This window comes from Amia ocellicauda, chromosome 8 (assembly GCF_036373705.1).
Source record: "Amia ocellicauda isolate fAmiCal2 chromosome 8, fAmiCal2.hap1, whole genome shotgun sequence".
Taxonomy (NCBI): Eukaryota; Metazoa; Chordata; class Actinopteri; order Amiiformes; family Amiidae; genus Amia; species Amia ocellicauda.
Genome location: NC_089857.1, coordinates 30,956,662 through 31,100,840, shown reverse-complemented (window position 1 = coordinate 31,100,840; position 144,179 = coordinate 30,956,662). Strand labels below are relative to the sequence as shown.

The 144,179-nt window shown below is 36.3% G+C and overlaps 2 protein-coding genes across 3 annotated transcripts; one reads left to right on the top strand and one right to left on the bottom strand.

Moving 5' to 3' along the window:
• The first annotated feature begins 31,688 nt into the window (after positions 1 to 31,688).
• grin3a (glutamate receptor, ionotropic, N-methyl-D-aspartate 3A) lies at positions 31,689 to 66,280 on the top strand. Its single transcript, XM_066711747.1, has 9 exons — positions 31,689 to 32,501; positions 44,404 to 45,005; positions 49,587 to 50,637; positions 53,903 to 54,048; positions 57,970 to 58,085; positions 58,420 to 58,571; positions 62,732 to 62,896; positions 63,780 to 63,850; positions 64,548 to 66,280. The coding sequence occupies exons 1-9, from the start codon at positions 31,782 to 31,784 to the stop codon at positions 64,882 to 64,884; spliced, it is 3,360 nt and encodes a 1,119-aa protein (XP_066567844.1). The 5' UTR covers positions 31,689 to 31,781; the 3' UTR covers positions 64,885 to 66,280.
• Positions 66,281 to 71,088: 4,808 nt separating this feature from the next.
• Positions 71,089 to 143,846, bottom strand: plppr1 (phospholipid phosphatase related 1). Of its 2 annotated transcripts, XM_066711048.1 has the most exons (8): positions 143,701 to 143,846; positions 109,295 to 109,395; positions 87,687 to 87,875; positions 76,178 to 76,310; positions 74,580 to 74,830; positions 73,544 to 73,720; positions 72,029 to 72,160; positions 71,089 to 71,818 (listed from the first exon to the last, which is right to left on the bottom strand). In XM_066711048.1, the coding sequence occupies exons 2-8, from the start codon at positions 109,352 to 109,354 to the stop codon at positions 71,786 to 71,788; spliced, it is 975 nt and encodes a 324-aa protein (XP_066567145.1). In that variant the 5' UTR covers positions 109,355 to 109,395; positions 143,701 to 143,846; the 3' UTR covers positions 71,089 to 71,785. The 2 variants fall into 2 exon arrangements, with proteins under 2 accessions (XP_066567145.1, XP_066567146.1); XM_066711049.1 differs by lacking the exons at positions 109,295 to 109,395; positions 143,701 to 143,846 and having other exon boundaries at positions 87,687 to 87,905.
• Between the last annotated feature and the right edge of the window lie 333 nt (positions 143,847 to 144,179).

The following is a 144,179-nucleotide window of genomic DNA, read 5'->3' as shown; positions in this document are numbered from 1 at the left end:
CTCTAGCTTACACTCAGTCACAGCATTCATTAGTTCTAGGGCTAAGTGTGCGATTGTATGACTCTCATACAGGGGACGAGTTTGCAACATGTAGCTTTTCAGCTCCCAATCCAGTACATAGTGAACCGTCACAGTGAGATAGCTTTGAGTTGCTCGGGAGGTCCAACTATCAGTGGAGAGAGCTAGATAGTGTGCCTGTGTCAATTCGTTTTCAATTTCTCTCCGTGATGTTTCATAGAGTTTGGGAATTATGTTGCTGCTGAAATGTGTGCAGGAGGGGATGCAGTAACGCAGTTAAATTCTTTTCATCAGGTGACGAAATCAAGAGTCAGTAACCACCAAATAGGGCTGCAAGTCTTTGGCTATGATTACTCCCACTGCTTTCATTATTTCTTTATGTTTTTTCTGAATTTGTCGCAAATTGTTGTTGGAAGGCAACAGCGGGAGATTATTGTGTTTTTGCACAAGTGGACTCTCCTTGCTCCAGCTCCACCTGCAAGGGATATGGCCGGGTGATGGTGATGTAAATGACACATCATGTTAGAAGTGTTTCCACTTGAGTACCCGACAGTGACAAAGCAATGCTTGCAGACTGTACTTTGTTTGTTTACGGTCTTTTTACCCTCGTCATCGTATTGAACGCTGAATCCAAAATGTTCCCACACAGCAGATTTGAAAGACGGCGGTGCCTCTTCAAATTTGCTTCTCTCTGTCTCGCTAGCACTTGCCATGGTCACGTTGGAGCTGAGAGAATATTTGTTTTTAGTTTCCCCTCTCTTCATGGGGCCCCTTTAGGTAGGTTTCCTACTGAGATTTCATTGCAAATCGTCCATAGGTTGTTTAAGGGGGAGGGGGTTGCGGTCACTGCGGTTGCCACATTTTGAGACATTGCTGTGGAGTAAAGTTTGTCAGTCCTCAGGAGCCCCCTAACGGCCTGGGTCCCCAAGCAGTTGCCTGCCTTGCCTGTTCACAAGCTGCACGTCTGGTTCTGTGGATCTGAATGTACAACATGTGTGTAGTCTGCAGCACGATAAGCAAGTTTTGGAAATTATAGGAAAATGTAATAGGCATATTGTAATTACACGGTTCACGTGTGTGTATTGAACTGTAGGGGGCGTACCAAACGGTTTGACAACATACTGTGTACCGTTGCATCCCTAATATATAATCAAAATAATGTTCAGTGTTACGCAACTGCAATGTGCAAAATGTATGTATAGAACAGTTTAAGAGTAATACATTTGTTCAGCTATTTGGAATATGTAGAAGGAAACTGGCCTGCTAATGCTATATAAGTGGGATAAAGCATTTTTGCACAACACTAATATAAATCTTGAACTAAGAATAAATGATTGTCTAATTGATTCTGCTCCCCTCTGAATCTACATCTAATCCGTTGACCTGATGTTCTTTTCTATTGTAATATTATCATAGCAATAACAAAACTTTAAAAAAGCAAGTACAGGTACTGTTTTGTGGATGGAAAAACATTTGTTTCTGGAGTCAGTGAGTCTGTTTTATAAGTATGTAGATTTCACTAAGTTTCTATCAAAGCTTTGTTGGGACTCTGTACTATTTCAGTCTTTGACTTTCTGGACTGAATTTTAATTTGAATGTAGCACAGCCTTTTACCTTTATTACGTGTATTGCCTGCTTTAGACCTAAAATTTTGATAAATAATTTTAAGTTTAGAGTATGCTCTTTAAAATGCATAGATTCTTACCATTCCAATTTAGCATGGGTTAAGCATCATCACTACTTCCATAATTTAGGTTAACTGCTTTGCTAACACATTGTACTTGGAGGTCCCTGCCATTTGTGAAGGAAGCAAACAATTGCTGTGTGAACAGCACATTGCCTAACACTCAGTTGAATTAAAGAGCCTCTTTGAAAATGCAGATAATATTTGTATTTTTTGTCCTTGAATTTATAATGGATCACTAAATTAACCTTTCTTAAAAACATGGGTCAAGTAATTTTCTAGCTACTTAACTTAAAATGTGGTAGTTTTATAATGCACTTAGTTATCCATTTGAAGAGCATCATAAGCCATCTGTATTGTGTATTATGTAGGTGTTTTACATCTGATATTAATCACATTGAAGTGTAATAAATAACACTGATATTTTGCTTAAATTCAAAACTCCAGAAACATATGATAGTATTATTATTATTATTATTATTATTATTATTATTATTATTATTATTATTATTATTAAGAAGAAGAAGAAGAAGAAGAAGATGAAAAGGAGACAATTTTCACCATGGCTTGTTAATTATCATTGGCAAAATTAAACACAGATGTAGTATATACAACAGGAAAACATACGCAAACCTCAAATATCCTTTTGATGTAGTTTGATGAGGTACAGAGAGCAGCCACAACATAATGTGTTTCCAAAGGTTTATTGATTTAGAGGTGATAGCATCTTTGCCACAGACCTGCTTGGCAGAGGGCTGACAACTGGGGCATGGGGATGCAGTCTGTTGATTTACAGATCCAAGGGGTGAAAATAAGAAAAAAGAAGAGAGAAAAAAGTGCTGGGGGATTGGCTTGTGGAAGGATGCAATAAATGGTCACTGAGGGGAAAAGATTTGTGGGGGAACCTACTACCTGGAAAAACTGGGTAGGTGAGGTGATGTGAGTGGTCTTTGTCTTTCCTTGTGGACTTCCATTTTTAAGGACATTAAATATTGCTGCTGATCTGTTTAGCTTTAAGTGTTCTGAGGTAGCTTACTATATCTTCCTCAAGATTTTTTAAATGACATTAATAGCATCTCGGTGTGACTGATGGATTGCGGAGTTGATAATGAAGCCTGAATGCAAATAAAGAACCCGAAGATTGAAAACTCTGCTTATTACCATGCACAGCCTTGACATTCAACTCCATTGACAGCAATCCTGAACATGAAATAAATGTACTGCATTGATCACAAAGGAATCGTGAATTATGGATTATTGGAATTATGACCCAGTTAATCCGCCAAAGTCTCAGATAAAGGCAGATTTTTATGCTTATTTATTCAGCGCAGTTTCAGTAATATAATTACTCTTGACATTATTATTGCTGGTGGGACATAGCAGTGCCTTGGGGTAAAGTATAGTTTTGTACTGTATGAGGGAGTCTGTGTGATTAAATTTGTTTAGAGCAAACATGCTAAATTTCACTACAATATTTATTTGAGTATTCATTCACATATTGTTTATTTGTTTAGATCTGATTGACAGAGAGCAACATTTTCTAGCAGCTCTTATTTATGATCATTAGGGAACATGAAGTATAATGTACTATTATTAAAAATCTTTTCTTCCCCCTGGACTTCTCTCTTATAAGGAAAATGTAAATAACACACATATTTCATTATTCCTCCTAAAGAGGAAATAAAAACATTGTCCCGACCCCCAACATCACTTACTCTACACAACTTAAATCTGAAATTATCACTTACCATCACCCTTGCTCTTCACCCCCAAATCCACATGGGAGCCCTGTAAAACTCAACTGGACCACATATACTACAATTATTATCAATTGACAAAAGACAGATCCATAACATAGGATCCATAACTACCAATTGCAATTTGCACAATTTAACTGAAACTGCCTTACATAGCCTTACATCAAGTTAAAATAAAGTATGATCATTAAACCAGCCGATAAAGGGGGCAAGATTGTAATCATGGACAGAGAGCAATATTTATTGAGGCATATTGTCAACTACACAACACACAATATCACCAACAATTAAAATAACCCATCTACCTAGATAATCAGTTACACATCCAAAATATCTTACAGACACTAAACCAAAAAAAATACATAAACACCAAACAGATGCACTATTTACTGGGCAGCAACACACCAAGGTTTTCTTTAAATACACAGACACACACACTTTATTACACAAAGACAGCTTTCACCGCATTTGCACAGAGCACCTAGAATTTGAGAAAGCCACTAACACTTTGTTCAAAGCAATCTCTCAGAGAGGTTACAGCAGTACCCTTAATATTAAGAAAACAAACCTTTTCAGAACACAAAATCAAAGACAATTAAACAATCATACCCCTAATTACCACTAATTTGCAATATACCTGCAAAATCAATAACTACATTAAACTTAACTTTAAAAGACAACAACAGAAGAACCAGATTCTTCAAAATCACAAAATCATATCAGCTTACCAGAGAAACAAAACTCTACAAGATCTGTTAGTTCATAGTAAATGTGACAACACTGATAGGAAACCTAAATCCAAACCCCCCTACTTCCACCAACTTCCCTTTATAACAAATCCATTAGACAAAACCACCTACAGTATTCAGCCATGCATCCTACTCACTACTCAGAATGTGATATATTTTATTTATTGCAAAGTCTGAACCCTGATGTGTGTGGGGGAAACGACAAACACCATTACCACCAGAATATCAAAACACCTATACGATATTAGGAAACAGAAGGATACACACACACACATAATCCAACACTTCTTATAGCAACACACACAAGTGATTACTATTACAGGCCTAGAAACAAACCAAAATTGGAACAACCTGCAATGCAAAGGAAAAAAATAATGTGGATACTCAAACTCAATACTATATATTCCCATGGGCTCAATGAGCGATATAAAATGGTAAAGACTTTTATGTTAACTATTAGTTTTAAACATATCATTATAACTGTCATTCAATGTTGTATATGGTGCTGTGTCTGTATCGTGTTTGTTGGGTTAGATTGAGTTTCAAAGGAACACCCTAACCCATTCTCCGTACAACCTCCATCCCCTACCCACAACTTTAACCTAACCCCAACTCTAACCCAAAAACCATAACCCACACAACATACTTTCCCCTGATACCTTCTAACACTATCCCATGACCCAATTCCAAACCTAATCCCCCAACCCCAACCACCAATTCCTTTTCCCCAATACATCCCTTACCCAAACCCTAAACTCACAAACTCATTCCACAAGCCTAAACCCTAGACCCATGCCCTAAAACCATAACCCTAAACCTAACCTACTATCCCCTTGATAACCTCTAACGCTATACCCTGACCCAATACCTACTCCAATTCCACAACCCTAACCGTTATAACTGATTCTATCCCCAATACATCCCTAACCCATCCCCCCATCCTAACATCAAAACCCCATACCACAAACCTAACCCTGGTAACCTCTTAATAACATCAATCACATCCCTATAGTTAACCCTAACCCTAAATCCCTCAACCCCTAATCCTAAAATCCCACTCCATATAAAACAGCTCCAATTCAATCATCCAAACCCTGACCTCCCTCCCTCTCCCTCTCCTTCTCCCTCTCTTCTGGTCACCTGTAAATCTGGTTTTACTTTTTTCAATTATCTTGGCTCTTTTGTTTAACTTTTACCCTCTTACACCCTGGACATGTGCCTTTCTGTCTTCCACGGCTATAATGTGACTTTTCATTTGATCTTTTATTCTGCTGACAGCGTGTGTTTTATGATTTCCGCAGTGTTAATCAACATTGCAGAAAGGATTTTTTTAATCATACATGACTGTCAGAAAATCGATCGTGCCTTGTGCCATGTTACTGCTGTCAGATTATATATCTGATATTCAGCACTGGATAAGCCAATGATTTTCACTTCCAACTAAGAAGACAGACACTGTGTTTATTGGATGTCAATCCTTTGATATCTGATGTGTCACAATTTTACAGCTGGCATCTTCAGTTCATTGCTGCTATCAGAAATCTGTCTTGTTTTTAATTTTGAACATTGTTTTTCATGTGCCCTTACCTTAAGATGTCAGAAGCACAAATTGTTGTTAATGCTTTTTTACTTTTGGTTAACAAGAAACAGCAGTGCCATTTAAGAAGTTGCACTTTCTTGGAATTCAACATTTATCTTTTTTTTTTTTGGTAGCAGGATAGTTTTCACAATATCGTTTGTAATCTAGGTTTAATTTCTAACTTTAATTTGGTCTAGCCCTCAATTCTTTTCAAATACAGCAGATGTTATGTTGCAATCTGGATGTTTTGTTTTTTATTTTAGAATTTTTGGTGTACTTTTTTTTTTAAGTAAACATAAAGACTAATACTAGATGGGCATTATAAATGCAATTGACAATGTTCATACAACTTTTGCAAGAATTGAAGAATTTTCATTGCCATGTTCAATGCGTCAGTGCAACTTGGTGAGGAATATAGGAATATCCATCAATCATTCATAGCCATATCTGCAGGAGACAGGCCTTAAACAGCACTTACATTTTCATTATTATTTTTAAATAATAATGTGTCAAAAAGGAAAACCTATATACCACCCACACACACTGTAATGAAAACACAGTACACACAAATATTCTGTCTCTTTAACTGAACAGAATCTCATAACTTAAATCTAAATAATATAGTTCAAATAGAGTGGTCTATATCTTTTAAATAGTTTATGATTTTTAATCTGTATTATACTCCCTTTTTTATTTGTATTTGTCTATATTTAAAGCTGAAGAAGATTATTACATTAGAATGGAAATCTAAAGATGTATAACGGTGACACTCACAGCAATATCCTGTACGGTACCATAACATCTTCTTCCAGGAAGCCTATCTCTCACAGAACGTACTTTTTCATTTGTGGCTTACAAAGGGTTTATCAAAGTGGGATTGTTCACGTACAGATGCATGTGATATATATCTTTATATTATCATTGAAATCTAAGCATTTAGTTTAATCATCATGCATAATTACTATTAGCCATACTTTCACATAGATTAAATGGAATATCAACAACATTATCCATTCAATCAATAAGACAAAGTTGTTGAGCACAGAAAAGCTGAGATGTGTATCTCTATGAGTTTTTGCATGTTTTTAATATTTGAAGAGATATTTTGATTTTTTATTTATAGATAAAATGTATGTATATAATATTGTTTATATGTATATATCTATCATTTCAAGTCACCAACATTCTTTAATCGGTCTTTGTTGGGTTTTCAAAATGTACCAGTGATGCTCCAGGAATATGATTCATTGCATGTTGAGCACACTTGAACAGCTATTCACACATAATGGCAAGAACACCCACCTGATCTTTCAAGAACATGTCTTGAATTGATTATAAATTAAGAACAGTTGCACATGTGAACAATGAACTAAGACAGATACTGAATACAGATGAATGAATTGAATCCAGCAGTTTGAATGTCATTACAGAATATAGATTGCAAAAAAAAACAAATAAGACTTATTTATGTGTAAAGTCCATCAAATCTGGTTAATCTAAAGTAAAACCTATTTATCATGAATGACTGAATGATAGGCAGGCAGACTGATATGCCTATGTTGTTGACTTAAAGGGCAACCGCAGTGGTACTACAAATACATATTAACATGTTCCCAAAATAAATGTTTTTAAAAAAGCAAATCCCAACGTAATACAGACAAGGCATGTTACAGTATATTGCTAATGTATTTGATATGATCTATATTTTAACTCTATATAAGAAATGTAGTGTAAGCAATGTGATGTTAAATTCTTTTTAACATCTTGTTGTGTTTTGAAATGCTCCTTCTCTGTTAAATATCCACAAATTAATACAAACTTTATATCTGTAAGTAGGGATTGCTCGATACCACTTTTTCTTTTCCAATCCGATACCTCAACCTTTAATATCTGCCGATACCGATACCAATCCAATATTTTTGTTTGCTACTAAGATGTTAATATGCCATATGTATGGATGATGTGAAACAAATTCTCTATTTCCATAAAGGAAAAAATACAAAGCCCACAACAACATGACTTATGCAATAATGCTGCTTCCTTTTATTTAGTGAAACTCTTTTAAATTAAAATATATATATATATATATATATATATTTAAGCATTCAAAATACTACTACTGAAATATCACTGAAAGTACAACTGTACTTCAAATCACAACATTTAGTTAACACAATATATATCATTATATATACTGTAATTCTAGTGTCATACACTGGATTCAAATATGACAATATAAATAACTGAAACAAATATATATGGAAATGCTTATATATATATATATATATATATATATATATATATATATATATATATATATATATATATAAGTATTTCCAGTAAAAAAATATAATTTTCAATGTAGATTAACATTAACGTAAAAAGCATCACCAGTGTTAGTCTTAAATCATACTTTTAAGTTTTGACTTAAAGATCTTCAATTTGTTTTAACTTATTTTTCATTCAATAGCCTAATAGTTTAGCAATGTGAGCTGCACCGATAATGCCGTAACATTAGCGTCCTTGTGGCAATGTTTTCTGGTCATAACAGTGAAATACAAAATGTATTAGACTATGTATTTTTACAATCTACTTAACTAAACGATTTACTTTTCCACGTTTCGAAACCTCACTCAACACACAGACACCGCTGCGCTCAGAAACGCACTTGAGTTATAATAAACGGCAGTAGATGCTGTGTGTGGAGTTTAATAAATGAATGTGTTTGTTGCTCCTCTTTCCTTTCTGTCATTGCTAGTGTCGCACAAGGGTGTTTGGCTTTTAGGTGGGTTAACACACCAGCTGTAGATGTGTGGTAGTTTAATTGCACTGCACATATTACACTTAACATTGTTTTCTGTTTTCGTCTCTGTGAGGAAGACATTAGTCGCGTTCTTGTTGCGCAGATTTCCGCAGACATGCGCAGATCTGCAGAATTCCACCGATTGTGTGTATATGGAATTTGTCGATGCAACTATTATAATCCTAGAACACTTAGATCCAGATAAAAAGTCAGTAATTAAGACTATGAAAAGTCATTACAAATAATTATTTTTCCACATCCTTAACCTACAGGACCCTTGCTCTAATGTGACTGTTATGCCCTCTATGTGACTGAGGTTTCCTGAGGTCGCTGTGCTGCAATGTTCAATAATAGGGGCAGTTCTTGGTGGTGAAATACACTTTTTATGACTACGAACCGATGGTTCTTTCAGAAAAATTGCATGATGGGTCCAAACGAACGTGCATAAAATGTTATTTTTTAATGATTTTCGTGACTTTTCTGATTTCCCCCATTGACTCTCAGGAAAGCAGCTCCATAGTTAGGACCCCTGTGACGTCACGGTATATTTCTCAATCTCTGATTTCTGGTACATAGAATAAACTGGACATGAAAAACTCACTGCACAGAATATGTTTCTACTTATAGAATAACCTGAGAAAATATGGATTTTCGGTGGAGTTCCCCTTTAAGGCGAAGTTTCAGGCTAGATTTGTCGGTGGATTGTATTGGATTACAACATCTATTATTTCCGATATCCGATCCAGTGTTTTTGGCCTGTATCGGACCGATACAGATACGGATTATCGGATCGGCGCATCTCTATCTATAAGTATATATCCGACTGTGGTCCAATATACGTCAGCTCATTTTCAATTAACTACTTGCAGTTGTATCAAAACATACATATCTGCAAAATTCCTGCAGTGGTATCTCCTTCACTCTGCAGCTGTATGGAAGTGCTCCTTTGATAAAGCATTTGCAGGCAAACCTTCTTCTTGTATTTACAAACCTATAGCTTACATGTTCCTTAAAATTAGGTGGGTAAAAGAGTAAATGGATAACATATATTTAAGCTGTATATATTGTTATCAAGTTCCTTGAACTGTAGGGTTTAGAATCCACGGAGACAGTCGCTATATTTCCACAAACTAATTCATTGTGTAAAGAAGCTGACAATGCAGTATGATGGGGCAAGGTGCACAAGGTGCCAAAAACACACAATACAAGAAATAAACAAAGGCTTCATTAATACCTACACCCAGAAAACCTTCTTCTGGGTTTCAATAGCACTGAAGATGTAACAGTCTATCACTCCTCAAGCCTAAAACAAAATCCTCCTTTCTGGAATTGTTTAACCAAATTTTGCGGGTCAATAACTAAGATAGAGACCAAAGAAATACCAACTGGGCCACACTACCTATACCAGGCTTTCTTCTTATTTCTCTGTCCAACAGACCTAAGGCCCTGAGTCCTGAGAAGTACAAATGCCTCCAAGTGAAACCATTCACCACTCCAATAAGCTCTCTCAAGCTCCACTACACCAAATTGAGCTGCCACTCCCCAAACCTAGGCCATCTGTCAAAAGCCTGTTATCAGAAGGCAGAATCCCCCCTTAAGTGTGGAAGCCTCAATTAACTGCATGTTGAGAATGCAGCCCAAGGAAATAGATATAATATATATACATATAAAGATAATTGATAAAACAGAGAGAAAAGCAAGTGCAGTGTTCCTTTCTTCAAGCTATTTTAAATTGACCACATCTTAGTTATATTTGGTGGTTTTCCAAGATTTTCAAAATTGGTGAAATTGGTGAAATTGGGTTTGATTGCAATTGTCTACCTCAGTGAGTATTAAAATTGTGTTTCAGATAGGAAATAAACATAAGCAAAACTTCACATCTGAAAAGTCCCAGTGGTTGAATATCTGACAAAATAAGGATCACAAGCTTTACAATGGCCTCACAAGATCTGCTCCCCTATGAAGATGGTGTTCCCAGTAGTATACTTATTGTATCAATAATGTATGAACAAAAAGGTAATTAATAAATACAACAGCAGCCGTATAGGAATTGTCTTTCAGAGGCTGAGAACATTAACCAGAAGATATAGCTCTTGATTGTGTTCCTTATCATTACATTATTTTGCAAGGGGAAAAAGACATTAGATGGAATTTATCCCTATTGAGGGAAGAGACATAGACAAACAACAAACTACAGTATTCAGTTGTTTACTGTAAATTCTGACCCATAAGTACAACAGTGGTCAAACATAAGGAAGCAGAAAACAGATTCACTGAGCATTTAAGATGCACTAATTTCATATGCAATATTACCTATATATATTGTTTTTAATATATTATAATTTGTTTGTATAACAAAATGAATGATCTGTTTTATACTACAATAACTGTGATTCGATTGGCCTGTTTGGTGAATGTATCCATAAGTACATATACAGTGTAGCCATAAAATTGAAGAGAACTACATAAGGTTATTGTAAAAGCATGTTTGATGGGTGAGCACCACAAAACAATCACTTTGCTGCTGTAGCTTCCAAATTCATCACAATGCTTTGTGTACTTTTGTCTTATTTTGCTGTTTAAGCATATTGTATTGTAATCCTGCACCTTATTTGCTATGGTAGCTTCTACTGTATATTGCAACACATTTATTTATTTTTTGTTGTATATTGCAATTTGCCTGACCACTCTGATTATGATATCAATATATAACTTTGTTGTACTTACCTCTGTGTTCATTATATTCCATTATACATTAGGCAGTTGACTTGTATTTCATTCAGCCACTTTCACAGAAGAACAAAGGCAAATGTGATCAGAAAATATGTTGGAAGAGGTACCCATCACCCATCACCTGTGGTAATTTGTTTAAATTAGGAACAGCCAATGCACTATTTGAATTAATTTATATGAAAAGAGATCATCTCATGGTGCTTTGCACAAAATAATATATTTGAATACTTTGATAATCAGTGGAGCAAACTTGATTCAAATTTCATATTCCAGTGGAGAACAAATTAGCTAAAAAAAAAGAAAAAAATGAATGATGGCAAATATAACCAAGGGAGAGTGGAGGAAAGTTAATGCCATATCAAATTGTAGAGTTCGATATCCTTGTAGCATCCATTGCTATGTATATGTCTTCACTATTATATTCTGGATATCAGTTGAGTTTTTTTTTTTTTTTTTTTTTTACACAAGTTTAAGTACAAGAATGAGGATAATGTTCCTTCAGAAGTTGAAACCCTGAAGTTATGGTAATTCCCTTGTTGTCACATGGTGCCAATTTGTACATACTGCCATAGGTCAAGTGTAGAATGAGAGCAACAAATGCAATGCATTGTGTCTGTACTAAAGATTAACATTTGTGCATTACTTTACAGAGTGGATATGATACGGATATTGAAAAGCGTCTGATTTTAGTTTTCCCTGCTTTCAAATGACAAATAAATCATATATAGAGGAATTGTATCAAAGCCACAATGACACCATCATAATTTGCTGAAGCAAAAAGCAAAGTGCATTTTTTGCTCAAACTTTCTGACAATATGTGACAAAAAATAAATGCCACCATTCACTGAAACTACAAAGAAACTGTCAAAGAGGATCATTGAGGCAGAACAACGTCAGGTCCTCTCTGCCACACATCAAGCAGAGTTTGGGTGCAATGATTAAAGTGCTAGAAAAAAGGCTTCTGACAAAATAGTCAAGTTTAATATAGTAGGGGTCACATCACAGACATAATACAAACAGTTAGTCCATATATATAAGTGTGTCAGCAATTTACTGCATGATTATCTTTTATTTGTTTAGATATCTTCATTGTTTCATTTTACACGGAAGTGTGCTCTGGATAGTAATTGTGCTGGGAATTTAATTTGCAAACATGCTTGAGCTGCTTGACAACAAAATACAAGACATTTGGCTACAATACCATTCTATCAATTCTAAGAAGTGCACCAACCTTGGAGGAAGCAACAGGACAGCCCTAACAAAACACATCCACCTCCATGCTTCACAGTGGGTATGATGTTCTTCTCAACATAAAACCAAATATACCAATCATCTGGGTGTGTACAAATTACTCTCAACTCTTGGAATTACACTCAACTAGATTGGCATCATGTTTTGCAGACAGGTGAAAGAAACAAACTTTTTGGCCAGAGAGACTGGTCCTAAATAACAGCTGTAAAATTGTAAAATTATTATAATAATAATAATGATAATAATAATAATTATTATTATTATTATTATTTGATCCAGTTTGATCAGGCCAATTTAAGTAAATTTTCCTCCTTTTCAGGTGTCCTGCAGGTGTATCTCCAGATCTTTTGAATAACAAGCATAGCCAAAACAATATCTATTCAAAAACATCTCTACCTCATTTTTTCGGTTGTGTTTGACTGTGTTAAAAGTGTCTCAATCACACTAAATGATATTACATGTCTTTGTTCTTTGGTGTTACACAGATTAGGAGAATGACTGCAGTATCTACCTGACAGGATTATAGAAACAAATATAACTCACTTTTGATGTCAATGTTTGCTTAAATTCCCCTGTTCCCTTAGTAAGCTGTTCTGTTCCTGTCATTAGAGCCAAAGGACACCAAAGGATAAATAGAACATACAGCCTTTTTTTCCTCCTTTTAATAGGATTACTGTGAAGGCAATACAACTAAATGTTTCTGTCATCAGTCTGTCACAATGTCCAAAACTTTTTACTTCATCTTTAGTTGTATAATGTAATGTAATCAAATGGTATTTACCACTGCAATTAAGCATTCTGTTATTTCTATAGACAGATTTATAGTTTTATATCTATTTTATGGCAACCCATACAATTGTTTGTTTGGGAAGATGAGGGATTTGACCAGTCATTGGAAGAAGACTGCTGGAAATCGTCAAGACACCAAAACATTGCTGTTGTCTGTAAACAGTCTATTATTTTAATAGTTAACAACCAGACAATACAATCTTGGCATTGCAGTCTATTGGACCATATGAACAGAACCATTATTGTTCACAAATCATTATTATGGAACCCCACAACAGCTGTAAATGCAGAACTTTCAGATAGTAGTCTCACAGCACAGACTGTAGTGCAAGAGGTGACCATGAGCTTCACCAACTATAAATCAGAAAGTGCAATTGGCAACATATATATTATACCCTTGTGCCATGAACAGCAACCCCTGCAGTCCTGCATAATTGAAAGTGCAGCACCAGGCTTACTTGTATTTCATCAGTATGTGCTCCCATATTACATGATCTCATATTGTTTGGCTATTCTATTATTATTTCAGCTGTTCATAGAGATATATTGCATTCAAATTTATATTGCCTTGGGTACAGAATGTGCATGTATATTACTACATTGTAGAAGTGTTTTAGATTAAAAAAATATATTATAAGTTTAAAAATTCCTTTTTATTTACTGAGTGGACATGAGTTCAAAGCATAGCGATTGTCTGTGTACCTTAATTGAGGGTTGTATCTCATTGGAAATGTTTAGCTATTCAAGCTGAATGATGAGGCAATGGATAATAGAGAAGTTTGTCTTCCATAGTTCTTGAGTTGTCCAGGCCTAATTGCTTTTTGCTGTTTCTAAATTCCACATGCTCTTTAGGAAAACATTATGGTAACCTACCATGAAGGGTGTTTATTAAGGGAAATTGCAAAATCAAGTTCATAAAATTGTTACTTTAGAATGTCTGACTTATTGATCTTAGGAAGAATGTCAGTCTTTATTGGTACATAGGATTATCAATACTGGCACACTGCCTAGGATTGTTTTGTATTGTCCTGTCTTGTATTTCTTAGTTTTGCTTTGTTTAGATATAAGTCGGAAGCACTGCCCAAGGGGGATGGGTTTCTGCACACTTCTGTAGGAACCCAATCGAAAACGTCACTCTATCAAAGCTGCCATTGTAGACGGGAGTATGGGGCCCCCTCATTAGACTCTTGGGTGCTCCAAATTATATCAGTTGGCTACTCCCTACAGTTCAAAACATGCCCACCCCCTTCCAAGGCATGATGTGGACGCGAGTGAGGGACCCGTTGCAGTGTGCAGCGCTTCCCATAGAAATTGCCACTCTCCTGGAGAAGCAAGCAATATGCAAAGTGCCCCCTCCAGGGTAGCACAAGGGATTCTATTCCCCATACTTCGTAGTGCCCAAGAAAGATGATGGTTTCTGCCCCATCTTGGATCTGGGGCGCCTGAACCACCACCGCAAGGTGTTGCTCTTCAAGATGCTCAACCTGCACACCATGTCCCAGGCCATCAAGTTTGCTGTTCTCCCGTTCGGCCTGTCACTAGTCCCACACACTTTTTTCTAGTGCATGGATGTCGTTTTAGCCCCCTTGCATTGCCAGGGGGTCTGTGTCCTCAATTACCTAGACGACTGGTTTGTTCTCACTCGAGGGAGCAGGTTCAGAGCCACACAAACCTGAGTCTAGGCCATCTCTCTGAATTGGGCTTCCGGATCAATCGAGATAAGAGTTACCTGACTCCAACACAGCAGACACAGTTCCTTGGACTGCGCCTCGATTCCGTTGCCGTGCTCGCCACACTGGCACCAGAGAGAGTTGCCACCATACACAAGTGTCTCTCCCTCTTCCGACTGAGAGCTCGTGTCAGGGTATTCCTATATCAGAGGCTGCTGGGCCTCGTAGCGGCTTCATCACAGGCCCTCCCCCTCGGCCTCCTCCAATTGAGGCTGCTGCAATGGTGGTTCAGGTCTCTCAGGATGCATCCTCGCCGTGATAGAGTATGATGAGTCACAGTCACTCAGGTGCTGTCCTCACAATTTGACCCTCAGTGTGCCCCTGGGGCCAGTCTGCCACCAAGCAGTCATTATGACAGACACTTCCAAACAAGGTTGTGGAGCAATCTGCGATGGACATGGTGTCCGAGGCAGGTGGATGGAGCCCACACGGGCCCTCCTTTTCAACGTCCTGGAGTTACAAGCAGGGCTCCTCGGGCTGTGTCATTTCTTGCCAGTCCTATGTGCTGGTTTGGATGGACAACACAGTTGTCTATATCAACAGGCAAGAAGGTCTCCGGTCACGTAGACTGTACTGTCTAGCACGTCGTCTGCTTCTGTGGGTGCAGCCACAGTTCCAGTCCATCAGAGTAGTTCACCTCCCTGGCCTATCCAACACAATGGCGGACCTCCTCTCTCTGGGAGGCCCCCTGGTTTCTGAATGGCGTCTCCAACTGCTTGTGATACAACAATTGTGGAGCCGATTCGGCAGAGCAGAAGTGGATCTCTTTGCCTCGGCAGAGTCCACCCACTGCCCACTATGGTTCACCGTCCGAGACCGCTCAGGAACCCTAAGGATCGACGCGCTAGCCCTCACATGGCTGTGCTGCCTCCTTTATGTGTTCCCACTATTCCCCCTTCTCCCGGTGGTCCTGGAGCAGGTCAGGAGAGAACAAGTGACAGTTGTGCTGATAGCCCCATGGTGGCCCCACAAATTCTAGTTTGAAGACCTGATCGCCCTCCTCAACGGAGAGCTTTAGCAGCTCCCAGTGAGAGTACACTTGTTGTCCCAGGTGCAGGGCATGCTTTGTCAACCCAATCCAGGCCTCCTCCAGCTCTGGGCCTGGCCCCTAAGCAGGAGTGTTTGATTGCCTGGGGTTGTCAGATGCTGTATGTTGCCACTATTCAGACGGAACTGCGTCTCTACGAGGTTGCAGTATTCCTACCAATGGCGGACGTTTAGCACCTGGTGCCAAGACGGTGGTCAAGACCCAGTCACATATTACAATTTGTACAGGAGCTGTTGGACCAGGGCAAGTCCTCGTCCAAGCTCAAAGTGTGTGCCCCCTGGGTCTCATTTCCAGGCTGCACAGTTTCTGAAGGGAGCTCGACGGCTACGGCCTCCTCGCACCACTTCACTGCTTGCATGGTGCCTTGATGTAATGCTGGACACACTTTCCCAAGCCCCATTTGAGCCACTGAACTCAGCTGAGCTGAAGCTAGTGTCACTTAAAACTTCAGTCACCTCTGCAAAACAAGTGAGCAAGTTACACGCCCTGTCCGTACATCCATCGTTTGTCCGTTTTGTGGAAGAGGGGTTCCAGGGTCACGGTACGGCATGACCCTGCGTTCCTCCCAAAAGTGCTGTCTCCATTTCATGTCAACAGGCCTATTGAGTTCATACTCCTCCCTTCTCTTCAGAGCAAGAGCTTCACCTGCTCTGCCCTGTGGAGGCCCTCAGGTGCCATTTGGAACGCACTAAGCACAAACATTGTTTGTGTCCTATGGAAAGCGGACACAGGGCCAGGCCCTTTCAAACTAGTGCCTCTCACATTGGATTGTGGGCACTATTACCATGGCCTATGAGCCCACCGGGACCCCGGTGCCTGAACACCTGGTAGCCCATTTGACTCTAGGCATTGCCACATCATGGGCTCTTTTTCAAGGCCCCCTTGGCAGACAGCTGTGCGGCTGCAGCTTGGGCTTCGCCACTTACATTTGTCCAGTTCTACGGGTAGGATGCAACCAGATCGGTCCCTTCTATTGGGAACTCGGTATTGTCTGCAGTCGAGCCACAGTACCCCACAGGCTCTGGCTCCTGATTTCCCCTGCCAGTCTGCCCCTGTTAAGTGCATCCTGATGGAGCTATTTGAACCATGTCTTTCCCTTGCACTGGACTATGCCTTCCAGTCGAGCACCCACGCAAGCTGCTCCTGGACTTGCTGACAGCCTGTTGCTGTGTTCCTAGGGTCTGTCACACGGCCTCCGGTACGTTGCCTTACGAGGCCACCCTATATATACAGTTAGGTCCATAAATATTTTAACAGTGACACAATTGTCATCATTTTGGCTCTGTACGCCACCACAATGGATTTGAAAGGAAACAATCAATATGTCCTTTAAGTGTAGACTTTCATCTTTAATTTGAGGGGAGTTACATCCAAATTGGGTGAACGGTGTAGGAATTACACCCATTTTTATATGTGGTCCCCGCAATTTTAGGGTCTCAAAAGTATTTGGACAAACTAACATAGTCATTAATTAAATTGTGAGTTTCAATACTTGGTTGCAGATCATTTGCAGTCAATGCCTGCCTGAAGTCTGGAGCCCATAGACATCAACAAATGCTAAGTTTCTTCCCTGGTGATGCACTGCCAGCCCTGTACTGCAGCTGTCTTTAGTTCCTGCTTGTTCTTTGGGCATTTTGAATTCATGAAGTGAAATTTGCCTTCACCATACTTATTTGTTGGACCTTAAACATGAATATGTGTTATTGTTACAAGTATAAAGAGACTGAAATGCCAATGAAGTAGCAAGAATAAATGATCCTTGGTAAACCATGGAAACACTGGATTACCCCCCACTACCACCATTATTATTAATGTATGTCCATGTATACAGCTATACAAGTTGTAAAGATTTCATTGTAAAAGGATACATTAAGCTTCCAGTGGAGTGTATTTATTATATACACATATATGAGGGATATCACTTGTTCGAGACATGAGTTCTTTCATCACCTTTCCACTAAAGTTTTAAACTCCTTAAAGTGTAATTTAACAAGTTAATAATCTCACACAATGAGTTGTGATGTCTGTGGTGTATCTGCCAAAGAAACTAATGGATTGCTTGATCTTCATATCTCAACTCAATCAAAAGGCTATAGAGGTGAATCAGCCGAAGAATGATTAAGTATGATGTTAGTTTTATCTCCTGAGCCCAATCAATCTATTACATTGTTAGTCAGTTTATTTTCAAGTAAACATGACCTCATTCTGGAGTCTGCCACTACCGATTGCCCTATGTAATCTTTATCATACATAATGGGGTCTGTCAACAACCACATGAAAAAGAAAAGAGTTTTGATGGCATAGCTTGTCAAAAACTATCATCTAGCATAATCAGCTATGAAGAATAAAAGGATTAAGATGAAAGTAGATGACATTTTCACTTTTGATATTTAAGCTCATATTTAAGGACATATGGTCATATGAGTTTAAATCAGAAAAAATATAACTTTTTTCAGAATTCAAACCAACCACTAAAGAAAAATATATTTAACCAAGTGAAAAGCATTCAACTCTAAGCAGAATCAAAAATGTGATTTTCTCAGAAAAGGTTGTGGTGGTCTGTGTTTTGGTTTGAACAACAAAACATATATAGCACTAATGAAATGCAGCTTATATATCAGCTTGTTTGAATGTTATGACCAGATTCAATATAATAATGAAGATAATACATTTTCCAGTTAACAGTGTTTGTGAATATCCCCATTCAAAGAACACATTGATGGACAAATTAATCAATATGGAAATTGCGTTGAGGGAAGAAGTAGTTGTACTGGACATATTTTGGTTTTCCTTTGTGAATCAGATGTCAAATAATCATATTTTGATTCATTTTTGAACTGGAATTAGGGAGCTTATTTTAATTAATGAAAATTTTGTTTTTCTTTCCTGATCTTTATATCTCCCTTGAATACAACAACTAAAGTATATGTGAGATGTTGAAGCATGGTGTATGCCTAAACTTCGTGCCAGTCTGTGACACTGTTAAGACCTCCACATAGCATAAAGTGGACGTGGCATTTAACATTAGCCAGTTCTTCTGCTGGGTTGCCTTTTGTCACAACTAAGCTATCAATCATAAGGGATGCCATTTGAATGCAAACTAACAAATCACCAGATGCGGAGGGTCAGAGACCAAAGATGATTAGCATTGCCATTTGCAATTATCCTTTGCATAATGATAAATATTGAAGAGTGACTGGCATTAGTGCATTGAGAATGCATCACATGAAAATTGCAAACACCAACTTTTCATTGGGTGAACTGGCTGTTGAAACTGCTGAAACAATGACAAACAAATCCTTCACTTGTACATTTTAATTCCTTTAGAAAGGGCTTAATTACTAAAATGTGTTTAGATTTCTAACACATGACCTCTTCCCTTATTCAGTTTTAGGTGGCTAGGTAGCAGTTAAAATGACAAACTGTAGAAACAAAATGGACTTGTTTTGAATGACTGCAGTGGCATATACAGTACCCAGTGGCATGGCACACAAGCAGAGTACCTATCAGTGGACATACATTTTTCTGAAAGGTAAATTACAGTGGTACATTAGGACATATAAAAGGAAAATTGCTTGATGTGTAACAGCTAGCTTTTTGCAAAACAGCATGCCAAACCAACATCTATTAACCTAAACTATAACAACCATTTTAAAAGAAAAAGACATGTAAATCAATCTCATATATAAGATTGTGTGGTGTAACATTTGATCGACCCAAAAGATTCAAGACATCATACACTTATAGTTGAAACAAATATGAACTATTGTCCCTTTACACTGAAGTTTTAAGTGCGGAAGTGTTCTATTCATTTCAGTTCTGTATATTACTGAATTTACTTACATTTTTTATAATATTCTGTAGAAGTAAATAATGAATTGTGCAGACCACATAACATACAAATACTTAAGGGAAGTGCAGGCAACATTTATTAGTCCTCATACTAATAATGAACTCTAGTGTAAATCATATGTATAACATCTAACCTAACATAAAAGGCAGATGTGTATAGTATAGGGATCAGGGTTTGAGAGTTGGATATAATGACAACTCAGAAGATGTGTATGATATATTTAGGTAGGTCAGAATCAATTGTGATATGTGTGGACATTATTTTACAGTGCTATCTTTATCTTCTTTTTGGTGTATTGAGGGGCTCAGTTATATATAATTGAAACTGGTTTACACTGCAGTTTTAGCATGGTTTCCATCAGTTGATATATTTTACAGACCACTGAAAACCAAGAGAAAAAAATTTGGATTCTCTGCGGTAAGCAATATTCTTATAAGTGCATTTATAGTTTTGATCTGCTGAGTTTGTGATTCAATATATTCTCAAAAATATACAATTAATATCCAGTTACCCTTTCCCTTGGTATTATTTACAAACAAACTATCCACAATACAATTTAGGCATATCAAATATGATATTTTAATCACTCAGATGCTTTGGATTTACAAAATAATATATAAAAATAACAATTTAAAAGTCATTATGTAATGATATTTGTCACAGGGAAAACTGCGGAGAACCAAATAAATTGAATAAAAACTATAAGCCAATAAACTGACTGACTCAAGCAGAAATGCTGATTTGTGTATAAAACAAAATACCTCCTACTAATATATATATATATATATATATATATATATATATATATATATATATATGATGTTTGTGTTTTCAACTCTTTAAAGAAACTGAACTTTTTAAAATAATTTATGAGGCATAGTAAAATAAAAATGTATTTTGTAGGACTGTAGGGTCGGTTGCCAGTGTTTCTCAGAACTGTGACAGTAAAAAGTATATGGTAACTGTGGGTTAAAGTCCTTTGATCAGTTAATATAATAAAATGCATTTGGACTCAAGACAATAGATACAGGAACCCATTGAGATTGTTAGGAAATACATTTATCAAAACAGATACAAAATTGCCATGTTATGCTGAAATTACTTAGCAAAAAATGTTTCATTCTAGGAAGAAAAAGCAACAGCAAATTAATTAATATTTCAAACAGGTATCCACCAAAGAGAATACAGACAGCATGCCTCAGGCTAAAGAGGTGCCCTGTGCAGGCTTGTATGATATTATCATAACAGAGTTACAGGGTCCTGGATATTTCTGAATTAACTATGTGGCCTGACCTCAAAGTTTACTACTCAAAGAAATGAAAGATAATACACATGTACAGTAAACACAGGTATTAAAAAAACTATTATTATTATTATTATTATTATTATTATTATTATTATTATTATTATTATTACATTTATTTATTTATTTATTTATTTATTTATTTATTTATTTATTTATTGGTGACCATTATTTATATCCAGGGCGACTTACAAAACATAAGCGCAATACAAAGTGCAAAAATACAGTTCAGTACAAGGCATCAAACATTACAAATTCAGATTTACATAATACAAAGCAATTCAAAGCATAATACATTTTACGAATTCCAATTTACACAAGTGAATACAATAAATGAGGTCTTACATCTGGGATAGATAGTAAAAGCTAAGTGCGGACAAGATTTTAGGTCACAGTCAAGGGCTACGGCAACGGGAGCATAGTTTTATTAGTATATTTCGTGGCAGCATTTGGGTTTTGTTTCATGACAACACAACACAAAAATATATCAGGCTTGCAACTAAAGAGATGCATTTTTAGAACGATTCGCAGGAGCCATATAGTTTCAGTTCCATCCAGTTCTGTCATATCGCGAGGTTACCCATAAGAACTACAAATGTTCTTGAACTATTTTTTTCCCCTCGCAGCAAAAAATACCTGAAAAAAAGAAAAACTGACAGCAACACACCCACAAAATACAAAAAATTGGGATTTGAACTCAGAACATGTAGCTTATAGCACACTACTTTAACAATCACACCACCAGACACAGTAGCTTTGTTGTGAAACAAGTAATATACTACTTCAGCCAATTCTCCAGATTGGTTATTTATGATTGAACTATTGGTGTTAGTATCAAATAAATTATGTGTGTGTGTCTGTGTGTATGTGTGTGTATATATATATATATATATATATATATATATATATACACTCACCTAAAGGATTATTAGGAACACCATACTAATACTGTGTTTGACCACCTTTCGCCTTCAGAACTGCCTTAATTCTACGTGGGATTAATTCAACAAGGTGCTGAAAGCATTCTTTAGAAATGTTGGCCCATATTGATAGGATAGCATCTTGCAGTTGATGGAGATTTGTGGGATGCACATCCAGGGCACGAAGCTCCAGTTCCACCACATCCCAAAGATGCTCTATTGGGTTGAGATCTGGTGACTGTGGGGGCCAGTTTAGTACAGTGAACTCATTGTCATGTTCAAGAAACCAATTTGAAATGATTGGACCTTTGTGACATGGTGCATTATCCTGCTGGAAGTAGCCATCATAGGATGGGTACATGGTGGTCATAAAGGGATGGACATGGTCAGAAACAATGCTCAGGTAGGCCGTGGCATTTAAACGATGCCCAGTTGGCACTAAGGGGCCTAAAGTGTGCCAAGAAAACATCCCCCACACCATTACACCACCACCACCAGCCTGCACAGTGGTAACAAGGCATGATGGATCCATGTTCTCATTCTGTTTACGCCAAATTCTGACTCTACCATCTGAATGTCTCAACAGAAATCGAGACTCATCAGACCAGGCAACATTTTTCCAGTCTTCAACTGTCCAATTTTGGTGAGCTTGTGCAAATTGTAGCCTCTTTTTCCTATTTGTAGTGGAGATGAGTGGTACCCGGTGGGGTCTTCTGCTGTTGTAGCCCATCCGCCTCAAGGTTGTACGTGTTGTGGCTTCACAAATGCTTTGCTGCATACCTCGGTTGTAACGAGTGGTTATTTCAGTCAAAGTTGCTCTTCTATCAGCTTGAATCAGTCGGCCCATTCTCCTCTGACCTCTAGCATCAACAAGGCATTTTCGCCCACAGGACTGCCGCATACTGGATGTTTTTCCCTTTTCACACCATTCTTTGTAAACCCTAGAAATGGTTGTGCGTGAAAATCCCAGTAACTGAGCAGATTGTGAAAAACTCAGACCGGCCCGTCTGGCACCAACAACCATGCCACGCTCAAAATTGCTTAAATCACCTTTCTTTCCCATTCAGACATTCAGTTTGGAGTTCAGGAGATTGTCTTGACCAGGACCACACCCCTAAATGCATTGAAGCAACTGCCATGTGATTGGTTGGTTAGATAATCGCATTCATGAGAAATTGAACAGGTGTCCCCTTCCCCTGAGCTTTTAAGTATGACTTAAAATGTATTAACTATATATTTTCTTATGCACTTATGTAATTTTGAACCTGTCATTTGTACTATGTTTTGAGCTGTAATTTAACACTGTATTGCACTTATGCTCTTATGTTTTGTAAGTCGTCCTGGATAAGGGCATCTGCTAAGAAATAATAATAATAATAATAATAATAATAATAATAATAATAATAAAGGAGAGACTCCCAGGGTAAAGAGCCTGCTTTTGCTCTGGGAGGGAGAGCAGTACGGGAGGCATGCAAGGAATGTAAGGCAGCAGAGCTGGGAGCTGCAGGAAGCAGCATTGAATGGATTTACCAGGCTGTAAGGGTGCCAGCAGTGGAAGCTAAGTATCCATTCAGAAAGCAAATTAACAGTTAATCTGCACCCAGGCACAGGTGGGGCAGGGCCCTACTTAAAAATGTATCCACCCCAAAACATAGTTTTAGCTTCTGCCCCTCACACTACACAACTCTGTACCAGTCTCTTGTGTCAGTCCACACAATTAGGTTCTTGTGAAGATGGCGATCAATGCAGCTGTGCTACTGTGTGTAACTGTAGACAAGGGGAAAACGTAAAACATAAATGGGACATTTTCAATTGCATGGTATGATGAGAAAACTCGGCTTTGTGGCTGCATACATGGAGTACAGTATTCTGTATTCCTTGCATGTTGTTCCAGTCATCGTTATATAGATATCATCCTCATCGAGATATATGGAATAACACGGGTGAGAGATTTGAAACACTTCAAAGTGGGCTAAGAAACACTAAACACAAGAACTTAGAAGAGGATGCAACCTTCTTTTTCCTGAAGGCTTATTCTATTTCTTATCAATTTAAAAACTAACATATCCTTCTCATTGTTGTGAAAATACGTTTAAACTGAAATAGGCTATTTTTAGACTTTAGTTCATCCTCTTGCCTGTTTTTTCAGGGACACTTAAAAGAAATCGAGCGATTTCAAAAGTGGGCGTGGTTAGCGATTCAGGGACCGCCCCATAAGCTTAATGGCTACAAACCGCTACTGTCTGTGGCCACTGTGTGCTCAGCTCTTGGAAGCTGCTCTGGCAATTCATTCAAAAAGCAGAATTACCTGGAAGAAAGAGAAGAATTAAAATGCATTGGGGAATAATTGGTTTACACTTACCTTGCAGGGCTGGTGAGACAGGGTCCCTCTGTGGCAGATTCTGGACCCAAGCACTGTTGGGAGAGAGAGAAGCACAGTAAAGGGGTGAGAAAGGGACGTGGTCAGTACCATCTCCAGTGTGTGAATGCAAAAATAACTCACCTGTAGTGTCCTTCTTCTGAGCCCGGTTTCGTTCCATCTCTCTATCCTCATTGGGCGATCGGCTGGCCTGAGGGGAGAGTCTGGTGATGGCAGAGCATGCTGTACGGAGTGACCTGTGGCCCCAGCCAGGGACCAGAGCCTCTGGAGGCGGAACTTTGGACTAGTCGTTTCTCCTTCTCTGCGATCTGGTACTTGCATTCTGTGAACAATTTTTCTCTTCATCCCCCCCTTCCTTTTTACTGCTTTTTTTTGTATATTTTTAGGGCTTTCGTTTTATGGATTTAATGGATTTTGTGCCCTGCTAGTCTGCCTTTATATTGATAGTGCTTTGGTGTGAAACCCTGTGTTCTTACAATCGTGTGTAATAAATGTATATGAACTATACCCTCCTGAGTTATTGGGACATTTCCTGAGATCTGACCGAGCCTGCAGCGAGCCCCCTTTCACGCCAAAAACAAATTGGGGTAGCGTAGACGATTTGAACTGGGTTCACCCGTGACACACAGATCATTGGTGGGTAAATGACTTTGACTTTTAGAATACTTGTCAGATCTTTAATTGTATTAATATTTCTTTGTCTCCAGCCTTTTGAATCTATCCATATAACCTTTACACCTTCTGGATATAATACAGGTTGTTTTGCATTTTGATATATATATAAAATATAAATTTGTAAAGGTTTATTGGTCAGGTTTGCAATGAATTCCTGACATTTGTCAACTTTCCATTTGCTGGGCTAAAAATGTAAAGGTAGTGGAAACTTAAATATGTTACATATATGCAATGTACTTAACTTAAAATGTACATGTTTATCTGAAAACTTACAGTGCAATAATTACTTTTAATAAATGTTCACTTCCTTTTTCAAGTAGTTATTACCATCAAATTATATAATTTTCATACAGCCTGCAGTATTTATATTGTGCTAGTGGTTAGCGTATTGGACAGGTATTTGTTAAAACAATTTAGTTTTGCTGTTTTTTTAATGTCATTAATAGGGCATCATTACAGCAACATTCTGATGTTCCCTTTATTATGAGCTTAATATGCAAATGTCATTATATGTCCACCTTTAACTTAATAATTGCACAGCTAAAAAACTAATTCTCAAATGACTGCCCACTGTTGGATGTTTTTCATTGTTTGCTTCATTGGGCTGTCAAAGGTTAGTAATGATTGTAAAAGCTTTGCTTTGTAATGCATGCATTTGAAAGCAGTTTCTCCCCAATGGTAATTGACTTTGTGAAAATGTATCAAATTAATTTAAAAAAATCATAATACATAATAAAATAGGAGTTTCATGGCTTCTGAATATGTAAATGTAAGTTCTCCATTTATTTGTATTTTTTGTCATTTAAGAGGTTATTTGATAATAACATGTATTATGTGAAATAAATGTTGATACAATACTGGAATTAATATTTAAAGTCATTCATTTCTTCAGGATGTTTCACTATAGACAAAATATAACATCAAAGTATTAATAGATTTCTAAAATAGATGTGTTAGCTTGCCAAAATGTGTCATGCTCTTAAGACAATAGTGGCAAGGATCACGTGTGGAAGACAGACCAACATCAGTATTAAAATTACATTTTTAAGGTTTTTCTACATATGTAGATGTCAGTTTTGGATTCTACAGTCAGGTTTAAGGATCTATGACCATGAGGTGTCTTGTATAATTTGTATCCATGCACCTGTGTAATTCATAGGGAAGGAAGAAAATGCGTGACTTTATTTGAAGACGCTATGGTATGGACTACAATATTATTAAATGAATGTACAATTCTTGCCGTTTCATTTTGTTAAAATAAATGTATTACCATAGAGATTTAAAATATATGCATTGTACCATGAAGGAATATACCACTTATAATGTACACTATGATTTCTGTACACTAATCATAGACATGTTCTTCTTTTTGAGACAGAATTGCTGTATAGCTCTGCATCCCACCTAGTGGTTTGCCTTCTGTATCACAGGCTGTTGTTTTATCTGCTTTGCACACCAAGTGATTTCAATAAATCTCTTTTGCACATTTCCCCCTATTAGTAATCGTGCTGAAGATGTGAGTGAATATATTTCTAACTGTAATAAACTACTGTCTTGCTTAGTTCTCCAAGACTTGAAACTAAGCTAAAAAGCCAAGCAACAAGAAAGCTTGAGAGATGCATAGGAAAGGGTTAAGAATTGTGTTACTGTACTCAGACCACTTCTGAAACAGATGGAAGTAATAATAGAGTAATGATGAATGCTAGATAGAGGACATTCAAATTAAACTCTGCCATAAATATAAAATATATAAATCAGTTTACATAAATCAAAACATTCATACATACATATATAGATACATCTAAAACTTTGATATATACAGCTATGTCTGTCAAAATATCAACATCTTTTAAGAGAAGATATTTGTCACTGAACATTTGTCGGTTGATTTGACCTGAATATGGTGCAGTTAAACAAATCCCGTTTTGCTTTTTGTTATAAATTAATTAGAGATTTGTATGTAACCCCTCTCTTTCTCTCTCTCTCTCTCTTGCTCTCTGTGTGCACAAATGGATATAGAATGTTTTCTGGTAAACAAAATCATGTATTAAAATAATCTTAATGTCAGAAGAAATCAAACCAAAAACATTTTATTGTTAGACTATGCTAATTGTAGTCTATAAAATGTGATTACTACAGCAGTAAAAAAAAAGGCTTCAATTCACATTGTGTGCCTGGATGTTACTGTACTGAACAAAATGTGTATGAAATCATCCAACATGTTTTCACTCCTATACAATATCTGTCTTCATGTAATGTGTGACAGCCAGGCTATCTATTTTGCATTGCATGAATACAAATTGATAATACAGCCTTAATAGAATACTGGGAGTTTCATAATTTCTGAAAATCTAAATTCAATTTCTCCATAAAAATACCACACATGTATTTATTTGTCTTGAACACATACAGAGGGGAGTAAGTAATAACATCAAAGGCAGCAAGAATGGGAGGTAAATAAGCCATGTTTTCTTTACACATAAAGACTCATCAAGGTGAAATTATGGATACCAACATACAGACATGGACCGAGAATAAATCAAATTTTCAACCCCAGCAAGAGCAACTTGAAGACTCCTGAGTTGATATTTGTTTGTCTTTGCTAGATACATCTTATTACTTCTGATTTCAGTTGGTGATTACTGAATATCTCAACATTTTGATTCAATATATGTTCTGATATCCATGTTCCAATTACAATTATCTACATTGTCATAATTTGCAGGGAAGGTATAATTTAAAGCAATGCCATTCCTAATAAAGTAGACTAGATATTTTCCTGCAAAATTATACAAAAATAAGGAAAGGATGTGTTCTAGTCTTTCAATATGTCCCCAGATATGTGTTTCTATATACAATGTAGTTGTTAGTGAGAACCCTACAACTATCTCTTGTGAAGATTATTAAGCCATTGGAATTTTGTAATAACTGTGTTCTATGAGAAAAGGATACCACTGATCCTTCCCATGCATGTTATACACAAGTCAAATTTGAATCCATAAATTAAAAATCTTAATTCTTATGCATGAGTAAATTGTCAGTCTAAAAGTGGCTAAAATAATACATTATCAGAATTTGCTCTGTAATACTAATAATTTAAAAACTAGTTGAAACACAACTCATATTATTAATTGAAGCATCTGTAATTATTTAATGCAGAGATTTTCTCAACTGTAATACAATTTCGAGAATTATTTTTTCTCCCATCTCACCAATACCTTTCCATGTCATAAACTGAAAGTCCCACATGCATAAATAGACAGATGCCCCCACTGGAAATGCAGTGATCCAGACTTTGTAAACAGCCCTTCACTGCAAAAGAGAAGTGATAGATTGAGCATGAGTTCACAAGATAAAAAGCTGTGGGCTGCAAAGAGACAGTCAGGTCACTGAATGGGGCTTACTATGTCCGTATGAGGAATAGCACCTTTACCAAGAATGGCGTCAGCAGTAATATGGGATTTTGTGGTTGAGTAATTCCAGGGATATGTTATTTTTCTTTTTTAGCTTTTTAGCTCTTAGTGAACTGCACAGCATGTCTATAACCCATTGTTCTCATAGTTCTAATTCTGCATTATTTATGTATTATTTCTTGTAATATTCTTCTACAAGCCCCGGGTATAAGTTAAACACTATGATGAAAAATAATAATTTTAAAGAACAGTCAATTATGTTTCCTTTACTTTACAGATTAAAGTCATACATTTAATGCATGTTGTATATATATATATATATATATATATATATATATATATACACACACACACAACATGCATTAAATCAAAACTGAATGAAAATCTAAACTCTACATTAGCAAAAATGATATACATATATATACACTCACCTAAAGGATTATTAGGAACACCTGTTCAATTTGTCATGAATGCGATTATCTAACCAACCAATCACATGGCAGTTGCTTCAATGCATTTAGGGGTGTGGTCCTGGTCAAGACAATCTCCTGAACTCCAAACTGAATGTCTGAATGGGAAAGAAAGGTGATTTAAGCAATTTTGAGCGTGGCATGGTTGTTGGTGCCAGACGGGCCGGTCTGAGTTTTTCACAATCTGCTCAGTTACTGGGATTTTCACGCACAACCATTTCTAGGGTTTACAAAGAATGGTGTGAAAAGGGAAAAACATCCAGTATGCGGCAGTCCTGTGGGCGAAAATGCCTTGTTGATGCTAGAGGTCAGAGGAGAATGGGCCGACTGATTCAAGCTGATAGAAGAGCAACTTTGACTGAAATAACCACTCGTTACAACCGAGGTATGCAGCAAAGCATTTGTGAAGCCACAACACGTACAACCTTGAGGCGGATGGGCTACAACAGCAGAAGACCCCACCGGGTACCACTCATCTCCACTACAAATAGGAAAAAGAGGCTACAATTTGCACAAGCTCACCAAAATTGGACAGTTGAAGACTGGAAAAATGTTGCCTGGTCTGATGAGTCTCGATTTCTGTTGAGACATTCAGATGGTAGAGTCAGAATTTGGCGTAAACAGAATGAGAACATGGATCCATCATGCCTTGTTACCACTGTGCAGGCTGGTGGTGGTGGTGTAATGGTGTGGGGGTTGTTTTCTTGGCACACTTTAGGCCCCTTAGTGCCAATTGGGCATCGTTTAAATGCCACGGCCTACCTGAGCATTGTTTCTGACCATGTCCATCCCTTTATGACCACCATGTACCCATCCTCTGATGGCTACTTCCAGCAGGATAATGCACCATGTCACAAAGGTCCAATCATTTCAAATTGGTTTCTTGAACATGAAAATGAGTTCACTGTACTAAACTGGCCCCCACAGTCACCAGATCTCAACCCAATAGAGCCTCTTTGGGATGTGGTGGAACGGGAGCTTCGTGCCCTGGATGTGCATCCCACAAATCTCCATCAACTGCAAGATGCTATCCTATCCATATGGGCAACATTTCTAAAGAATGCATTCAGCACCTTGTTGAATCAATGCCACGTAGAATTAAGGCAGTTCTGAAGGCGAAAGGGGGTCAAACACAGTATTAGTATGGTGTTCCTAATAATCCTTTAGGTGAGTGTATATATATATATATATATATATATAAATGGTGGCAAGGTTTAGAACCAAATATTTAGATTTGTATTCATAGATTTTTTACTTAAATATCTCCACTGCAATGTATTTAATCTGAGAGAAATATTACTTATTGGCTGTGAGGATACATAATGCAGAAAGCTCTAACTACCCTACAATAATATATGTATATCTTTGGTGTAGGAATTTGATTTGGTATTCATTTTTTATCAAAATATTTAAAAATCTTTCTCCTTTAACCCTAATTAAAAAGGTGTATCTCTTTTTAAAGCTAAATATGTTTTAAATCACATTAGAGCTATTGTTTCATACATTTTAGTGGTGCTAAGTAGTCATTCCTATGTGGCACTTCGAGTTTTGATCTTTTTGATATCTGGTAAAAGGATAAGAAATGAGAGAACTTATGTCTGCAGTGGTCTACCCTAAGAGCACCAATTACAATGCTTTCTGAAGGGTAAAGAGTTACTAGGAATATCAGTTCAACTAGTTTTCACATCTCTCATACTAGACTACCTTTGATTTGATTTATACTTGTGTACGATTGCTTTTGAAATCATCTGCATGCCGAGTATAGCGCATTTAACTTAAGCTGTCTCCCCCTCAGTATCAACACCGTGCCGCTTTAAGATCTTGGCCAATTTCATGCAGAATGCAGATGTTATACCGTGAGACGAAACGAGCATTTCACTAAGAGGATCAGTGGAATTGATGGGGTTAACTACAATTCCCATCATGCACTGAGAGTGGCGCGCCCTCAGTCCTGTGCCAGGGATTTCCTCAGCTGTGCTTCTCAGTGGGAGTTGAGCGCAACCAAGCGACTGGATGAAGTTTCCTGATGTCAGCCTGAAGGGGAAGCAAGTTTTTTCTTTTTCTTTTTATATATATATATAAACGTGTATGCATATTTTTATATAATTACCAATGTAATGATTTTAAGGATTTTAATTGAGGAGTATCAACACAAACGAAATGGAATATACTTGGGTACCATACGTGCTTTTATACACACAGAACAATACAAAAAAGAAAAAATCAATGGATGGAGAATAATAAAGCCTCTCTTTTGTAATGTATAGCTTCTTTCTGGAAACTACATATGGCAACTACAACTTTAATTATATTGTTTTAAAGGGGACATACGCACTACTTTCTACCTCACCACAATTGGAAAATGTAGTCCTGGGGCATTTTTCTTTCTAAACTGGAAGGAAGTGAACATAGTTTGAGATTTCCCTGGAATGATTAATTTCGCTAATGTTGTTCGCAGTCAATGTGGAGCCTGAAGGGAGAGAAGCGCATAACTTTGCTGGATCTCAAATATTTAGAAAAGAAAAGAAAAAAAATACACACTGCAGCTTGGCTGGGGCCACAAGGGCTGTAGGTGGAAGAGAAAAGCTTCGTTTTTCATGTGCATCGGGATTATTTGTGGACAGTAATGAGGGGGTTGTGTTTTGGGGGGGTATTTGGCAGGTTTTGGCTGCTCCTTATGCTCACGACAGGCACCTTGCTGTTGTTTGGGGTTCCTGGGTCTCTGTCACATCCACAGCCCTGTCAGATTTTAAAGAGGATTGGGCACACGGTGAGGGTCGGGGCCGTGCACCTGCAGCCCCGGGTCTTTAACATTGATGCCATCGAGGAGGAGGATATTGAATGGGAAATCGAAAAGGGAACAGTTAGCGCAGAGGAGAAAGACTTTGAAATGAGCACTAAAAGTGGGTACGGATCACGGAACACGAGGACTAAAAGCCAACAAAATAACCACCCCAAGGAAGCCAAAAGTCGAGCTGGGAATAAAATACTGGAAAGCGAAACAAGTCTATTTGTGCCGAGGGAAGCTCTTCTAATGGCCGTGGAGAAACTCAACCGAATGGTGGGTCTTTTGCCATACAACTTGTCTTTGGAGGTGGTGATGGCCGTGGAAGCGGGTCTTGGGGAGCTGCCCGCCTTTTCTTTCTCTTCTTCGTCTTCCTCGGTGTGTCCTGATCCTGTATCTTTCCTGCAAAGTGTGTGCCATACTGTCGTGGTCCAAGGTGTGTCTGCAATGCTAGCCTTTCCCCAAAATAAGGGAGAGCTTCTGGAGCTGGAATTTATCTCATCTGCATTAGAGATCCCTGTAATCAGCATTGTTCAAAGGGAGTTCGCAAGACAAAGTAAGGTAAGCAAAGGTTTGTACAGTGTTTATTTTGTATTTTAATTAATTAGACAAATATACTCTTATTTGATTTTTCAGTCAGTGTTTTGTGCCTCGGCAGTCAAGTAGGAAAGTTAGGAGGAACTTGATAAAGCCCTGCAATGGAATCAGGACCATGGACAGCGATCGTAGGCGCTCGCACGATGCCGTTTCCTTAATTCAAAACATTGCCTTCTGTCAACTGTGCAAAAAGTAATGCTTTTTCTTCAATGCTTTTCTATTTGTGAATGATGTCACATTATATCAATTTACAAACTAGAAAGGTAGTATTAGAGGTGCAGATTGAGAGTTACTCCAGCGACTTCTTTAGCTATCGCCTTTCTAGTACATTTGTATTGCCTGCTCTTGTGATGCCGCCATGTGTGTTGAAGACATTTGGGTTAAGCCTGCTTTTTTATTTTTTTTATTTATAATTACATGTAGTTTCTCTCAGTTCATAACCAAAGTCGACGAGTGCAGATACGAGAGATATACAGATATATAGAGAGTGGTTTCAGAATCGATGCACCTTCGAATAGCCATGCTGGGGCTGCATAGACGTCTTTTTAGCCCCCCTCCCCTATTCTTTGTGAGTGTTTTCTATTCCTTTTGACACTGCTTTTGGCTGCCGATACAATTCAAAGAAAATTGGATTTCGACATCTCAGACAGTTATCTCAGAGGGAACGATGTTCATTTATATAGCAGCTGTAATGAAATGCAACCAACGATTAAAACTCAATTTTCCCTTAATAGTTATTTCCTTGCTGAAATAATATATGACCAATGCACTAGCAGGCTCTACAGATTTTCAATTTCAACAACGGAGTCCTTACTTATCGCTTTATCAACAGGTTTATTTATTTAGTTACATACTCGTTTGTGCAAGCTATACATTATATTGAATTGGATTGCCATTCACGTTACTGTTTATTTCCTTCAGAAAGCACGCATTCAGATCACGATTAAAGCAAATCTTCCACCTCCCCACAGCAAACACTCATTCACACTTGCACACCTACACAAATACATAAAAGACACAAGAACGTACACATTAAAATACATTTCCCAAATTCACAAAAAAACACCATATGTAAACTTGTATGGATTTTAAGCATTTGACATTTGATGATGAAATAAAAATAATACATTTTGAAATTGTATCCTGTTGTTCTATCTGGTTTATGTAACTGGTTAGGTACAAATAAATAACAATAATAAATTATTTTCTAAGAATTGTCAACACTGTACCATAAAAGTAAATTAAATAGCTACTCTTACCTATACTAAATCACAGCATCCTATTTGCCATGTTTTTTTTTTTTACCCAAATGGAATAAAACTCAGTTTTTCTGAACACTTTAAATCATTCTTAATTAAAGACTTAGGGATGACAGCCAGTGCAGAACCTATTGGTGTCATTTATACAATTATCCCAGGAGTCACTTTAGATGGTAATGAATAATTCATTTATTACAGGATGTTCACAACCACTCTTTGGTAATTGCTTGTGTGCTTTCAGCCGATTTTAGACACTGCAGTTATCTTGCTGAAGCCCCTTAAAAGTATGTCCTATTAGATATTTATCTTTCACACTGGTATACATGAATTCAGTAAATGAAGTATAACAAAAGTTATACCTTTTTAATTTATAAGGACTTAATTAACATTTTTTACTTTCAATTATGAACTGTCTAAACAACTTTTTGATTGATAATCCTAGCTAAAGAATATTTCACATCCATTTTGGTTTGATCTAAAGGATGAAAAAATGGTAATGAGCTGACAGCACATCAAACACAATAAATGAAAAGTAACATAAAAGGAATGGAGTCCTCTGTAGATCTCATGCAGAAGAGACTGTGATTATTTTAAGTTATTGTTTCCAGACACAGACATGCATTTTTAAAACTATTAATCCAACTGCAACAAATCAATACGTGTTTGTGTGTATGTGTTAATGAATCATTGAAGAAAACAATACATATTCACATTTGATGGATTTACATAATTTGTTTGGACCTTGCCATCAAAGACCTAAAGAACAAAAACAAAAATAACAATGACATTCAGTTGCACAACTCTTTCTTAGTAATATTATAAAAAGCATTGTAAAATCACATTGAGAAAGATATAATCAGTACAGATGATATGAGCACACCACATTTCATGCCTCTGCAATAAGGAAAACTGCTCCATTAAAGTGGTTACAGTATATTAATACATATGTTTGTAATGCAGATGACAAGAAACAGGTATATAGCACCATCTCCTGGTCAGACTACAAAAGTGAAAGCTCTTACGGTTGAGAAAGAATGAATGCTTTAATATATATATATATATATATATATATATATATATATATATATATATATATATATATATATATATATATATATATATAAACACATACTGCCAGTAAAAAGGAAACTGAATCTGAATGAACTTGATTTGGAAAAAAATCTTCCATCTCTTAAGAAAATCTTACTTAATCAGCATTCCCTCCACCATTAAAAAATGGTTAGTACTGTTCGCATTCTGTCACACAAGCTAAGTAGTTTATTATCTACTCTTACTTCAGTTGGATAATCTTCATTGTGGACAAGCCTGCCTTAAAATCTTTCAAAGACTAGCACATTAGTTTCAACACTTAATATTCTTCATTTTGATTTAAATAATTAAAGATGAGTCTGGTGGTCTTCCTAAGGGTAATTCATGATGCTGAAGAAAAAATGAATAATCTTATGCCTTTACTATATCTTCTGTGTGTTTATCAACAAAAATAAATAATACAATAAAATAATCCGAAAACCTGCATGTTACAACCTCCTTGTTTTACTGTACATGCAAGATTAAAAAAAACAACTCCCTTTTGTTTTACTAACCTGGAGCTCATGAAATAGTTTTAATTACATTTTTCTCTATAATTCAACAAATCAATCTTCATAGGTTAGTTCCATTTATTTTGTGGCAAATGGGTAGATTTCCTTTCAACAGCATGCCCATTCTTCCAAATGCACTCCATCCCATTTTCACCCTCTTTTGATTTCTTCCATATGGACTTATTACTAGCTTAGTCTTCAGATTATGGAAAGTTAAAAGAATTGTGGAAATTATATTGCAAGAAATTTCAAGGAATCACCACATGGATGACAGACCAGATAGATACAGTATAACTTATAACTATGCCAACAAAAAACAGAAAAGGCAGATCTAATATAAATATTCAAAAATAGGCCTCATCCTTTCCTAAAATGTACTGAACTTTTGTCTCAGCATCAAAATAAATGATAAAGATACTGATTTAAGAAGCTTTTAAACTGGTGAGAGCTGTAAACTGAAGACAAAACTATTTGATCAATGCATAAAACCAGTGCTCACTTATGGCTACTAAATCTGGTCACTAAACACAAAAATAACACAGAAACTGGAAAACACATAAAGAAGCATGGAAATATGTATGCTTGGAACAACAAGAACAGACAAAAACAACAACAACACAAATTGATTAAAGAATATGATGGACGAAATAAGCTATAGAATGCATCTCCAGAGATTGAACAAGACATAAAAGACTGGAAGATTAAATAAGAAGCCTTGATGGTTTGTCCTGGAAAAGAGACCCTGTTCCTATGAAAAAAGTGGAAACATTTTGGAGAGGCTTTCATCCAGCAGTGGATCAATAAATGCTGCTGATGCTGCTGGTGATGATGATACATGTAGAATATCAGTACCAAGATATATTATATTTGAATAGGACCAGTGCATTAATATTTTATATACAAATGTTCTTCTGCTTTTTTGTTTTTGTACTGTATAGGGTGACACCTCCTGGCTTTATATGGAACATGTATAAAAACAGTAGTGGGGAAAATTCTTTAATTTGTAGAAAAACAGAACAGAGAAGACCTCAGGTCAATACATAATCAGATAATAAAGTACCCACACATTTGTGTATATGCTCAAACTAAGTTATTTATTATCTATTCTGATGAAGATCTTGAGTAGATCAAAATGTTGAACTGAGTTTTTTGGAGCGTGTACATAAATGTGTGGTTACTAATTTCTAAATTAATTACTAAAATCTTCATTTTTTACCCGGTCCTTTATAAGATTTGGTATGTGTGTATGTTTTATAACCTTTCAATAAATTATCAGACCCTCACTTGTAATGGGTGACTACTGCTGACTAGATATGGTACATGTATAGGGGAACTGACTACAAACCATCTAGTGGTGAAGCACATTGACTATTTTTTAGAGCAGTCTGATTTAGTGCCATTACTGTTTAATATGCATGTTTAATTTCCACCCATGGATACTAATGCGACCCATTTTCTCTACAAAATGTCATACAAACTGATTAATTATTTGCACACTAAAATTAATAAACTGTGCAAACAAATTAATAAACAGTGCTAACAAATTGATACATATCCAGTGCATACAGTTAGATGTGTCAATTGCTTATAGTATTTCTCCCATTTAACATGGAAATTAAACACAACCCTGTAATAAAAGTAATATTACAGTTACATAAATCTTTAGGAAGGTATGACCCCCAATCTTTTCATAGCTATGCCATTCATCCCAATCAACATACATAACACCAGAGACCTGATCATTTTCTGATCATGTCAGAAAGTAAACAAGGTTGATTTTGGTGCCCTCAGAAGGGCAGTGCCAGAAACGTAACCTTCAGATTGCTGAAGACAAAAACCTACATGTTGAAACTAAGTTTTTTGAGTTGTTTGTTTCCTTGGTTTTAAATACACTACCATTCAAAAGTATGGGGTCACTTACAAATTTACTTGTTTTTGAAAGAAAAGCAATTTTTTTGTCCATTAAAATAACATCAAATTGATCAGAAATATAGTGCAGACATTGTTAATGTTGTAAATGGATATTGTAGCTGGAAACAGGTGATTTATAATGGAATATCTACATAGGCATACAGAGGCCCATTATCAGCAACCACCAGTCCTGTGCTCCAATGGCATGTTGTGTTTGCTAATCCAAGTTTATCATTTTAAAAAGCTAACTGATCATTAGAAACCCCATTTGCAATTATGTTAGCACAGCTGAAAACTGTTGTGCTGATTAAAGAAGCAATAAAACTGGCGTTGTTTAGACTAGTTGAGTATCTGGAGCATCAGCAATTGTGAGTTCGATTACAGGCTCAAAATGGCCAGAAACAAATAACTTTCTTCTGAAACTCGTCAGTCTGTTCTTGTTCTGAGAAATTAAGGCTATTCCATACGAGAAACTGCCAAGAAACTGAAGATCTCGTACAACGCTGTGTACTACTCCCTTCACAGATCAGTGCAAACTGGCTCTAGCCAGAATAGAAAGAGGAGTGGGAGGCCCCGGTGCACAACTGAGCAAGAGGACAAATACATCAGAGTGTCTAGTTTGAGAAACAGACGCCTCACAGGTCCTCAATTGGCAGCTTCATTAAATAGAATAGTACCCGCAAAACACCAGTATCAACGTCAACAGTGAAGAGGCGACTCCGGGATGCTGGCCTTCTAGGCAGAGTTGCAAAGAAAAAGCCATATCTCAGACTGGCCAATAAAAAGAAAAGATTAAGGGCAAAAGAACATAGACACTGGACAGAGGAAGATAGGAAAAAAGTGTTATGGACAGACAAATCTAAGTTTGAGGTGTTCGGATCACAAAGAAGAACAGATTGGGAGATTTGGGAGGTTTGTACAGGGTAAAAGGGATCCTGAAGAAGGAAGGCTATCACTCCATTTTGCAACTCCATGCCATACCCTGTGAACGGCACTTGATTGGAGCCAGTTTCCTCATACAACAGGACAATGACCCAAAGCACAGCTCCAAACTATGCAAGAACCATTTAGAGAAGAAGCAGTCAGCTGGTATTCTGTCTATAATGGAGTGGCCAGCACAGTCACCAGATCTCAACCGTATTGAGCTGTTGTGGGAGCAGCTTGACTGTATGGTACGTAAATCTCTTCAGATTACCTCAACAAATTTACAACTAGAATGCCAAAGGTCTACAAGGCTGTAATCGCTGCAAATGGAGGATTCTTTGATGAAAGCAAAGTTTGAAGGACACAATTATTATTTCAATTAAAAATCATTATTTCTAACTTCGTCAATGACTATATTTTCCATTCATTTTGTTATATTTCCTATTCAAACTCATTTCATGTATGTTTTCATGGAAAACAAGGACATTTCTAAGTGACCCCAAACTTTTGAACGGTAGTGTAGGTTTCCAGTTTTTGTTTTTAGACACAGCTGTAAAATTCTTAATTTTCATTAACAACGAAGTCTTGATGTCCACAACAGTGGATATACAATAAAATATGAAAAAATAAAACTTTGTAATATGTACCTTATGCACCAAAAACTACAGTGATGTAAAAAAACAAATCTAAATTCCAATATTTTTGCTGGGTCTCAGGAGGATATGAAGTTTATTCTTCACCGTTGTGTTGTTTGCCGAGTGACTGGTATCCCATGAAAGCTGAGACTATTAGCTCTCTAATGCTGTCAATCATTCTCTGATGCAAAAAAAAAAAAGCCACCACCCCTTTTCATACCACCCCCCCTCCGTATTCTGAAAGGGGGGTGGGTTATTTGGTCTGAGTCAGAATAAACAAATCTCAGACAATACTGACAACTTTGACATTCTGGAAGCAGGGAGTCTTCTGTTGAAAACAAAACCAAAACTATTTCGGTAGAAGCAACACACGCCAGTACAGAGCTCAGAATGTCAGGAAGTAAACACACTCTGTGCACTGATTCACAACTATCTTATATTATCGGATCTGAAGTTCTCTGTGTTTTATAGAACATACAACATTATACATAATATATACTGGATTAATCGTTAGGGTGTTCTGAACAAAACAAGCCTATTGTTTGTGAGAGGTGTCTAGGTGCTGTCCAACACACAAATCGGTACAGTTGTTGTCAAGACACCACTGAAAGGATATGTGGAGATTCAGCCTACTATATATAGAGGTGCCTTCTTTAGGTGCTGTGAAACATGATTTTGCATATTCAAACAACATGCCGAAGAAGCAACTTCTGTATATGATCTTGTGTTATGTCTATTGTGTTACTCCAAACTGTGTTCTGAGCATATATGTCGCAAATTCAAGTGATTTCCTTTCAAATGATACCATCCATATGCATGTGATGCAAATATTTACAGAGTTATGGGCTTTTGAAATTGGGACGGTCCTTTTAGGAGGACATTCCAATTTGTTTATGTCAGCTGAAGAGGTTAATAGTTAGATAAAATACATATTAGACTATTTTCTTGACTTGAAATAAATATCATCCTTTCTGAGATGATCTCTTGATCCATATGTGCTGACTTAACACAACTGCTCACAGGTGACTGCCCTTCATTATACAGTTGACTTTGATACACTTTATAAGTGCTTATTCATGATAAAATTAATGTTGAATAAGATGCATAATCTGAACATATGTTGTAAGACATGTAGTGCAGTCATTTGCAATTTAGCAGTTAGTTACGGGTAAAAAATGTTTGAAATTACAGATTAAAATCAAACCTTTGTGTTCAGGACATGTTTTACACAAATATTATTTTATCTTTGAGTAAATGGTGTACAATGTACTAACCACCAAATTTTACACAAAGTTAAAAAGAAAGAAAGAACTAAATCCCTTGCATAAACATGAAAATCCACATATTCTATAGATATACATAAATGCACCTGTCAATTTCCTTTTTATTTAGATTCCTGTTGTTCTGGTTTCTTGCACCATTAAAATTCTGTATATTCTCATTATTCTGTAAATATGAAAATATTGTATCAGTTCTGAAGTAGTGGTTTCTTCAGTGTTGGTTGAATGGTGGGTTGTGTCTGCATTAATAAGCATCCTTTTGTTAAATTAGTTTTTCGAAACTAGCAGATGGCATCTTTATAGGATGATAAGAACCCTGACATTCTTGTTCTCATACTCATTCTTAAATGTGTTATAGACCATGAAATTAGCATTGTGACCTGAACAGGACTTCTGTGTGGGTTTCATAAGATGAAAAGTTTATAGACTGAATACCTACATTTATTTCACCTTACTATTCCTTTTGATAAGAAGTCTAGCTTATGTTGTGTGAAGATTATTTTTGATCTCACATTGTTTGTTTGATCAGCACCTATGTTTGATCTCAAAGTTTTCCTTCTGCCACTTACCAATCATAGTAATCATGTTAGTCTGAAGCTTCTGCCAGTTCTATTATATTAATTCACACACTGTCACATCAAGGGACAAACGCTGCCTTCCAGATGTTTCTTCTAACAGTATGCATTTCATATACTGTTATACTTAGCTCTACAATATATTCAAATCATCCCTAGATTATATTAGAATGTATTATTGTTATTATTATTCACAGGCAATACAATCAATAAATATGCTGAGTGCAGTATATGCAAAATAAATATTAGGTGTATATTTTAATAAAGAAAACATTGGATCCAGTTTCATTCATATTAGTCAACCATTTCCTTGAATATAATGATAACATTATCATAATTAACATAAAATGTACATGAAAATAGTAACAAGTTAATGATGATGTAATTACTAAATAGTACCCAGAATCCCATGTCAAGTGTATTTAAGGTTTAATAGTAAATATTTTACATTTTACACTGTACAAAAGGATGTAAATGTCTGTCCAGTTTTGTTAAAAGCATTGTGAAATACAAAAGTAAGTATAAGACACTATACGTGCCTTCCATCATTATTCCACGTAAGAGCTGTGTCACCATCATCATTGTCATCATCAATCTATGGGCTGAAAAAGGTTTTAAAATAATAGTTGTCATTCTTTTGAATTCTAATGCTGCAATTCTAGGTACTACTTATTTTATATTGAGAAATTTTATGTCTAGGAATCAGCAGTTGTTTTTGGTTAACACAATGTACTGTATCACACAATGATAATCCTCGCAAACTGAAATACTAAATGGGAATTCTGTCTACATTAATTGCAAAAATTGTCTAGTTTTATCCTGAACATGTGTAGAGTCAGTAATCTTTGTCTGTTTTATTCAGGACTTAAACATACAGATTTATTTAAAATGCAAAATGAATTATTAATATAAATGAAAAGCGTCCATCTCCCCTTTAATAGCAATCCTAATTTAGTTACATTTTAGTGATTCACATGACTGTAGGATCAATTCAGCAGTTCCTGTAGGTTCCCTCTGCTGTAGTGCATTTCAAAGTAAAGACTCAACCATGAGCACCAAGGAGCTTTCAATAAAACTCCGATCAGGTCAGGTATACAAACATATCAAAGGCCTTGAAAATCCCTTGGATCCCTTGGATACTAACATTCAATCACATAATACCAATCTCATTCTACCTCCAAGAAATCAATCCTCTTGAACTGGAAAACTAGAATAAATTGAAATAATACACACTGCCTGAATCTAATTACAGACTACATCTCATTAGAAAAAATGTCTGCACTCCTCAAATCTCAAATAGAAATTTTCAATAAGACATGGACACCTGCAATTGTATATCTGAATTTATCGCTAGATTAATGTCACATACCCAAGATACATACATACACAACAAAACACACTACACAACGTAAGAAAGAAAGAAAAAAGGAAAGAAAATCCCTTGTATCATGGTCAAGACAATTATTAAGAAGTGGAAGGTGTATGTTACCACCAATACCATGCCTAGATCAGGCATGCCAAACCATGATGACCAAGCAAGAAAGAGACCGATCAAAGCGGCTACCAAGACGTCAATGGCAACTTTGCAAGAGCTACAGGTTTTATGGCCAAAACTGGTCAAAGTGTGCATGTGACAACAATATCCCAAACACTCCACAAATCTGGTCTGTATGGTAGGGTGGCAAGAAGGATGCCATTACTCAAGAAAGCCCACCTGGAATCCCATTTGAAGTATATATTAAAAAAAAAGATCACACGAGATTCTGTAGCCATGTGACAAAACGTTTTGTGGTCACACGAAAATAAAATGCCAAAATGCAAAGCGTTATGATTGTCGCAAACCCAACACAATGCATCACCCAAAAGAACAGCATCCCCTCTGTGCAGCATGGTGGTGGTAGCATAATATTATGGGAATGTTTCTCATTGGCAGGAACTGGGCACTTAGAAGGGAAAATGAATGGGGGGGGGGGGGGGGTTATTATGATATATATTACAAATACAAAACTTAAATATTTTGTTTCAAAATAAAAACTAAATCCTTATTTAAATGCATGAAACTGAATCACTGATATGACAAAATGTGAAAAAGTTCAAGTGGTTCTAGAATTTCTATAGGCACTGTATGTGTATGTATATATATATATATATATATATATATATATACACAAACACACACATATATATACAATAAAAAGTAATGGCGAAACAATACAGAAGTACAGTGTTTTTCATCCACATCTTTGTTATAAAACTGAGTGGAATGAAAATATGGCATTAAAGAACAAAAACTAACGAAGAGTCTTCTTAAATGTCTGTTGTAATTCCTTTCGACTGACAGCAGTACAATCTTTCATTTATTCTGTTAAAGAAGTGTAAAACTTAAAACTCAACTTGACATTAGTTTAGGTATAGTATGAAAAAAGTAATACATTATTAATACCAACTGATGGATTTTAAAGTCTACCTGTATTTAGATGCAATGAACATCAAAACTCCCAATTAGATGCATCATGCTCCTACAACACAAATAGTATTGTATTTATCATTCTTCACCATAGCTAATCCCATCACAAACTTGAATTAAAAATGAGTCAACAAATCAACTAGACCTTTAAAAAAAAATCTGTATGTAAACGACTGTATATAATGTAAATGTCATTAATAACATTCAATAATTAGTAAAATATCACATAAACTGAAGTCACTAGCTATTTTGTTCATCATGCCCTGGAGGTCAGTGAATCACATTTTGATATTTAAAAGGCTAATATTCACTTGATTTCACAATCATAAGAGATTTATTTAGCATTAAATAACATATATTTCAAATCTATGTCACGTATTTGTTAGGCTTAGTTTGGTAAAGAAAAACAAACAAACAATTAAACAAGATAATGCCCATGTATTTCCTACAATAAACAGTTGACACTGTAAATAATCTAAACATTATGTAAGATTAAAACAGTGGCTAATTCATCTGTTTTGGGTGTCTAAACATATGGCTTGACATAGATAGACACAGATACATAGAATTAACATTTTCACAAGATTTTAAGTAATATAACGTTGGAATGTAAAGCTCGTTGTTTCCTAGTAGCTGAAACCCTTTCACATGAAAGTAATACACATAATCATGTTTTCAATTTCACTAAACATGTGCGGTATATGTTAACGACTTGTTCATTGAAAAAATGGGATAACCTGCCTTTTACTAATACTGAGGTAGCATCATCATACACATTTTTACCGATTGCTTATCTTATACAAATTGAAACTGATAGATTCAGTACTCGCATAAGTGTGTACAAATGCAGAGAGTTAATGACCTGTAAATATTTAAAGTCATTCATATATACAAAAAAAATACAGCAATTAATAAGCACGTAGGGTGAGCATAAAGAACAAGGGGGGGCATCTTACAACAATGATAACTGAAATTTTAAATATTTTTAAAATGGTTGATATTCATATATGAAAGTAATAGGAACTATGTTAGATCTGCTAATCATATATTAGCTAGACCAAAACCTCTACATTCTACATAATATATACGAATGTTAATATACAGTACTATCCACAAACAAGTTTAAAAATGATCAAGAAACTTAATAACACAGCTTTTTTCCCTCTCTCTCTCTCTCTCTCTCTCTCTCTCTCTCTCTCTCTCTCTCCCTTCAGAATCCTCTTCACCTTCAGATGACCTTGAGGAATCCTCCTGCCCCTCAGGTAGACATTGTTTTTTCCCTTCTGGCCATGAACAACTGGTATGATGTCAGCTTGGTGCTGTGCCAAGACTGGAACATCTCAGACTTCATTTTTCTGATGCAAAACAATACCAAATTTCATATGGGATCTATTATCAACATCTCAACAAACAGCAGTTCAAAAAGTGACTTTCAAACATCCTTACAAGGTTACCTGGAGTCCTTGAAGGAATCAACATCAACTGTGGTTACCTTTGGATGTGACATCAGGGATATCAAGAAGATTTTTTATATTGTTACGAAGTATGGGCTGGCACTACCAGAATATCATTGGATTTTAGGAGACTCACAGAATGTCGAAGAGCTAAGGACTGAGGGGCTACCGATGGGTCTCTTAGCACACGGCAAAACTACAGAGCCAGCTCTCGACCACTACGTGCAGGATGCTTTGGAGCTGGTGGCAAGAGCCGTGGGGAAAGCGGCGTATATAAGGCCAGAACTTGCTCTAATTCCAAGTACTACAAACTGTATGGATGTAGAGGAAAGAAATTTAACCTCAGGGAAATATCTCTCCAGGTAATACATCTAACATATTTTGTTATGTCAGCAGTGAACAAATGATGAAAAGATATAACTATATTTTCAGATTCATCACTTGTAGTAGCATACAATTATAAAATAGCCTCTTAGATTTTTTGCCTGACTATACACTCACCTAAAGGATTATTAGGAACACCTGTTCAATTTCTCATTAATGCAATTATCTAATCAACCAATCACATGGCAGTTGCTTCAATGCATTTAGGGGTGTGGTCCTGGTCAAGACAATCTCCTGAACTCCAAACTGAATGTCTGAATGGGAAAGAAAGGTGATTTAAGCAATTTTGAGCGTGGCATGGTTGTTGGTGCCAGACGGGCCGGTCTGAGTATTTCACAATCTGCTCAGTTACTGGGATTTTCACGCACAACCATTTCTAGGGTTTACAAAGAATGGTGTGAAAAGGGAAAAACATCCAGTATGCGGCAGTCCTGTGGGCAAAAATGCCTTGTTGATGCTAGAGGTCAGAGGAGAATGGGCCGACTGATTCAAGCTGATAGAAGAGCAACTTTGACTGAAATAACCAGTCGTTACAACCGAGGTATGCAGCAAAGCATTTGTGAAGCCACAACACGTACAACCTTGAGGCGGATGGGCTACAACAGCAGAAGACCCCACCGGGTACCACTCATCTCCACTACAAATAGGAAAAAGAGGCTACAATTTGCACAAGCTCACCAAAATTGGACAGTTGAAGACTGGAAAAATGTTGCCTGGTCTGATGAGTCTCGATTTCTGTTGAGACATTCAGATGGTAGAGTCAGAATTTGGCGTAAACAGAATGAGAACATGGATCCATCATGCCTTGTTACCACTGTGCAGGCTGGTGGTGGTGGTGTAATGGTGTGGGGGATGTTTTCTTGGCACACTTTAGGCCCCTTAGTGCCAATTGGGCATCGTTTAAATGCCACGGCCTACCTGAGCATTGTTTCTGACCATGTCCATCCCTTTATGACCACCATGTACCCATCCTCTGATGGCTACTTCCAGCAGGATAATGCACCATGTCACAAAGGTCAAATCATTTCAAATTGGTTTCTTGAACATGACAATGAGTTCACTGTACTAAACTGGCCCCCACAGTCACCAGATCTCAACCCAATAGAGCATCTTTGGGATGTGGTGGAACGGGAGCTTCGTGCCCCGGATGTGCATCCCACAAATCTCCATCAACTGCAAGATGCTATCCTATCAATATGGGCCAACATTTCTAAAGAATGCTTTCAGCACCTTGTTGAATCAATGCCACATAGAATTAAGGCAGTTCTGAAGGTGAAAGGGGGTCAAACACAGTATTAGTATGGTGTTCCTAATAATCCTTTAGGTGAGTGTATATTGGTTGGTTGTGAACATGTGAAAATTATATAATATTCAATTAAAGTTTATACTCCTTTCTGAGAAGATTAAAGATTGTAAGACACATGCTTGAAGTGGCCATTGTACCTTATATTCCTATTATAGTGGTGTCGTTACTCAGAACATTTTACCTGGATATTCTTTACAGAAGTGATGGAAAATGGAATCAAATTACTTTCCCCATACCAATGAATATGCACTGAACAAGAAATGAAGTAGGTATATTAAAAAAAACCTGGGGGAGGTTTTCTGAAAGATCCTGACCTTCCTAATACAACAGACATTTTTGAATTGTGAATTTTGGCCTAGAAATCTCATTACCAGGAGATTGATGGCTTAATGTATTTCCATCATATTTTACTGAATAATCACCCTTAAAGCTGACTTCAAATCAATTCCTCATAATTTGATGTGACATCTTGTGCAGCATTACTTGAGAATGTCATAAATATGAAAGCTGACAGGAGCCAGTTGGTGAACAGACTATGCGAATATGAGGGGACTGTGATATCTTTAAGAAAGAGAAAACATACAGAAAATATGCAATCTGTGAATATGTGTTGCATTATTTCTGAAAAAAGATAAACATCTTGTTCAACACTGCAGAAAAATGTTGGATTAATAGAATAACATATGTTCTCTTAATGAAGGCTGTTCAGTCACTTTTAATTGTCTTTGATCTATTCATATACTGCTTGCCAAGTACTTCTGGCAATGTGATTTTTAAACATTTGTATGTTATAATATTCTTAATATTTATTAGACTCTTGACAGGTACTGTGTTTTCACCCCATTGTTTTCAACTTGAATATATTTTCAACGCACAGTTAAATTTTACACCTCCATGCCATTGATTAATTACAAGCAATACAGTGTTGAGTACTGCTGTTCAAATGCCTGTTATAAGATAAAAGGCACGGAACAGCATGAATCATATCATAGAACACTGAATTTCACAAGTGGAACCCGCAGCCAATTTGTTGTATTCTGTCACTCAAAGTGATTAGTGTGGAGACACTATTGTAAACAACGATAATAAATAGTTAAATTTTACATTGCAAATCCATTATTTGATTGTAACCCTTTAAAACTCCAATGAGTGTTTCAGACTGTATGGTCCTTACATTCTATTTGGGAAAACTAGGGGCAAATTGCCCACTCAATTACAGGGACAATTATTTAACAAATTGCTCAAAGGAAAGGGAATGCAAGCCTTAAGAAGTTTTGCAAAATATCAAAATAAATTTTTGTTGCTGTTTTTTTGTTTGATTAAATCTCTATGTATTGTCAAGCCCTCAAATTTACAAAACTACCAACAAAGTTACACTGTATCAACTGCACTAAATCATTGGAAGGCAGCAGAATACGATAAGACAGGAGAAGCTTTAAAGAACATTGACAATTATAAAAATATAATGGTAATGTTTTGAGAAGAAAAATAATTCATTTTTCATTTTTTAATAATTATTGACCTTTAACAGCATATTCTCACCACTATAATTAAGGCTAGATTTTCTGCATGACTTTTTCTTCAAAAAAAACATAGGCAGATAGTCCAATGGCATAGAAGTATTATGGATCTCAACCTTTTAGTTTTATGTCGTGCTCACAGTTCAATAAAGTTTCCAATGAGGGGAATCCATTAACAAATAATAGATTGTAATATTTGATTAAACGGTCATTCCATTGGGCATATACATCTTAGAGAAATCAATGTGGACATTGAGATAATAAAGTATAGTGTCATCCAACATTCAGATACTATTTTTTTATTTTTAGCATGTAGAAGAATCAGATTATATCAATGGATATAGGCACTTATGTTGTAAGTCACCCTGGATAAGGGCATCTGCCAAGAAATAATAATAATAATAATAATAATGGTTAATGTATGAAGGGCAAGTCCAATGCAATGTAAATCATATAGAATAGTTAAGAAGTCTAAAACCTGGAAGCCTCTCTGAATCTGTCATTATCATGTATACATTCAATATTTTAGAAACATACAATTTGTAGAAATAAAATGCATGTACAAATACTGTATTTAAATGTTTTGTTTGAATGTATTATATATATATATATATATATATATATATATATATATATATATATATATATATATATATATATACAGATAGAGAGAGAGAGAGAGAGAGAGAGATAAACATATAAACTGAACTTGAAATTGTTCAAGATGGTGAACTAGCTTTATAAATATATTTTCCTTGAATTTTATAAGATGGTCCTACAATACAAATCATTTAAAAGTTTTCATAATGAAATAGACTATTAAAACCTTAAATCTAATTATAATGTTTTACTGTGTTAAAGGTTTTTTAAAATTAACACAAATTAATATGATAATTAAAACACAAATTACAACAGTGGCAACAGAAAGTAGCTTTATGGATATATATATATATATATATATATATATATATATATACACGAAGATGCATCCAATATTCAAATCCTTAATTTACTTTAATCTCCTATTATCTTTCAGTTCTCATTGGTTTATCAACCATGACAAGAACAGTCAAGCTTATCTGTTAGTTATAGGATAGCATGTTTCTGCAGTAACATAGATAGCCAGATGGATGTGTTGTTGTGCAGTAAAATAAGGACCACCTCCAGACTTTAAATCAATACAATCCCCAGCAACATCAGATAATTCAGCAAAACAAAATACTTTACAAATAATTTAGTCTGGTAGAATCCTTACAAATCAATGTGATATATTAATGAACAGCAAATCAATTATGTATGCATTATATATGGCTGAGTATAAGTTAATGTGTTGACCTTGTTCTTCAAGCATTGGTGTGAAGAAAACCAGATATAATATTAACTATGTAAGAGGGTGTACTGCATACAGACACAGTTAATAAGAATATTTAGGTCAACTTTAGATTCCACTTTAGTTTAGTTTTGTGTATCAGTCATAATTTGCCATTTTTTCTGCAGGTTTATGTAAAAAATGTACAATTCATTTTTAGTAATATATGACAGGACCAAAAGGTAGGGGGGCTGAAAGTATTAATTAACAGTAGTATATATTGTCTGGAAGTGCAAATGGCTATACCAAATACTTACTGAAATGTTAATCTATTCCAGTTTAATGCAATACAACTCCAAACAATATAATGTGTCATTGGTCTAAATGGTAATTATTAATTAATTAATTTGTCTTCTTTCTCCAGGTTTTTGGCAAACACATCATTTGATGGTCTGAGTGGCTACATCAGACCGCAAGAGAATACTGTCATCACCTCAGAGAGCCACTATTTCATCTGGAACCTGCAGCATGATCCCATAGGAAACCCAATGTGGACAAGGCTGGGCAGATGGAAGGAAGGGAAAGTGTTGATGGATTATGGGATATGGCCAAATAAAAGGCAGTCCCACCGGGCTGGAGACTGGAGGCACTCGTCTCGCCTTCACCTTAGGGTAGTTACACTGGTGGAGCACCCATTTGTGTTCACCCGAGAAGTAGATGAGGATGGGCTGTGTCCAGCAGGACAGCTGTGCTTGGACCCCCTCACCAATGATACAGCAGCACTAGAAAGCCTGTTTGAGAACATTCAGGGGGCCAACGACAGTGTTCCTAATAGGTTCAAAAAGTGCTGCTACGGTTATTGCATTGACCTACTGGAGAAGCTAGCAGAGGATATGGGCTTTCACTTTGATCTCTATATTGTTGGAGATGGGAAGTACGGTGCCTATAAGAATGGTCGGTGGACAGGGCTAGTGGGCGACCTCATGAGTGGGGCAGCACACATGGCTGTCACCTCCTTTAGCATCAACTCTGCCCGCAGCCAAATGATAGACTTCACCAGCCCTTTCTTTTCCACCAGCTTGGGGATTTTGGTAAGGACTAGAGATACAGCAGCTCCCATAGGGGCCTTCATGTGGCCGTTGCACTGGAGCATGTGGTTGGGGATATTTGTGTCCTTACACGTGACTGCCATATTTCTCACAATTTACGAGTGGAAGAGTCCTTTTGGCATGACCCCGAAAGGTCGAAACAGGAAGAAGGTCTTTTCCTTCTCCTCAGCACTTAATGTCTGCTATGCCATCTTGTTTGGAAGGACAGCTGCCATCAAGCCACCAAAGTGTTGGACGGGCAGATTCCTCATGAACCTCTGGGCAATATTCTGCTTGTTTTGTCTATCCACATACACAGCTAACCTGGCTGCTGTAATGGTGGGGGAAAAAACCTATGAGGAACTCTCAGGAATACACGATCCCAAGGTAAGAAAAGACTGATACTGTTTTTGTCTTGCTGCTTTTGAAATTATGAATGTATGGGTTTTGTATCTATAAGGTTACAAATTAATATTGTTGGTAAAGGTGAATTATTTTCAGTTCAATGTATTTATGCAGTGGGGGAAAAAAGTATTTGATCCCCTGCTGATTTTGTACGTTTGCCCACTGACAAAGAAATGATCAGTCTATAATTTTAATGGGAGGTGTATTTTAACAGTGAGAGACAGAATAACAACAACAAAATCCAGAAAAACGCATTTCAAAAAAGTTATAAATTGATTTGCATGTTAATGAGGGAAACAAGTATTTGATCCCCTATCAATCAGCAAGATTTCTGGCTCCCAGGTGTCTTTTATACAGGTAACGAGCTGAGATTAGGAGCACTCTCTTAAAGGGAGTGCTCCTAATCTCAGCTCGTTACCTGTATAAAAGACACCTGTCCACAGAAGCAATCAATCAATCAGATTCCAAACTCTCCACCATGGCCAAGACCAAAGAGCTGTCCAAGGATGTCAAGGACAAGACTGTAGACCTACACAAGGCTGGAATGGGCTACAAGACCATCGCCAAGCAGCTTGGTGAGAAGGTGACAACAGTTGGTGCGATTATTCGCAAATGGAAGAAACACAAAATAACTGTCAGTCTCCCTCGGTCTAGGGCTCCATGCAAGATCTCACCTCGTGGAGTTTCAATGATCATGAGAACGGTGAGGAATCAGCCCAGAACTACACGGGAGGATCTTGTTAATGATCTCAAGGCAGCTGGGACCATAGTCACCAAGAAAACAATTGGTAACACACTACGCCGTGAAGGACTGAAATCCTGCAGCGCCCACAAGGTCCCCCTGCTCAAGAAAGCACATGTACAGGCCCGTCTGAAGTTTGCCAATGAACATCTGAATGATTCAGAGGAGAACTGGGTGAAAGTGTTGTGGTCAGATGAGACCAAAATCGAGCTCTTTGGCATCAACTCAACTCGCCGTGTTTGGAGGAGGAGGAATGACCCCAAGAACACCATCCCCACCGTCAAACATGGAGGTGGAAACATTATGCTTTGGGGGTGTCTTTCTGCTAAGGGGACAGGAAACCTGCACCGCATCAAAGGGATGATGGACGGGGCCATGTACCGTCAAATCTTTGGTGAGAACCACCTTCCCTCAGCCAGGGCATTGAAAATGGGTCGTGGATGGGTATTCCAGCATGACAATAACCCAAAACACACAGCCAAGGCAACAAAGGAGTGGCTCAAGAAGAAGCACATTAAGGTCCTGGAGTGGCCTAGCCAGTCTCCAGACCTTAATCCCATAGAAAATCTGTGGAGGGAGCTGAAGGTTCGAGTTGCCAAACGTCAGCCTCGGAACCTTAATGACTTGGAGAGGATCTGCAAAGAGGAATGGGACAAAATCCCTCCTGAGATGTGTGCAAACCTGGTGGCCAACTACAAGAAACGTCTGACCTCTGTGATTGCCAACAAGGGTTTTGCCACCAAGTACTAAGTCGAAGGGGTCAAATACTTATTTCCCTCATTAACATGCAAATCAATTTTTAACTTTTTTGAAATGCATTTTTCTGGATTTTTTTGTTGTTATTCTGTCTCTCACTGTTAAAATACACCTACCATTAAAATTATAGACTGATCATTTCTTTGTCAGTGGGCAAACGTACAAAATCAGCAGGGGATCAAATACATTTTTCCCCCACTGTATATTGGTAAATACCTATACACAGACAAGATGAATTCATTAATTTGTTTAGATTTGTGTAAATATATCAATAACAGAATTTTGGGTTTTAATATACAGTTCTGAGGGGAATATAAGAAAGTAAAATATATGATTAGTAAAATAAATTAGTGCATGAGTAAACATTCTCCAAGAGTACATTTGCATACAATTTACATCAATTATTCCATGAATGGGCAACTAGTGGTCCACAGGTTGAATCCGGTGCACTAGTTAATGTTACATGACCCAGTTTCAGTTAAAATATAATTTATTGTATGACAAAAATAAATGCAAATAATAATAAAATAAAGGCTTTCAATTTTGCAAAGGCAGCAGAGTTATTTTTCAAGTGTGACCACTGTACACGCCTCGATTATTATAGCATCATAACCTGTTGCTCTTGAGCTGCACAGCCTAAAAAAACACAACTGGAAATTGTGGAGGAGAAGCTATAGACAATTAAGAATGGTTGTTGTTATTTCTGTTTGGTACTAATCAAGAGTACAGATGTGTCAAATGCAAGTCAGCTTCTGGTCTACATAAGGACAATTGACAGCATTTTTAATGGGTTATGTAATATGTAACATTCTCTTCCCTCTGCTATATTCAAGTTGTGCATCCATGTATAATTGTGTATTATATTAAATACAATACCTTTAGAGACCAAGTTAAATATAAGAAAAAGTGATTTACTGGAGTAGTCAATCAGCATGATTGTCTTTGCTGCTGTGAGATGTACTTCACTTTACTGATGCCTTATTCAAATGTTATATACAGGTCAAAATGTATATTATTCAGGTTACGTTTAATTTGAAATATTATGCTCATTTCTATGTAAATGTAAAAATAGATCAAGTTTCACATGCAACAATGTAATCTTTTTTTGAGACAAAAAGATTAACATCCAATTCATAAGCAGCTTTCATTCGATATATGCACTAGAAAAATAATGAATCAAACATTTCTTTATTAACTGATCTGTCACTGGTAAATTGCCCATATAATCGGTTATTCTGGCTTTGTCAAAGGTGAAATAAAGCATTCAAAAACTGTTTTACTCTTATTACAGCATGGACTTAAATCTGGTAGGTGTTAAAAAGAGCCTAGATGGATTTCAGCACATGTTGTTCTTTATTATGTGTTATTAGGAGTAAAGATAAACATCAGATTTTTAACTTTTTATTATATATTTCTGGCATTCTCTGCATACATGAGGATTGCCTATTTTTATTTTTGGACTGAGACTTGTAAATGTCCTAGTACAAAAACTGACATTTTGCATTTTGGGATTTTGGGACATTTTGGGACATTCTGCATTTTGGGATTAAATAATAATGATAGAGAAGACCAATTAAGGGCCAAATTATACATTTTTCAACGGGGCCTGTAATGTGTTAAACAAGAGAGAATGCTAACATATTATCCTCTAAATGTCTTTGCTGTTTTAGGATTGTTTGAGTTTCTTAATTCCCTGTAAAATATGTGTTCTGTAAAATAAAGTAACTGCCTTCTAATTTGTTTTCAAAGCTCCACCATCCTTCCCAGGGTTTCCGTTTTGCAACTGTGCGTGAAAGCAGTGCAGAGGATTATGTTAAGAAAAGCTTTCCAGAAATGCACGAGTACATGAGAAGATACAATGCACCTGCAACACCTGATGGAATAGACCACTTAAAGTGAGTGATTATTGAATAGAACATGTTTATTTTGTTACTTTTTATTTGCATGGGATGCTCACTTTATAATTTGTATTGCACTGACATTTAGTTGGTCATGGCTACATTTTATTCAGAATGAAAATTGAAAGTTGCAGCCTAATTAACATTATTAATATGAATAAGTCACAACAGTTATTACTATATAACTATATAATAGTTATTATTATATAGCAAAACAGTAACAATGTATTTGTATAGTTTGTGACTAATCATGCATAGGTTTATTTTTTCATGTAAAATCTTTGAGTTTACCCTTCACTCGTTAAAATTTTAATAAAAATGTGCTGTAACATACTGTATAGCCTATTAAGTTAAATATTATTAAATATTTTAAAACAGCCTTAAGTTTCAATTAAATTATCACATATGCTGTGCTAAGCATTGCTATATTGACAATTTCTGAAGTAAATGGAATGGAAATCAAAAATCAAAACTTGTGTCAGTGACTGTGAGGATTTCAGTCTTTTTAGGGTGCCCTTTTGATCTCCTGCTGGGACCAATTTTACATATGTTTTAAATCATCCCATATAGCCTGCAATAATATTCGATCTCTTTTTGGTCTTCAGACCAGGGTTGAAATTGAGTACATGGTAGACAGATAAAAGCTAGCTTATGTTCTGTACTGGATATATGGTAATTTAATGTGCCTTGATCCAAAAAACAGACAGACATCTGTACTGTTCAGATAAACGTATGTTATTTAACTGTATTTATTTTAGCATTGGCTTTAGAATTATTTTTTTGTCATTCATGATTCTCTTGGAGTCTCTGCCATCAGAACTCCATAAATTGTAAATTGTTTTCAATTTCATAATTATATTTATTTTACATTATATGTGAATGGAAAAGTTAGACATTTATATTAGTGTTCATAATGTCAGTGTAATTATTCAAGAAGTAAGACCTGCTTTCATATTGAGTTTATATTGAATGCATATTAGTAAGAATGAGTTCCTGACACATGTATTTATTTTGTTTCCCTATTCATTCAATATGAATGTATCATGAACTAACACTTCATAAAAACTGTTTATGGAATGTATATTTTCATTTGCACCAATGTAACTTTAGAAATATGCAAAAATTACAGTTTATTTTAAAATATACTGTGCCAAATAGTTGTAACAGATGGTTCTCTGCTAGTTTGATTGGCACTGAAAACATGTCCTCTTTCATGGAATTGAAACATCTGCCTTGAACCAAGGGTCAACAGTTTATGTGATCAACATATAATAAGGACACATTTTGATCTTGCCACAGTATCATTGTTATGCCACAGTGTTAGGGTCATTACTGATAAAAAGTACTATATTAGTCATTATTTTTTTCTTGAGTAATTATATTAGTATTACATATTCGTTTAAAATGTAGCGCTTTATATTACCCACTATATTCCTTCCTTTGTCCTGCGACAATATGACTCATCTCTGTAGTCTGGTAATGTGTTTTTTAAATGTATGCCAAACAAATAAACTGTAACTTAAAGCCGTGGGCTATCTTACTTCTCAGGTCAGTAGTGCAGACAACTGCATATTAATATTGGGTGATATTATCTTACCCCGACATGAGTTTTATTAATTGGTGACTGACTTCATTTCAAAACCTCAGCAATAATAGAAAACAAAGTAATCTACCAGTAGCCTGCTCTAAACTGTGTTAAAATTAAAACAGTAAATACAAGTAAACTGGAAGTACAGTAGAGATTGCTGTGCACCCGCATTCCTGCATGGAATTCATAGGTACAAAATAAATAAAATCTAAACTAAATGTAATTTGCTAGCTTTATTATAACACTTCATAGAACTAACAGCACTGAATAATAATTACCCATATCAGGAAATAAAAAATCAGAAATCTTGGCAAAGGGTTATGGTCACTGTTGTTGAAAAAAGTTTTTGAATTCCGCCTTACTTTTATAAATGAAGAAGGCAATTGGCCACATACAAAGACTGACAAGTGTCTTCTGCAGGTCAATGGCCATGTTAAAAAAGGCACTTACAAGAATTTCCTGTAAAGTGATGCATAAAATTTGATAGTTACTCCAATGACCAATGCCAGTGTTTCGAATCCTGTGTGGGCGTAGCTTGCCCAGAGAAGGAGTGGGTTTCAGAATAATGCCTACCTTACCTTTATTATTATTATTATTATTATTATTATTATTATTATTATTATTATTATTATTATTATTATTATTTATTTCCTAGCAGATGCCCTTACTCAAGGCGACTTACAAAATATAAGCGCAATACAAAGTGCAAAAATACAGTGCAGTTAAAGGCATAAAACATTACAAATTTCAAGTTACATAATACAGTGCAATTCGAAGCATAATACATTTTACAAATTCCAATTTAGACAAGTGTATACAATATATGAGGTCTTACATCCTGGATTGTAAAATCTGAAAGGGAAAGGGAGAATAGGGGAAATCAAAATAACAATACGAGTACTAGTAACGCAGTAGTATGATAAAACATTGTAAAGTGCTATCTTGCAGGAGAGTAAATGACTAAATTACAATTACTTTCTGAAAAGATGTGTTTTGAGTAAGAGCCGGAAGGAGGTCAAGAACTCTGCTGTTTTGACTTCAGTGGGAAAGTCGTTCCACCACTTAGGGTCCAGGGATGAGAAGGAGCGGGCTCTGGAAGAAGGAGAGTGGAGAGAAGGCAGAGTTAGTCTTCTGGGACCGGAAGACCACAGTGGTCTGGAGGGGATGTATGGGGAGACGAGGGTCTGAAGCTAGCTAGATGCAGTGTGGTCGAGACAATGGTAGATGAGGGTCAATGTCTTAAACTGAATGTGTGCCGGTATTCGGAGCCAGTGGAGGGAGCGGAGCAGTGGAGTAGCGTGTGCGAATCGGGGCAGATACAATACCAGACGAGCCGCAAAGTTCTGGATGAGCTGGAGCGGGCAGGTAGTAGTTGCAAGCAGGCCGGCCAGGAGGGAGTTGCAGTAGTCCAGGGGGGAGAGGACCAGTGACTGGACGAGTAACTGAGTTGAGTGAGGAATGGTCGGATTCGGCGTATGTTGCTCAGGAAGAATCTGCAGGTGTGTGTCAGCGTGGTGATGTACTGAGTGTAGGAGAGCGCAGGATCGAGGGTGACCTAGGTTCTTAGCGGTAGAAGAAGGAGAGAGTGTCATAGATTCCAAGGGGATTGAGATCAGCAGAAGGTGAGGAAGAGGGGGGTAAAAAAGAGTGATCAACAGTGTCAAATGCTGCACAGAGATCAAGGAGGATGAGGACTGAGTAGAGGGAGGCCGCCCGAGTACAGCTGAGGGAGTCAGTGACTGCCAGGAGAGCCATCTCAGTGGAGTGAGCTGTGCGGATTGTAGAGGATCCAGGAGTGATGGATGGGAAAGAAATGCAGAGAGCTGACGGTGGACAGCACGCTTGAAGGTCTTCGAAAGGAAGGGGAGTAAGGAGACAGGGCGGTAGTTCTGAGGAGAGGTGGGGTTGAGGGTTGGTTTCTTGAGGAGTGGGATGATAGCAGCTTGTTTAAATGCCGAGAGGAAACAGCCAGAGAGGAGTGAGGAGTTGAGGAGGGAGGAGATGAAGGGGAGCAGATCAGGAGTGGTCACTTGGAAGAGGCGAGTGGGGAGAGGGTCCAGGCCACACGTTGTAGGTTTGTGACCTAGGAGGAGAGAGGAAAGTTCAGACTCCGAGAGAGGTGAGAATGAAGAAAAGAAAGCTTGGTCGGTGGGAGACTTTGGTGTGATGGGAGAGGAGGGGGGACTGTTGAAAAGCTTGCAGATGTCTGTGATCTTTAATTTCTGTGCATCTGACGACAGTAGCACAGCCATAAGCATGTGTGTGCACAAAGCATGGGGTTATTAGTCTATGTATATTATCATTTCATGTATTTTTTAATATTTTTTAAGGGAAGACCCACAAAAACTTGATGCTTTCATAATGGACAAGGCTCTGTTAGATTATGAAGTTTCAATAGATGCAGACTGCAAGCTCCTCACAGTGGGGAAACCCTTTGCTATTGAAGGTGAGTTCTTTGTTTAAAATATGTTTTTCATCCTGTAGGTAATGGTATTTTGTGATGTTATGTTTTGGGGTGGAAATCAAATCTGATACTAGCCCTCTAGTAGGAGTCTTGAAAGATAGTATGTTTATTTGTATGTTTTAGAACAAGAAACGCATTTTATTTGTATATGTTTGGCCATTGGCTAAATGTGTTTTCTGAGTTTTTCCTGTGTCCTAATGCTTGATTTTGGGTTTCCTGGATGAGAGAAACTATTTTGAGGTAAAATATATTTGTTTAGTAACTTAGTCAATATAATTAAAGGTTGGGTTTTCTAACTAAGAAACTCTTCTCTTAGGATATGGAATCGGTCTTCCACAGAATTCTCCACTGACCTCAAATATTTCGGAACTGATAAGTCAGTACAAATCAGATGGCTTTATGGACATGCTGCATGATAAATGGTACAAAGTTGTTCCATGTGGTAAAAGGAGTTTTGCTGTCACAGAGGTAAGGACATCTAAATTCAGCTACCCACCTGTCTATTAGATATATATATAAATTAGTTTTAGACCAGATAAAAACTTTGACCCATTCACTAAGTGTGAATTAATAATATAGCAGATTTGCATGAGTTAGAAGGCAGAGTCCACTGTAAAACAAAATGGCACCATCAGGTAGAGGAATTGGCAAGTATATCAACGTTTGATTTGGTTGTAGTCTTCATTAGTTCCATATTTGTATTAGCTTATTTATTGTTGATATCTTTCAAGTTGAAGATACTACCCAAAGGGCATAGGCCATTGTCATTACCATAGGATCTTTGAACGCACGTTGTCTAACAAAGCTGCCTATAGGCCACTGTACCCTGTCAGTGTGTATGCCCATGGCCTGCTCCTGGTTTGTGTTTCATTCCAGTAGAGCTAGGCTTTGCCCTGCTCCTAGGGCCGGTTGTACTAACAGGATCAGAAAACTGGATCAGATCCAAGCTTACTGGATCCGGATCATGAAAAGGTGTGTGTCAAGTATGTGGCCCCAATCAAAGCTCAGTTTAGGGGCCCTTCCACCTCTACCTGTCATGATCCTTTTAGCGTATTTCCACACACACCAGTGGCTGCCACAATCCTATGTCATTGTAAGGGTGGGCTAGAGTATTGCCAGTGCACTACTAGAACTTCTAGAACTTCTTCACTTTGCGTTTCTTCACTGACTGAAGCTGGTAGAGTTACAGTAAATACACTGCATATACCCATTCGTGACTTTTCCTAAATATATGTATTAAACATGCCTACAGCATTTTAGCTGCATAAATGCAAAAATAAATAAGTTATAAACACATTTACCTAGAATAGCCAAAATCAGGTTATTTTGACCGGTCATTTAAATACATATAAATCAAATATAATGCATAATCCTGCCTTCCCTTTACAATAGAGTCAGTCTGGTGCTCAAGTGGCGATCTCTACCTGTCTAGGTAGAAAAACACATGCATTGTACAGCATTGCAGGTGTTTTTTTACAGCGGTAGTCACATTGAGCTGATACAGTGATTACCCGCAAATAAACATGGATTGGAAACAGAGACTGAAGAGAGCTCGTTTCGGACATGCCGTGTATATGAACATGACTGATTCAGGGGACATCAGTGATACTGGCAATGACAGATCATTCATGGGTTTGTGCCAGTGCTGTGAAAACACTGCGAGTGAAATGCAGGTCCATATGTTACCGAGTGCTTTTACTCTACTGATCAATACGCGTTCGCTACTGCACAGTACAGAGTGCAATAGCGCAGACACATCGCATGGAAAATAATGATTCACGGACATTATCAGCGGAGGAGCACTTATTGCGATGCTATATATTCGTGGAGAAAGAGAGTTGACCTGGAGAGGGCTGTCAAAATGCAGTGTGAGGGATGAGCTCATGCAGGGAAAGTGCAGAAACATGTCCTGTGTGGACTGTAGGAGCTGTCAGGTATGCAGCCTAAATATATAGTAAATTGCTTCTTGAAATACAAAGCCACGGAGAATACAAGCACTGTGTGTTGAAAAAGTTTACACGATGTTGAAAATGTTTACTTTAGTGTACAATTATGTTTTGATAAATGCAATAGTTATTTTTTATCTATAAAATATAGCTTTTTCCAATATTTACGTTCACACTTGTTTCATTCTCTTATTGTATGTGTGCGCATTTAGAAAAAAGTGCTTTGTTATTTATAGCAATAATATTAATGTTTTATGATCATATTTCAATTTAAATACTACATTTGTGCTATGTGAGTGTTGGATTTGATGTTCATGAATAAAACTTCTGAGTTTTATACAATGGTTTGCCTTTGATTATCATATCACAGCTGTTAAAGAGCTATCGGTTACAATGACTGGTTATGACGCTTGTAGGTAGTTCGAAATGTCGGCGCTTCTAGTGTTAAGTGTTACAAACGTGTGATTTAAATGATGTTGTGTGTTGAGGTTCCTGCCAAAAACACCAACATGACTGTCTAACTTTAACGATTAGCTGCAATGTACAGTTTTTGTTTTAAAAACAATTCTTAAATGGAACGTAAGGTATCCCGTCAATTTGCCACGCACTTTTCATCACAAGCTTTTAATCACAAACAATCAGGTCACCTATGACCTAAAATGCCCTAATGCATATTCCAATTTAATAGGCTATGAGGATGCTTACTCAGTTATAATGTCACTTTTATTCTCACTGATGGAATGAGCACAGCAGCATTCAAACCCAGGTCTCTCATGACATAGTACGGAGACCTTACTGCAGTACTAAATGGGGAGACTTCAGAACAGCTATATTAAAAAATATTGACAAGCCGGTATTGACAATAAATATTTTTTTTATCAGAAAAGATAAGGAATTTGTTGCAAGTTACAATTCAGCTTGTAATGTAACACTGTTGCTATGCATCAGGGGGCCCCCTGACCCCTTGGGGCCCCACACAATTGCGTAGTTTGCATGTTGTGAAACCACGGCACTGGTTGTACGAAGCAGATCAAGATCAGGCTACACTGAACTGATTTTTTGATCCGATTATTAAGCTGCACGTACAGTAACTAAGGAGTTTCCCATTACATAAACCGGCTCATCCATTACTGGGACGGCTATTTGAACATCTACCTCTTTAATGACACAATGACAATCATGAACCTTTCAGAAAACCATGCTGTGCTATATTGCTGATAAGTTTATAATTAAACAATCTTAATTGTTCACAACGTTTCCCAATGCATATTAATGTGGATCCGACACATCATTTGTAGACCGTCATACAAAAAGTTGTCTGTTCAGTGACATTGCCAATTGTATCTGTTAAAACCGTACAAAGTAAGTATAATACCTTTCCAGTTTCTTGCACAGGTGTGCGTCTCGCAAGCTATGCCACTGTTTGTTTAACTCCTCAACTACAAAAATAATATAATAATAATAATTAGCCTATAATACATTTTATTTATAATGCGCTCGTACCCAGAGAGCTACAAGTCAAGCAGTCAAACAACTTGCAACAGAGATCCTTAAAAGCTTTTTAAAAATGTGAGTTTTAAGAAATGTGCATGGGCACTTCTCAATGCATTGCACAGCCGTGGAACTGCTACAGTAGGCTCTGTAACCCCTCGTCTTCAGTTTGCAATGAGTGTGCTGGAGAAATAAGAGCTTTTACATGATTTTTTACATTAATGTAAATAAATAAAAACCTAATCACACACAAACTACACCTCACCATAAAGACACAAAATCAGAATGCACACTTCCATATTATATGGTTTATATGAAAGTGCAAATCTTTGTAAATAATGCAAATATTTGTATTGTTTATCTGTGCTTAACCAGACATGTCTACACTGATAATGTTACTTGCTGAAAGCTGCCTGTTGCACAAAATCTCAACTCAAATGTGTAGGTAAGGCATGACTGCACTTTGTTGTTGGTCCCACTACAGGATCAATCATGTCTGTGAGGTTTAATACACTTCATGGTGTTAATCTGTACTGCTTTCGTACACCTTCCTCACCAAAAACCTCTAAAGGGTTTTGCCTGTCTTTAAATACCAGTGATATGCGTGTTCAATACCAGCAAACTAAATGAAGTATGCAGAGTTCCTCCATTTTAAAAAGTCGATCCAAGATTGAGCACTGATCCGTTTAGTACAACACAGTTGAGATCAAGATCAAGATTGGAGCCCAGATCCAGGATTGGATCCCATTAGTACAACCGGTCCCAGTTTCTCTGGTTTTTCTGCCACCTCTTATTTCATATATTATTGTATATACTAAGCAGGTGAGGGCTGCTTGAGTGACAAAGTACAGCACAGCTTTGGTAGATAACTTCCGTTCACAGATCCCATGGTAATGCCATAGGCCCCTCCCCCTTAGGGTAGTAATTTATTTCTAGATAGCAGGGTCAGTTCACAAAAATATTGTTTATATTTACATATATTTTCAATGTACATGCCAGTTATTTTCTGCTCAGCATTATGTCTTTATCTGATTATTGCAAATGTATGTAGGCATGGACTGACAAAGTGCTTTAAATCAATCATTCTCAGCCTACAAAAGCATCACATAAAAAGGGCCAATAAGGAGACCACTGAACCAAGTTTTTCCTGCATAATCTTGATATATTTATATATTTGTTTTTGTCCTTTAGACCTTACAGATGGGAATCAAGCACTTCTCAGGGTTATTTGTAATGTTGTGTGTTGGAGTTGCTTTGTCCCTTCTCACAACATTAGCAGAGCACATAGTCTACCGGCTGGTGATTCCCAGAATTAAAAAGAAATCAAGGTTAAAGTACTGGCTCCACACTAGTCAGGTAAGTACAGGAACTGCAATCAGAAGATTCAGTAATGGTCAAGAAAACTTGTGGTTCTGTTACTTAAGGCCTGTTCACACTGACACAAAGTCAAAGCAATATTGTGTAGCGTATGGATTCTTGTTGTGACTGTTCACAGTAGGCATCCAGAAAACATCCTCACTGCTGTCCACCATTAGGGCTATTCATCTTCTTTTCTTTTTTTTTTAAGTCTGAACGTTCCAAAAAGTTCCAAGTGCAAGGTAAAGTGAAGTGTGAATGCAACTTGATAGAGTCAAAATATGCTGGACATTGATGTGCCAGTATGAACAGACCTTTAGAATAATACTGGCCACTATTGTAACATAAATTAGTAGCCCACTGCCAAGCTTCCTGCTCCACAGGGTGCTTTGCTATTGAGTTGCAGGGGTGGTGCAGCCAAATGTAATTTGAACAGCACCTTTGTAAATGCAAACACGTATGTAATCCTCCCAGTTGCTTCATTGTTATTTGTGCATTAATGTCATCTGGCAGATCTAGCCATGGCTAATTCCAGATATTATTTGTATTTAATCTAGAGACAACTTCTTTGTTGCAGTTAGCCTAAAGTGTTAGTTGGAAATATATTTGCAGTCTGTCACCTTCAGAAAAATGTTTCTTTTACAAAATAGATGTAATCTTATTATTCTAAGTAAGCATTTAAAACAGGCAGAATATTTTAAAATAAAATAGTTTCAAACAATTAAAAGAAGTTTACATATAGTGTTTTACCAGGTAGATAATTGTGTAGTACAGAGCAAATTAAGAAGGAAAATAAATACATTCTTTCTTTAAGTAATACTGTGATTGACCAATTTCAGCAACACAAAAAATGTTCTCATTATGTTTGTCTTTCGTTTCTCAGAGATTACACCGTGCACTTAATTCATCCTTCAGTGAAGACAAATTTCAAACAGTGACAAAGCCTGAAAAAAGGTACAGACATGAGAAGTTGTTTTAAATTGACACAAATTCAGATTGATGCGTCCAGACCATGGCTAGGTTAAGTCCTAGGTGGTAAACTCAAATAATCAGTATTAAAGCTATGATATGGAATTCTGTCTAGATAAAAAAGGAAATAATAGTAGTGTTTAATTTGTCTTAATTGCAATAATATTGTTACCTGTCAGGGCAAATATATTATTAACCACTGTCTGACTAGTAACCTTTAAAGGTATTCTGTTTTCAGTTTTTTTGTGTAGTTCTGAGCAACCTCCTTTACCTGCTTTACCTTAGTAATCCAACTTTGCAGACTCCAACTCAGTAATAAGTGCTGTAGGTCTAAGTTCTATACTAGATCTGACCTTCAGATCTGGTCTTACCAGATTTCAACTTAGTAAGGGTCTCTTTGTTGCAATGTGAAAACTAAAACCAAAACCCCCTCTGCACATGCCTTGGCATCACCCCCAATGAAGGTCAGCCATTTCTTAGACTCAAAACACACTTGACACTTGACTCATATTGGAATATTTAAACTCCAAAATAACCTGATTTGTATATGATATTTCGTTTTCCCCTTGAGCTATATGTATTTTCCATAGTAAACATGGAATCCTTCTTTATTGTTCAAATGTATTGCGTTGATTGAGCAATTGAAAATTTAAGTTGTTTCTCATGCTTTTCTGTCCTCAAGTTGTAATGTTGGAAACAACCAGCAAGTGGTGTGGAACAGCTCTTCAAACCCGAACTGCAACAGGCGGAAGTTTCCCTTTCGAGAGAGCAGGAAAAATGACATGGAATTCATACAATGCAAAGACATCCCTGTCCCTCAGGTGAGGAGAGAGCTGCCAATGTCCGCCACCTCAAATGGCAAAACAGACTCATTGAGCTTGGTAAGGAACTCAGTGATTCAGGAACTGACAGAGCTGGAGAAGCAAATCCAGCTGATTAAACAAGAACTGCAACTCGCCATGAAAAGGAAAAAAGAACTGGAGGAATACCAGCGAACAAATAAGACCACAGACTCATAGAGTAGCACATGACCTTGGTATGCACTTTATTGAGGAGTACCCAGAAACACTCAACAGCCTCAACAGCAGTTTCTTGGTTTAGCACACTGCTGACTAAAACTGCCTTTTGAGGCAAAATTGCAATCCCACACAAGTTTCTCAAGATGTCAGGTTTTGTGTTTTGTTTTTGCATTTATTTTGTGGTTGAAATGAAAAAGGTTAGCCTTTGTTTAATTAGGGAACTCATTAAATGTATATGTGAAGTTATGAGAGACTATTATTAATGAAAAGACCCTCCACCAAAACAGAAGAAAAAATGCATTGATGGAGATATGGACAGAACAGATAGCAAAGTAACATTTTGGGGGTGCTTTTACGGCAAAACTGAATATTTGTCTCATCACACCACAGAGAGGCTTTCTGTGTGTAAAATGACTACAGTTTGTAGAATATCTCTAGTTATAATGCACTGTCACTGCAGTGGTGATTTCAATATTAATTATTGATACAAGGCGCTGAAATGGTATTCTCCATATATGTGTTTCAGTCAATATAACATTTTCTAGCTATCACTGTTCCATAGGGTTTTGGGAGTAAGTTGTTTCTGTCAATGTATTGTTTTTAATAGATATGACATGTAATACATTGGGAGAACATGGACATGTGTTTTTCATTAATGAGAGATTAACAAACCAGGAGGCACATCTCATCAATATGAACTGCACTTATATAGATGTCACTGCTCATTTTGCTATGTGTTATGAAACATTAATAGCTGGATGAACAAAATAGCTTCACATTAACTAATTATGTGAGAAAAATATGTGTTTTGTTTGAGTTTATAATGAACCACAAATGTACAGAACCGTAATGGCAAGGATCGCCAGCTTTGCTGTTTTCGGCTTTGAAATCCCCCATCCCACAGAATGGAAAGGGGTCCACTGGCTTTCACAGAACTGGGCTGAACTGCATGTAGAGTCTCTATGGATACATACTGCTGGCAGTGTCCATCTGCTCTTCAGCAGGATAGCTATAAAACTGAGCAGCTAACCTTTCCTCTGTAGTGATTTTGTTTTTTTCGACAAACACTATAAATGAGTGCACTGTCTGTAATTTTTCATTAGACTAATTTTATAGTGGGGCCGGATAAATGCACAATGTCTGAATTGGACAACTGCAATTACTATTTCTTCCTGTAAAACTGGACTTATTCTCCAATTCACGTATGAATCGTGTACATGTACATACACAGCATTGTTAAAAATGTTTGGGTGTGTTTTTGGTGTTTTTTTTTTTTTTTTTTTTTAAACAATATAGTATTGATTCACTGAAACCTGTTATGCTTTTTCTTTGAGGGCTTTTGACTTTATTAGAGCAGTTCAGCGAAGCATCCTACACTTAACTTTATCCTTACATATGTAACAGATATTACTTTGATTCCAATCTGCTTAAGCAAATAATAAATAAATAAAGGGATATATATATATATCCCTTTATTTATTTATATATGAGAGAAAGATACAGAAAGATATCTATATTTATACCAAGTGGCATGTAATATGTCAAATGATTAAAATAATGGAATCACTACTCCCTAAGAAGTTGGTATTTGAAGTGGGATGTAAATTAAGTTGAAATGGAAATCAAGGTTAAAAAAATGAAATTGATTTTGTAGGGCACAATGAGTTTCATTCTGTCAATACTTGCTGTGTTTTATAAAATTACAATTGCCATACATTAAATTGTTGCATGAATATATGTATCTGCTTTTTTTTCCTCTTTAATCTTCAGAAACTAAAAGTTAAAACAATACATGTTATTGAACAATTTATATTGAGCAGATTGCATTTTGGATGTGTTCTTTTGGGACAGTGATTTTGGTTGTTGTTTTCATGGTCCTTTTTGTAGAGCAAGAGTTTTTCACCAAAGTGAATTGCAACCTATTTTTTTGTCAAATAATGTATAACAGAGAAAGATGTAGAAGGTCATGCCTGAATACTTAAAAATTACAATGGGAAAAATTGATAATTAGACTTTTTTTTTTTCCAAGACTTCATTTTTAATTGGAGACATCTATATATACTTTTATTCAAAGTTTTATAAGATCTGAAAGCAATTTCACTTGCTCCAATTGTGTCTCTTGAATACAATGCATTGCTAAAATGATACACAAAAGCAATTGACATAATTTTGTATGTGTTCCAGGGCCAGATTTTATTACAGATGCTAGATTTTTAGATTAATACATTTGATTATCTTAAATTGCCAATGAGGCAAAACTGACCCTGTGCTCAATGGGGGTGATGAGGACGACTCCTTGGAGAAAACTGCTTCTAGTCCACAATGCATTGTACTGAGAATTGTGAGGCTAGGGTGTGAAGGATGGGATAATAGTGTGAGTCATATCTGTGTGCCACTCAATAGCGTAGCTGTCTTTTTTTCCTTTTGAAGATTGGGTGTTCTGAAGCCAAGTGTGAACAGAAATTGCTTGTCTAACAGCATGTCTCAGAAGATGCATGTGTGTCTGAGTTTCTCCCTGGTCTGCTCAAATATGTGGAGGCAGATGGGGTTGAACAATTCGAAATATAGGAATTGAATAGCATTTTTTAAATTTTAATACAGAACTAGCATTTACTAGATTTATTTAGTTTTAAAACAAATTCAGTCTGCATAACAAATTACATATATATATATATATATATATATATATATATATATATATATAATATATCATCATCATCACCAAATATCATATATATCGATCCACTGCTAGATGAAGGCCTCCCCAAAATGTTTCCACTTGCTTTGATCTACAGCTTTTGTCACGCCTGCAAAGTTTATTATTTCATCTTCCCATCTTTTATGAGGTCTAAAATCAAGTAAACAAGTATACAAAGTAAATTAAATGGGCAAAGCTTTATCTGAATCCATATCTACATTTTATTATTTAACATAAAAGTATCAGTGAAATTATATACTTAGGGCCCAATTAAATACAAAAATGTTTGTGCTGTGAATCGCTCGCAGAGGCATTAGTGGCAGATCTGTGAATGGATATCACACTGCTAAACTTCCCTGGTATTAAATCTAAATTGATTTGCACTGCAAAATGACTTTCTCGCAGATCTTTGCTTGCCAATGCAAGGGAATAAAACACAACTTTGACCCATCTGATAATAGAAAACTACAGTACAGTACACAGTCACGGTTTCATTTTTAGTAAGATGCCATTTTCTTCAATTTTTTATGATGTACAGTTTGGGAGTTTGCTATTAGTGGCTGATTAAAGTTGTATTTAATCCCACCCAACAATACATTGGGAGTGGTCAGCATAACAGTATATATCAGCTGTGTAGCATATACAATAAAGGTGTTTATATATCACAATACCGTGCCCATGGCTGGGATTAAATCAAAACTTTGACACAGTTTTAAGTTGCTAGTTTCTTCTAATCAAAAATGTAACCACTATGATGTATAGTATCACAGTTTGCTGTTGCCAGTGTGTCAACATTTTTATTTAAAAGTTTTATTTACGCTGAATAAAAGATTTGCATTGATTATTCACATATAAGTGAATATAGCATTGATCCACCGGCCCGCTAATAGATAATGCCTGGATATGGACGTCTGCCAAGAAGTAAATAAATAAAAATAAATAATAAACAGCTGTCATTAATAGCATAAATTTTTTTTGTCTACGCATACTTGTAACCGCTACAAAGTACAGGCTCTGTGTTTATCTGGTTTCATGAGACATTGCTGCCTCTCACAGGGAGCATTTACCGCTTCCGCCCTCAGCTTTATCTTTACTAACAAACAATGTGATTGGCTCAAGGTGCCTTTCGAGCTGCCTGCCCATTTCAGAAACCACACCAGCAAAACATGTTTCCTCCCTGTTTAGAAGCTTGGCTGCGATATTCCCTCCTACAACTCTCCCACAACTTTTCGCTACTGAGAACATTTCTGATTTAATCAGGCCCTTAGTTTAAATATGTTTTAAACCCTCAGTTCTTCTGTAACTATTGGTTTGGATTTGGATGAAGCCCAGACCATAATATCATTAACATATTTTACTCATGTTTTTAGCTTAAAGCTCTTGTAAATGTATGTACTACAAAGAATAATGGTTTGTAACAAGATATCTTTCTTTGCAATTCTTACTTAAATAACTATTTAAGCTTTTAAATCACCACACTTTCAACCTCAAACTATTTAAACCGTGTAAAGAATTAAACATAAATCCATTGCAAAGTGTTATAAACAGAAATGCTTATTTGTGTATTTTACACTGTAGTGTTAAATATAGATTTTCTTTGTGTGTGTATGTATTAAACACCAACATGTGATGAGTATATTTGATTGAAATCTTTATAATTTTGAGCTGAAATATAGAAGAACTTTTAATATCATTACAACTCACATGTACAGTTCATTAAAACTGATACAGCTCAAGAAATAATAGCCTTTGCAAATTGCAAATGTGATATGGCATCTCATGGCAACATGCTGTACAGGTTTAAGAACAATTTTGTCATTCCCATTTAAATATAGGGTTGCCCCATTTGCTAAATCAGATGTACAAGGTAGATTCAACTTTCCGATAAAATAATAGACACATTTTGATTGAAATGAAGTCAGAAGTGAACATCTAGGAATCATCTACTTAAAACAGAAGACATGGACAAAACAAACACCATGCTTCATAGAGAAGAAGAATAATCCTTCATGAATGTGTAATTAATATTCTACACCTTCTTGTAGAGTACCTTTATAGTTCTTTTAACTATACAAATCACATTTCACTACTATTTACATCATAATTATAAATCTGAATGCCTATTCACTATATATTTCTTTATAAAAATTGTCCCATGTTAGAGGGATAGAATACTCCTGTTTAAAAGCAGAACAGTTCTGTAATCCATTGCCCAACTATATACCTTTTATTGCAAAGTAAATGCCTGATCTTGCTACTCTTGTGTTATGTTATTTACAGTGGCAAAGAAAGAGTGTAAATGCTTGAATTTAGGATTTAAACCTTTAAATTGATGAGACAGTATGTCACTAACCAGAGCCTGTGGTAACGTGTAAAAGTGTAAACTTCCTTTGGTAGAAATGTAATGTATTTTGTTTAAACAATAAAGAAATAAGTATAGATTATTCCTTTAAAAGCATATAGTTTCTATAGGATGTTTATTTATATTTCACACCCCTGCTTATAATATAAACAATGATGGATCTTCAGAGGGTTCTGTGACTTTTTCTGTAAATGTAAATAAAAATATGGGGACCAGGAACCAATTCCCTGTACCAATTCAAAACTAATTGACAGCAACTCCGAGAGGATAATTTCTGTCTTTTGTTTCACTCTTTATAGTTACTTCTTGGAATGGTACAAGCAATCAGTGGTTCATTTGGCACCTGCATCCCATTACACTATGTAGCATTAAAAACGCAAGTTTAAAATATGATTTTAATTAATATTTAATTAATTCCCAATATATGTTAAATGTGATCCTTACAGTGAAAGTTTGACTATGTTTAAAGGGTCATGTTAATGTTGAAAAACATACTTAAAAGTACTGCACTTCAGCAACTGAGCAAAGACTGATGTTTTGATTTACAAATGTATCTTCTGTTATTTTAAACCCAATAATTTTAACATAAATTATACAGGTTCTACAAAACATTGAGACAATCTTTTTCTTTTGTTTCTTCTTGTATAATGTTATTTCCTTTTGCAGAAAAGTTAATCTGTATCATCTGTTATTAACACTCTGGGTCTTGTGACTTGTTTATGATTCGTTGAACATTTTGCTTTATTTTAATTTTTTTCAATTAGGGTTTTTGAGCTGAAAGACTGAAATTATTGCTTCACTGTTTGCATACATTTGGTGAAATTTTACTTAAAACTGAATTGTGAGGCAAGCTTTGAACTTTGTTGAAAAATGCAGCAACTAAAAGAGCACATTGCAGAATATATTTCCTTCCTTGTATTTGAGGTAATGACAGTGAAGCTTATTCACTTGTATTTTCTCTTGAAAAATGTAATGAACAGTTTAAACTTGGAACAGCACATCAGCACATGTAATGTAATTTTGGTGTAAAATTAAAAAGTGTTTTCAATGTTTTATCAATAATGCAATGTAGAATTTAGCTCAAACAAACAGTTCATTACAGGTCTAAATATCTGTCTTGCAAAAAACACACATATTTAAAAACTGTGCTACAGATTGTATTTATTTCTGTGGACAAATAAAAATTAGGAAAAAAAATATACAGCATTTCAGAGGAAATACTAACTTTTAGGAAAACAATATAGAAATATGTTGTTTTACTATTCAAACAGTTTTGTTTACTTCCATGCTGAAGTTTAAAAAAAAAATAAGAAAAACAAAAAACAATAATGTGTCACAAAGTGAAGTTTTTGTTTTTTTCTTAAACAAAAATATATGAATACCAAAAACATTCCTGTAAAACTTGCAGGCAAATTCGGCCAAAGTATTCAATTTTATACATAGATAACAAAAGGATACAAAAGGTGATCGTTGTCAAAGATTTACAGAAAGCAGAAAAAAAAAAGATTTTCTTGTACAAATACCACAAAACAACACCGATAACCTTATATATATATATGTGTATGTATATATATATATATATATATATATATATATATATATATATACTTTTGAAATGTAAAATATGACAAGGAATGCATAAATCCCGACATGTATTGTTCAAAGCTGACAAAATTAGGGTAAGCTACAGCACTCTCTTATACAAAATGTACAAAAAACATCAGCTTCTAACTAGGTACAACATAATACTGTCCTTTTTTTACAGTTTGACACAGTACAAAACATTTGTGTGCCTAGAAGTGTTGAGGTGAAGAAAAAGTTACTTTATGTTGTCCTCTCAGTCATGTGACTTCAGTCATCGATGCCGAGTGGTTCTATAAATCATAGATTGAGAAATGCCATTGTTAGTAAAATGTTCTGATCTATCTGATAATGAGGTTATCAATTAGCATCTGGTATATTTATTTTACATTATTGTGCCTTTATATATATATATATATATATATATATATATAAACATATACAATGTTGTTGTTGAAATACCACAACAATAATGAAAATGACATAACAAACTGATTTCAAACCTGAGCACTCAGGGTTTCCAGGGGACTCTCAACTCGTGGAAATGTCATCAGAGGAAGTCCGCGGTAATCCTCAGTTTTCTGCTTCGTAGGTGTTCCATGTACTCCCTTGAAGTTGTGAACAACACAGATTCCCTGCAAGTAAACAGCCCCATTTTTACATTCAGTCAAAATGAATCATAGATGTAAGAGTATTATTTTGCTAAAGATTATGATCATGACTATTGGTTAAGAAAAAAAAAACCACAAAGTGTAAAATACAATTCTCTGAGTGTTTATCTAATAATTTATTAAAGATAAATACATTATTATCGTTTATTTATTTTTACAATTGAGTGTTTGTTGTATTCTCCTAAAAGAAGTGGTGGGGGTGGTGGTGGAAAACTTAATGTGAAATCGAAGCATGAATTCTGTCCTATGTGTTTTGTCACTGGTTAACCAAGAAGTCACAAATCAAAATATAAAGCAAACTCAAATTAAAGATTAACACACAACAGGTCAGTACATTTACATGGCATATGTATTCGGAATTTTACATGCATCAGAATTTTTGATATTCCGCGTATGAACGGCAGCAGTAATATTCCGTGAATGCTATTAATTAACATGCGCAGCTCGCTCCCAACTGCAAATCTAAAGCTGAGCAGTGAAACTATGTTTGAGATCTGGTGTTCTTGTAGCCTAATATTTAACAGTACATTTTATTTTATTTTTGTGTATTTTTTTCACAAATGGAATGTAATATTTTGAGATTGTGATGGTATGTGGGGAACTAAATTAAGTGTGATGCATTTTGTGGTCACTCTTTTAAAATGTTTAGTACACCTTTGTTTCTATATTGGTGCTTTGTAATGTCTAATTCTTTTCAATTCCTTAAAAAACTTTGTTTCATCTTCTGACCAAAAGTAATGCTCTTCCTTGAACCTGTCCTCATGCTTTAAGTCACACTGTCTCTCTTCTAACACATATGTTTTTGTGGGTACTGTCTCATATTGGAAATATGCCATTCACAGGTCTCAGAATTTGTTTAGTATTCTGATTACATTAGGGATATCCCACCCTCAATATTCTGAATATTCTGGGCTGGAATATTCCATTTCATATTCTGAATATGGTGTATCATGCCTGTATTTTCATAATATTCAGTATTCTGAATACTAGTATAATATTAGTGGCCATGGAAATAGAGTGAGTGATTCATGCAAAGATGATTTAATATTTAGAGGACACCAAGACTAAACTAAAAAATTGAAAGACAGGATGTTCAAGCTACTTTAATATATCAATATTCAAACATATTCCAATCTGTTATTTAACAACACTACATTTGCAGATGATTATATATTGTCATGTTCCATTCAGTGAAAATGATAATTCCACTGTCAAATTATCTAGTGCTCTGAGAAAAATATCAGTTGCATACATTTTCTGAAATGTTTAGCAGATTTGGCACCGTAAACATTGTGAGTGCAATGCTGGAACACAGTGAGTCTGGGGATTACTAGAATATCTCCTTACCAAGAATAATGCCACTGAATTTCCTAAAATGAATCCAGCAATTACATCTGAACAGTGATTCCGGTATTCAGACACCCTGTTGAGCCCGGTGAGGAATGCAGCACAGAGGGTCCCGAGACAGAGAACTGGTTTAGCGAGTCTGCTGCTTTTTGTTTTTATAGTGCTTGTGATGTACATCTGGAACAAAACAGACCCAAATCACTGAATGAAAAGCAAACAGATGGTTAAGTGTGTTGATTTAAAGTTTACAAGTGATAATCATTCACATGAAACTATTCTGTATCTACATAACTAAATAAAGACGTTGGTTTCAGGGCACAAGTGGAGATTATGCTAAAGTCAATTGGGGACTGATAATAGGAGATATTAAGTTTGGGATAATTAGCCAAGCCATAAAGCCTGATGCATTCAAGGAAAAAATTGTTGCAGAATTTTGCAGAAGAAATAACAAATTAAGCATAACCTGTAGACGCTGTAGAGCACACTAATGGGTTTTGGGTATTGTTAAATTGCATTTGGGGGGAAATGTGTATCTCTGTATCTTAGTTTTATGACAACATGGCAATCGCTATAACACTCTAAAACATGATGTAGAATTCATACATTGAAGCCATTGTAAAAAGAAGGACAATATTTCAAGAGGTGTTTTTTTACCCATTTACTGTGTACCGTAAACCTGTGTTATAGTCCAATGTTTAGTCCTTTATATTTGTCCAAGATATCTGCTCTGAAACTAGACTTCAATAACATTATTATATTATCAGGACTTTAATTAGATGTTCTTACCACATTTGATCATTTTGACTAGAAGAAAGTAGGCTATTCTTATCTGAGCTCGTCACCAGTTTTAAAAACAGCAACAATAACAGTAACCAGAAAATATATTTCAGGTCTGAAAAAGAAAAAATTAACCCTAGTGATTTACAAACATTACCCTTTATGTAGACACACCATTCATATAATATTTTATATATTTGAAATACAAATTTCAACATATTACTCAGCATTAATGTATTTAAGAGTGTAAAAGACTCACTGTCACATATACAGCAGAGTAAACACTTAAAGCAGCATCTTTGGATGGGAAGGATCTCCTAGCTCTTTCAATTATCATCTGGTCTCCTGTGCAGATGTTTCCATTAGTGATGAATTGGTGGTTGAAGCGACATTCCGTCCGAGTGTAGTTTGGTTTGCACACAGTTAAAAAGTACGGTGCCAGATTTCCCGTTACAACTTGACCAGCATTCACAAAGATGTCTGTAGCAAACAGCCCAAAAGCAAATACCCCTGAAATAAAAAAGAAAACAAATATTTGCTAAATGCCTTTAATTTTTATAAATCTGACAACAAAAAGAGAAAAATAAACTGCCATATTAGTGAATATGTTTGTAATCTTTTCTTATAATAATATACAATTAATAGTAACAGCAGTAAAAGCTTCCCCCCCACACACACTTGAGTAACGGCAAATATATATAAAAACATTAATAAATAAGCCAGTTGTGAATGTTACTTCAATTTGTATTATTTTGTTTTGTCTAAAATTAAAAAGTGCTGCAAGCATCTCACAGACTGTTGTAAAGCACCTAAAATGTGCTACTCCAAATCCATAAGGAACCAATGAAAGACTGCATTAAATACATTGCTGATACATTTTTTACGAAATATGCTTTGGTGCCTGGTGACTAGGGACGATGTGTAGTATCAACAGGGGGAGAAAAAGGCAAAATTATATTGTAAATCCTTCTAACCTTCATAAATATTTTTGTTTTTTCTCCACTCATTCACTGAGATGAAAAATTAATTGTCCCATCAACTTGATTTTACCTTCTCCCACCCTTAAGATAATAAAACAAAAGTAGTTTTAAGAGAATAAAACTATATAATTACTATTTTGTTCAGTAATATATTCTGAATATTTGACTGAATGGCATTTAGAATTGTATGCATGACCTTCTGGCATTTTTTGGTTCCATATAGTAAAATCTGTTTAGATTAGTGTTTGAGCTCATATTCTTATCACAGGATGTAACTGCAGGTTCTTCTGTCTTATCCCATGTCTCATTGCCACAGTCAATGTTATATGATGGCTGCTATTTGATGACCTCCAGTAATTCAGGCACTTAGAATGATATATATTCTTAACTGTTTCTTAGGCATTGACCTTGTTTTCTACAGTGCATATACTAGTATGTTGAGATCATTCTGGATGTGTCTGTCTTTGAGCATTGCCCCTAGTGCTGACAATAAGTTTACTTCACCTTTGGTAAGGGTTCAGTCTCAGAACATGACCTGTAATTTCTGAACTGACTACAAAAAAATCACCTAACACATTTTGTCCATGTTTGAAAAAATAAAAGGTATTTTTGTGAATATATGAAAGAGGACTGTGACTGAACCCCCGACCTTGGTATGATAAGAACCAAGCTCAAAGCTATAGAGCACACAGCCTAATACATACATAGATTTTTCTTAATTTTCAAATCAAATATCAAATTTTTAACATTTTAAACCAGACGTAGAATTTAATAAAGAACGTTAAACAAAAAAAACAAAAAAACAAAAAACATTCTAGTTCCCATAGACTAGAATTTACAGGGACATATTGCAAAACAAATACTGCTCATAACCTACCTATGAATCGTATGATTCTACGAATTAGAGGATTCAAGTAGCAGCACTCGCCAGTCACAATAGTCTTCTCCTGAGCAATAAGAGCTTCCCTTGTAGACTTTATGAAATACATGGAGATCTCTCCAGTAAAAATCTGTAAAGATAAAAAGAAAAAATCTAAACTGCATCTTAAAATGCACTCTCACATTGCCAAAACTGTTCATGATTGATACAAAATTGTGAGTAACAGCTAGAAAAGAAAAAAAAAATTGAAAGGAAATGAAGTGTGGAAATGCATTAGTGTTAAATTACTCTCATACATTATTGTTTCTCTGAAGCACTCTCCCTATATGTGAAATCTGAATTGTAATCACAGTCCCTGTAAATAATGAGAAGTCTTTTCAGAAGCATTTTTTTACCCAAGTTCTTTAGCATTCATTTCTAAAAGCCTTAATCTTTCAGTAATGGAATACACAAGTTATTTTACACAGGTGTGTGTGGTTTAAAACTACATAAGGCACTCGTTAAAGCTAGTTTCAGCCAGTATGACACAAGGATCAGAGCCGTCATTGTTTTAAGGTGAAATGGTAGTTCATAGCCTATGTGAGATTTATCTTCCAAACTTTATTATGGGGAATATTATACACACATGAAGAGCACTATGGGACATGCTTCCATGGAACTAGAGTCTTAATGCACAAACTTTTATGAGACCATCAAATTTGAGATAGAGAACAGTGGTGATTCATTATGTGAAGTGCAGTCCCACTACTGATGCGTGCATCTAGTGGGAGAATCTCCATGTGATGGCAACTGGGACACACTTCAATATACGATTCTGCACCCTGACTCCTCCTATGTCATACTTTGACTTGAATGTAAAGCTCTTGCCTTGGCTTCTTCATAATTTCAACATTTCATCAGTTTTACAAAAACAATGTATAAAATGAAGTGAATGAAATTACTGTCAACTTGCTTCTGTGTTCAGGGAGCAGCCTCCTTCGCCTTTGCAATATTATACAGTGCATCAATGCTATTGGGGCAGCTGGGTTATTCTGATAAGCAGTGATGTACTTTGGTAAACATAAATAAACCCTATTCTGGATTTCTCCTTCAGTAATGAAATAGACAGGCCTTAACAGGTCAAAACAACCCCTATCCCTCATTTTTCCTCATTCCATATAATGACCATATACTTCAGAATAGAATCAAATAAAGCAATTTGAAAGTATCCAGAAAATTGCTAACATCTAATCTAATCTTGCCAATCAAACTTTTTTTAGTACAGAATTAAATTTTAATCAAATTGAACGTAAGTATTATGCAACAAATACGTGTGACCTCACAACCTTTGGTAGTATTCTCTTTTTAAGATAATCGTGGTTGATAATCATTATCTTTCATGTCTAAAATACTACCGACAGGCTGCGAAGTGTTGTATGAAAAGCACCACTAGATAAAGCAGGTAGCAGGGAAAGGGTCTGCCGGCATGATGCCCATGATGGCTTTTAGGCAGCTTTGTTAGACAATTGCATTCACTGAGTTTCTATGGAAATGACAATGGCCACCCCCTGTGGGTAGTATTTTCCACTTGAAAGATAACTTTTATTTCCCTTTGCCACCATGGTTTGTAGTCTTGGTCTTGGGAGCATTGGTATATCCATTTCTACATTTTGGATATTCACAGAGTTGACAATAGGAAATCGTGATTTTTATAGCTTTTATTTAATATTTTCCAGCGTTTCGGAACATTTCTGAATTCTGCTCAGTTAACACCTCTGTTTGAACATATGCCCCTTCCCACCTTTGATATTAATGTCACAGTCATTCATATCCTGAGATTAACAGCTATTCACACATATTGCCTGGTAAATGGTAGATTCGTGCTCTGTTGCTCTGTACAATGGTAAGACCTCTGTCTGCTAAGTCTAGCACATTACACAGTTACCTAACACTTAAAGGCTCACCCACAGCAGTTGTTGATTTCCTGGCCATTGTATGAAAAATATGTCATCACCAATTAATAATTTGAACAATAACAAAAACAACAACAAAAATCTGTTACCATAACTACCTTGTTATTGCATAGTGGAAAGGAATTCAGTGATGGGAGAAAGAGTCTGGAAATACAGCAAACTGCTATGCACGTTATCAGACAATTACTATACAACCATATCAGCCTTCGATTTTCTTTAGCTGCAGTGTTTGGTACTTAATTGGAATTATAATTTACATAATCATACTTCTATCAAACACTTTAAAACAGTGCCGTGTTTCAAGGGAGATGTTCCACTGTGAACTGAATATGCATATCTAAAAAAAAAAAAAGAAACTCTAATATAGATCTCTCTCTGGTTCCAGCAGGGTTCCTCCTGTCTCTTTCATCCTCCGAGATTTAGCTCATGTGTCAGAGGGAGTCAAGTCCCATTTACAGGGACTTCCCTGTTCCTTTTTAATCAGTGTTAGCATCTCAGAGGTGGGTGGCTTACACAAGTAAAAATATAGTCTTGCTAAAATACTTCCTGAATCATATAATGAAGCACTCTCCCACATATTTATTCAGCTTCCTTTGAATTTAAGGCATATAAAAGACAATGGATGAAAATGATAGGTTGCATATGCAACCGTGGTTATCTGAGAAAAGAAGCACTGCCCAAGGGGGAGGGGTTTTCAGCGCGTTCGCTGGAATGTATCGAAGACATTTGTCTATCAAAGCTGCCATTGGCCCTTGTGCCTGTCACTCAAACATGATCCTTCCACTTCCTGTTTATATAAAAGGTGACGTCTGCACAAAGACTTCCTCTTTTTGCCGGGAGCTAGAACTCCCGTGCAACCTTGCAACCCTTGGGCAGTGCTTCTTTTCTCAGATAACCATGCTTGGATAAGCAACCTATCGTTATCTTTCGAGTTAGAAGCACTACGCAAGGGGGAGGGGTTACTGTATAACCAAACTGTCGCAAGGGAGGAGGCAGCAAGCTGGTAAGAGAGCTTGCCCCCAGGCGTACCTACTAGGAGCCATACCAACTCTATGATAGAAGCCACAGGGGCCCCTTGGGCAGTCACACTGAACTGGGAAGAAATAACGAATGGTGTATCCACGGGGCAACAAGAAACATTGTGCCTACTACTTTACTACCAGGGCTAGGAGCAGGGCCAATACCAAGACCACACCATATAAGCACAGGGTGCATATGCTAGTGTGGGGCCACAGACTGCTGGCAAAGGAACTATATACATAGCGAGGCACAACATGCCCTCGCTAACAACAGGAGCAGACGTCCACGCTCAACTTAATAAGGAGTGGACAAGCTCAACTGTCTATTCCAATTAACTATATACACTGCGGGCTGCAGGAGCCAGCTCATGCACCACACGCAGGACACAGGAGCAAGTTACACACCGCCGACCAGCAGCTAGTGGCAACAGACACTCAACTGATGTCAATAAATGAGCTATATACACAGCGGGGGACAAGAGTAAATTCAAAGCCTCCCGCTGAATACAGCAGCAGCAGCCCTCAGCACAGCTAGCATAGCTAGGGCGGGGCCATAGGCCTGCTGACAAAGAAACTATGTACAATGGCGGGGTAATAAAGGTGTTAAAACACATGCACTCCCGCCTACAGAATGAACTATATACAAGTCACAGTCCGGTAGGAAGGGAAAATGGTTCTGCATTGCTTTTCCCAAGCATGCTCAACAGGGGCAGACAAGGATAGAAAAGCCAGGTGCCAGTGCCTGATAGGCTACTGAGGCTCAACTGAAGCCAACTGAACCACTGGGAGAAAAGGGAACAGTGGGAATGCGTAGAGGAGACGCGTCCATCACCAGGGTCCCTGACTGATCCCGAACGGAGTGAAGTGAAGAGGTCCACCTCTGCCCTGCCATATCGGCCCCAAAGCTGTTGAATCAGCAGCGGGTGGAGGCGCCATTCCAACACCGGGGGGCCTCCCCGAGATGCCGCCGTGATGGAGAAGCCCGGGACGTAGGCTGCTCCGATGGAGCGCAGCTGAGGCTGCGTCCAAAGAAGCAGACGACACACTAGCTGATATAGTGTGTGCGACTGGAGACCTCCCTGCCTGTTGATGTAGGCAACCACCGCTGTGTTGTCTGTCCGCACTAAAACATGACTGCCCCGAAGGGCCAGCATGAAATGACGGAGACAGCACAGCTCATAATTCCAGGGTGTTGATATGGAGGGCCCTGACGGGCACCATCCAACTGCCCCGGACTCCCTGTCCATTGCAGACAGCTCCCCAAGCCTGCTTGGAGGCGTCTGTTTTCAAAACCACTCGGTGGCAGACTGGCCCCAAGGGCACACCGAGGGGTAAATTCGAAAGGCTCTGCCACCAACGGAGCACCTTCCAGCACACTTGAGTGACTGTCACTCGACATGCTCTGTCGCGGCGAGGAACTGCGCCTGCTGAGTTGACACAAGGCCCAACTCGTAGAGGTGGTCGAGAATCAGGCTTGTGTGGCTCTGAACCTGCTCCATGGAACAAACGAGGCCATTCGTCTAGATAATTGAGGATGCGGACGCCCTGGCAACGCCAATACTGGGGGGCCAACACTGCATCCATGCACTTGGAAAAAATGCGAGGAGCTAGAGACAGGCCGAATGGGAGAACAGAGATCTTGAACTCTTGGCCATTGAAGGTGAAGCAGAAAAACTTCCTGTGCACCTGAACAATGGGGATGTGAATGTAGGCATCTTTCAAATCCACCAAGGTGAACCAGTCTCCAGGCTTGATAGCCTGAGACATGGTGTGCAGGGTGAGCATCCTGAAACACAGATCCAAGATGGGGCAGAAACCACCATCTTTCTTGGGCACTAGGAAGTATGGGAAATAGAGCCCCTCTTGCTGCCCCAGAGGGGGCACTTCACGGATCACGTGTTTTTTGATTTCGACACAAAGAGCCACACACTGCAATAGGTCTCTCACTCGCATCCACACCACGCCTCTGAAGGGGGGTGGACGGGTCTGGAAGTGTAGGGAGTAGCCAACTGTTATTATTTGTCCTGGGTGCAGAGGTGCCAATTGGAGAGTTTCTGGGGGGTGTATGGGTGGGCCAGAGGCTGCTGGAACACTTCAGGGCTGCGGTGCGGGAGGTGGGGGTGTGGGGGTCCGCTGCCCGTCCTCTTGCCACGGCTCCTGGGGTTTGGCCTGGCTCTACCGCGGCACACCTGGGCAGGAGCCTGCCTGGCGGTGAGTCAGGAGGGCGGGGCTGCTGCTGCCTAGGGGCTGGCCTTCTAGGCCCTGCGGGTTGTCTGTGGGCCTGGCCCAGAGGTGCTGCTTGGGGGTACACTGTAGCGACTGCTCTCTCTCCTGGAGGGAGCGTGCCAGCATGTTCTCCACAGATGGTCCAAACGTGAACCCGGCGAGATGGGGACATCCATCAGCCGGGTCCTGTCTGTGTCCGGGACCTGCCTCACCTGGGACAGCCAGAGTTGACGGCGTGCCGTCACAATGGCTGCCAGGGAACGACCATTTGCACGTGCCCCATGGCGCATGACTGTCACTGTCACTGTCACTGTCAACGCAATTTCAGGTTTTTATCACAAACACAGAAGCTCTCACCTGTCTTGACAAACCAAGGCGAAGGGCAAAAAGAGGAAGTCCTTGTGCAGATGTCACCTTTTACACAAACAGGAAGTGGAAGGGTCCTGTTTGAGTGACGGACACAAGGGCCAATGGCAGCTTTGATAGACAAATGTCTTCGATACATTCCAGCGCGCGCGCTGGAAACCCCTCCCCCTTGGGCAGTGCTTCTAACTTGAAAGATAACCACATTGTACAGTATGCTACATACAAAAAGATACAAATGTGTAGGGAATAATAATATAATAATAATCATAATAATAATAATAATAATAATAATAATAATAATAATAATGTTTCATTTTTATTTCCGTCCATTCTTCTATTCATTTTTTTGTGTTCCATAAATATGCCATGAGCAGAGTTAGCTGTCGTTTCTGTGATAAAAGCTGCTTGCAGAGTGAGGGCTCAATTTCCCTTTTTATATTCTCCAGCAACATTTAAATACTGCAAGGGATACATTGATAGCCAGTTCTCCTAAAGAAAGACATAAAATATTGTAATGATATAGAATGGAACCATGCTTGTGTCTGTGGAGAATAGTACGTATTCACTGGTGGATTGCTTTTTTGGTGTCTCTCATCATAGAAAAAAACAAAAAACTAAAAAGCTGTGTACTGAACAGAAGAAAACCATTCGAGTATTTGTACCATGAGATTTCCTCTTTTTTTTCACTTAACTATTATTTCCATGCACATTCCTCATCTATAATAAAATCTTCTTTCTACTTTGTCCAAAAATTGCAAATGAACTTTGTTATAGATTGGAATATTTCCTGTCATTCCTCCATCTCTATGCACCTGCAGTACTGTAGTTCTATATGTACTGGATTGCTATCAAGTGGCATGTGCACCATACTTTCACTGTGAACAAGGTCCTTACATTTAACATTTGCAATGGTCTTTTGTATGAGCAATCACACATATACCTCCATTTAGCAAGGTGCTTAATGTTTTTATTATATTATTTTTATTTATTTATTTATGTATGTATGTATGTATGTATGTATTAGCAGACACGTTTATCCAGGGCGACTTACAAAATACAATAATGCAATACAAAGTGATTTGTAGAAATCATGCATGGGACCCACTGTAATCTGGTAATACAGAAATACTGGCAGTAACCTGACATTTTCACAGATATGTCGTAATATTCATCACATGGCCTACAAGGAATTTCTATTATATTTAAACTCTTAAAACCAGTATGACATACAGAAAGTATATGACACAAGTTAAAAACTGTTTTTAATATTCAGAAGATGAATATAATCAAAAGGTACCTGCAGCAATATGGTTTTATAAAATATATACATATTACATACTGTTCAGCACAGTTTGGATAAAATCACATTTGAATCAATAGATTTTTAATTTTTAATTTTTCGAACATCGTTTATCTCAGTACAGAGAGAATGACATGACGTCAAGTCATTGAATACCTTGTCTTCCTAAAGTACAGCCTAAAGTGTGACGCAAAAAAGTATTAACCCAGTATTTGTCAGATTTCTAACCTTGGTTTTACTTTTGACTACAGGTATCCACATGTTATTGCAAATTATTTCAAATTAAAAAACTGAAAGCTAGTAAGGAAAAAATGTCAGCCAAGAACCAAGAGAAGCAAAGATGAATCAGTCCTACCGGTAAAAATAGGAACAGACAAAATGTTCCTTTCACATTCTTCATCCAAATCAGGTCTTTCACAGCACTTTGACCACAAGTCAAATAAATCAGTGATTGGATGGTAGAAAGAGAACAACAGTGTGCTGCTCACATGGATTTTGTCAAAGAATGCTACAGTATATTTTCTTTAATAGTACCTGGGACAGTTTCATAATGGCTGCAAGTTAGTAAAACACTGTCTGATAATTCCAACCAATCATATGGATGCAGACACGCAACCCAAATATACTTTATATAATGGACTGCAATTAACACTACAGAGAAAGAAGATAATAACCACAAAACTGGTTTCCAGTGTTTAACAAATAAAATAAAGCCTGTTTTATAAAGATAAGCATATTTGTGTATTTTTAGGTCTTCTAAATTTCCTCTGGATGTGTTCTTTTTATTTGTAATGCATGAATACTGATGGGACATATTTGCCACAGCAGCAGTTTATGCTCTGACCTACATGTAAAAAAGTTTGAATTTCTCTGGGTTGTTATATTGTCTTTTCCTAAATGGGTTGATTTCCATCCTCACTCCTAAGTGTTGGAACAACCTTCCCATTGAGCTCAGGATGGCCCAGTCCCTGACCACCTTCCAATGATTACTCAAGACACATCTGTTCAGACTGTAGGCCTACCTGTAATAAAGATTACTTATGTCTTGTTAGCACTGCTATCAATTTACTGAAATGTCTCTTATGTCTACCCCACCCTTAAGCACACACCCAGGATTTAACTGCACTAGTTAGCTTATTTGTACTAGGATGTTTGCTTACAGAGGGGCAATGTATTTGTCTCAGATGGTACATTTAGGTGGCACACTGTGTCTCTCTGGAACAATTTCTGCTAAGACCCTATGCTTTACATTTCTGATAAACCCTGTAATGTCTATCCTCACATTACTGGCTCAATCCCATTCTTTCTGATTTGTCAACTTGGTGTGTCCATGCATAAATTCACACTATGACGTGAGTTCATGATCTTTAAGTAAATTGTTCAAATTATTATTTGTGGAACTTGTTGGTTACCTGATAAACTGTATATTGTACTATTTACTATATGCCCTATTGTAACATTATAAATCAGATATTTTGTGACAGAACACTATTTTAATGATGCATTTAGCATATGTAACATAGCACTGTGCCAACTGTAAATTGCTCTTGCCTTTATCTTGTCCCTTTCGTATATATATATATATATATATATATATATATATATATATATATATATATATATATACATACATACATTTAGCTTGTAGGTTATGTTTAAAAGCTGTATTTTAAATGTTGCATATAAATATGTAATTGTGCAACTAGCCCTTATGCTGTGAAGCATGTTTTGACTTAAAAGGAGCTTTATATAAATCTAATCTGGTTGTATATATTTCATCTGCTTGGAAAAGATAGAATTTAGGATGAGAATAAGTTTTTACCCAGCAGGCTTTGTTCCAGTAGTCATCAGAGCACATAATTCAGTGTGTGAGCCTCCCTAGGTTAAGTCTGATGTGGGGTAGGTTTGTAGGACACATTGTAAGTGCTGTTTTTGCCTGAGGTCTGTCATGAAACAGAGTATATTTTATTTGTGATCTAAGGCTATTTGTTATATAGGTCAAAGAGGCACTTAAATGTACTTTTATATATTGGAGGGATACAAAGAAAACACTCAAGGCTTTGTAGCCACTGCTATTGAAAACTCTTTTATATTATTTTTTTTGTTTTTGTTTTTTAGTTTGTTTCATTTTGTGTTTTGTTAATTTGTCATATCTTCCATATAGGTGTCTTTATATTCCAAATTCACATTTCTATGTATGTAACAGTCCAAATTCCCTGTACTTTTCCAAAATAATTCTAGATGTGATTTATATATTTTGTCCATTAATCTTTTACCAGAGGCTTAAAATGTTCTTCATAAGAAGTAACATTTATATTGCTAAACACATCTTGATTACATCTGGATCTACTGTTTCATAAAATTAATTAACTGGAGATTTACATGCTAGTTGTTACCTGTTAAATTTGATTGTTGTTTATTAAAGATGACCACCTGCCAAAAAGCTGAACTACTGATTGTCCTCAAGACACATCTAAAACTTTCCAGTTTCACATTGCAGGTCTGCAGGCTATGAGCATATTTTGAATGTTACCCGAGTACTTAAATATGTTAGTTAAGTTTGGGAAGGGAGGAGCAAGCTGGCATTAAAACTTCGCAATCTATAAAATGATACATGTGCAAATTGCTTTTAGCAAACAAATGAGTATTAAAGGACTTTTTATAGATATTTTATAGGACTGCCTTGTACACTGGTAAGACTCCCGTGAAGGATAAACTACAATAAAACTAGCCTAGCATACAACACTAGATGCTGTTATAAAATTGGTCATGACACTAATGAAGCCTAGTTAAAACATGTTCTTCAGGACTGACTGGTTGAAGAAAGTCACATCAAGAGCATATATCTATTGTTCCATCCCAAGAAACCAGCAATCCATTAGTATACTCCATGCATGTCTAAAATTCTGTCTCCGCATGCAATAAAACATGTTTTGTCTCTTTTAGCAACCAACCATATATTTAAAAAGGGAGGAAGTCAATTCATATTACAAAACCTACAAATCACAAAGCTTGATGTGAATGGATTCAATTCATTCTGTTACATGTATCATATTGCAAGCTTAAGACAGCTGCCATTGAATAAGTGGCACTACAAGGTTCCACTACAAAAGTAATTCACACATCAAAGGTTGTATCCACTATTTGGAGCAAAGCAGCATTTGTAATGATATGTCATGCCTCTAAAGAGTCAAACTATCTGAATCTGAGGAATCCAGTGCCATACATCTTGTCCATCCATGCCTACCTGCTGTTGTTAACCAGCTTACTGCTATAGATCTTGGGAGATGTATAGTGTCATGTCAGCTAGACATTAATTAATAGGTCAGCACAAATACCCGGATAGCTGCCAGGTTTTAAATTACCTGCCATAGGTCTCTTATTAGCCTGCTAATTCCATTAATTGGAAAGTGTAGAAAATGCAGAAAATAGAACAGGTCCTGCAGATGTAAATGATCCTTGTTGGAAAGTGTAACAAAGACAACACTGAAATAGGCTTTGCTTGTTAAGTGACAGGAATATATTTGTAACTGATGTTTTTGAATAAAAGCACAAACATTGAATGTTACTCTGCAAGTACATTTCTGCTTTCTTAGCATTGTTGTTAACTTCGTGAATGGCATGAGATCACTTTAATACCCTTTGATGCTTATTCTGTGCTCTTCGGTCGGCACCCCATGTATGATGCAGATAAGTAGTGAGAGACATCCATATAAAAACTGGGCTTGTATATTGTTTTCAAGCTCTTTTCTACATAAGGTTGACCAAATGTAGGTTTGTGTTTCTTTAAAATGTCATTATTATCTTAAAATAAAGGATCAATATATATGACTTCAATTGGTATATTTTTGTAAATTCCTTCACGGACACATGATTAATATGTATATCGTTAAACTGCCCAATTGTTTCACTTATGTTTGGGACCAAGCAAAAATCTATGTCATTTTTTTTCGCAGGCAATATATTTTCAATTGCAGTTTCAGGAATGAATGTCAATGTCCTCACGTTATTCTCTTGACTATTCAGGTGATGAAACTGCCTCCAGGACTGAGCATAGTTTCATCTATATCTACCAGTAAGTTCACAAATCTCAAACCCTGTTAATGAAGTAAAACTAAAATATAGTGGGAGGTTTTTCTGTAAAGGAAAAGTTTTCTTTCAATGTTTTATCTTAAAAAAGTTGGTCATATCATAAACAATTGATCATAAAGGAAATTAAAAAGCCAAAAAGGAATTAAACTTGGTTTCTTCTTTATTCTGTGCATAAACATTTAATGAGCAAATGCAATATGTATAGCTTCCTATCAATTGGTAAGACTGAAAGTTTTCTAACACAAGCAGACAATATTTCTATATGTTTTTATATATATATATATATATATATATACACAAAGCTGAACAGAGATGCAGTATGGCCGCATGGAGTCATAAATGGCATAAGGCAGACAGAATGTCTTTTGATTTCTGCTCTTCTCAGATGCAGGTCAAAGCAAAAATACCACAGAATCCTCAAACCATACCCACTGACAAGTTCTGAAAGAAACTATACAAAAGAAAAAACCTTCCACCTTTCTGCTCTGATACTGGACAGTACATGCACTCCTGAGCTCCAAAGTAAGAAAGGATCAAAGAGTTGTACTTACGATTGCCGTGGGGGCAGCTGCCACCACACAGTATAGGATAAGAGGAGGGATGAAGCTCTCCTCTTCAACCCCAGGGTAGGGCTTCAGCAGGTCAGCGTCATTACAGAAGAAACCCTGGACATGCACCCCAAATGTGTCTGTGCATTCGAAGTAATAGGCCAGCAGCACCGTCCCAGCCATGATGACAAGCTGAAAGTACAGCATATTTGCAGGGATGCATTAGTGTCTGTCACCTAGAGGACTAGTGATTTTAAAGCAGTTATATCCCCCAAGTGTAACCTGCCTCCATCTCTCTTGATACTGCTTTATATATATAATTATATATATATATATATATATATAAAAGCAGTATCTTTCCTTCTCTTCCTCTCACACACTCCCTGTCTCCCTCTCCCTCTCTCTCTCTCTTACAGACACACACACACACACATGAACACACTCTCACTCTCGCTGCCTGCTCTCTGCTTCATAACATCTGTTATATAAAGCTTTTGGCAGACTGTGCTAATGAACGTCTCGTATTGTATGGGGACCACAAGCATGACTTGTAGAGGAATGATGCTTTCAGCGGCAACTTTATCAAAGGACACACAAGTGTCACTAACAATAGACGGATCAATGCCTGGCTGCAGTACTGAACAGTGCGTGACTCTTTCAGCTCTGGCTCTGCCAACAGATGAGGTTGTAGAGTCTGCTGGGACAGATAGAGGTGGGAAGAATTCTCCTCAGGATTATGTACCCCACATTTTAAAAATCACTGTAATTCAATTAAATAAATCTATTGAGTATACCTTTTTTCCCCACAGCTATTTACTGCTTAATTATAAGTTGATGCTTTTTTAATTAATGAAAACATAAGTTCTCCAGTGTACATTTTTGGTCTGCTTATTATTAGAAAATAAAATAGATTATATATGTTTTCTCACAACAGTACAGTTAGTATATAGTAATAGTTAGTATATGAGTTTTTTTTTTTTTTTACACCCACAATCACATTGGTATATAACAATCTTTTTTCCTTGTATTCCCCATCACTGACAGTCATTGATCTACCATGGTTTCTTTGGAAAACAGTAATTTTGCAGAAAGAAAAAAAATGCAATATTTAAAATGCTTCTGTACTTAAAATATCCCTCCCATTTTGTTTCTTGTTTCCTTTAAGAGAGAAAATCTTTTTTTTTTTTTTACTTCTTTAGTAAAAGACACATGGCTTCAGTTTTTTTTGTCTCCAAGCAACCTAATGATGCTCCACTCAAAAGAGGGAGCACGGGGATTGGACCGAGCCTAAGGGCAACACAAGCTGATACTGACACGAGGGACATGTGCAGGGTGGTACAGAGAACAGCAAGTTTTTTTGATAGGAAAGTGTTTAATACATAGGGAAAATCAATTATTATCCTTGAACATTTATTTCTAGATAGCTTTGTCTGAAGCATGTTAGTTTTAAGACCGTGGTTACCCTTGCCAATGGCAGTGGAGTCAATATCTTTCACCTGCAGTAAGGAAGATAACAGGGGCCAGAATACACTTTACCAGCTATCATCTCCTGCAGCCCATTGTGCACTCATTGAAACAAACTGTATTTGAATCTGAATTACCATTACCAGAAACTACTGTAATGGTACTACTCTGAGCAATGCAGAAAATTATTATTTGATTTAACCCCCCCCCCCCTCCCAGGTTTCCATTAATTACCGAATAGTGGAACAGATGCTGGGGAAAAGTTACATTAATTTCACATGTTAAATGATCCCGCATGAAAATATAATTTTCTAACAACTATAATACTTTGCTGTATAGTATATTCATATTGTAGTGGCAAACTATTCAGATCTTCACTGTATACACCTTTTGTATTATAATTATTCATGGGTATTAAGTATAAAACAAAATTATTACATTGGACTAATAAAATCATATATTCATGAAAAAACATGTCTAAACTGTAAGATTGTTTGTAGTTAGCTATCAGTGTGCCCACAAGGGAAGAAATCCAGGGATTTGAAGCTCTGCTCTGCTGTTTTTTCTTTCAGATCTCCCTTCAAGATATTGTCAGCATTTCTGAGTTCTCTCCAACACATGTTAATTTATCCTCTGATGATAAAAAAGATATATAAATGTAATGGCCTATTTATTCTCCAAAGCATTTCCACCACTCACCTATGGCAAACCAACCATTATAAAATGAAAATGAAAATAGAAAATAGAACATTATACAAATTCCCAACATAAAAGTACAATCTAATTCTGGTAACATGTAAATGTATTAAAACAAAACAAACAAACAAAAAACTAAAATAAATATTGTGAATATGAATAGATGGTGAAAAAACAGGACTGTCAGGTAATCAATAGTTCAACTTATTAAAAATATGTATGAAATTGGAAACAGTGTGTGGCAGGACTCATCACTCTCAGATTGCATCTCCTATATCTCAGCACCAGCGTTGCTTGGATTCAGATGACAATATGCTCCTTGCAGTTGCCCTGACATACAGATGGGTGACAAATTAAAGGAATAACCTGAATATATGAGTGGAGGAACATAATGAATGCAGATGCCTCCAAACAGGTGTACTGCGTGATACAATTAAGCAATTAACATCCTATCATGCTTTGTGGCATGTATAAAAATGCTGAGCAAAATCATTACAAAGTTATTCTGAGTGATTACCTTTATCATATGGTGACACATTTCTCTCTTGATGGGAGTGGTCTCTTCCAGGATGACAATGCCCCCATCCACAGGGCACGAGGGGTCACTGAATGGTTTGATGAGTATGAAAATTATGTCAATCATATGCTATGGCCTTCGCAGTCACCAGATCTCAGCACAATTGAACACCTATGGGAGTTTTTGGACTGACGTGTTAGACAGTGCTCTCCACCACCTTCTTCAAAACACCAAATGAGGGAATATCTTTTGGAAGAATGGTGTTCCATCCCTCCAGTAGAGTCCAGAGACTCGTAGAATCTGTGCTAAGAGCATTGAAGCTGTTCTGGCGGCTCGTGGTACCCAATATTCCTTGTATAGATACCATTTTGGTCTCTGTTTTTTAATACAAGCAGACTTCTTTGCAGTTTGTCTTCAACACATTTCACAGAAGATCCAGAAGTAGGAGCTAAAAAATTTTAATCTGGACTAAATATCTATATATAGGCATTTTATTTACATTAACATTTTTTACCTGAGTCCATGGACTCAGAAGGTTAACTCTTCAACCTTTTTTTTTTGCTTGCTCATGTCAGGAAGTAAGAACAGCATAATGCAGGCACTTTGTCTAACCCTCTGCTGGGTTCTCATCAATTTGCCTCTACAGGGGTCTATTCTGTCTTCTACCATGCCTCGTATGACTTGGCTGCCAGTCTGACATCTCTAGAAGAGGCCGTTGTGTCCTGATGATTCCAAAATGCTTCTTTCTGCCACCTCTTCATTCCTAACCTGGGCAAGTTAATGGGATATCTTATTGTCAAAGCTGACAGATCAAAACACTACTTTTGGTATTTATACTGTCTGTCCTCTGGTTTACCGCTTAACACCCCTGACTTAGCCTTCCCATTTTTCAATAGGTTGAACCAGTGTTTGACACATTCTGAGAAAGATACAATTTCACAGGTAAATCAGTAAAGCTAACTGAACAATGTGTATTGAACTAAATCAATCAGAAAATAATATTGTTTCAAATGAAAGCAGGAAATACTGTTTACGCCAACATTTTCAACAAACATCAAAGAGTTCCAGATATACTGTTCCAAACACAACAGCAGAGAGACAGGATAAACAATGGCATAGGTTAATACACATTCTTACCTCATTTTCCATTTGATTATATATGTATTAATTAAGTAATTATTATTTATTTTAAATAAATGCTGTTGAGTAAACAGCAAGTGCATAGGGGTGGTGTGGTATATTAAGTTTAAATGTATGCAGAGCTTGTTTTGTTTAGTTTTTCTCTGTGTGGAACTATCAGAGTAAACAGTCATGTGAAATGGGCTGTGGAGCATTTTCACGGTAAGACAAATTTACAAAACATAAGGTCAAGGCATTTAATTTATCCTATAAAGTGAATAAGGCTTGCATCACCTGCCTTTTTAAGTGGATCATATCATTCAGTGTCTATAAAGCCCAATTGTGTTTATTTATTTATTTATTTATTTATTTATTTAAGGCATTTTCGGCTAAAATGTTACGTGTTACACCAAGATGTTGTCAGCAGGTTTAAAAAACATGCACTGAGACTGTAAATATAATGAACGTGATCTGTAGGTAACGATTAAGCATATATTAGTGTTTCAGTAGTAAAGTCTTATGTTAAGAAGCTATTAAAAACTCCTGACCTGAAAAATTACTTTTCATGTTTACCACAATACATTTTCACACAAGTCCACATCGGCACAGAGTACAAAGTTAATGAGCCATTTCAACTGCAGTGGAAATACTATTTAGTAAAATGCTTTCTTAGAAAAATACAAAACTGTACAATGGAATGAAACATTATACATAGAATGTATTTTTTTCTCAATGTTTTTAGATTGAGACAGGCAGAATCACAGATCTGAAAGTCTGCTAAAACAAATAGGTAATTCCAAAACATCCCCTCAAAAAAGACTTTGGCTGAGATGTAGTAGGATTATTACTCTACACTTCCATAAATAATGACAAAGTGCTGTAGTTTATGTAAAAATCTTCCAATTACAGTGGCTAATATAATGATCCTTTATTGGGAAGCTTTAAGGTCTATAGATGGGTTAGATCTAATAAATGAGATTCTGTATAGCAGTTGGTTTCAAGCTCATGTCAACTTAGTGACAAATCCTTTTAAAGCCCCGTTCACCAGTACCCAGTAAAATCAACTCTTTTGAAGAGTTATATTAACTGCAATTCTGACTTCATGCAAATACTCGACTACCTCGAACAGCAGTTTTACACAATCAAGCCATATCTGTGCACTAGATGTTCTTGGCTGGTGACGGCTCTTGGACTATTAATTACCCAGGATGTGCTGGGCACTCAAAGATCCTGCCAATGCACTTGCTGGCAAAGGGAAGCAAAACAATTGTGGGCATAAGGGACACAAGACTAAGTCAAAGTAATCAAACATCTGGCGCTCCCCATCTCTTAGTGCTCATTTAGTATCAGGCTTTATGGCTGGGATTCATAAATCTAGCTCTAGCATGCTTAGTGTGTGTCATAAACCATTATGGAGATGTAGGTCAATGCCATATCACACAGCTTGCAAGCGCTGCATGTGGCCAATTATTGGCAGAATATTAAAAGGAATGTCTCAGTTTTCCAGCAAAACATTGCTAATATCTTTATCTTTTGCAGGCTTGCTAAAGCTGATTTTTAAATGAACAGAGGGTATGAAAATGGGATCTTTGAAGCAGTTGTGAAAGATCACAACATCTCGACCTGTGTTTCTTGTCAAGCAGACAAACATAATTCCCTACCAAGGTGTATTAGATATTCTGTCTTTACTTTTGCCAACAATTGTCTGCTCTTTATAAAATGCTGCACAGTGATGAGTCTGCATTCACTTTTCCAACTTGCTAAGCATCAGACATTTGTAACAGCTCTGAAAATACAAAGGTTGATTTGCAAAAACCCAAAACAGGAATACTAGACTGAACAATACAGTTACCACTCTTGCTTGCCATTTCCTTTTTATGGGGGGAAATTACCATCTAGACACTTATTGTGACGGTCACAATGGATTTGAAAGGAAACAATCAAGATGTGCTTTAAGTGTAGACTTTCATCTTTAATTTGAGGGTAGTTACATCCAAATTGAGTGAACGGTTTAGGAATTACACCCATTTGTATATGTGTTCCCCCCAATTTTTGGGGCTCAAAAGTATTTGGACAAACTAACATAATCATGAATTAAATTGTGAGTTTCAATACTTGGTTGCAAATCCTTTGCAGTCAATGACTGCCTGAAGTCTGGAACCCATAGTCATCACCAGATGCTGGGTTTCTTCCCTGGTGTTGCTCTGCCAGGCCTGCACTGCAGCTGTCTTTAGTTCCTGCTTGTTCTTGGGGCGTTTTGTGTCAAAGTCAACAATCAAGAGAAGACTTCACAAGAGTAAATACCACACAAAGGGTTTACCACAAGATGTAAACAGGAAACAGGAAGACCAGATTAGAGTTTGCCGAAAAACATCTAAAGAACCCTGTACAGTTCTGGAACAACATCCTATGGACAGATGAGAAAAAGATCAATTTGGTTGATAAGGGAACTGGTTCCCTTGTATTTATTGATGATGTGACTGCTGACAAAAGCAGCAGGATGAAATCTGTAGTGTTTAGGGCTATATGATCTGCTTAGATTCAGACAAATGCTTCAAAACTCAATGGACGCCACTTCACAGTGCAGATGGACAATGACCCGAAACATACTGCGAAAGCAACCCAAGACTGAAGGTGAAGAAGTGGAATGTTCTGCAATGGCCAAGTCAATCACCTGACCTGAATCCAATTGAACATGCATTTCACTTGCTGAAGGCAAAACTGAAGGCAAAAAACCCCAAGAACAAGCAGGAACTAAAGACAGCTGGCAGTACAGGGCTGGCAGAGCATCACCAGGAAAGAAACCCAGCATCTGGTGATGTCTATGGGTTCCAGACTTCAGGCAGGATTTGCAACCAAGTATTAAAACTCAGAATTTAATTCATGATTATGTTAGTTACCCCTAAAATTGTGGGTGGGGCACATATGAAAATGGGTGTAATTCCTACACCGTTCACCCAATTTGGATGTAACTACCCTCAAATTAAAGAACACACTTAAAGAACATCTTGATTGTCCATTGTGGTGGCATACAGAACCAAAATTATAAAAATGGTGTCCTTGTCCAAATATTTATGGACCTAACTGTATGTAGTGTATTTCTACAATTCATCCTCCATGAAGGGCACAATGATATGAGCAAAAATATAAGCTGTTAGTTATTTTATTTATTTAAAAAACTATAAAACTGAAGACCACCGTAAGGGAATTTATTTTCTTTTCAATATATATGCGCTTTTTAGACCATGGTTATCAATTCAAGTATGATCCCATGTATGTATTATTTTCACTCTTAACTACACTCTTATCATTAATACATGATCTGGGGAAAAATCAATTTCTGAGCTACTTGACACTTCACAGTGTGAGCAGATAAAATCAAAAAACTACAGAGCCATAAAATACAATATTTTTCATTTCAGTGCACACACCAGAAATACACTCTAAAATCAAATTAAGAGGTTACAATTAGATGGTTCTCCTAAAATCAAATAAGCCATACACCTCTGGGATAACCTTGAGGACCTTGAGTGTCTTACTCTGCTTTCCAAAAGGTCTTCAAGACAAGACAAGCAAAATGGATTTTAATGAGTAACCAATGCATGTTTACAAGTCTGGGACCCTGACATTGCAACGGCATTGCTAAGGCATTCTACAATTTAGAACTATGTAGGTCTTAAATAACTGACAATGAAGCACTGTATAATTTTAATATAATGGGCAGAAGAAGGATTTGACAATTTTAGAAATATGACTTAGTTAAATGGCCCTATAACAACATTAGCACACCATTCCAAACAGCTATGGAACTCCTTTGTTACAAATTCCACACCTAAAAATTCAAATTCTGTTAACCTAGTGTGTTCCTGTAGTAACCATGATTATACTGCATGTAAACAATAATGATTCTGTAACTTCCATATAGACACCGCTAAGGTCTATTTACAAATTAACTGTACTTTATAGTTAGATATATACCAATATATGCTGCCATCATGACAATATGATTTTGTGGTTCCAGTGGAAGCCTAAAACAATGTGATCTTCTTATCCATCTCCTTAATGTTTCATTGTTATGCAACTGTGATTTGAAGACCTTCAGAAACCTGTCTTCCAGAACAGCCTGAGCAACGCTCACCTCCAAAGTGGCACATAGAAAGATTAATTTTCTCGGCTCTGCAATTTGCTGGGGAAAAAAATGCAGGGTGAAAGTGGCATATGGCTGTACCCGATGAACTGTAAGACACCATCTCAAGTATTATCGATTTGCGTAATAAAATTGTATGGAGAAAATCCACTTCGCATTATTCACAATTTCATAAGCATCATCTTTTTGTCTAAAAGGGAAAAATGTACTGCTTAAAAAAACAGGAACAGAAGATACCCAGCTAATATATCCGATCCCAATCAATCACAGACAAGTATGTGTATACAAATTAGATAGAAGTTAATGGTCTAATTATGAAACAAACATCTGTGAATAATATCAGTAGCTCTCCTTGGTCCAAGAGTGACAGTGAGACAGTATATCAATTTTCACAAGATATCTCAAATAGGTTGGCCAACCTTTAATAGCAAGGCAGGTTAAGCAGCAATATGTCATGTCTCTAGGTCAGCCCTACAAGACACAGTTCAATTCCTCTATAAGTCCCTTGCTCAACTCCTCTGTTGAGGCAATTATTATTGTAGAAGACATCTCCTAGGGATGAGCCAGACATGTTGTATCTGCAACGAGTCTGGGGAGATTGTTGGTTAAGGTCATGTGTGGATAATCTGCCAGTGTAACAGCTAGTAAACTGCCTGACATGAGGCTCAATGATAATCGTGGTATTATACAGCCATGATTTGACCCTGACAGATGTGGAGATTGGTTCTGGAAGTCATAGTGATGAATCGATCACGATGAGGAACAATTGCTAGGGTCTGACAATGCCACAACCATCACATGGCAATGGCAATCTACAATGTGCACCATAGGCGAAGACCTACTGAGGAAAATAATGTGACAATTGAGCCATGACGAGTCTAATTCATCTACTCCACTCGGATTCTGGTACATCTCAATGTATAGTGAAAACAAGTGTCCGGCCCATAATAGAACCAGGGGTATATCTTTGTTACCTATAAATACAGAACAACATACCACCTTCTACACTCACCTAAAGGATTATTAGGAACACCTGTTCAATTTCTCATTAATGCAATTATCTAACCAACCAATCACATGGCAGTTGCTTCAATGCATTTAGGGGTGTGGTCCTGGTCAAGATAATCTCCTGAACTCCAAACTGAATGTCTGAATGGGAAAGAAAGGTGATTTAAGCAATTTTGAGCGTGGCATGGTTGTTGGTGCCAGACGGGCCGGTCTGAGTATTTCATAATCTGCTCAGTTACTGGGATTTTCACGCACAACCATTTCTAGGGTTTACAAAGAATGGTGTGAAAAGGGAAAAACATCCAGTATGCGGCAGTCCTGTGGGCGAAAATGCCTTGTTGATGCTAGAGGTCAGAGGAGAATGGGCCGACTGATTCAAGCTGATAGAAGAGCAACTTTGACTGAAATAACCACTCATTACAACCGAGGTATGCAGCAAAGCATTTGTGAAGCCACAACACGTACAACCTTGAGGTGGATGGGCTACAACAGCAGAAGACCCCACCGGGTAACACTAGGAAATAGGAAAAAGAGGCTACAATTTGCACAAGCTCACCAAAATTGGACAGTTGAAGACTGGAAAAATGTTGCCTGGTCTGATGAGTCTCGATTTCTGTTGAGACATTCAGATGGTAGAGTCAGAATTTGGCGTAAACAGAATGAGAACATGGATGCATCATGCCTTGTTACCACTGTGCAGGCTGGTGGTGGTGGTGTAATGGTGTGGGGGATGTTTTCTTGGCACACTTTAGGCCCCTTAGTGCCAACTGGGCATCGTTTAAATGCCACGGCCTACCTGAGCATTGTTTCTGACCATGTCCATCCCTTTATGACCACCATGTACCCATCCTCTGATGGCTACTTCCAGCAGGATAATGCACCATGTCACAAAGGTCGAATCATTTCAAATTGGTTTCTTGAACATGACAATGAGTTCACTGTACTAAACTAGCCCCCACAGTCACCAGATCTCAACCCAATAGAGCATCTTTGGGATGTGGTGGAACGGGAGCTTCGTGCCCTGGATGTGCATCCCACAAATCTCCATCAACTGCAAGATGCTATTCTATCAATATGGGCCAACATTTCTAAAGAATGCTTTCAGCACCTTGTTGAATCAATGCCACGTAGAATTAAGGCAGTTCTGAAGGCGAAAGGGGGTCAAACACAGTATTAGTATGGTGTTGCTAATAATCCTTTAGGTGAGTGTATATGTTGTTGCCTATTTGTCCAGTAATCTGTCAACATCTTCATCAGTCCACCAATATATCCTGAGCCTATCATATATACTTAAGTGTTCATTTGTAGAAACCTTGGACGAATCGATAAAAATTACAGCTGTCACCTGTTTACTGTTCAAAGCACTTGATATGTCATCAGTCACTTTTGTCACTTTTGTCACTGCAGTTATTGTTCCATAGTCTTATGTGATACCTGACTAGAAAATTATTAGTTAAAGTAATGGGTCTGCAACTTTAAGAACAAATTGATCTCTTGAAGCACAGGCCACTTCTGCGACTGAAGTCATTCTGGATCACAGCAGTAGTAAACAATAGTGTATGGACCAGGGGCATTTCTAGACTTCTAGTTTTATGGGGTCTTCGAAACGGTGGTCAGGACCGGGGGGGGGCTGACAGTGTTTTGCGGAGTGACTTATTCATTCTTGGATTCTTTTGTTGTATTATTTTGAGGGGGGCCTGAAAGAAAATACAAGGGGCGGATGATGGTGCTTTGTCAGGCTATTTGAGCTTGCCATTACTTGATAAGCGTATTATTTTTAAGGGGGCTGAGAGAAAATACGGGGGGTTGAAGCCCCACTAAATAGGGTGTAGTGCCGCCCATGGTTTGGACTAACCTTGTTGCTTGATTACAAGATGAAAACAAATTAAACACCATCTTTTTCCAATTTAAGATCTTGAATAATCTGAACAACAATCTGTGATAAATTGAATAAAAAGCTTTAGATTGAAAATGGCAGTGAAGCAATTAGTGCTGTCACTCAGAGGAAGTTAGAAAACACCATGACAGTTGTATGGAAAATGGAGCTCTCACCCAGCTCCAGGCCAACAGAATGCAACACAAGCTATTAACATCAAGAAAAAGAGCAAGGAAAAAGAGCAAGAAGCAACCAAAGGGAAAAGGGCTGGGTGAGGATCTGGAGCTTCATTTCCATGGCAGAAGAGACGAAAGATAGAGAGCAGCCTCCTGCACAGCTTATATAAATTAATTCTCCATCTCAAAAGACTTAAGAGGATCACTACTCACTCAAGTTCAAAGGAAAGGAAAAGCCTGTATTTGTGGAGCTCAGTGACTGATAGCTCCCTTTGATAGTAAGGATACTGGTGTTTCCACTAGCACTTCACAAAATGATAAATCGACTTTTCAGAAGTGATTGACACTTTTAGTTGAAGATCAGCTCCACGAGTCTGTGTTGATTAATCAGCAAAGTGGGAAGAAAAGGGGGAAACCAATTCACCTGGCAAGTGAGCCGGATACAGCCTGAAATTGTGTCTATCACCCAAGTCGGTGTCATTCTATAATCTTGCTAAATAACACAATCCAAAAAGTTGATACTCATTTTGTGCATTATAACTACCTGTCTATATAGACAGTGGGCAATGGATGGTGCTGCATAAAGATACATTTTAAAAATTAGAAGTTACTAATACTCTACCTCCGAAATAAGCAAATAAGGAACCTGGGATGTAAGTAATGAAATAGAAATGTGTTTGGCAGAGTTGTGGTATGAACTTTCAAGTTAATTAAGTCCTCAGCTTCATTTAGACTGGGGGTTATGCATTGTATCCGACAGTTACACATACTACTATTGTTGTATTTGTCTGAAAACAGTTCAATGCACCTTGAGGGTATTGCAAATAAATGCTGTCATGTCAGACATGAAGTGCAGCACAGACATATAAAGCAACTAAAGTAAACCTTGGGCGATAATGGAACTAATGAGCTAGAGAGCATTAGCGAGACCTTCTGATCATTCTACTGAGAAACGTTATCTAAAAGCTAAAACGGAAAAGAGGCTAGAATGTCCCCCAAGGTAGGAAGACAATGTTCCATGTTTCCCTGAGTGCAATAACTACTGGCAGATGCATTATGGGAACCAACAGCCAAATGGCCACAAGCTGTTTATTCTTCTGCTCATGCCTTATCTTAAAGAAGCAGTTTTCTGTCAATCTCATACTGTGACTTCAATGACAAAAATAAATGAAAGAAACTCCTGATGAAGAGAGCAAGTTTGGATGTTTTCCATTCTAGGATGATTGGCAGTTTTATCTTTGGGAAAAGAAAAAAAATGTTTAATTAATCATTTTTAAGGGATGTTAATAACCTACTGATTGCTTGTGTGTACATTCAAATATTTGGTAATGGCAACAATTTGGACAAACTAAGGATAAACACAGAAAAAACTAAAATGTATTTGTAAAGACAGTTAAAAAGATAAATATAGCTTAATAAAAAAGGTTTCTTAAAGCAATATTTAAAAAAATAATTAAGTGTTTCAAAACCACACAGCACTTCTATATTTCTCCAATCTTTAAAAGGAGAATTTACAAAACAAGTAATATATTTGTTGTATTTTCTCTTTTTACCCTAAATACACTGAGTTCTATTTTTAATTACAACTTACAATTCTTGATGCTACCATTCCAGCTCAGCTGTTTAGATCTCTTGGTTTGCAACAGTGCTCAGGAACATAGCATATTAGCTTCACTGTTGTTTGTTTTTTCTAGATAGAGAAGACAACTGTAAAATAAAATTCAGTCAGTTTATAGATTAAAAACTTTTAGTTTCCTGGTAAACACTTGGTAATGGAAATAATATATGAAGACAAGGCATCTGTATATGTATGAGTGTAAAATATACAACCATTACATTAATCTACAGATATTTTCTTCATGTGGAGTAATCAGAACTTAGGAATGTAAAGAAACCTACTTATTAATCATTAATTAATGGAATACCTCCTTACAAAACATTTTATCACACATAAAACAACACATATCAGACTCGGAAGCAATACATTAAATCAAAGGTATTTATCATACATCTGATTTATTATAACAGGTACTGACCTCCTTTTAACCAATCATCTAGCATGTTAGAATCCAAGGTTGCAATCATAAATGTAATCATCTTCACATATGTCAGGATAACTACATTAATGTGAATAATAGGAGAAAAGGGGTAAACATATCAAAGGATGTGAATGTGAATTATTGCTGAAGTAGAAGGTTTTTTTGCCAACTTCCTTTGATAAAGGCTTTAGTCAGTACGATATTGTCAATACCCTCAGGATGGGAAATTGTGACTAAAATTAGTCTTTCAGTTTGATAAAGATCTGTAATACACAACCACACTAAATTACGTCAGAATGAGTGATGGATTTTGAAATGGATGCACTCCCCTCCCCTCCCCCGCCACAACGTTAACCATGACCACAAGGTTATGAAACAGAACATCTGGAATATGTACAGTTGTGATTTCTAACACTTGGGATGAGACATTTATGGAGAAATACTGCATGCAAATCATGCAAGATTATATAAAACAGTAGTTCTGAGTTTTTCTGGAGTCAATCACTTTGTCTTCCAATGCCATATATATAATAAACTTTGTTGTCTTATTTTTTTAACACTGCAAAATGCAAAAATATTGTAATACAATCATTTGAATTAAAAATTATTAGCAAGAGTTTACAATAGCTATTTTCAGTGCTTTCAGTGCATTTTGTATTGAACTCAGAAAACAATACTACTATTATCCACCAGAGGGAGTCCAACCTCCATTAACATGGTGTATATTGTATTTTAAAAAATAAAATGTAATACACATAACTAGTTTCTGGTTTTCTAATAACCATTCAGTTTATTTACATGTCATTTTAAGTTGATATATCATGTTGAGTTATTACAGTAATCTTATAGTAATCATTTATAATAAGGGTGTCTGCTAAGAAAATAAATAAATACATAACTACATACATACATACATACATACATACATACATACATACATAAATAAATAATAAGCAATTATTAATTTCAAATCAAAAGTTTAGTATATGCCTGAGAACATCACCATCACAGAATAGACTTTGGTTCCATACGGAAAGTGCTTTCTTACAGTAACGAGATTATTTTAATGTATTTGGGGGGGATCTTACTCTGGCTCAAGAATACTGCATAAAAGCATTAAAGAAACTCTGTAATCTGTAAATAGTCTTAGAGTAACCAATTTGAGTTATTCATGCAACTTAATGGGAATTTACCTTCAGGTAGAGCTGATGTGACTGATTGTGATTCCTGTCTCTAATGTTAGAATCCACATATTTCAAACTTCAAATCATAGAATACCTCTGCATTTCATTTTATATTTTTATGACACTACTCAATAAACAGTGAACAGTCTCAATTATACATTTTTTCCAGTAGAGGTCAGTAACAGTGCTCCAAAGCACTGCTTCCACACCTATTTCCCTGTGAACACATTCATGAGACATCTGTATTCTGTAAAAAATGTATTGCACAGCATGCAAAAGATTGGATAAATAGATACTATAGACTGTAGCTAATAAAGAAAGCAACTGAATGCTTTTTACTCTTGTACTCTTGTAATCAATTTACCAAAGCACCCTCCCTCTGATTTAATTTAATTCATTATTTCATGTTATAGAAACTGCTTTTACCTGGTCTTTGTTATTCGTTTTTCAGTTTTGCATTTTATATGTTTATTGACTGGAGGAAAAATAATGTATATAGAAAATTACAGGACAATATATTGTATATATATATATATATAAAATAAAGTTCACTTCAAGTTTAAATAATTAAAAAAAAAACATGTTTTGTTACACATGACACAGTGGTACAGTGTGTTTATGAAATTAATTGTTCTTGATTATTACTGTGTTTACTACAGTGTTTTTAATTGTCATATAATAGTTTATTAATCGATGCTGAATTCACATTTTGTTTTCATTGCATACAGTTACAGAATTAAATGACAGAAGGGATACTCCACCCAGTTCATATAACTTGTCAGTTTTGTACATTTCACTAGCATACGGCTGATACGTTGAAAATGGACTGCACTCTCTGAAAATCAAGCAATTAACTGAGTAAACTTTAAAAGAGCAAATAAATGACAAGGTGTTCAGTCAGATTTAGACTTCCACACAGCTTGATCATAACTGACTCCCTTGGACTAATTAAGTCTTAATTTTATGTCCTTGTGCATCATAACATTAATCAAATGACATATTGGGGCACTGCGGGCTTTTTCATTAAAATATGATCTTGAATCTTTTGATGTCCTGTTCTATCACAGTGCTAATTGCTATGTTGTAAATTGATTACTGCACTTTTGGAAGCAAAGGGATACAGTGCTCTCATTTGAGGTGAAAGAAAATATGGAAAGAGACGCTCTACATCGAAAAAAAACCATTTCCCAAATTCTGCATTTCACTACTGAACAACCATGAGAAGAAAAATACTGCTTCATTGACATCTAATCCCTTCTTATACAGTTGAGATAATAACACTTTAAACTAGGTTTAAAAAAGCCTGAAGTGTAATTAAACCACTAAAGTAATGAAAAGATTTAGGGATGCAAATCCAATTTTAAAATACAGGGATGACTGATACATAGTATAGCATTGCTGGAATATGTTTATGCAAGGAAAAAATACATACAATATTCTGTGATGCACCATTTGAGGATCAGTGGGTTGTGGAGATTTAAAGAGGCTGGATGTCAAAATTGTGTCTCCACATGTCAAGAAGGTCAAGATTTACCTTTCAATAGCACAGTGAGATAATTTTTGAGCACAGTATGAATATGTATGACAGTAAATGGTGTAGATTTAGGTAGGGACGGTAGGGACGGTAGGGACATGTCCCTACCAATGTCAAGGAAATGTTGAATAGTGCCTACCAATAATTGTGATAAATCTGAAACGTCGAGTAATGTTATGTGCTACAGAAAGAGTTAACTCTATCCAGATCATTGCTCCTACTGCCTGAAAACCAAGCGCTCGTGACACGCTTGCAATTATTTTTGAGAAGAGATACTCTTTTCTCACTGACATCAAAAAACAAAGTGTAGATCAGGCATCCTAGATCATCGGTACTGTCGATCGTCATTCTCATCAAACACAGCCCCCAGCGTGGCGAGAGTCTGCATAAATACCTATGGGAATGGGTGAGTGAATTCTCCTGACTTTAGTGTTAATGAAAATGCTTTTATAGGTGAACTGCACAATCTAGGTTTTCTTCTGTCAAGGAGGGGTGACACAACCATAGATTGAGAGACATTCAAAGACAAACATTGCACTTTTTACCATGTTGCTCTATGAATTGAATGATTTGTTCTTGACAGTGAGCTACTTATACCCTTAAAGGTAATATCCTGCTACTAAAGTAACATAAGTTTATTCTAAATTTTATCTGTTTATCTGATAATGAAAAGTTTTCCCCATAAAAACAAGAAAGTTTCTAATTAATCTTGTTGTTTTAATTGGATTTTTCCATCAATATAAAGCACTTCAAAGTTGAAGCTGGAGTCTGTCCTTATGACAGAAATACAGTCATAAGATCAAAATGATCTATGAAGTGATGTGTGCCATTTAATATTTACTTATTTACATTCATATGTATATTAAGTAGTGATATTTTTGTATTTTCTTGGATGACAAGTATATATTTAGAGCATGACTGGGTTAGAAATGCTTAAATCCCCCTCTGAAATGTCACAAGATACAAGCATTTAAAAGGTGTTTCATGGAGGGGCGTGCCCCCGGACCCCCCTAGCAACCCTCCACCCCTGCAAAATATTGTGTCCCCATCAATGTCCAAACCAAACCTACGCCCTTGATGACGGTGCTGCAATAGTTTCTTCAGACTACAAATAAAATGGATAAGAAAAATAAAATACACTCCCACTATGGCAAAAGCCCCTTTCAGTACAAGTTGGCTTCTAAGAAGTATAGTACATGTTGTCTAATACATACCAGCTGCCTGCATGGAGAATGTTTCTTTGTACGAAATGTTATGAATACAAATGTACCTGTGTGAAAATGGAATCAGTGTTAGATAAGGCACGACAAAAGCCATTCTGTTAGTAGGTCAAAATAAGTGATTACATCTAATTTAAGAGCATTTTTCATGTGAACCAGAAGCTGCCAAAATATGTGCTGCTGGTCTAAGGAAATACCCAGGGTGACTATCAAACATATGCAGTTCCATCCCCATGTGGGATTTTAAGTGACTACCTACTGCAAATGTCTGAATTCGGTTCATCACATGTCAAATTAAAGGTCTTGCAATATTTGCCAGTTAATGAAAATGAAAAGCTCTCAGTATAATTGTGCAAAAAACTGAAGAATCTCTAAAGTTAGCACCCTGCAGGCTTTACAGATGTCTTTAAATGATGTGCATTTAAGGCCTGGAATATTCTGTAAGGGTCTAGATAAAACACTTTGTTAAATTAATTAGGTATGACTTGCAATACAGTGGAAATAAAAAGAACCAATGGTCCTTGAGGACTCAATGTGTCTTTACACTGTTGGCACAGGTTTCTCAGATTTAAATAGCTTCTAAAGGGACAGAAAATGTACCCTCACACTGAGACTCTGGTTACACTGTGTTCATGAAATATACATTGACAAAATTGATAGTGAGTGTTCTAAAATGAGTGTTCATTTAAAAAGATGAAAGGATGGCACTGCATGTGCCTGCCAAGAAAACATGGAAATCCCAAAACATTAAAGCTTAATACAATTGAATGCTCATGCACTCAATTTCAATGTTAATTTGTTTCTGTTAGAACAAAGCAATGTTTCTGTATGGCCTAATGGTCTTCATAATTCTGTGTATGACAATCTGCATCAAATAGTAATTTGCAATAATACGGTTTCAGACACGTGTCATGAAAGTTATTATTGTATTATTTACGCACAATTCTTATCGCAGTGACCTGAACCATGCCACCCTGTATCATGAGGATCTTCTTCATTCTTTAAAGTGTTTTCACATTGCCTCAGACCATACTGGAGCTATATGACAGCATAGCTTCAGGTTTTGCCCTGTGGGATTGGCCAGTTTTCCTAATGCTGCTACAGCTGGCAGCTTTGCATGCAAACTCTGCATTCTCCAGACTTGACAGCATTCTACTATATGTGACAGAGGGAAAACATACACAAAATAAAGTGACAGCTGGACTGTCAGCAATGACTAAAAGCCAGAATACAGAGCACTCCAGCACCCTGGACAGTGAAATGCATTATTATACTATACATATTTTGTCAAGTTTCACTGGTAGAATAAACCAGCTGAATGACAGCCATGGGGAATGAGAGAAATCATGCATTTTGGTTCATGTAGGCATTCAACACACCACAGTCAATGTTGGGGACAAATTTTGCAAAGCTTAATAACCAATGGTAATTACATAGTACAATGCTGCATGGGACTGGCACCACTGAACTCCAACACAGAAAATAATTCTTCAAAAGCACTAATCAGGGGTAGAATATAAGAACATTTTCAAGGCATTGACTATCCCCTGGAGCACAGTAAAGTCTATTATTAAGAAATTGAGAGAATATGGCACAACTGTGAATCTGTCTAGATCAGGCCATCCTCGAAAACTGAGTATTTGGGTGAGAAGGGCCCTAGTCAGGGAGCAACTCTAAAGGAGTTACAGTGTTCCACGGCTGAGCTGGGAGATACTGTGCATACTGCAACAATAGCTTGGGTGCTTCACAAAAGTGGCCTTTATGGGAGAGTTGCAAAACTCACATCAAATCTCATCAAATCTGAGACCAAGAGGAAGATTCTATAGTCTAATGAGACCGAAATAGAGCTTTTTGGCCTCAGCGCTAAGGGCCATGTTTGGCGCAAGCTTAATACCTAATCATCCTAAGAACACCATCCCTAATGTGAAGCATGGTGATGCTTGTAAAGATAGAGGGCAAAATGGATGCAGCAAAGTACAGAGAAATCCTGCAAGAAAACCTGCTGAAGTCTGCAAGAGACCTGGGACGTGGGAGAAGTTTCATCTTCCAGCCAAAGCCACACTGCAGTGGCTTAAAAACAAAAAGGTCAATGTCCTGGAGTGGCCCAATCAAAGTGATTGGACCTCAATCCAAGTGAGAATATGTGGAAAGAGTTGAAAATTGCTGTTCACCACAGGTCCCCATGCAACTTGATGGACCTTGAGCAATTTTACAAAGGTCCAGATGCATGGCTGTAATTGCTGCCAAAGGTGCCTCTACCTAATATTGACTGAAGGGGGTGATTACTTATGCATTCAAGTATTTTCTGTTTTGTATTTGTAATTCATTTAGAAAAAATTGCAGATTATATTTTTCACTTTCATATTATGAACATTTTCTATGTTGATCAATGGCAAAAACTCCTGATTAAATCCATTCTGATTTAATGTTGTAACACAATGAAGTGTGGAAGTCCAAGGGGGTGAATACTTTTGAGAGCCACTGTATATGTGTTTGTGTATATTGTATATATACAGTATGCATACATTATTAAGACACGTGAACTGACGTAGATAGCTATGAGACAGACATAAGGTTAGGAAGGATAATTTTTATAATGGTTATAACAATCCGAGTACTGAAAATGTTTATTTCAGTTCCAGGATATTATAACAATATTATGTAACACATAGCCATAGGGCATGACTGCTCATTCTATCTTGTTATCGTTTTTTCAGAGACGAGTCTTTTTCTGAGGTAACACTGGTGCAATACCATCAAAATATGACATACAGCTGCTTTTATTTATATAACCCTGTCTCCTATAAAATGCACCAAAATGATCTGGCAACATTTTAAACATTATATGGATACATGACAAATGTCTGTAGAATATATCCAGTATATGTTTGAAATGTAACCTTTCTGAATATCTGCAAACCATGAATACAAATAAATAAATGGGACTTCAAAAGGGTTTATGAATATATATGAGAGAGTTGCACCAGATAAAGCTGCTATTAGGACTTCAAAACCCCTGAAGTCTCTGTTCACATTTATTCATACTGTTTCAATGGGAAGAGCTAGAAAGGGACACAATAAGTTAATGGTACAATGTTACAACTGCTAGAGGTGACATAATTTATGTTGGCGATGTGAGAAAAAAAAAAAAAAAAAACAGGTTGTTGGCAACTAGTTGTAAGTGACTTCTACAAATAGTTTGCCTAAACTAACACAATGCTTTGACATGGCAAACAAATAAAGAGATCTTGAATGTAACCCATATAAGATAAAAATACAATAAACAGCAGCCTTCAAGACATAGTTTAAAGCAATACCTAAAAGCAATATTTGTACCAAGTTCACATGAAAACAAACCAACAATAAACAGCTTTGTATTTGTATCCCTCACATACAGGCCATTTGCTGTAGTCCTGCCTGATATGCATAATTCAGTAATGTGTTTTAATATTCTTTTTGAGGTTGCAATTAGATTGGTTGTGATTTAATGGTCGCCAGTAACCTAAATGAGAGTTCAGTACTGATTTACACACAGTAGTTAACTCAATTAAAAAACATGTTAATATGTATAAAGAATACATTGGTATCAAACACAATTTCTATTTTTGTATATAATATACATTTAATAATGTGCCCTAGACAATTTAAAATGTTCAATGATAGGAGATTTATGGAGCTTGAAAACTTAGGATTCAGCATTTCTTAAGCAAAATTACTTTGAATGTCACCTTTTGCTAAATGTTATGTTATCACTATGTATGGCAGAGAGAGTACAATGAAAGGGATCTCAAAAAAGACAAATTAAAGTATGATGAAAATTATTCAATGTCAGTGAAGGCACTACAATGTGATTGTTTACACAAACTTCTTTAGGTTGATGCAAAATGTAAGTATTTCATCAGGATATGACAAGACATTTAAATAATTATTCATAGAAGCTCCCTATATATATGAGATGAGAAATATTTGCATTATTGAGAACAAAAAGCAGAACCCACTATATATGACATAAGAAATCCCTTTATTAAAAAAGTATCAGCATTTACAATGGAATGTAGTCTGATGTGGGCCACTACATATTAAACCAGAACAAAATATTTATGGCGCACAGCTGCCAAGTTTATACACCCTGTGCAATGTTAATATAGTGAGAGACTGGCACTGGCCAAATGCAGAACATAAACCCAGTGAGCCTCTGTGACTGATACTACGACTCTCCTGACAGAATATGGGCCAGGATTTAGACTGAAATAATTCACCACTAGTTTCTCTTTCTCTCTCTCACGCTCTCCCTCCATAGATATTTATATGTATATATACATATATATAGTGACACCTTGATGGGAATAGTTAATGATGGGCTGTATATATGGATGAAGCACTTCCCTCTCCTCCACTTTCCTGATCAAGCCACTATGGAAAAATACCTACAGTCAGCCTAGTCAGGTGAATACACCTTTCTCTTATCAGTAAGCAGTATAGGGAAGCTGGGATCAGTGGATCTGTCGGGAAGTGCAGCAGGGATTAAGAGTGCATCCCACGACCCACACGGTGTCACTATATATAAATATATACACACACACACATGCACAGGTACATGCACACAAATATGTATAATTCTAATATCTTACTTCTACAAAGATGAAGCATGGTATGATGGAGTAGCTACGCTGTGTGTTGTCCGAAGCCATTTTTTCAGACTTATTCAAGTCTCAGTGCCGCTTTTCACAATCTGAAACAACAAGAATGGTTACAATAGTTTAATTAGCCAGGCATTCTGTGGTATTGAAACTCTGTGACATGACATTATTATGGAAATACAAAGGGAAACAATCAAACACCATTCCAGACAGATTGGTACCATTCTAGCAAATGATTATATTTCAAAATATAATGTCGTAAACGTTTAATATTTATTGCAAGTCTCATGGCTAAATTTATATTCCATAAAATATTAAACAAATAGTTTCAGTTGTATATGAGAGGCACATCCTTATCTCCTTTGGAAAACAGTTAAGTGTTATGTTATATATATTTTTTATAATGGTTTTAAAACAATACACTAACCCTATTATTTGCCCACTCTTCTCACAATAACAATACATAATTTCACAAAGATTCTGCTAAATGAATAATAATCATCCTCATCTTCATCATCATCATCAACCTGTAACTGGTTTCCTATAAGCAGAAACAAACAAACCAATTTCTGCATGTATAATATTACATATAAGCATTAAAGAACAAAGAAACAGCGCAATATAATAAAGGAAAGAAATATACTGCAAATCAAATAGTGGAAAATCATCTGTTTTTGACTTTTGCATAAGACAATTATATTATACAATATTTTAAACAAATGTCTATTAATCTTTGCCTCAATTGAATATACTTTTGTATCTATCTCTAAAAAATCTCTTGGTATTGTTTTTGTTCCTTTTGGATATGGTTCCTTGCCCTGCAGATTGTTTTCTTTTTCTTGGTGTTTTTTCTTACAGCGATGTAGTAAGTTGTTAAAGCCACTGTTTCCTTGACTTTGACATGTTCACTTTTGGAATGAATGTACTCTTTGCCATGAGTAATGCATCTGTGAATAGTAACCATTCGCTCTCTAATGTCCATTTGTCCTCAGTCTCCTTGTCTTAAGTTCTCTCCCTATTTTGTGTTACATTTCCACAATGCGGATTGTAATTTCATGAAGGTTAATTTAGTATTTAATTTAAATGTCAAAAATAGTTAATCTGCTTAATGTTGAAAAACACAACAACAAAGGAATAGTGACTAAAATAAAAAAAAAGCTGAAAGTCAATAAACTAATAGCAGTATACAAATAGGAAGATCACACTATAGAACCATCAGTTTAAAATCAACGGCATATCAAATCAAATGGGATTAACCTAAATCCATTTATATAGATGCAGTAAAGTTTGAGATTTTCAGTACTGGTATTGATTTTTCAGATTGCTTGCTTAACGAAGTCGTAGATCTCAGATCTAAGACTTAAAATCTTGAGTACATAGATCTTCAGAAGTCAGTGAATAATGTACATCACTAAAGATTATTTTGAAAGTTTAATTATTCAGAATTAGCCAAGGTTCTTGCAGACAGATACAGAACTGTTTAAACCACAGGAGGCAAAGAAAGTAACCTCAAAGGAAGCATCATTTAATCTGGGCAATCTGAAGTGGAGACCTGTAGGGTTCTTTGCTTTTCCTGCTTTGTTGCAGGTAATTGATCAACATCAGGGTAGTCATTTTGTTCAAGCTGTTGACGAGAAATACACAAGGACATATCTGTCAACTGTGAGGCTGCTAAGAAAAAAACTTTTAAAGAACATGGAAATACAAAAAAGTGTACATATGTGATGCAGGAAATCTTAATTAAGGTGTTATTTTTTTTTTAACATGTGGCAGAGACCACATACTTGAAGCACCATTACAGAAATTGATTTGGTGAACTAGCTAAAACAAGTAAGTGTGATGTTCAAAGTTTTGAAGTCAGTCTTTCCCTTATTGCTATTGGTAATCATTAGTGTTTCTTGTTTTTCAATAAATGCACATTTGATTCACTTTAAAATTAATCTGAGTTTGTATGCTTTCCCTTAACGGGCTCTTCATTCCACATACAGTACAGTATGAACTACATAAAAGTAGTCAAAATGCAAATTGGAGCACACCATTGGATTCCCCATTAACATGTAAAATTCTGTTAATTCCACAGGTGGGAATTGAAACTCCTACTGTGTGGGCATAAATAGCGCTCTTAAGAGGTATAACAACATGTCATCTGTGGATAGACTCAAATCTGCCATTAAAAATTAAGCTATAAATTGTGATGGTTTGAATTTGAAGTAAATTAGTGTTCAGTAATTTGTATTTGCAGCTTTAGATCTAAGATCTCAGCACTAAAAGATGTTAATCATTCTTTTACATATTTGCAGTAATCGCTTTTAATAAAATATGTCCCACAATTCAGAAAATCTTTCCCGTTCTTGATATTGCTTTTTTGATTAAAGGGCATATTACAATAATGATAAGGCAAACCTCTTGGAAGAATTTTCCTTTTTCCAGAATAACTCATGCTGATTAATGAATTAGACAAGATAAATTAATACTACCCGAATACCACAAATAAATGATAATAACAAGGAAGATGATGATGATGATTATGATTATTATTATTTAAACCTTGAGCTTTGGAAAACTCTACTGCTACTTGAAATCCAGATTATGTGAGAAAACTTAACTTGAAGTGAAATGAGTCAAGGACCCAATGAAACAGATTGGAGTTTTACCAATACCAGCTGAAGCTTACAGGCTCATCAATACAGTTCTACAGGAAAACAAGTGCCACAAGTGACAACATACAATAATTAGTAATGTAACTGCAAATAGTATCTGGTTTTGACTTAAAGGTATATTACTCACTTTATATTTTACTTATGTGGTAAATCTGGTATTGCCCCCATTGTACATAAGTTTCACTGTGTTCATTATCAACTCCATTACCCTCCCTCCCTCCCTCACACACACACACACACACACACACACACACAATCTCACTGTTTGCTAACATCAGGCAAGCTTTTAATGAAGCAGTAGGTACCCTCATTAGCTTTCACTTTGATACCTAAGACAAGTTCAGAAACTGAATCACCACAACAGGGACTCCCTTTGCTGCCTCAGAACTCCACAAAATGATGTGCTGCACGTATATAATGCAGACACTTTCAAGAAAGTTAACACTAACTTTCTCTTTATAGTAGGCACCTTTTAATATGGTAAAAACATAGCTGATAAAATAAAGGACAATCTTAAATTTGGAAGTGAGAGTATGGTGAAGCATCTGAATATGTGTAGTGTAATTGGCGGCACATGATTTTACATTTCAAGTATTCATCAACATCATGTAATACATCTTAAAACGACTAAATACAAATTTACAGAATAATTAACCTTAAAATGAATATGATATAAGTGAAAATATGAACATATGGTCACTCTCGGGCCCTTCAAACATGTGTTTTATTTTTCTCTGCAAATCAGCCTTGCTCTCTGGAATGTGTTGACATTAACTGCATTTCACAAGTCTCCTTAATCTCGAACTAATCCTGCCATCTGTAACAATTATTAGGGCCAGTCTGCAGAAATGTAATTATTGAGGCCATAGTCAACATTCACTTTGAAACTGAACTAGCTTGAACTAGAAACAAGTCTGAAAAACATACAAAAACATATTTCTTGATAAACCTTTCTGCACAACCTAACCTTTTCAAAGCAGTACTTCTGTGGCCGCGTACATTACACTGCAGTTGAACAGCCACACCTTGATGGTAAAACAGGTGCTGAATGTGCTACACAGATGCCCGTGACAAAAGCATAATTTCAGCTGCAAAAATGAACATGCCTACCAATGTTTGCTGAGACTGTTTGAAGTCATGTTACACTTTCAGACAGCAATTCATGCACCACAGCATGCATACAATTTTTTTAATAGAGGCTTGAAATCTGGAATATTTCAGAGAATTCATAAAAATATTAAGAACAACTATGTATGAACAACTATTGTGGCCGTCTGGATCTGCAAGAGTGGGCAGCAGAAATGCAAACGCTGCCTTTCATCCAAAAAATACATGATTCCACTCGAGATCGCTGCACAAAAAAATAACCAACTGGCTGGATGATGTCAATGCTAATCTATGTTTCATACATGCTTAAATGGGAATTAGATAGAGTAATGGCCTGTACAACAATTGGATTTCATAAAATAAGCTGTGGGAGTAGGGGGCTTGGTGATTTCACAAAAATGAACTCAGTTAAACTATGATCCACATACAAGTAAAATATATATTAATTGTTTGATAGTATTTCAAAATACTATTACATATGTTTCAGGTATACTACATTATTACTGTGAATTCCTTTGGGCTTGTCATCAGATTTAAATAAAATGGTTTGCTCAAACAAAATTATTGTAATCCTTACCTTGAAATTGAGAATGGCATATATTAGCTAACCATGTGATTCCACCTCCTAAAATGATGTGCATAAAACTTTGAACTTACCATCATATTTATAAAGATTTGTATTTTTGTGGATTCAGCTCAAGGTGAAAGGTACTCCAATGTTATGGAATATTTCCCATTTGTCCAAATGTGTTCTAATAACATTTTTTATTTGCTATATGATTTCCACTAGAATGAACTCATAGAATAGAACTAAGATGTCGGCAGCACATTTATTTTTCATTAACAGCCAGATAAACAATAAGGTGGGATGCCCATCTAACACATTTTGAGCTCTCTGTAACCTCCAACCCCCTGACTGAATACATCTAAAATCATTTTGTTTTTCGTCTGCTGGAAACAATCCGAAGAAGCAATTTTGGTGTAAATCATAAGTGGCATCCTTTTAAATAATATATATATATACAGCTCTGGAAAAAATTAAGAGACCACTCCAAGTTCAGAAGTCCATGTTAATCCATCTCTCTTAATTTTTTCCAGAGCTGTATCTATCTGTCTATCTATATATATATATATATATATATATATATATATATATATATATATATATATATATATATATATAATAAAATAAAAACACTGCCAGACTTGAATCATAAAAGCTGGTTGTGAATGTGATTTACTGGTTTGCCCGTTGTCTGACCTTAAACCCTCTCAAATGTTGTGGAATGAGCCTGCATAGATGGATGAGCAGAGAATAATACTGGTAAATCTGGTAAATATTTAATACTGAATTATCAACAGACTGTGATAAACTTCTAATTGTGTGTTACAAAATGTGCAATATGTGCAGCTTTGACTACTAAGAAATTGGTCTATTTTCCAACCAGATGAAATTTTGCATTCTGATTCTTCCATTATTTAGTTATAAATGGAGCCATAATCAAACACAATAATTAAACTTAATCAATACCATATAAGTAAAATATATATGGTAAAAATTAGAAAATTTCTTCAAATTATTTTATGATTTGTAAGTACTGCACGCTTCAGAAACTATAATCTTACTGACTTATTAAGCTTCAAAGTGTCTTTGCTGGTGCAGTCAGTATTCTCGGAATCTGGTGCCCTTTGTTCTAACTCATTCCTTATTCTACAAAACAGCTTATTTTTAATTAGTAAAAATGTTTAAGTTCTGGCTTTGTGGATTGTAATTAAGGATAGGAAAAGTGGAAAGATATAAAATTGTAGAAAATATATAATAATTCACAAATGTGTATCTCAGAGGTTTGAATTCTTGTATTCTTAGTTGTTTGAGTTAGGGTTCCCTATTAAAGACCAGCTACTCTAATATACAGTACTATGAGATTTTGTATCTTGTGTTATATGCATCATTATGTGTTATGTATCCTATGTTCCAGAACATAAAGTTTACAAACCACACAGATAGCACTTATCTTATGAGACTCTTAGGTGACTTTTTCATGCATAACCTTATCCCCTGTACTTTGTTTATTAAATCTAATCTTGGCTTGATATTTTGCAATGAGCCCCAACCTATTAAACAGCTTGACACTTGTCTGAAGCGTTGAAATATTAATGACTCTAGGCCATTGAGAAACTATGACCTTTCATCATACAGAAGTCAAGCCCACGTATGTCCAGGCTGCTGTGTCTTCAGGAGGTACCAAAAAGTACCACTAGAGGTGACTGCACATTTCTGAGAGGAGACTACTTCATAAATATGCAAATGATTCTGCCTCAACAAATGCATTTCAAGCTGGCATAAGACAGCACAAAGTATCACTTCCTTAGTTGTATAAACATTGTAAAAAGAGTGTTTACAATACTTTCTCACTGGCTATCTTGCTGCAAATATCTGATGACATCATAGACCTTCTTCAAACACCATCTTCCTTTCATACTACTGGTGCATTGTTACAAATGGTTCAGAACAAACACACCATTTATAAAGGTTTACAATGTCATGGTTATAATGTTGCTAAATCACAGAGTTTACAGTATGTGAAAGTGTATGGTCAACAGCCCAGCAAAGACCTTCTCTTGAAGTCTTACAAAGTGGTACTCTATAGTGCAATGGACTGAATAGGTTTCCAATAGGACACTTTCCTCAGTGGAATTAGTAGAGATGTTTCCTTGGTTACAGTAAGAGGAGAGAAATTTAGTCTGTGTAAACACTGCCCAAAGCACAGGGCCTCAATAGGTGTTGGTTTTAACCTTTTGGAAAACTGAAAGTATTTGGTAGTCTAGATTTTTTAATAATCTCCTATTTACCTGCTCGTTGTTCATGTTCAGTTTTCTCCTTTTATAAAATATATTTTAGTCTATGAAGTACAATTTAATGTAATTACGAAAGCATTACATTTTCCTGTTAATTCAACAACGTAGTACATTTTAATAAGAAATTAGTATATGACCAAACAATTTTGGATTTCTGATTCTGTTCCAGTTTCCCAAGCCATTAAAACCTTATATCACTTGCGCTTGCCCAGCTACTTGACAGTTGTCAAATTTGGCACACCGACAAAATGTAATTGCTTCTACTTCAAATTTTCTTTGATGTCTAAAACCTTAGTTCAATATGACACAGTTGGAATTGTGGACCCGGGCTGAGTTTAGAGGGCCTACGCTGCAGGGCCCTGCAACCATACCAGCCATATGATCATCTGATTAATGTCTTTGAGGCATATACAAATTTTCTAATTCTATAATCAGCAAATCCAATAATACACAAGAGCACATGACAAAAATGCATTGTAATGAGAACAAGTTCCCTAATTTATATAAACATTTGTACTTTTATAACAGATTTGTAACTGTGAAGAACTGCTTAGGAATAACACTGACAGTTTTATTAAAATTCTAACCATATATTGTCCTTATCTATACCTGACATGATATCTCTTTGAACAGAATCTCTGGTATAGGATTTCATACCCTCCTAGACTATCTCCAGGACACAGCTGGAGTAAGCAAGGAGAAGAATAATTCAGAGTAATAATTAAAATGTCTATTATATAGTGATTTAGATGTATTCTGTCATTAGCTTCTTAGTTGTTTCATAAATGGCTGTTTTAAAGTTGAAACCTCGAATGGTTGTGTCCTATTTTACTTTTATAAGCTGTATTACAAGCATTAATAGACCACATAGGACAAAAAAATGACCAATTCAAACACTGACTCTACCATCACCCCCGACCTTGTCCCAGTTGCAAAGGTAGATAGGTAGATGTTACTGATTTAATGCAATAGTGCTGCTACAAGCCACCTTTGCAAAATCAGTGCTGTTTCACCTTAGCACAGTGACCAAAGCTGCTTCCCACTGTAGGCATGCTGGTAGAGGACTGTGCAGATCTAAAGTCACAAAAATTGGATTATCACGTTTCCAATCACTGTTTAAAACTATACATGCCCAATGTATTAGTGCTAAAATAAAAATATACAATTAAATAATTTAAACTTGTTCTTCAATGCACTCAATTATACCCTTGTTCCCTAAATACATACATACATACATACATACATACATACATACATACATACATACATACATAAATAAAAGCATGTTTTGTCCTTCCCATTTTTGTAAACAGTAATTAGATGATGGTAGTTTAATTTTATATATATATATATATATATATATATAAATCAATGATTTTTGTGTTCAGAGTAGCCACCTTTCAATTCAGTTCAATTTCAAAACAGTAATTTCAGACATTTTGTGCAGTAATTAATTATTATTATTTTTTTTTAATTGTTGTATAAAATGGACAGTTAGGTGGGCCTAGGAGATATGGAGAACAAACTGTAGTGCTTCCTTTTCAAATTACTTGTACAGCGCCAGGAGTCAGCCTTGAAGTCATCCAAGTACAATTTCACAAAATGTATTTTTGCTTATTAAATCTGGATTTACCACAGTCCAAAATCACTAGTCATATTGTATTTGTGGGAAACCTTATTAACCATGATAATATTATTTTATTGCAAACAGTATGCTCTATCTTGTGATGACATTTACTATATGTAACATGCTACAAGCAAACTGACACTACATGTGACAAGAGCATCACATAAATTGTATCTTATTCACATTTTGCTAATTCTCTAAGGTCGCTGTGTTTCAATTAAGAACAAGGCATATTGTTCTTGCCATTAGGGTATTACTCCCTATCAATCATAGTGAGTGAACGCTTTCGGTGCTTGGAGACAAACTCCATCTTTTCACCAACAATATACATGCTGCAGGCATTTCTGGCCACCTGCTAGGGTCCTACTGGTTACACATTCACTTTTATGCTAATAGGGCTAATAAGCTTCATGTGTCTGTTGAGGCTTTCATTTGTTTAGGGGGTCCCAATGGGTACTGCCACTCAGATCTGAGGAGGCCCGTCTCAGGCAAGGAGCACTTCCAGTAGGTTCCAAAGAAAAGTATTTATGGAATGATGACAAAACATACATAAAATCTACCCTGGAAAACATCAACATTGATATATGCTTCCATATTGCTACAGGATGAGAAGTCAAAAATAAAGAAATAGACAAATAAGTTAAGTTTAAACATTTATGGTTCCCAATAAGCATGAGTTTATTTTTGAATGTAAATCAGACATGTACAGTATATATGATCTGCAAGGCATTTGTAATGTTCCTTTCCTGACAGAATTCTGCATTTTTAAAGTGTGTGTTACACTGACTATAGGACTAACTTTATATCTAAGTGCTTTTGTTACTCATGACATTTTCTGAGGTATGGGCATGAATATCAAGTCATGCATGAAACTATGCTGACAGTATTACTCACATCTCAACAGTGAGTGCATAATGAAAAACATCAAATGTCTTTGCTAATGTCTTCTTTGTGTGATTCTGACACGTATTTACATTAACATACATTTATATTCATTCATTCATTCATTCATTCATTTATATATGTATGTATTTATGTATTTATGAAGTAATTTATTTTTGAATTGTTACCACAGTGTGCAAAACAGACTTCGAAGGAATGTCATAAATAGTTCATATTGTAAATTCTTTTACACCTGGGAAATCACATCCACATTTAAACAATAACAGCGTCTTTCAACAGAATAATTTTGCCCCTAGCCAGTGGGAGGGTAATGAGCCTCACAAAACAGCTGGGACTGCCTCCATGCTGTTTCATCTGACAATAAGGTGTCTGGGAATGCATAGTTATTCTTATTGCACATGTTAAACTTTCACTATTTCTTATTCTATTAACCACAGTTTTGAGCTACATTTCACATGTGATTAACTATTGCTGATTGTCCTCTGCAGCAGCACAAAAACGGTTGAATTGACTAAACCATACCTTGTTTGGCAAAATGAAAAAATATATAGAGAGAGAATGCTTTAGCTGTTTTGTCTAGGCAGTCTATTGTATTAGGTTCCTCAAAAACATCAATGAAGACTTCTTCAGTGTATATATATATATTAGTATATGAATTGAAATATTCTAATGCTGGATTAGTCAGGGGATTTACTGTACCAACAAATAAAGCTTTCATAGCTTTAATTTATTACCTAATAGAAAGCCATTTCCATTCATTTTCACTAAGTGAAGCAATAATTAAAATAAATATTAATTTATCAAAGAATGTTGAGTTGAAGTTGAGTGGATTAAGTTGCTTTCAACCAATTTAGGAGCACTGTAATGCAGTTATAGTAATATATATGAATCTAGAGCCGTATTACATTGTACGGTATAGAATGTCTATGAATCCTTCCTAGTGTTTTTTTTATTTTTTCCTGAATTATAGGAACTCTCTCCTATCAGTAATAAGTGCTGACCTGCTGGTGATATGCACCATCATCCTATCTCAATACAGTTAGACTTTAACTTGCTTCATATGATAAGGAATTAAATATTCTAAACTTCCAGAATAAGATTACCATCTATTAAAATACTATACCAACCTTTTATTTTAGCAAGGCAGTGAGTTTAGGCTACAAATAGGAGGTGGCATAAGTCAGAGCCTGTTAATTATTGAAGATATGTTGACAGCTGTGTAAAAATAATGTGTATGTGTAATCATACCTTTAATACCTTTTAATGCTCTAAAACAGAAGCTTTAATATAATCCTGCTCTATTGTGCATCTTTGTAGTGTTTTTAGGATGGGTTAAAGCAGGTTAAAGCATGCTGTGATCAAGCAGGTCCTGAAGGTCACCTGTACTTTCTGCAAGACTTTCATGGTAACTAGCAACAGAACTGGTCCAGGGATTAACAACAACGCAGTCAGCAAGAACACAAGGTCAATGTGTGCATAATGCATGCTGTAATGCTTGTAAGAAGTATATTGCATTGCAATTATGTCGCTGTTGCCGGAGCACGTGAGTGTCCTGTGTACCTTTTTTTTTTTTCAAACAGATTCTGATGAAGTGGTGTAACATGAAGTCTATTCTTTGAACCTGCTGAACCTGGCTAAAAGTGAGGCAGATATTCCTTACTGTTGTCACTTGTATATCAGTATTTAAATACAATCAGGACATAGAACAATCATACTGCAGTCAAAATAATCATGTAACCTTGACAAATCAATGTCACCTCAAACCCATGACTATGACTTGCATAAAATGGGCCACAGTGGGTCCAGCTGTTCTAGAGGCCTTCTTGCTACCCACAATTCAACACAGAAATTTCAGTGTATTGGTGTGGGCTGTTTTGTGGGATACTTGAAAGATTGACTCAGTGTTAATGAGCAACATCTTTTTCTGGATAATATTCATTCTTCAGAGTCACCACCACCTCTTAGAAAAGACAAAAGGAGCTGCAGGCTCTTCCTTGGGGAGGTTAGCATCCTTAACCTGAATCTGATTGACAATGTTTGAGTGAACCTTGATCACCAGAAACCATACTTAGGTAAAATCTGTCCCATGTTATCATACAACATCTCTTTGCATTCACATGACAGCCTGCTCTAGCCCAGGGGTATTCAACTCTGCTCACTTTCATTTCAGCTCAACTCTCGGTTACATAACTGAAACCATAATTGAATTTAATACCTAGCTTAATTAGACATTTTCTGTCATTCCCTGCTCCTTAAAAGTCTGGCATTTCAAGTGCATTAAAACATTTCACATGTTGAAATTAGCAACCCTTCAAAAGACCTCAAAAACAATTAAATAAATATGACTTAAGTGTTCAGTTAAGTAATGGAGACCTCACCTGAAATTAAGGGTATTCCAGAAGTAAGGCTGATAAGCCAAGTCCTAGACTATTAGGCACACGTACTGCCAAAGCTTCTAAATTAAATCTGTATGTTTTCTGTTATTCTGTAATAATCGTAATCATACATACACATCTCAATAAAATGCTGTGTTTTAAATGTTCTAATTTTAGCATGGCAGAGCTCTGTATTCAGTTGAGAAACTCAAAAGCTAAGCGACAACTTTTCTGTCCACAATCATCTATTTAAGCTGCAAGAACTGTACCCTTCTCTGTGCATAAATAACCAATGTGGTTAAGTACTCCTTTTGACGTACAACAAAATTACAATTTAAAAAAATATTAATAAATAAATTGTGAATTATAACAGGCAGATCTGAGCACAACTGGGCCTTCAGCCAGACTGCTTTTCTGAAAACAACATTCAAAGTCACACATTTCACTAATACCTGGCAATTAAACATGGCCTTGCCATTAATGAGGTAGATAATACGTTAATTGTCAGTTGAGAATCAATAATTGCTTTGGAAGATAACCTCTAGATCTCCATAAAAAATCAGCAGCCTTTTCAAATCATGCTCATTACTACAGTCCAATCGCTGCCTTTTTGCTGCTTCCCAGCCTCCACAGCCTCCAAGCAGATTATGCCATCTCATTTGAAGTTCCGTTTGTGTTTTATGATAATCACCATCATTTAATGCAAATGCAGTATTCCTCTCTTTTTCATTTTTTACAAGGACAAAGTTGGAAAGAAACAATAATGGGATTAGCATCCAAATGTTCAGGGGAATAAATGTTTTTGGTTGAAGAGCATACAATTAAAAAACATCAATTAACAATTAAATATGTATTGAAGGATCTCAGTACCTGATAGTGAGATAAACAGTATTGTTAGTACCTGTATTATTTATATGTGCACTGCTGGAGGAAGCAGTGATTTTTTTATAAGCTACCAATGTGATTTCACATAAAACACAAAAAGCACATAAGTGATATCAATTGTCAAATAGTTAAAACTACCTTCGAAAGAAAAATACTGTTACAGGCAGATACAATGAATTTGAAAATAAAGATGTTAGTTGTTTGTTTATTTTTTAGGAGGGGCATAGCAGATTTTATTTATTTAAAAGGTTACCCCAGTCTAGTGACAAAAGATTACTTGTGTCTTTCTTTCATATCAGATGTAAAACAATTACAGTACTACATTCACTCATGTTGTATACAGCTGCAGAATTGAATTGTTAATTGTTTAAATGAGAGATATGTACTCCCCATTATTATGCATGTAGTATTTATAATTTATATTCTAGACTATCACGTCTCTGCAAAATTGTGAAGTGTAAACAGTTTGTTTAGTATTTTAAAATGAGTAATTCACAGTCAATAAGTCTGTCAGCTGTCACTGTGACTGTGTGAGACTAGATCTCATGGGGAATTAAGACTCAGTGATGTATATTTTTCTCCTCTTTACACTCTCCAAGTATGTTCATTATTTCAGTCAGTATATAATTCATAGTCTTACAAACCAGACACACTCCTTTGTAGCATAGACAAATGTAAAACATTACACCTAACTACATAGCCAAAACAAACAGTAAGTATATTGTATAATATCCAAATATTATTGCAATTCTCCTGTCAAAAATGTATACACGTTTTAATGTACTGTGTTGATTTGCTGGCACTATTAAACAGAAAGCTGCAGGGTTTCAATATGACCTACATTATTGTTATTGTAACGTTTGCAAGTTTACAGTGTATTTCAAATCAGCACTGACAGGTTAACACATATATAAATGATATACAAATAAGTATAGAGAACAGTCTACTGCTTCACTCTTTGCTCTACATAATGCACATTTGAATACCCTCCCCCCCAATTTGATCGTTTCATCAAAACATGGAGATTGCAAACTCTACCTTTTACTTTTACAGATGGTTCTTCAATTTAAGGAAAAATATTACATTTGGGTCACTTTTGCCATTTTAAATTATATTTTAAACATGACCAGCAGGCAATAAATTGGAAAACAAATCGGAAATAATTTCTACATTGCAGTAATATTCAAAGCATAAGTGACACAATTGGCACTAAGATATTTGACTCCTTCAAATATTCACCCTTATGATCATCAAACAAGAGAAGAAGAATATTTCATAGTTTTTTTTTTCAGTAAGATACCTAAATACAAACATGATAATGTCAAATTGTAATTTGAGTATTAAATATATAATATATATTTTTTATTTATTTAGATGCAATGTAGAAATGCACTACTATGTGTTAACTCTATTTAAAATAGCCAGTCATTAATTAAAACACATTGGGAAAAGCAGACGACTTCAAATTTGCATTTGCATTTGGAACTTTGAACTTGAGCTTGTTGAAAACTCAATCTCCAATTGGCCTCTTCTCATATGTCAAAGGATAAGCAAATACATTTGAAAACTGTAAAGATGGGCGATGCATACATTAATCAGTAATAGAGTCTTATTTGGAATGGAATTATTCTTAAAACACAGACAGCAAAACATGACTGACACATCTTAACATTAACATTCCACTATCTCACCCAACTGCTTCATCTGGCCAATTAATGAGTTCAATTAATAATGAATAAATCTCTTATAAGACAAAGATCATGCAACTTGGAGGAATAGAAAGATGCTATATAGAAAATACATGATATATTGTGCATTACTTATAATTGCATACTACCACCATGGATTTTGACCTTGTCTTGGTGGATCAAAGTTTCAAAGTGTCTTCTTTGGAAGAAACAATACCTAGGGAGTTACATTTTTACTTGCACATTTAACTTTCAGAAAACAGAACCTCACAAGAAAATCCCAATTAATGTCTACTAAGATATCAACCTGCACTTAATTATATAACTTTATTTATTGAGCTGTTGCCAAATTAATTAAATTTGAATTGAACATTTAAAATAAAAGAATGAATCACTTGTATCCACAAATTCATTTGGTACATCTATACATTATTATAAAAGCATAATAATCCACAGCTGGAATGTAATGCAATTCTTTTTTAGGCAATGTGATTAGTTTTAAATCATCCAGCACTGTATGTTCTTCTCAAATAATATTTGAACTATTACAAAAAATGTTCTGCACACATGAATAATTGAAGCTGCTTTTTCTTTTATTATATTATATTCCCAATGTTACGTAGGCATATATTTCACTACTGGGAAAGAAAAGAGAATCCAAAGTTTAGTTAATTAATTGAGGTTTTCAGAACAAAATCAGCGCATCCCACATAAGCTGAAGAGGAAACAAACATGGCCATACCAGCATAAAATGCATATCATACAAAATTAAATGCAGGTGTTTGATGATTAATGCTTATAACATTTTTGTACACAATATTTGACTGTTTTAACCAATTTTATATTTTTGTCTGGGTTATCTAATACATAAATAAATACATAAATGCATAGGCCTAAATATATATACAAACATACATACATCAAAAATCTTGACCTTAATGAGTGGTAAAGCATAGTACACTTGACTGTGAAATAGGCCTATATATTTTTTAATACAACCCTCCATTAACTGAACACTAACGCCAACACTTCCATTTTTACATTTCCGGCAAATACACTATGAAAGGTTTAAGGAAAATACATTTTTAGATTCTTATTTATACTTCTACTTCAATCCTTTGTGAAACTTAAAACTAAAAGTCTTAGATCATTTAAAAATAAAAAAGCATCATGCAGACCATTTCTGTTTTATCCAACATCAAATTGAACAGTGCAGGATTTTACATCATGATGTGAAGAAGAAAATAAAACATTTTTTATGGCCATTAAATGCTGAATTTTAAGAGAAAAGTATTTGATCATGTTTTTAGTTTTTGTTTAAGTTTTATAGTGTCCACTCTCTGGAGTAAACCAGCACACTGAGCAAGGATTTAGAATGGCTCTTGACTATGGCAATTCATGATTTTGAAACCACATTTCTGTGTCTCGGACTGGTGAGCAGACCAGCATTTTTTTTATTTTTTTTCGATACTGATTCCAACAAACCAGAGGATTTAAGCTGTTATAACCCTCCACCTGATTAGTTAGTTGGAGGCTTAGTGCCAATAGATAAAATAAAAATTCAGGATTTCACAAGGGGTCACTTACAGGCTTTCCAAAACCTTGGCATCACATACAAAAATTAAGCAAATCCCATTTTACATGTCTGAGAACCGTAGAAATCAGCGATGCCAAAAAAATGTAAGTTCAATGCAGCAAATTATTTATAAATAAAACATAAGCCTTTTCACTAGAAATATAATTTTAACTGCATTATCATTCAATACATGTAATGATGACAAAAAATCAGTATTGATTCAATTGTATTTTCCTAATGATATTCATGCTGGAAAAAACAACAACTTCCTAACAGATTACAAATCAGAAAAACATAACCCAGATAATCCTCCCTATACCGCCAACCTTGTGTTTTGCAGTCATGATATAATGGCATTCATGTTTACATTTTTGGTGTATATTAAAGTTACATCACAGATTAAAAAAAAAAAATGTGCATTAGTCAGTAAAGGGATTTGTTCTACATGATTTAGTAAAAAAAAAAAAAAATTACAAGATTTTAACACGGGTGATTTGCAAACAGTTTAGTAAACATTACATGATTCCTTTACATAAATCTCCCATGGTTCCTCACCATTTAGTTTTTCAATTATAGCCAGCTGTCTCGGCCGATCAAGGGCACTCAAGTGAGAGGTTAGAGAGCACCACAGAGTATACCAGATCGATAGCAGGCTTTGTGGAAGTGTTGCTCTTAGTAAGCTAAGGAGTAAAACACAAGTGAGAGCCGAGGTAGACAGCATGCAATTTTCAAATCGGAGATGGAGAGTTTAGCGTATGTCTTAAATGAAGAGGAAAAAGTGCATAATTCAGACAATTCAGAAATTAGCTGACGAGGTAAGCAGAGTTTCAAGACTTTCACAAATGAGCTAAATTACATGACTTAATCTTTATGTCATAAGGTGTTACAGCTAGGACTGATTTACATTTTCACAGCTGAGATATGCGGGGTGTGTTTGATATGAAAGAGAACAGTCTGAATGCTCTTTTCATGTTCTCTTCATCTTGTTACAATTCCACATGTTGTTACTATTTAGATATTTATTTGCAGATATGAATAAGAATGAGAAGTAGCCTATAAAATATAAAGATACTAAGTACATTACAACAAAGTGTGATAAAGACAAATTACAAAACTGTATAAGGTCTGATGAAGAAACTGGACAAGTTAGTTGCAAATGTGGAATATCAGCAGAAATGCAGAGACACAGAAAATAATGTTATTATTAATGTAAACAGAAAATGTAGAAAAAAACATGTCCTTATCAAGAAACTAGAATTATATAAACTACTTGGAAACTCTTCAGATTGTCAATGTTCTTCTACATTTGGTTTTGTGGGATACGCAGAAGAATAAATCTCAGTCATTACAATTAGTACAGCAGTGAACAATGTCCCCCATCTCCCTATATATATATATATGTATTACAGTGGCTCTCAAAGTGTTCACCCCCCTTGGACCTTTCCCATTTCATTGTGTTACAACATGAAATCAGAATGGATTTAATCAGGAGTTCTTGCCACTGATCAACACAGAAAATGTCCTTAATGTCAAAGTGAAAAATGTAATCTGCAAATTGTTCTAAATTAATTACAAATACAAAACAGAAAATAATTGAATGCATAAGTAAACACCCCCTTTGCTATGACACACCTCACTGAGCTGTGGTGAAACCAATTATCTTTAGAAGTAAGCAATTAGTTGAATGGCGTCCATTGCAATTAAGGTGTGTCACATGATTTTAGGTTAAATACACCTGTCTCTGGGAGGTCCCACAGTTGGTTAGTACAATTCCTAACAAAAACAACATCATGAAGGTGAATGAACATTCAAATCAAATTTGGAATAAGGTTCTTCAGAAGCACCAATCAGGGGTAGGATATAAGAACATTTTCAAGGCATTGAATATCCCCCAGAGCACAGTAAAGTCCATTATTAAGAAATTGAGAAAATATGGCACAACTGTGAATCTGCCTAGATCAGGCCATCCTCCAAAATTGAGTACCTGGGCAAGAAGGGCACTAGCCAGGGAGGCCACCAAGAGGCCTATGGCAACTCTAAAGGACCTGGGGCACTGTGCATACTAGCAACAATAGCCCAGGTGCTTCACAAAAGTGGCCTTTATGGGAGAGTGGCAACACTAAAGCCATTGTTGAAAAAACTCATGGCATGTGGGAGACTCTGAGACCAAATAGAGGAAGTTTCTATGGTCTGTTGAGACCAAAATAGAGCTTTTTGGCCTCAGTGCTAAGCACTACATTTGGCGCAAGCCTAACACCGCACATCATCCTGAGAACACCAGCCCTATCGTGAAGCATGATGGTGGCAGCATCATGCTATGGGGATGGTTTTCTGCATCAGGGCCTGGAAACCTTGTAAAGATAGAGTGCAAAATGGATGCAGCAAAGTACAGAGAAATTCTGGAAGAAAACCTGCTGATGTCTGCAAGAGACCTGTGACTTGGTAGAAGATTCATCTTCCAGCAGGACAATGACCCCAAACATACAGCCAAAGCCATACTGGAGTGGCTTAAAAACAAAAAGGTCAATGTCCTGGAGTGGCCCAGTCAAAGCCTGGTCCTCAATCCAACTGAGAATATGTGGAGAGTTGAAAATTGCTGTTCACCAAAGGTCCCCATCCAACTTGATGGAGCTTGAGCAATTGTGCAAAGAAGAATGGGCAAAAAAGCTGGTAGAAACTTATCCACATAGACTCATGACTGTAATTTCTGCCAAAGGTGCCTATGTGACTTAAGTGGGTGACTACTTATGCTTATGCATTCAATTATTTTCTGTTTTATATTTGTAATTAATTTAGAACAATTTACAGATTGTATTTTTCACTTTGACATTATGGACATTTTCTGTGTTGATCAGTGGCAAAAACACCTGATTAAATCCATTCTGATGTCATGTTGTAACACAATGATATGTGGAAAAGTCCAAGGGGGTGAATACTTTTGAGAGCCACTGTACAAACAGTATATGTACATACAAATGTTTTACCGAATTAAAAGCACTACAGCCTTCAATTAAAAGTCCTTTCCTGTTGACTGCATATTGACATATTTAAAACACAGGAATTTAGATCCTTTTTTAACAACCTGATCAACAGTATGGCTTTCAATAAGCAATTAGATTGCAAAGTATGCCTGGGGGCATATACATTTGACTAAAAAAATGTGGAAGGCTTATGGCCAATTTAGATGTATTGAAAGCTGTAATAGTTTCATCCATTTTCATGATGTATATGATACATAAACTCAGTATATGTATTTCACATGAAATGCCCAACACTGATGAGACAAGTCACCACATTATTAAAACAACATTCAAAACACAGCAATATGATTGAAAAATGTAAAATGGTTTCTTATTTGGTTAAAAAATCATTTATTTTATATAATTATAAAAATTACATATTCATTAACCATGTGGCCATTTTCAAATGGCATGTCACCATTTTGCATTAACTTGATCTAAAACCTATGAAAAAAATCAGGCTTTCAACATTCCTGGTTAAAAGCAAAGCTCAACTCTGTAGGCATAAAAAAACACAGCTGTCAGCGTCTATGCAATACAGTTGGATAGAAAGTAAACATGCCTACAAGCTGTCATGCCATTAACTGTACAAAGGACTGGAGATTAGCTTTTTTGAGATGCAACCAATACGTAATACTTTGTTGAATTGGTCTATAATGAGCCAATAATTAGTTGAATCAGGTAGTTAAGACCCCAGGTGGAATGAAAAGCTGTCTTTTTCTCAGCCATGTAAAAGACCGGTGGATCTGTACATTTCTTGTTTACATATTAGCTTAGTAATTCAGTAAGGTAGTGCAAGCCCTGGTCAGACTTAGTAAACCTGGTCAATTTGATGCCAGATCCTTGTCTTCAGATCTAAACAGATAAAATAATTGATCATCCAACCACAAAATCACATTTTGAAAAGAAAAGCAATCCATGATAACGTTTAGCAATCTTTTGGATTTGTTGTCAGATTCTCCTTTTCAATTATGAAAGAGGAGATTTGAACAACATTATATTTCCTTTTAGGGGAACTTGGTAATTATTATTAGTTTTTTTTATGGCAGTAAAATACACAGAATAACAAATCAAAACAAAAGGTTTAAGCTGCAGCTTATCTCAGTCGCATTGTTATTCAACTTTAGATATTTTTTTTTTAAGATTTATGTACAATTATGCAAATTGTGTTTGAAATTCTTTTTAAGTTGTCTGCTTAAGGGGTAGCACTTGCTGAAAGACATCAAAAATAAAATAAGTCTCAGGTTTTGGCATCTTTACAGGAAGCAACTCAGGGGGAAAGAAAATATATTTGTAATTGCAAAATTGAAGGTTTTGTATGTTTATTTTGAAAACCGTTTCTAACCTGGGGAATGAACAGTCAGTAATAAAATGACATCTGACTGAAATAATAAATAATTAAGCTCAGTTTTCTAGTAACCGTCAAAGAGAAAGCTGTATGGGCCTTAAGATCTCAATATTGGATTAAAACAACTGTAGATATTACAACATTAGTGGTGCTTTCTAAACACACTAATTGTTATCTTATTTATGGCCATGTATGTTAATCTAAATTGTCATTTTACTGTGGAGAGCTGGAGACACCTTAAGGCAACCCTAGCAGCTATGAACAGGGATGAAAGAGTAATCGCACTCCTCTCTAACAGATGCATACTTGGTTGAGAGATTAACAAGCAAGCTTGCTTGATTCAGAGAGAGTGAGCAAAACTGGATGTTGGACCATTTTTGCAGATGGTCATCACAGCACTCCCATTTTAAATATTTTGATTTCAGAGGCTTAAAGCCCCAATTATGAATTAGTGTGAGTGATTGGATATATGAAATCTTTGGCTTTGCTCACTTTGGCTGAGGAGAACAAAAGCGCAGGAGAATGGGCCAGGCGAGTGGACCCCTGCCCCCCTGCTAAGAGGAATGAGCCAAGATGCTGCTGCAGAGACAGTGACAGGGGAGCAGGTGGGTGGTGTGTGCTACAAAGCAGGTGTTAATCATTTATCAAATTGATAAGTAGATACACAAACACACAAATACCCAAAGTGAGCCAGATCACTGGACCCAACATTTCTGAATTTCTGAATTTAAAAATGAGCACTGCCAGGATGTGGGGAAGGGTGAAGGGTAGAGAGGGTGTAATAGGGGACAGCACCGTGCCATGTGTGGAACACCAGCAATAATAGGGGTGGGAAATATGAATGCCTGCCGCCAGAACTGGGAGGTTTACCGAGAGAGCCGGGAAGTAGGCTGCTGGTGTAGGGTTGTGCAGACCGCTTGGGTGAATTGGAACTGACGGATGTCTGGCGATCCACAGACCGACCTGAGTTTGAGGGCGATCCATGAGTAAGGTGGTGCTGATGGACAGCAGAAGATCCGTATTATAGAAATAAGCAAGATGGAGCCCAATGCTTTTTGGTCTGTAGCAAAGCAGGACCAGATATTCAAAAGTAGAAACCGGGACATATTGAAAACAATATTCATATAACAAATTACATCACTTACATCATGTTACATTTTTGAGCAGGCCATTTAAAAAATAAATAAATGTGTATTAGGCTACTTCTCCTTGTATTAGCATTTTTCCTACATGAGCTTCAGTATCACTAAATAAATGAATGGTACATCTATAACATTGTGCGCGGCATCAACTTTTATTTCGTATTGGAATTTCTTTAAAAAATACCTTGTCCTGACACCATAATTAATGGATCAGACATGGTTGTGATGTGAAGGTAGTGATGTATTTCTACAGTCTGTAAAGCATCTAAACTAGGATTACCATTGTGCTAGTAGTATAAATAATAGTTACATAAATTTAACGTAATGAGTGTTTCCCAATATATTACAATATACACTTCTTCATGTGATTGATCACATAAAAACATGCCTCTGTTTTTAAGATTTTAATAGTTTTAATTGAGTGTAAACAGACAAAAGCTAAAAAATGGGACATTTAAACTAATTTGGAGAGAACTGTCAAGACAACATGATATTTAATTTAAATCCAGGACATATGGTCACGATAGTCTTTCATGTTTGCGTGTATTTATACCAGAAAAAAGTGAATGTATTTAGTCACAGCACACTGTACTGCAGTCCGATGCAGTCCTTTCTCCAGCAGGATTTCCACAATCTTTTCAAACACTTTTAAATGTATTACTGTTGCAAGCATTTGATCCTGTGTGGCACTTTCTTTCCTTTAATAACTGGTCAAATTTAATCATCTTCCCAAGGTGCACCTCAACATGGCTAGTGCAAACGGAAACCGGAGGCTGTCCAGTCCATGGCCAACATGTGGGAGCGATAGGACAGGGAGCTACAGGACTGTGATGGGTCTGGCTGCTGTGCCCTGCATGGATTGGTTGGAGGATCCAGCTTCTGGGCGATTCTTTGTCTTAAGTCTTGGGAAAGTTTGGCTCGATGAGTCAGTATCTGTGTGGATAGCACTGTTGGAGGGTCTAGTGTGCCACTGATGAGGATATCAGGAGGCTATGTTGATGGATGTGAGTTTAGGTAGTGGAGTCTGACTCAAGGAAGGATGAGCCTGCAGAATAATTTTTACTTCATGGAATATTTAATCTCCTGAATTAGATTAGATTTTCATGGCTGCGACTGGGACTGTGGCTATCGGGGTGGAAGGTGTCCGGATGGAAGCAGAAGGCGTGACACACTGAATAGGAATAGAGTTGAACTGAGGTTGGCAAACTGTGAGAATCCTTGTGAAGAACTTGCTTGAGAGCTATGGGGCATGAACTCTAGGCCAATGCAAAATGATGAATTCATGCATCATTTATATATTCAAGCAGGTATTTACAGTTTATTGAACAGAAATAGATGTGTAGAATTTGGGTGTTTCACTTCCAATTAGATCAATATACCCTAAAATATTCTTAAATTATGGTGTGCAACCTCTGTTTTTGTAACTATGCAGTATTTTCTTTTATTATAATTTTCTATCAATAAATTCTGTAGGAATGTATATATTACTCAATAGCATTGACTACACAGCACAGTCATAGTAATGTTTTTAAAGTACAAAGATTTATTATATGACTTGTTTTCTAGAGATGTCTGCATATTTCAAAAGATAAAACAATTCACACATGCATTTCAGTCAATATTTTTCATTTTGTGATATATATATATATATATTTCAGGAGTTACATCTTTTCACAACATATTCTTTAGGCCCTCTGTACAGCAGCATAATACACAGAGATTGATAGACACTATTTGGAGGTACTTGACAATTAGAAAAGTCTGATCCATCAAATATAATAAAAAATGTATGAGCTATTCAGCTGGAATTCCTGGAGGTAGTGTCCATTATTTGAAAGTAGTATGGAAAAAAACATGGAACAGTTTATATAAGAGCATACATTTCAATCACTCAAACCCAATTCTACAAAACGGTATATTTATAAATCAGAAACAATGCAGACAATGAGATGTACTGTTCTTTAACTTGTCATTTTCTTCCATTAAGAATGGCTTTCTGTGATGAAAACTGACTGCAAGTCAGATTTTTCAACTAGGTCTCCACTCTTAACCAACCCTCATATCAATCTGACAGCTCATGTATGCAATCTGCAGAGTATCTAATTTTTAGCTTGTGTAACCACCAAACATTTATTAAATAGACAGTAACCATGGAAATTCTTTTAATTATATATATATTTTTTATAATATGTATACTTAAAAGTAAACAGGAGGAGCATTTCTCACATTAATTGTCAGATAATCCGCCATTGAAATGTCAGGGCTCCTTTTCTGTTACTCAGAGATATTTTTTCTCCTATCAAAGTAAAAATTATCATCTTAATCCAGCTGACAGGAAGTTTTTTTGAAAACATAAAGACATATAGCCTGAAATGTTGTGATAAAATACTTTTCATGTTAAATGGAATGGATGTGCACTTACTGAATTATCATGATTTCAATTAAGCATTCCTTGCCAAACTGTGAGGAAATAACATCTTATTGCTCCATTTAGTTTGGCAAAGGCACCACAAATAAATTGCACAGCCTCCCATCTGAAACCACCAGTACAAAGATATGGTAATAGGTCACCTCTGGAGTCTAAGACATTAGACTAATATTTCCAAGCTCTGGATCTGCTTGATAACCAAGATTGGAATTCTGGAGTTAATCAGACTAAGACTTCAGCTTTGCTTGCATATTCTTCACTCTTCCTTATACCTCTCAACATAACCACTGAAACATCACTATGCGTGTCTCCAAGGTCTATTGCATAAACAACAACTAATGACTAACATCTTCACTTTAAGCTATTCAAGGGGCTCTAACCAAAGTACAGCTCGGAGAAGGTTGCCTTTTGCTTTGCCCAGTGATTCAGTTATGAAGCTGAACATCTTGGTCATTAAAATGACAAGATTACAGTACAAAAAAACACTACTGCTAGCTGACAATGTTTATAAAGTCGAAAGGTTGGTCTCAGGAGGGGAGGTGTATTATTCACATTTGTGGGCAAATAAAAAGACTCCAACATTTGAAATGAGACTGATGATACGCCAGCTGTCCACATCTGATTTTATTCTGTATCAGGAAAGGTGTTTGTAGGTTCTACTCATTGGTACTAATAATTGTACTGTGTTCTTTTGAATTCACAAAAAAATATATGACTTATATATTCCAAGATTGATGTTACTTTACCATGACAGAGACTTTAAAAAATAAATATTACGAAATAACAAATTACATTCAATGTACATATGCACACACCCACATACAAAATGTACAGAATAATTTAAGCAAGCTATTCAAAATATAGTCAGGATTAACCAAACCTAGGTTACACATTATTTTCAGAGAATGTATATACACTCACCTAAAGGATTATTAGGAACACCTGTTTAATTTCTCATTAATGCAATTATCTAACCAACCAATCACATGGCAGTTGCTTCAATGCATTTAGGGGTGTGGTCCTGGTCAAGACAATCTCCTGAACTCCAAACTGAATGTCTGAATGGGAAAGAAAGGTGATTTAAGCAATTTTGAGCGTGGCATGGTTGTTGGTGCCAGACGGGCCGGTCTGAGTATTTCACAATCTGCTCAGTTACTGGGATTTTCACGCACAACCATTTCTAGGGTTTACAAAGAATGGTGTGAAAAGGGAAAAACATCCAGTATGCGGCAGTCCTGTGGGCGAAAATGCCTTGTTGATGCTAGAGGTCAGAGGAGAATGGGCCGACTGATTCAAGCTGATAGAAGAGAAACTTTGATTGAAATAACCACTCGTTACAACCGAGGTATGCAGCAAAGCATTTGTGAAGCCACAACACGTACAACCTTGAGGCGGATGGGCTACAACAGCAGAAGACCCCACCGGGTACCACTCATCTCCACTACAAATAGGAAAAAGAGGCTACAATTTGCACAAGCTCACCAAAATTGGACAGTTGAAGACTGGAAAAATGTTGCCTGGTCTGATGAGTCTCGATTTCTGTTGAGACATTCAGATGGTAGAGTCAGAATTTGGCGTAAACAGAATGAGAACATGGATCCATCATGCCTTGTTACCACTGTGCAGGCTGGTGGTGGTGGTGTAATGGTGTGGCAGATGTTTTCTTGGCACACTTTAGGCCCCTTAGTGCCAACTGGGCATCGTTTAAATGCCACGGCCTACCTGAGCATTGTTTCTGACCATGTCCATCCCTTTATGACCACCATGTACCCATCCTCTGATGGCTACTTCCAGCAGGATAATGCACCATGTCACAAAGGTCGAATCATTTCAAATTGGTTTCTTGAACATGACAATGAGTTCACTGTACTAAACTGGCCCCCACAGTCACCAGATCTCAACCCAATAGAGCATCTTTGGGATGTGGTGGAACGGGAGCTTCGTGCCCTGTATGTGCATCCCACAAATCTCCCACATATATATATATATGGCAATATTATACAATTACATATCGCTGATGATGGACGGGCAAACATATATCTGATATCAAGCAATATCCGATATTATCTGCTAGGGGGTTGGAGGGCAGAAGAGTGCAGCCGGTGGAGTTAATTGTTACATGTTCTGATATAATGACAAGTCAGTCCAGAGAGCCTTTGACAGGTTAGAATTATTTAAAAGAAAAAGCTGGGAGGAAATAATAATGGAGTTTGGAAACATTATGAAAGTGATCAGCTGTATTTATGAAAGGTCAGGGCATTTTTTGGGGCGGTTAATGTTTTGATAATATAATCGGGTTTTAGCTACCATTTATATAAAAATGAAATGCATAGCGAACTTAGGGCCTGTTCACACCACAGGTTTTTTGCTAAATCAGAACAGTTCACATTGGTCTGGTTCGTATCTGGAAAAGACTGTGTACAACAAGTTTCGATTGCCAAACAAACTGAGCTGAGACCACTGAAAGAGGTGGTCTCGGTACATTTGCCAAAATAAATTAGTTTGGATCGTTTGAAAAACTTGAATGTGAACACTGGAAGGTCTCTTTTCTTTTGCAATCAGGAAAGGAACCCCACATTTCATCCAACCGGAAATAACATGTAGTAGTTTTGGCTGTACAGTACCAGCAAGTTAAGATATTTATTTGTTAATTTACTTATTGTTAATGGTAAAATCAGTAATCTTCCAAGGGTCAAGTTTCTTAAGACTCAATAGCTATTTGAATGACTGAACACTTTCGTATTATAGTCGACTTAGTCAATTGTCCAGCCGTAAAACTCCACTGATCAGATGGGTACAGGCGGGCATGTGCAGTTTCTAAAGTACTTTACTTAATAAAGTCCTTTAAAAGAATTCTTCATACGGCTCAATCTCCTTCTCCCAGTTTAACTCTTCTGTTGCCGGCAAAGACTTAGTTGGTTTCCAGTTCTGGCAACAGAGCTACAGGTTGAGCTGTGGCAGCGAGTTACTGGTTCAGGTGAGAGAGCAAGTGATGCCATGCGCTAGCTTTTATGCCTGTTAGATCAACAGACTATTGGTTCTTGAGTTTGTGAGATTAGATTTCGGTTTCAGCCCCCATTGGAGGGGCTTATTCAGCCAGTCCTATTGGAGGAGGCTCGATTTATGACTGATGTCAATCCATGCCATCTTTTGGAAATGCTGGTTGGCCTGGGTTCGTAGCTCTGTGTCAGGATTTTGGCTTTCACAGCAGGGATTCCAAGCCATTTGGCCCATTCTCGGTGCCATCCTCCCAAAACTGCCACTTTGATATAGAACAGTTCATGTGCTGATGATCTCAGGAAATCTGATAACTTTGGGGGAGAGGTCTTCTTCAGATCAGAGCTTCAGCTCAGAGCTAGAATGCTCTATCAAAATACACCCCCACTTAACGCTACATATATGTTGTTTTGTTTTCAGCAGCATTCAGTGCTGTCTGCACCGCATTTTGCTTCAGGTGTGCAAGTATTTCATTCAAGACTGTCACATTTGCTGGAATTAATTGTGCCTGCCAATCAATGTGCTACCATGTATCTTTTATAGGGTCTAAGATGTACTCATTTAAGAAGTTGGATGCGCTTTTTGTCTGTTCCATACAGCTCATGGAACAAATATTGAACAATATTTTATGAAAATTGAGCATGCCTTGTCTGATTTATGAGTGACCAGTGTTCAGATCCAGTTCCCTCATTGATAGGCAACATGTGACTGGAATCTGACATTTAATGTCATTAACTGATAGTACAGATACAAAGATATGCAGTCACCAACAAATCAGTAGGCCGTAAGCACGGAACTACCAGATATTTGATTCGGACCACAGAACCATAATGTTAGAAAGGTTTACCAGTGATTCTGACATATGTTTGTTTTTTTCCACTTAAGTTTGTAGTGCTACAGGCCATAGACATTTGTGTGTGTATATGTGTATGGTGCAGACAGATTGTATACATTGTTGTAATGTGAGAGTGACATCTACACTGAATACTGAGTTCTGATAGGCAGTTAACCAGCGGTTAAGAAGAGGTTGATTGTTCCATTGGGTTACGGTTGGCCTGAAAACATGGCCAAAACTTTAAAATCGTGTCTCTTTCTGTAATTGTACAGTGCAAATGGAAATTGAGTGGCAGGGCTTAATTTGTGCCAGAACAAGCCGGATCCGGATCCAGGACCTCCAAATTTAGATCTGGCACCTGTTTTGGGGGATCCCCAGTGCTTACTGTTGCCACCCAAAAAGCATGTGGGATAGTGGGAAATTAATATCCAGGTCACGGAAGAATACAATGAAAAAACTAACTGATTGAGAACAACACCCTCTTGTCTTAGCATTTATTTATAAATTTTTGAGCAAGACATCCACTACAAATCCCACAGGAAACTATGAAAGAAAGGGTGCAATTGGTTGGAGTGAGCAGAAATATTATCACTAGTAGTGGTTCCACATTTAAAGGATTCAGAAATGTACTGTATTGTGCAGTGGTAATTGAAATTGAGCGACAGAATAAAACACTTTAGAGCTGTGTCATTGGCTCTGTTGATTGTATTGATAATCTATTTTGGGCTCAGGTGTTAGTATATAACTGTATTCAATATAGTCAATAAGCATCACTTGCACCCTGTGGTCAGTGTAGAATGTAATAGGGTTATATATTTTCCAGAAATATATACACATTGTATCTTAAAAACAACAAAGTTTCAGTTAACTGGATTTAAATGTGAATATGTGAATTAAATATTAAACTGTATGTTCTTTGACACACATTTCAGCAATCAATTTACAATGTAGACATATTAATTTCAAAATTATTACACATTCCTTGTTTATTTTGAGTTTTAAATATAAATGATATGTTAAAAATACAAATTTAACATGGCACAGACAAAAGAAAAGTCTAAATGTATTACACTAAAAAGACATGAAGGGAACATATTTGCATACAATAAAGTGCAAATTTTCTCATCCCACTTAAATAATTCAATTAGAAAGGGCATCTTCCATTCACCATTCAGACACAAGATAAGGATTCACTTACCACCCAAAGGTAGAATCTGAAAGTCTAAAATTCCTAGAATTCCAAGTTCCATGTGCCATGTTTACACAACTAAAGTGGTGTTGTTTAAATTAAATATAAACACACCAACCAGTCCATATGCAGGCAACAGTTATATTATTCCTGTTTAGAAACAGCAGAACGCCTATCAACCTGGAGAAATAAACAATACAATAATTATTGATGCCATCCATTTTTTTTTCCATGAATTTGAACCATGGACAGGAAACAAACATCTATAGAACACTTTCTATCTTCCATAGTACAACAACCACTTCCTGAAAACCATAGTAGGTAGCAGCATTATGAACAAGCACAAAATAATTGGAAAACCAAACGCACTTTACAAGTGCAATGTTCATGTGTATTCCCAGGGCAAGAAATAGTTACAATCGTGACATTTTGCATTACCTGCAATCCATGATCATTGCCAAGTTTTTCCCTGGCAGTGGCAAAGGATAAATATCCATCACAAGTTCAAAGTGATTGCTAGTAAACAAATGAATTAACACAATTTTATAGCTGGATCTGTCACTTGCACAAACGATTTTCATTGATACATGTATTCCTAATTTAATGGAAAATGTATTTCTATACATATATACGCACACACACACACACACACACACACACACACACACACACACACTAGGAACTGACAACACAACACTGCTGGACCATTTTATTAGCCAGATTATGCTAACTTTCTGTAAGGACATTTTAGCTTGAGGTGTACAGAAATTGGACATTTTTGTTTCAAACGCATCACAAAATCATTCAGAGTACTATATTAACAACATAATTTTAATGATTTTGTTAAACGAAAGTTACGATTTCAACTAATCAATTAAGATCACAGTAATGTAAAGCTTTTTAATATTTACTCTTTATGTGTGTTGTTCTTTAATGTTTATATGTTCATGTAAATGTAATCTACGGTTTTGTGCAGTATAGATGTTATTGACTGAATTAAATGCTAGCATGAAATATATCTACATATTAAGTACTGAACTTAAATAAAACATGTACAATATAGATATTCCAGTAGTTTTACAGAAGGTAAATTATCTGAAAACTACTCATTTTAATGTGGGGATATTAAACATGGATACCTCTTGCTATAAAGTATTGATGGTACCAGAAGTCACAGCCTTTGGTCATGAAATTTCATACTCCAATAATTTTCTATAATTTATTTTTCATCTATCCAAGATGAAACCTGCAAAAATGACAGAATGCCTTATTGAATAATGTAGACTGTAGATCAAACAACATCCCACTATCCTGAAATAATGTATGTATCTGCCAACCTATTTAAATGATTTTGGGAAGGCCTGCTTATTCCAATATTAATTTAATTACTTATTTTTAGTGAGACTCATGCGTTATTATTCCTGAATGCTCTGTCACAATATCTAGCCCATGAAGTCTGAACAATGTCTGTCAGATGGTTGATAATCAGACCCAGTCAGCCAGGGACTTAGATGAGATTAAAAACATTGGCCTTGTGGCCCTTGATCTGTATCTTTAACTACTTGGCCTGTCATCCCTTTAAATCATGTAATCCCTTGATACATTATTCTCATTACAGCCATTCACTCCCTGCAATGCCACCATGTGAGAATTAAAGAATTATAAACAGTAAGCATGATTCAAATTCAAAACTCTTTCTGTATTTCCATTATATTATTTTACAGTAAATATTAAATTATCATAAAATACAATTTCATTATGGAAAAAAAAACAATGGTTGGATAAGTACACTTCAAATATGAAATAAACTAGACCATACAAAAAAAACAAAAGAACTTGTTTGCACAAAAATACCTGTGAAAAACACAGGTAACTGGACGTTTCCATAAAAAGGTGAAAATCCATTTCAAAATGCTTTGGCAATTGGGCTTTTTAAGTTTTCTAATGAATCAGATTAAATGATCAACCATGATCTTCATGCAACATATGTGAGTGACATATTTTGAGGTGAATTCAAAGTTATTATGTGTATCAGAAATGTTAATTGTTTTATTTTGCGTCCATTATTCAGAAGAAAATAAATAGCTTAAACATGAGGGAGGCGTTAGAGTGTTACATTCTGAATGCAAAACGCAACATATAACAGACACATTGGGAAGTGTTTAGTAATTGAAGCCATATCAGTTGAAATATATGCATTTTGTTCATTATTATTCTTGTCTTTCCAAATGTAATCAATTCTCTTTCATAAATGTTTTTTCAACGCTCAGTTGATTTATGGAAAGTTTGTAATGTATTAGAATCAATGTTACTGATATTCAGACACATCCTGTACAACACATTTGTTGCTTTTTTGGCAAATATTTACATTTTAAAGAAGCGATTAGGGAATACTTTCACTGTAGGACAGGTTCAGTCATAGAATAAATACTTTAAACTATTTCGCAGAGTTCTTGATTTGAGTCAATGATTAATTTTTCCCTCACATTTTATCAACAAGATAATCAGTTCCTGCCACTTCCCCAATGTGTAAAGTTTGGTGTTAGACAATGATCAAAATGCAAGTGTAGAGGGATGCTACTGTTATTCTGTTTGTTGTGAAGAAAATAAAAACTCTTCTATGTAACACATATGAAATCAACATACTGTACAATTGTGATGTAGACAGTGAAGTTTCAATCTACCATAATATTATCAAAAATAGTTGCTTTTGTTGTCCAAAATGGATCTCGACTTGGGTCACTGCTTTTAATTATTTACATGTCTTTATTTTGACTATTATACTCATGACATTACATAGAACTGTGGATGCTTGCAGCTCATAGCACATTTCACTTCAGATAGGCCATTTTGGGTGTTCACTCTGGGGATATCCTACTTAATTGATAACATGTATAAATGTGTCCTGTCTATAACTGACAGTGTATTCCACATGCAGTCATCCCACATGTGAAACACATTTTCTTAAAACAAACACAAGATTAAGCTTGTACTTCTCATTTTATTTAGTTTAGTTTAAAATACAGGAAAGAGATCTATTTTTAATTAACAATGAAACCTGTTAGCATTTTACAATCTCCCCATACAGATACTTCAATTAACAGAATATAAGAGCACATACATTTTGAAATAGAGTGCAGGCCCCCCTTTAGTGATTTCAAACCAAGAGAGAAGGCAAGGATTTTGTGTGTAGACATGAGAAAAGAAAAGAAAGAGTGTGGGGAAAATGCTTCTTTGCAGAGGAGAATAATTCAGAAAAGAACACACTTGTCTAGGGGCTTAACTGGATGAAAGAAGATTTAAATCGTACTTGTAATTAAATCAGATGCTCTACTTCTAAGTGAAACTTGTCCACAAATATAGAGACAGAAATTACAGTAGCTTGAGATTCAACAATTTGAAACTCGTTTAATGTGAGGCAATTAGAAACTATATTTACCCATAGTAGGTATTGGGCTATTTCAAATGTGTGTGACTGATATTTCCAAACTCACTCGTGTTTCACAACAGAAGAAAATGTGTTTTTTTATAAATTAGTTGTTTGTCTTGTCTGAATTATAGCTGACATTATTTTTCCTATTAGAAATAGTATACATATATGCAGACAGGTGACAAATTAAAGGACAAACCTGAATAAATGAGTGGAGGAACATAACAAATGCAGATCCCTCCAAACAGGTGTACTGCATGATACAATTCAGCAATTAACATCCTATCATGCTCTGTGGCATGTATAAAATGCTGAGCAGGCCCAGCTGACTTCAATTTTGGATCAAGATGGCAAGAGGAAAGGATCTAAGTGACTTTGAAAGAGTTTCCAGCTGGTAGTAAACAGTACAGTTAAGCACTTCTGTGGTTGCTGACCAACTGACTATATTACATTGTCATTGGCTGCCAGTTAAAGAAACAATGTTAAAATAATTTGTCTCAACTTCCCTTACATTTGAGGGTGTTCAAAATAAATACAAATTATTTGATACGTTTCGGATTTATTAATGTGATATTCTAGCTAAATCAAGGTTAAATGGGTAAAAAAAAAAAAAACTTAAACACTATTATAAGTAGATTGTTTAAATCCATTTAAAATCAATGTGTAGTAGGTTTTCCAAGAGCTTGGATTCACTGCCATACATAACCAAAAGTAACAGGAGTCTGGCAGACATCCAAGCCTCATCTTCCCAAATTCTTATTATTTATTTCACATCAGTATCATGTTATTGTGTCTTTATTTTATTTTATTTTTGACGTTTATTAAGCTCTACATTACTACACAATATGAAGATCCCATGCAAAATAAAAAGTTAATGGTATATTGAAGGCCCATAAACAACCCTGTAAAAAGAAATATGTTAAAACAGCTGTCTGTTTTAGATTACTTCAAAACTGCCTTTTTCTTGACTGATTTACGAGGATGTCATGCAGACAAATTTGAAAAGGTTGGTGCCAGTTATAGTATAGTAGTTAGGCGTTTCCCTGCACTTGCACAGGCTAAGACTTGCAACATTACAATGCACATGCACCAATCCTGATGAGGTCTTAGCTCTATGGTCATGGTTTGGTGAAATGGTCTAGGACATGTTTGATGTATAGACCTCGAGTCCCTCCTTCAAAGACAGATCAGGGAAATGAAAAGGCCATTCTGACACAGGACAGAGCCCGAGTGGCAGAGGCACCCCTCCCATAGGCGACCTATGCTTGATTAACATTAACATGCGCGTTAAGGAATCCGCTAAGATGGTGAACACACTTTCACCGCTGATTTGTAACCTTTTTATGAATTTATTTTACAAGACGATATAGCCTACTGGAACTTCCATTTTTTCCATCGCCTTAAGCATCCAACTGAACTAGCAATGTGCATGAGATACAATAACTTTTTTTTTTTTTGCTACAACCAATTCTACATAGATTCTCAATCTTAATATGCACATGTGATTGGAACGGTGGTCAAGTCACACGACATATTTATTTACATTGGCTTAAGCTTAAGGGGACAAAAATCCCCTTCACAAGACGTGTAATTAGAAATGCATAGGAAAACAATTGCACAATGACAAAACGGTTTACAACAGAAGTCCGTTCGCACATGGGGCTCCATCAGTCTTTATTTAATTAAACCCACAGATCAATACCATATTTCGAATGCATTCCCTGCAAGTCACACACACATTATAGCTCATCAATGACTAGAACACCTTATTTGAGAAAATAATAAAGGATTATTCATTGCACAGCTTTTCTTTCTCGTTGTATTTCTAACCAATAAACCACGGTCCAGTCTCTCCATCTGCCACAGCCAAATGGGAGACACAGTACTACATCTATGTGGACAGCGCTCCCGTATGCACTGTCAATGAAAGCAAGGTGCATCTACCCCAAACAATGCACAGCTACTGTATCTCCAGACCATTGTTTCATTGCTGTTGCATCAAAACACCAAAAAGCGACCACATACATGCTGCATGTTTAAAGCACGTTTTTTGCTCGTTATGGACCCTTCATGTTAACAAAGTAATGCTACCAGAAATAAGATGCTTACTTAAACTACTTTTTTGGGAGGGAATATATCCCCCCTTGGTGGACACGGGATGAGTTGTAAATAATCACACATGAATCAATCAACTTTGATCGATGAACAATGAAAGAAGCAACACTGGCAACCCCAATCACAGGAGGCAACAACAGACAATAGCAATTGCTATATCCATGCCCGTCTTCTTCACATTGCATTTACACCCCTCCTTTCTGAGCAACTTACCTTTTCTGTGTTATTTTCTCTTTATAAAGATGAAACCCCATCTAAGGAATGAGCTGCAAAATCCCAGCCAGGACGCATTTTACTCCTTCATCTTCTTCCCTGCCGTTTCTGTGACACAGTATTGGGTGCTGGGCTGTGATTAGAGGCTGTCGTGTTTGTTTAAGAGGGTGAATAGAGGCAGTGAGGAGGGGGCGGGGCGTGGATGCGCAGGCACACAGTGATCAGTCAGGCGTGAAGAGAAAAAGACAAATAGCCCGGCTTCTGTGCGTTGGGTGAGCACGGATGGTATACCAAAATGCAATTGAAAAAGACCCCAAAAAATCAAGGCTGACATGGTGACACTACCCTGGTGACCTCCTCACACAAACCCCAGTGTCCCTGAGCCGGCTTTGGATTTCACACTGGAATTCTCTGGAGATGCAAAAGACATTCAGCATCTCTGGTCTAAAGCTGCTGCCTCTGTATTCAAAGGAAGAGCA

Excerpts from the sequence above, each read along its gene's own strand:
- grin3a (XM_066711747.1), top strand. The coding sequence starts at position 31,782 with ATGAGGGGGTTGTGTTTTGGGGGGGTATTTGGCAGGTTTTGGCTGCTC. Across the intron at positions 45,006-49,586 it reads TCAGGGAAATATCTCTCCAG|GTTTTTGGCAAACACATCAT; the intron begins GTAATACATCTA and ends TTCTTTCTCCAG. Across the intron at positions 62,897-63,779 it reads ACTGGCTCCACACTAGTCAG|AGATTACACCGTGCACTTAA; the intron begins GTAAGTACAGGA and ends TTCGTTTCTCAG.
- plppr1 (XM_066711048.1), bottom strand. The coding sequence starts at position 109,354 with ATGGCTTCGGACAACACACAGCGTAGCTACTCCATCATACCATGCTTC. Across the intron at positions 87,876-109,294 it reads CATGCTTCATCTTTGTAGAA|CTTGTCATCATGGCTGGGAC; the intron begins GTAAGATATTAG and ends CTGTACTTTCAG. Across the intron at positions 71,819-72,028 it reads TGGAAACCCTGAGTGCTCAG|AACCACTCGGCATCGATGAC; the intron begins GTTTGAAATCAG and ends TATGATTTATAG.